This window comes from Scardinius erythrophthalmus, assembly GCF_964197995.2.
Source record: "Scardinius erythrophthalmus genome assembly, chromosome: 12".
NCBI classification, from domain to species: domain Eukaryota; kingdom Metazoa; phylum Chordata; class Actinopteri; order Cypriniformes; family Leuciscidae; genus Scardinius; species Scardinius erythrophthalmus.
In genome coordinates this window covers 33,948,713-34,089,815 of record NC_138232.1, presented here as the reverse complement: position 1 = coordinate 34,089,815, position 141,103 = coordinate 33,948,713, and the positions used below count along the sequence as shown (strand labels likewise).

At 37.7% G+C, this 141,103-nt stretch overlaps 14 protein-coding genes across 23 annotated transcripts in view; 9 read left to right on the top strand and 5 right to left on the bottom strand.

Moving 5' to 3' along the window:
• Positions 1-705, top strand: part of mcm6 (minichromosome maintenance complex component 6) — a 9,290-nt gene extending 8,585 nt beyond the window's left edge. The window contains exon 17 of the mRNA XM_081380225.1: positions 82-705. Coding sequence (XP_081236351.1) covers positions 82-201 — 120 coding nt within the window. The 3' untranslated portion in view covers positions 202-705. The remainder of the gene's footprint in view (positions 1-81) is intronic.
• A 629-nt stretch (positions 706-1,334) lies between these two features.
• Positions 1,335-5,763, top strand: LOC308700019 (uncharacterized protein). The gene is made up of 3 exons (XM_081381294.1): positions 1,335-1,398; positions 3,272-3,578; positions 5,499-5,763. Exons 1-3 carry the CDS (start codon positions 1,356-1,358, stop codon positions 5,656-5,658), a joined length of 510 nt encoding a protein of 169 aa, XP_081237420.1. The 5' UTR covers positions 1,335-1,355; the 3' UTR covers positions 5,659-5,763.
• Positions 5,764-5,766: 3 nt separating this feature from the next.
• On the bottom strand, positions 5,767-17,783 carry tmbim1a (transmembrane BAX inhibitor motif containing 1a). Its single transcript, XM_081381293.1, has 12 exons — positions 17,325-17,783; positions 10,532-10,794; positions 9,510-9,580; positions 8,716-8,780; positions 8,532-8,585; positions 8,393-8,443; positions 8,170-8,209; positions 7,744-7,781; positions 7,351-7,438; positions 7,159-7,254; positions 7,023-7,076; positions 5,767-6,898 (listed from the first exon to the last, which is right to left on the bottom strand). Exons 2-12 carry the CDS (start codon positions 10,779-10,781, stop codon positions 6,749-6,751), a joined length of 957 nt encoding a protein of 318 aa, XP_081237419.1. The 5' UTR covers positions 10,782-10,794; positions 17,325-17,783; the 3' UTR covers positions 5,767-6,748.
• Positions 17,784-18,454: 671 nt separating this feature from the next.
• On the top strand, positions 18,455-25,559 carry pnkd (PNKD metallo-beta-lactamase domain containing). Of its 2 annotated transcripts, none has more exons than XM_081381289.1 (9): positions 18,455-18,663; positions 19,121-19,236; positions 19,315-19,427; positions 19,820-19,878; positions 20,722-20,814; positions 20,910-21,076; positions 21,317-21,403; positions 24,127-24,242; positions 24,919-25,559. In XM_081381289.1, exons 1-9 carry the CDS (start codon positions 18,503-18,505, stop codon positions 25,090-25,092), a joined length of 1,086 nt encoding a protein of 361 aa, XP_081237415.1. In that variant the 5' UTR covers positions 18,455-18,502; the 3' UTR covers positions 25,093-25,559. The 2 variants fall into 2 exon arrangements, with proteins under 2 accessions (XP_081237415.1, XP_081237416.1); XM_081381290.1 differs by having other exon boundaries at positions 18,456-18,663; positions 21,332-21,403; positions 24,919-25,498.
• Positions 25,560-25,851: 292 nt separating this feature from the next.
• On the top strand, positions 25,852-29,288 carry catip (ciliogenesis associated TTC17 interacting protein). The gene is made up of 9 exons (XM_081381292.1): positions 25,852-26,049; positions 26,485-26,670; positions 26,793-26,848; positions 26,994-27,080; positions 27,166-27,333; positions 27,466-27,590; positions 27,806-27,882; positions 27,994-28,082; positions 29,034-29,288. Exons 1-9 carry the CDS (start codon positions 25,983-25,985, stop codon positions 29,211-29,213), a joined length of 1,035 nt encoding a protein of 344 aa, XP_081237418.1. The 5' UTR covers positions 25,852-25,982; the 3' UTR covers positions 29,214-29,288.
• A 417-nt stretch (positions 29,289-29,705) lies between these two features.
• casp8 (caspase 8, apoptosis-related cysteine peptidase) lies at positions 29,706-42,518 on the top strand (the record flags this gene model as incomplete). Of its 3 annotated transcripts, none has more annotated exons than XM_081380214.1 (10): positions 29,706-29,828; positions 31,044-31,348; positions 31,547-31,646; positions 31,901-32,048; positions 32,147-32,202; positions 37,646-37,667; positions 37,751-37,806; positions 38,248-38,365; positions 38,453-38,954; positions 41,949-42,518. In XM_081380214.1, 9 exons carry the CDS (start codon positions 31,050-31,052, stop codon positions 42,076-42,078), a joined length of 1,431 nt encoding a protein of 476 aa, XP_081236340.1. In that variant the 3' UTR covers positions 42,079-42,518. The 3 variants fall into 3 exon arrangements, with proteins under 3 accessions (XP_081236340.1, XP_081236341.1, XP_081236339.1); XM_081380215.1 differs by having other exon boundaries at positions 29,729-29,828; positions 31,047-31,348; positions 41,949-42,501; XM_081380213.1 differs by lacking the exon at positions 29,706-29,828 and having other exon boundaries at positions 31,038-31,348; positions 41,949-42,501.
• Positions 42,519-53,094: 10,576 nt separating this feature from the next.
• casp8l1 (caspase 8, apoptosis-related cysteine peptidase, like 1) lies at positions 53,095-56,243 on the top strand. Of its 2 annotated transcripts, none has more exons than XM_081381855.1 (6): positions 53,095-53,217; positions 53,775-53,897; positions 54,045-54,141; positions 54,228-54,350; positions 54,526-55,027; positions 55,234-56,243. In XM_081381855.1, exons 2-6 carry the CDS (start codon positions 53,775-53,777, stop codon positions 55,394-55,396), a joined length of 1,008 nt encoding a protein of 335 aa, XP_081237981.1. In that variant the 5' UTR covers positions 53,095-53,217; the 3' UTR covers positions 55,397-56,243. The 2 variants fall into 2 exon arrangements, with proteins under 2 accessions (XP_081237981.1, XP_081237982.1); XM_081381856.1 differs by having other exon boundaries at positions 53,097-53,475.
• An 853-nt stretch (positions 56,244-57,096) lies between these two features.
• On the bottom strand, positions 57,097-60,304 carry casp20 (caspase 20, apoptosis-related cysteine peptidase). Of its 2 annotated transcripts, none has more exons than XM_081381082.1 (5): positions 60,097-60,304; positions 59,143-59,465; positions 58,939-59,044; positions 57,792-58,290; positions 57,097-57,609 (listed from the first exon to the last, which is right to left on the bottom strand). In XM_081381082.1, exons 2-5 carry the CDS (start codon positions 59,440-59,442, stop codon positions 57,477-57,479), a joined length of 1,038 nt encoding a protein of 345 aa, XP_081237208.1. In that variant the 5' UTR covers positions 59,443-59,465; positions 60,097-60,304; the 3' UTR covers positions 57,097-57,476. The 2 variants fall into 2 exon arrangements, with proteins under 2 accessions (XP_081237208.1, XP_081237209.1); XM_081381083.1 differs by lacking the exon at positions 60,097-60,304 and adding an exon at positions 59,876-60,085.
• Positions 60,305-60,529: 225 nt separating this feature from the next.
• dytn (dystrotelin) lies at positions 60,530-73,980 on the top strand (the record flags this gene model as incomplete). The annotated part of the gene is made up of 14 exons (XM_081380520.1): positions 60,530-60,548; positions 60,812-60,883; positions 61,000-61,198; positions 61,280-61,365; positions 61,477-61,577; positions 61,663-61,734; positions 62,881-63,044; positions 63,429-63,540; positions 64,232-64,344; positions 64,971-65,106; positions 66,946-67,019; positions 67,142-67,292; positions 68,356-68,833; positions 69,886-73,980. The coding sequence occupies 14 exons, from the start codon at positions 60,530-60,532 to the stop codon at positions 69,987-69,989; spliced, it is 1,881 nt and encodes a 626-aa protein (XP_081236646.1). The 3' UTR covers positions 69,990-73,980.
• Positions 73,981-76,472: 2,492 nt separating this feature from the next.
• adam23a (ADAM metallopeptidase domain 23a) lies at positions 76,473-102,035 on the bottom strand (the record flags this gene model as incomplete). The annotated part of the gene is made up of 26 exons (XM_081381081.1): positions 76,473-77,880; positions 80,445-80,535; positions 81,793-81,904; positions 85,187-85,355; positions 85,456-85,575; positions 86,525-86,630; positions 86,806-86,869; positions 86,970-87,020; positions 90,395-90,475; positions 90,596-90,682; positions 90,776-90,847; positions 91,746-91,845; positions 91,944-91,995; positions 92,112-92,199; positions 92,340-92,424; positions 93,346-93,512; positions 93,607-93,675; positions 93,881-93,946; positions 94,044-94,129; positions 94,219-94,291; positions 96,378-96,441; positions 96,774-96,856; positions 96,942-97,005; positions 100,416-100,492; positions 101,016-101,239; positions 101,957-102,035. 26 exons carry the CDS (start codon positions 102,033-102,035, stop codon positions 77,835-77,837), a joined length of 2,376 nt encoding a protein of 791 aa, XP_081237207.1. The 3' UTR covers positions 76,473-77,834.
• A 1,570-nt stretch (positions 102,036-103,605) lies between these two features.
• Positions 103,606-110,421, bottom strand: zdbf2 (zinc finger, DBF-type containing 2). Of its 4 annotated transcripts, none has more exons than XM_081380166.1 (8): positions 110,216-110,402; positions 109,706-109,795; positions 109,354-109,401; positions 107,408-107,500; positions 107,058-107,091; positions 106,828-106,924; positions 106,439-106,566; positions 103,606-106,299 (listed from the first exon to the last, which is right to left on the bottom strand). In XM_081380166.1, exons 4-8 carry the CDS (start codon positions 107,421-107,423, stop codon positions 103,857-103,859), a joined length of 2,718 nt encoding a protein of 905 aa, XP_081236292.1. In that variant the 5' UTR covers positions 107,424-107,500; positions 109,354-109,401; positions 109,706-109,795; positions 110,216-110,402; the 3' UTR covers positions 103,606-103,856. The 4 variants fall into 4 exon arrangements, with proteins under 4 accessions (XP_081236292.1, XP_081236293.1, XP_081236291.1 ...); XM_081380167.1 differs by having other exon boundaries at positions 103,612-106,299; positions 110,348-110,421; XM_081380165.1 differs by lacking the exon at positions 107,408-107,500 and having other exon boundaries at positions 103,612-106,299; positions 110,348-110,421.
• Positions 110,422-110,831: 410 nt separating this feature from the next.
• On the bottom strand, positions 110,832-113,702 carry eef1b2 (eukaryotic translation elongation factor 1 beta 2). The gene is made up of 6 exons (XM_081381847.1): positions 113,328-113,702; positions 112,835-112,957; positions 112,510-112,639; positions 112,250-112,313; positions 111,162-111,287; positions 110,832-111,026 (listed from the first exon to the last, which is right to left on the bottom strand). Exons 1-6 carry the CDS (start codon positions 113,405-113,407, stop codon positions 110,872-110,874), a joined length of 678 nt encoding a protein of 225 aa, XP_081237973.1. The 5' UTR covers positions 113,408-113,702; the 3' UTR covers positions 110,832-110,871.
• Positions 113,703-113,937: 235 nt separating this feature from the next.
• ndufs1 (NADH:ubiquinone oxidoreductase core subunit S1) lies at positions 113,938-124,944 on the top strand. The gene is made up of 19 exons (XM_081381341.1): positions 113,938-114,007; positions 114,630-114,706; positions 114,832-114,923; positions 115,005-115,112; positions 115,232-115,308; positions 115,415-115,496; positions 115,595-115,725; positions 116,143-116,328; positions 118,722-118,856; positions 118,960-119,074; positions 119,186-119,331; positions 120,638-120,766; positions 120,865-120,994; positions 121,088-121,248; positions 121,389-121,543; positions 123,839-124,014; positions 124,144-124,278; positions 124,366-124,438; positions 124,570-124,944. The coding sequence occupies exons 2-19, from the start codon at positions 114,634-114,636 to the stop codon at positions 124,659-124,661; spliced, it is 2,196 nt and encodes a 731-aa protein (XP_081237467.1). The 5' UTR covers positions 113,938-114,007; positions 114,630-114,633; the 3' UTR covers positions 124,662-124,944.
• A 795-nt stretch (positions 124,945-125,739) lies between these two features.
• ino80db (INO80 complex subunit Db) lies at positions 125,740-137,122 on the top strand. Of its 2 annotated transcripts, none has more exons than XM_081381340.1 (10): positions 125,740-126,151; positions 127,854-128,100; positions 128,183-128,916; positions 129,003-129,102; positions 130,223-130,435; positions 131,412-131,518; positions 131,677-131,810; positions 131,897-132,129; positions 132,209-132,366; positions 134,963-137,122. In XM_081381340.1, the coding sequence occupies exons 2-10, from the start codon at positions 127,883-127,885 to the stop codon at positions 135,706-135,708; spliced, it is 2,643 nt and encodes an 880-aa protein (XP_081237466.1). In that variant the 5' UTR covers positions 125,740-126,151; positions 127,854-127,882; the 3' UTR covers positions 135,709-137,122. The 2 variants fall into 2 exon arrangements, with proteins under 2 accessions (XP_081237466.1, XP_081237465.1); XM_081381339.1 differs by having other exon boundaries at positions 125,859-126,151; positions 128,991-129,102.
• The last annotated feature ends 3,981 nt before the right edge of the window (positions 137,123-141,103 follow it).

Here is a 141,103-nt window from a genome sequence, read left to right as displayed (position 1 = left end):
GAGGAATGGAGGAAACAAGTGGGATGGAGACTACATGAAAACTGTTTTAACAAAAAAATGTTTTGACTTTTATTTTTTCAGGATTATATTCTGATTGAGTTGACACAGTCTGGTCTGAAAGGGTCAGCTGAGTCCAGTGGAACAGAATCCCAGGAAGATGTTACTCTGGTGGTCAACCCCAACTACACATTCGAGGACTAGACCTTCTGCTGTATCAACTCCAAATAAGGGATGTTTGATGATATGGTGTTCTCTTCAGTCTCCTCTCTCTTTGTAAATTGGTTTTAGGAGGGGTATATCCATCATCATTTTTAAGTGGATTTATGACCAAACAAAAAGGTGTTGGGGGGGGAGGGGGGTATTCATTATGTAAATATGTTTCTTGTTTTGATTGTTCTAGTGTTTTAGAATATTTTAGAATGTTAGTAATGGACATCCAATGCATAAAATGTTTTGCATATACAGTTTATCATGTTTTGTTAAAAGTGCTGTCAAAGTATAACAAAAATAACTTGTGTTAATTATGCAATAAATTTTAAAATTGTTTATTTGATGAAAAGCGAGTTTTGCTTTTGAAACGGAAATGGGACACCAGTTGTGTAGATACCCTTTCAAATGTTATTGGCCAGTTGTCTGTACAAACTTCAAATTCATCGTATTTTTAAATACAACATTTTCGTGTATGAATAAAATATAAAATGGATTAATAAAAAAAAAAAAATACACGGCTAAGTTATTTTGGCTAATTTAATGCAAATACAAAACATTAAATATTTACAGATACAAATGAAAGAAAAAATTACATTCATTTCTAAAATGAACTAACAGTATATCAGAAGAGTCTTGACTTGCAACTGAATTATTTTTCATAAATCATAAAATAACATTAAAACAAAAAACACTTTTAAACAAATAATACTCTTAAGAATAAATGGCTAAATGAAGAGTGGTGCAGGTGTGATGTCAAAACCCCGCCTCATGGTTCCTTCGAGATTTTAATAATGGGGGTTTAAATGTATGGGTAAACATAACTTAACGATACGTTGACGTTTTTTACAACAAAAAAATACACACATATTCCAAAATTCCAGAAAAGCTCATTTTGAAGCAGTTTTCTTCATCTTTGAAAACGTACGTTTCTGATAAATAACTAGATAATATAGTTTGGGTTGTGCAGTTTACGTTGTAGAACAAAACGTATCGTCAAGTTATGTTTACTACAGCATTTAGGAAAATCTCGAGGGAGCCACTGGCGATTGACGAATTAGACTTCCGGGTTTGACGTCATTCCTGCCCCACGTAATAATGCGTCACAAAACCACGTGAGCACGCGTTCTCTTCCTTGCACAACAAAGATGGCTGCGCCTTGTAGGAAACTGATGAGGTCGACTTTGCAAGGTAGATAAACAGGTTTACAAATAGTTACAATTTCTAAATCATTATGCGTACGAATGCATTAGCTGTACATTATTGTTTTACTAATAAAGAATAGCTTTAACAACTAATTTAAATTAAAGGTGTATTTGAAACTTACCTTGATAGCTTGACATTCATGCAGCAATAATCTACTATCCAATGAATGAATGCAAATCACAGGTTAAGCTAAATACTTTATATTTTTACGTTTTATACAGTGAGTCTATGACTAAATATTTCTAACTAGAACTCTGAGAAGACAAACTATTGTGAGTTTATATTTCATAATTTCTACTTTAAAAAAAAAAATCTGAATCACAAGTTATAAACTGCATGGAAATGGTCAGAATGATTTACCGTGGTAGGAACTAGCTTCCATAGCTAACCCATAGTTCAACTGCACCCACTTAACCCTAACCCTTAGCCCTTATTACACTAACCACCACACCTACTATCCTGATCAGATGCTTCCTCTGCATACAAATAACTCTTCTTTCCAAGTGGCACTACATTCCATTTTTATGCTGGAGTTCACAAAACACATGTGCTGTAGTAGATCAGTAAGAAAGCACCTGCCTAGAAAATAAATGTAGGCTCAATTAAATTATTTATTAAAGGGATAGTTCACCCAAAAATTAAAATTTTGTCATACTCACCCTCATGTCGTTTCAACCCTTCTTCGGAACACAAATGAAGATCTTTTTGATGAAATCTGAGCAATTTCTGTCCCTCCATTGACAGCTACGCAACTACCACTTTAACGCTTGAGAAAGTTCATAAAGAGATCATAAAACTAATCCATATGAATTGAGCAGTTGAGTCCAAATTGAACTTAGGCCTTTATTCACATATAAACGTTCATTAACTCACACATAAGTTGTGTGAAACGGAAGCTCAAGCATGTTCGCTTGACGTGGGAGAACTAATGAGGTTTATTCTCTCGTGTTACACAGCACGTTTGAGCTTCTGCGAGAACCAATGAGGTTCATTCTCGTGTTACGCAGCACGTTTTTTATTTTATTTTTATATATATATATATTGTTTTTGGTGTGATTTTTGCCTTTTATTGTGACAGGACAGTGTAGAGTTGACAGGAAGCGAGGAGGGAGAGAGACGGGGGACGGGATCGGGAAAGGTTCACGAGCCGGGTCTCGAACTCGGGCCGCCAGAGCGCAACGGCGCTACATGTCGGCGCGCTGACCACGAGGCCATCAGCGCCGACTTACGCAGCACGTTTGAGCTTCTGCGAGAACCAATGAGGTTCATTCTTGTGTTACGCAGCACGTTTGAGCTTCTGTAAGAACCAATGAGGTTCATTCTCGAGTTACGCAGCATGTTTAAGGTTCAGGAAGAACCAATGAGGTTCATTCTCGTGTTACGCAGCACGTTTGAGGTTCAGGAAGAACCAATGAGGTTCATTCTCGTGTTACGCAGCACGTTTGAGGTTCAGGAAGAACCAATGAATGAGGTTTGTTCTTGTGCATCAAGCAGGTTCATTGAGTTTCTGGTTGTGTTGGCTGATCAATGTTTATATGTGAATAAAAGACTAAATTAAATCTGTTCATCATATAAAGTGATCGTGTCTCTTCAGAAAATTTGGACTAAACCACTCAATTCAAATGGATTAGTTTTATGATCTCTTTAACTTTGTGAAGTGTCAAAGTGTAAGTTGCATAGCTGTCTGTGGAGGGACATAAAGCTCTCAGATTTCATCAAAAAGATCTTCATTTGTGTTCCAAAGATGAACGAAAGTCTTAAAGTTTGGAACGACATGAGGGTGAGTCATTAATGATAGAATTAAAATGTTTAAGTGAACTATACCTTTTTTAGCAACCTATATAAATTTGTTTTTCAGGTTTGTATCAGTTATCAAATCGGACATCGTGGATAGGATCACACTTTGAGCAGATAGTTGCCTGTCCCAGACTGCAGGAGAATGTTTTGCACAGCAGATTTCTACACCGTGGACATTATGCCTTACAAACCATCACCAAGATGGAATCTCCAAAAGTTATGAACACACAGAAAGAAGCTGAACCTGAAAATAAGACCAACCAACAAAAGAAAGAAGAAGAGGAAGATGAGGAAGATGAAGATAACAGCCCCGAGTACATCCCCAAAAGGAAGGCCAAAAATCCAATGATGAAGATTGGATACGCATGGTAAGTGCTGCTTAAAGGAGAACTTGGTAACTTTTTTAACTTAATAAAACTGTCTAGAAATCATTTTGATGGTTAAACAACCTGTTCTGGTGATATTGGTGACTTTCCCCGCTCCCCCCAGCGTTCCCAGGCGGAAAACCAACCTTGCAACTTGGGCACTACCGTCCCGGCAAGACAGAAATTGGAAGTCTCGTGAGAAGCGAGAACGAGAACGAGCGCGAGCGCGAAACACGAATTGCTTTACGGCAATTCGACATAAACACACACGCATGTATGATGTATTACCAGATTTTACCCACCTCAGTAGACATAGCTCCACACGATACAGTTGGCTTGCTCCGATCATAACAAACGCACATGAGCAGCGGTAGAGAGGGGGAGGAGGCTGAGTTTTTCAAGAAGTCCTCGCTGCAGCCTGAAGCACGATGACGTAGTTGGATCATGATCCAATACGTACTGAATGGGGATGGTTCGGATCATTTTGCTGACTCTCTTGTTCGATCTCGTTCATCAAAATGAATGAATCTTTTTTGAGTCATTTCGTTCATTTAAGGGGCTTTAAATGTTATAGCCTACTTTTAACTGGCAAATTCCCCGAACACATCCACCTACGCAATCTTGATAATATTCTGAATTAAGAAATCATTATAATGCAGTCAAAAATAATTTACAGGGAACATAAATAATTACTAAGAGTCTTTTGTTCATTTGTCACGTTCATGAACATAATTCGCATGCGCTGGTCTTAAGTGAGATGATGTTCTAACCTGTTTAGTAGTAGCCTACTGATAAATAGTAATAAGTAGCCAAATTATTGATGAATAAGTAATTATTTAGATAAATGTGATGCTTTCCTAGTTTCTCTCTACATACATGCAAAATAGTTAATTTTACAACATTTTAAATTTAATGCGTGTATACAGAACATTTTAAAATAAAGCCATTTTATTTTATTCAGGTCATATTTTCTGTTGAGTGAAAGCAAAAATGAGTCAAGTAATTGTCTTTGTAATTTTAAGAGGTAGGCCTACAATAGCCTACGGTCTGTAAACAACTTAAAATACCAGTAGGCTACACATTCGCAAACGCAAAACATAATAGCATCAAGAAACTAAATCTTGTCAGAAAAAAGTGCTTAATGATATTTTGCCTGGTAAGAGTTCCTTCTTTAATGGCTATATTTTTCCACAGTGCTCTGTAAGGTCCCTTAAAATACGAAATCGTCGCGTACAAGTAAGATGATGTGTCCCGTATCAAATCAATAATGGACAGGATTTGTCCCGTATTTTTCATTAGACCCACACATAGTTGAATAAAATCATAAGGATTTTACAGCATGGATAATAATACTAATAGCAAATATAAAAATATCAATTTCACAATAGGGCTCATTGCATGATTGCATTTTAGCGTCTTTGTTTCTATAGCAACGGAGTTTTATACATACATCATGCCATGCCTACATAAAAAATAAAAATAAAAAAACCTGAATTTAAGTTTAATATACAAACTGATCACATCAGTCAGATCACGCAGTTGTCACTCAAGTGATCATTAATATTTAACTTAAATTCATTTTTATTTTATTATTATTATTTGTAGGCTACAGACCAAAACGCACCACCGCGCATGCGCGTCCAGTACGTATTGGATCATGATCCAACTACGTCATCGTGCTACAGGCTGCAGCGAGGGGTGTCTCGAGTTTTTTACGACCGTGTTGTGAAATATACGCACCACCACAGCTGTAGGGGGAGCTCGTGGGGAAAACATGCCACAACAAAAGGGAAAATCAGCGAAGAAGTGACTAGAGTTCGCTAGAGTTGCCGAGTTCTCCTTTAAATCGCATGTTTGAATTCTTTTAAATCAGTACTGAAAATCTATAAATTGAGTAGCTACTGATACTGAAGTTTCTCCTAGGATGATTGGCTTGCCTACTGGAATCATCGGCTTTATTCTGGCAAAGAGACAGGTGGACAAGAACCGACTGAAGCAGCTGAAAATCAGACAGAGAATGAAGAGATCTAATGAGGGAGATTACGAGAGTAACCGATATAAACCAGCCCCCAGGGTGCAGTGAAAGCTCTACTTCTGTCAAATGACTCTATTGTACTAAAGAATGGCTTCATTGAGCACTTATCAGGTTGCCATGGAGACAGTGAACCATGCAGAATATAACAAAGACATTGTAGAAAGCAAGCATTTATTTGGGTGGACCTTTGGATCTTATAAATGAGAAGCTGATGAAGACTGTGCATTTAGGTTTGCAAAAAAAGATGCATTTCAGTTTGAAATCTTTCACACATTTTGATGTAGTTGCCATCATTACCATGCTTGTTCATAAATACACAGAATACAACCAATATTATCTATTAAAACAAAATAAATGAAATAACTGAATACTTGTTCCTTTTTATCATGCCTATCCTAATGATAACAACTACATATCAAACTACATATGAGAACATTGTAACAGAAAATACACGTTTATATTGTTTATATCATTCTATGACAAATTTATTTTTATTTAGAAGTAACACTTTTTATAACAATATATTTACAGTATACCTTTGGCGCTAAACAAAAATGGAAAGGCACCACTGTACATCACAATCTGTGACATTTAAGTATAGTATCAAATTCAAAGACATTTCCCAAAGCTAAAGCAAAAAATATTTGTAGATATATTTATATTCTATAAAAAAATGTATGTGCAATAAATACTCTAAAGTCATAAACTGAAAACCAGTTAGATTGTATGTACACAGCAGAAAACCTATACCCTTGTCCAAAATGTACCACACCCAAGTAACATCAATAGTAAATACAGCTAATCAAAGTCTATACAGTAGAAATTTGCATAATACAGACCCATTTCTAAAAGTGAGCATCCATTACCATGACATGGACCTCAGAAAACAGGAATGGCTATGTAATATAACTAATATTTTATCAGAATGTATGCATATGGGTAGTTAATCATAGAAATAATTAGTCATGGAAATTATATTCATCCCTTTGTTTGATTAGTATAATGCTAGATATATTTTACAAGTTCAGTATTATGAGTATATATTGGTTTGTAATCGACTGAGAAGACACTGCATTGTACATAAAGAGTAAAGTTATTATGAAAGTACAGAAAAGCTCCATCCGTCAGCTTGAAGCTTCTATCTCTCCGCAAATCCGATAATTTGCAGGAGGAAAATGAAGATCTGGACAATGTCCACATAAAGGGAGAGAGCAGCAAACACATACTCCTCTGGGCTGATGGAGAGCTTCCTGTTCCCGATGAGCAGCTGAGTATGATAGGCCAGAAACTAATATTTCAAAAAACAGACAAACGCAAAGAAGTCATTTTTAGGATGGAAAGAGTGAACAATGTTCCCATGCAGAACCAAAGTCTTCCAAAAAAGGTGAAACTGAATTTGTGAATAGACATACCAGAGTGAATGCAATGGCTCCTATAGCTGCATAGAGCATGTGAAGCCATGGGACCTGAAAAACAAACAAAGAAAATAACAGTTAAATTAACAAATTACAATTTTTGTGCAAATACAAGACGCAAAGTCATGCTTACGTATTTGAATGACAGCACGATAACCGTAATGATGCCTGTCACAAACACCACGATTCCGAGTATGGCGAAAAAGCCTGCGCATTTAGTGAAATCCACCTATAGAAGAATAGAAAAGCATGTTAACACACACTTTGACACAATGCCTAGATGTAAAATCATGCTGCTGTTGTTCATGTTAAATATGAACCCCACCTTAGTCTGAAAGCAGAAGACTGTTACCGCAACGCACACGACAACAGTGATGCCCAGGGCCAGGAACACTGCCTTGGTACTGTAATAACTGCAAACACAAATTGGTATCACTTTATTTTAGTCCTGTTTCACATGTACATACTCATGTACTTATACTCTGAAGCTAACACACTGGCAGAACCCAGTGTCCTCTTACAGGACACATTAAGACTGATAAGACTTTTTACGACCCCAAAACGAATTTGCACTTAATTCTAGCTGAGATGGAGAAATAAACCCTTTTAATCCTATATATTCTATATACAACCATTGAAACACTCCTCATGCCATAATCATGCTATTTTACCGTTTCCCCCACCCACTGTATCTCATCTTGTGTAAGAAATGCCTCACCTTGCAATATTTCCAGTCATGAACGATAAGGCCAGTGTCTAAAACAAAACAAAATATGTAATGTTATGCAAAGACTTTATGTAACGTCCGTAAAGTGATAGTCCACCTTAGATCACTTGCTTATCCTCAAGTTGTTCCAAACCTGTAAGAGTTTCTTTCTTCTGTTGAACACAAAAGACCAGACAGTTGACGGTAGCCACTGACTTCCATAGTATTTTTTTCTTACTATGAAAGTCAGTGGCTACCGTCAACTGTTTGATTACCAACATTCTTTAAAAGATCTTCTTTTGTGTTCAGAATTTTGATTTGTGGGTGAACTATCCCTTTAATACTTTCTCTACACCATTACATGAAAAAACAATATTGGCCATTACAGGTTTGGCCACATTTCCACTTGATTCATTCAAAGTGAATTTCTCAACTCACAAAAATGGCCAGCAGGATCAGGTTCCATGGGAAACGCCTCCTAAAAAGTGACAGCAAATGGTAAATCCATTGGTTCACATGACAACTTATGTTTGGGCTTTAGTTTTAGATTAAATCAGTTTTTTGTTTATACTGTGGTATGATTTTTGTGTCCTCGTTGTGTCACTAAACTATGAGCAGTAGCTGCTATGAGGCTGATTCAGAAAAGAAGCAATCATCTCACCTGGGTCCCTGACAGCAAACCAGTACGATGTGTGTGACGAAATAGATAGCACTGGAAAGAATATTGTTCAACATTTGCATTTAATGTTTTAAATGTAAAGTATTTGACAATTTGAACAAACAAATGTCTAAATTCTTACTATGAAACCCAGTAAATGGCTGGGTTTTTCCTCACATACGCTCCTACGGGTTCCCTGTATGCACAAAAACACATATCTGAGTTTAATCACAAAGTAAAATGATAAACAAGCAGTGATAACGTTTAACCTTGTTTTCTGTGAACACAAAGCACATGAAGTAACCATACCAAGAACAAAGACTCACACAAATGTGAAAATAGCCACGACGGCAGCTGTGACAAGAAGCTGAGCAGAAAGGATCAGGTAAACCTGCAAAACACAATGGAAACATTATTATACATTATAATATTCACAAACAATTTTAATCAAAGATGGCCTATTATGCCTTTTTACATGGTCAACTTTCATGTTTCTATTTGACATTGAAAAAGGTCTGCAAAGTTACAAATCCCACTCCAAAGGGAGCAATTCTCTATATTAGTAAACTCCGTTTTTATGAACTCCCTGAAACGTTTCGGTTGTAGTCTTGAGTTTTCTTTCAGGAACGAACAATATTCCTAATTTAAATAACTGACGCCCAAGGCATAAACGTGTGTTATGGCAATGTCCAAGAGATGCTGTTTTTCCACCCGAATCTATCGAATTAATAAAGCAAAACTGACACCATTGTTAGAAGCTGAGAAGATGAAACGTGTGATTATGGTAAAGGGCATGACATTTCCGAAATGAGTTCAAAGTGGTTGACCAATCACAACACATTGATCCCGCTGACCAAGGAGGAGGGGCTTCATAGAGAGAGGAACTAAACAGAGCGTTGCTGACAGACTGGGAAGAGAGGTGCTGCTACAATGCTAAATATGTGAAAAATAAGGTGTTTTTGACCATTCAAGCATGAAAACCTATTCTAGTAGACCCCAAATACTATATCAAGACTTTGTAAAAGGGCATAATATGGTCTCTTTAATCTTAAATAACAACATTCTCATAAAACTCTTTTACTTTGAAGATGATGCTAATTATAGAAAAATGATTCCTTACTTTACGTATAAAACTGTGACGAACACTGGTACTCTCGAATCCATCTGTGGTGGTAAATCCTTCATTGTCACCTGTAACAATCATGTTTTCAGTGAAAACTACATTTTATGAAGCTTAAAACCATGATCATCTAAACAAAGATTAAAATTACTGTGTGACATTTTTAAATCAATATCAATTTTTAAATGATGGTTGGGTGTCATTTCTAACAAGTTTTACCCAATATAGTTAGTTAAAGTTAGTGTACTTGTTTACAGTGCCAGTGAAGAGCATTTTTTAGATGAAATATGAGACGTAATGTAAATCAAGAGAAATCAAATATCACTTACAAATCGTGTCATTTCCAATTTTATTAAATTATGCAAAAAGTGTGAACATTTTAATTGTCTGAATACATTAAATGCTAGTTTTGAAAGTAGCAAAGATAAGCAAATAAATAAGTAAAACAAGAGTTGGTCATTATATTCCAAAAATCCAGTTTTAAATGTAATTTCCATGAATATTGAACACATTTGAGATGTGGAAGGAATTTTCATGAAAAATTATCATGCGATGCATGCATGTCCACTGTGTTAGTGGACAAATTAAATAAACTAGTGAGAGTGTGAAAACTCTGTTAGGATTATTTGTGTCAATAGTTAAAGAAATGCCCGACTATGTAAGGGATAATGTGCAGTCAAAACTGACCAATGAGAATCAAGTATTCTAGAGAGCTATAATTAAACACTATATTACTGGCCCAACTACACTAATCTGGTTAGAGCTAGAATACAGGGAACACATTATGAAAAATGATGACTTCAGTGTAAATTCAATTCGATGCCCGGTATATGATCTGCTAAAATTAAATTTGAGTAATGAACCACATCCTAAACCAATTGAACTTTGCTACATAGTAAGCTGGCCTGGAGGAAAAAATATTTAAATATTTTGTTCTTAAATGTTTCAGGAGCATGAACACAGTGATATTAAAAGCCTATAAAAGTGAAGATTTACTCGATACAAGAAATAATACAACTTGCCCATTCCAGGAGGAATGACAGGGATGACTGGTAGACTTGGTGGCGGGTATCCCGCAGGCTGTCCTCGGTATGGATCATTGGGCTGTGGGGGTTGTCCTCCGTATGGATCATTGGGCTGTGGGTAAGGCGGTTGTCCCCCGTACGCACTGAAGCCATATGGAGGGGCAGAAGCAGGGTAACCTCCCCCAGGCTGAGGGTTTGAGAGCAGCCGGGAATCATCGTAACCCGGAGGGAAATCTGACCTTGACATGCTGCTTTAACTCCTGTTGGGTAGATAAGATACCATAAGATACCATTTGTGAAACTAAAGTGCAGATGCAACCAAAGTTAAAATCAGATTTGCACCAAAACAAAAATAGGAATTTATTCATGTTTTGTTACAAGTACTCGAATGAAAAAGTGTTACCCATTTTAACCAAGAAAACTTGTTTGCTGCCTTTTCCAAAAATTCTCCTATCCAGCCATAAAATATATTAAAATAACTCTAATTCTGAGATTAAGTGTTAAACATGTAAAACAGCCCATTTATATTTAATGATATATCTGTTATAATGTTATTTGGTCTCCCTATACAATTTATCTTCGGAATACATAGTTGCAATAATGTTTTTGTCTTCTTAAATGTAATATTTGTTTTTGTTTATGCTGCTGTAACATCTAAATTTACTGGAAAAAACACCTTAAAGGGGTGGTTGATTATGATTTCACTTTTCTAACTTGAGTAAGTGTGTAATGTTGCTGTTTGAGCATAAACAACATCTGCAAAGTTCCAAGTAAAGGAAGATATTTGCTTTTAAAGAAATCGTTTTTTTAAGGACTACAACAAACAGCTGGTAGGGACTACACGGCATTCCTCCCGGGTAAGTGACATCATTAACCCTAAAATTTACATAAACCCCGCCCCCGGGAACACGCAGGCCATATGTTGAGTAGAGGAAGAGTTGTTGTAGTAGAGCACATTTGTGAGTCAGCTCAAGCTGTCGCATTCTCTTTTACAAGCTACGTAACACAAATGCAATAGCATGTCACTCTGTAGTCATCTTACAACAGTTCCCAACTTGAAACTTTTCAAAATATACCTGAATTGATTTGTATTTTGTGACTTTCAGTCAATTAAAATACTTTTTTCCAGTTATATATTTAGTCATTGAAGATTTCTTAAAAATAGTGTTAAAATTTCATCTTGTGCTCAAATGTTTAACAATTGTTTGTAAATTATATTATATTACAAATGTCAGTGGTTTTAAAGCAATTTAAAAACACCAAAAGCACCTTTATGAAAAAAATCTATAGTAATTATATAGACTTGATTATTATATAGACCTAGGCTAATTGTTTAATATTAAAGGATTAGTTCACCCCAAAATGAAAATTTCCTAATAATTTACTCACCCCAATGCCATCCAAGATATCCATGTCTTTCTTTCCTCAGTGGGAGAGAAATTATGTTTTTTGAGGAAAACATTTCTGGATTTTTCTTCTAACAATGGACTTTATTGGTTACCATCGTTTTCAAGCCCAAATACTATTTGATACTATTTGAACTACTATTCATATTCATCAGAATGTTATTCATATACTATTCATATTCATATTCACTGAATACTATTTCTATATATATAATAGCAAACAATACTATTTGAACTATCCTCCTACTGTACGGTCGCATTGTAAACAGTGGGGCGGTACTTCTGCCGGCGCAGGCGTGACCTTTCAATGTGATGACGTAGTTCCCTGTCCATTTGTTGATCAGCTCAATCCGAACTATTGAAGGTAAAAAGTCTATAAATTATCTTTTTTTTTTTATATCGTTTCGCTAGATAACAACCTCTTCTTCAGCTGTGATCGCGTACAGCCCATTTAAACACTTCAAAGACTTTTGAAACTGCATTGATTTGGGCTTAAAAACGATGGTAACCAATGAAGTCCATTGTTAGAATTAAAATCCATAAATGTTTTCCTCAAAAAAAACATATTTTCTCTCCCACTGAGGAAAGAAAGACATGGATATATTGGATGGCATTGGGGTGAGTAAATTATTAGGAAATGTTCATTTTGGGGTGAACTAATCCTTTAACAAGTGATATTAAGATCAACAGCCCTTTTTTTGTAATTTTGTAATATTTTTTTTTTATTACCTTTCCTAATCATGAAATTTGTGCAATGGTTTTACTGGTTCCAGTTGTTCTACAATTAAGTTATTGAAATGAGAAAGCAGGGAAAATAATTAATAAAGCATTGCAGGTGTAAGAAGTTCAGCGAGTTTCATTCTACAATTCAGACATAAATGTAAAATGACTAGTAGAACATTTCTGAGAGAGCACTAAACTTAGAATATCCTTCCTGCCTCAAGTCCAACGTCTTTTCCCATCAAGACTTCTGTGGTCAAGATAGCAATGTGACCGTGTAGTTTTTGGGTGGACCAGATGCACAACACAGATAAGTGGACATAAATTCACTCTGCAAATCCGCCCACACCCTGTGCAAGTCCACACCCAGTGTTTTGAAAGGTTTCTTTCCATTTTAATCCCTACAATGGCATGCATAAAAGACTGAAGAGTTTTGGGAAATAAATTATCTGGGAGTACAAGCTCCTTGTTATTCAATTAGTTTATGCAACCGCCATTATTATGTAGGCCTGTATGTAGTTATTATCTGTTGGTTGTAGGTCACGATCATACATTTTGTGCTGATGATAAATGATCACACTAATACAGTAGGCTCCACAAATATTGGCACCCTTGTTAAATATGAGCGAAACTGACTGAAAATTTGTTTTTGCAATTTCTCCTCTTAGTTTTTCATTCAAAATATTCACAAAAATCTAACCTGTAATTAAAGTCAAATAGCTGAAAGGAAAAAAAAATATTATCATAAAACAATTTTTTTTTTTTTTTTTTTTGGAAATATAGCCTATGAATCACCCCTTAATTTAATACTTTGTGCAACCTCCCTTTGCCAAAATAACAGCTTTGGATCTTCTCAAATAATGATATTATTTGTAATAATATTTAAAATATTCACAAAAATCTAACATTTAATTGAAGTTAATTTACACAACATATAAATGTGGAATAAATTAAATAAATGTTTTTCTCCAAAATATGTGTGCCACAATTATTGGCACCCCTACAAATTCTAATGAGTAAAAATCTAACTGAAATATATTCCATTTCCATATGGTATAAGTTCACATTATTTTTAGGATCACTTAGCCTAAGTGATAAGTCATGACTTCCTGTTTCACTGGGCTATAAATATATGAAGTGAAACACAGGTCAAATTCTAATAGTCATCCATCACTGTGGGAAAGACCCGAGGATACAGTAATGATGTGTTACAAAAGTTGTTAAGCTGCACAAATCATGAAATAGCCATAAGATAATATAGTTTAATTGTTGGAATACTAATTTCCAATATCCAGTATAATTAAGACGTTTAAATCAACCGGAGAAGGTAACAATCCACCTGGAAGAGGACATGTGTCTATATTGGCCCCACACACACTGAGGAGGATGGCTTGAGTCCCCAAACAAACTGTAAGGACGAAAGTTGGAGAATTGCAGATGCTAGTTGGGTCTTGGGGTCAGAAAGTCTCCAAAATCATGATCAGACACTTGTTTGGGAAGGTGGCAATTAAAAAGCATTTGGTGACCTCAAACAGCAATCTCATGCAACTACAGCTTGTCAGGTGTTAAAGCTTTTTTTAAATATACACCAGAGATGGATTTGGCATGGACAGAAACATAGCCATGTAGAAAAGTACCTCATCCCCACTGTGAAGCATATGGTGGTGAAACTTTAATGCTGTGGAGCTAATTTTCTTCTAAGACCCTGAACAACTTTTTAGGATACATGGTATCATAAACTCTATCAAGTACCAGCAGTAATTCTTTCTTTCAGCATGAAAATGATCCAAAGCACATCTCAAACTAAAAACAGAATAGTTCACTGACCACAGAATGAAGGTTTTGCCATGGAGATAGTACTCCCCTGACCCAAACCCCATAGAAAACCTGTGGGATGAGCTGAAGAAAAGAGTCCACGAGCATGATGGACCTATGAATCTGAAGGATCTGGAGAAAATCTGTATGGAGGAATGGTGCCATATGTTCATCAACCCTATTAATTCAGAGCAGTTATCTTGACAAAGGGAGTTTTTTTAATTGTGGAACATGAAAAATGAAAAAAAATGAAAACTAAATCAAAAACTATTTGACTAATTAAATGTTAGATTTTTGTGAATGTTTTGAATGAAAGACTAAGAGGAGAAACTGCAAACACTAATTTTCACAGTCAGTTTTGCTCATATTACCAAGGGTGGCAATATTTGTGGAGCCTACTGTTATTGCGATTTACAATTTAATTCTGCTTTGTTCATGTTCCTTACAGTTTAAACCTAATAAGTTATTTGGTGGCTAATACTAAATATTTGAACTGGAACTCCAACCACCCTTGAAATTCACTCCCTGGACTCAGACCCCCGCATTTCCAGCCTTGAATATATAATATATAACATAACATAACATAATATAATTTATATGAAGGAAGTCCTTTTGACTATATGTATTTAGCCAACATTATTTTTCATATTATTTGGTAAATGTGATTGAAATTTAAACTGCACAATTATTGGTTATCTCAAAAATATTACAAGAAAGAATAATCGAATGTGTAAACGTATAGCCACGATCAGATGATTACTCAACAATCGTCACCCGCGTAGCTGGCTGTCACTTTCCCTCTCACAGTTGTGATCACAGCAAAAAATGCATTAACCACATTTTAAACAGTCTTCCTGGAAAGAAACAGCCGACAACGCACAGCCCATGAAAGACGTTACAGTAAGTGGTTTGAAAACACCAGCTTTCCTCAGCAACTAAGGTTTCCTTTGCTTAGGTTTAGGAAGTGAGATTTTGGAATTTGAATGTTACTTGTTTTTTTATGTGTTAATGCAGTACTTGTGCACCAGGATCAGCACTTCCTCTATTAAACAGATGCAAAGCAGCTCACACAGAACCACACAGTGAGGTCAGCATGAACATGTGACACAGATCTGCTAAGAAAAATTTGATTCAAAGTCTAACCTGGATAAATCGGTTCATCATTTACTGAAAGTATCCTGGGAAAAGGCGTTTCTACATTTCATGTCCAGGGAGTGACTGGCAAATTCACAATCTTTAAAGAGCAAATAAACTGAGTCATAGGCAGTTGCTAAAGGACCAAAATATTCCAGGATATGTGACAAAACTCTAAGAACAACATAAAACCGTGTTTGATGTCACCTTTTTACTTTCAGACCATGCACATTGAAGGACTTTCTTGTGTATCTACCTCTGGTATGCAGGCTATTTATAATGTTTACAAAAACATGGATGGTGCCGTGCAATTCAAGCCAGACTGGAAAAGAATGTCTTCATTCTTGTTTCAGCTCAACACTGCCAGCATGAGTCAAGCAAGCCCTCCGCACACTGTTACACCATTATGTACTCTGCTAAGCAACCTTTTAAATATAAAGTGGAAAATAAACTACACTTTCCGTACCGGTCCACCCTGATGCATGAGATTTGCCAAAATGTGTTAAGCAATCTGTCATGTTCAACCAAATATTATGCAGAGATAAAGTTAAAACTTTTACCATATTTTTTTCTGACAAAATTGATCAGGCACAGTGGAATTTACTAATACTATATCTACATTGAATAGAAAACATTATTAAAGGGATAGTTCACCCAAAAATTATAATTATGTAATTAATTACTCACACTCATGTTGTCTCATACCAGTAAAGAAAAAAATTACCATCTTTTTGATGAAATCTGAGAGAACCAATGAGGTTTATTCTCGTGTGTTACACAGCATGTTTGAGCTTCCGAAAGAACCAATGAGGTTTGTTCTCGCACATCAAGCAGGTTCGGTTGAGCTTTTGTTTATATGTGAACAAAAGCCTAAATTTAATCAATTTATCATATAAAGCGATTGAGTCTCTTAAGAGAATTTGGACTAAACCGCTCAATTCATATGGATTAGTTTTACGATATGAACTTTTTGAAGCGCCAAAGTGGTTGTTGCCTAGACTGTCAATGGAGGGACAGAAATCGCTCAGATTTCATCAAAAATATCTTCATTTGTGTTCCGAAGATGAACGAAAGTCTTACGGGTTTGGATGGATGGATGGAAGGAAGGACATAAGGGGGAGTGTGTTAATTATTGACAATTTTCATTTTTGAGTTAACTACCCCTTTAATGAAATCAATCTGAACAACAACAAAAACAGGCTGTTTGAATACCTAGTAAGCTGCCTACTTAGCGTTTTCCATCATAATTGCATTCAATGCCCAAAAGTTGTTTAGCTAAATTACTAGCTTGGCAGCTCAGGTTTTGAAACAAGCCACAGACGGCAAGGTATCCCATTCCTAAGGGTATCCCATTCCTACAATAAAAGTTCATATTTAAAAATACACTAGTTAAGTCAGTTAAGTTACAAATACATAACTTAAACTGACTAGAAGTCAATTAAGTTATGAATACAGGCTAAGTCAAGACTAAAAGATGTGATCGAGAGCTTTTTGACGTCATCTTGAACATGTTCACATAGCTATCTTGCCCTCACTCACCCTTGCAAATATTTACCATGGTAACCGTAGTTTCCGCCTAAATAACAGCTGCTACATATATTTTACTACTGTAAAAGCTTAATAGATTAATCATTTGACGTAAAAAAAACCTTTTGAACAGTATTTTATGTTTTACAAGACCACGTGATGGTACAATATAGCAATAATATTCTTACCACGCGCTGTCTGAAATCCAGAAAACTTTATACGATCGATGTCGAAGCTTTGAGAAAGAAATATCAGACGATATAATCCTTCAGACTGAGTCTATTGAAATAAAACCCCGTGAGTTGACACCCTTCTTCAGTGTCACTTCAACAAGCCAGCAGTCAGTCGATGACGTTCAATTTAATAGTGCTCATGATGCATATACAAGCCAGCAGGTGGAGTCAAAAGAGTCTGAAACATATTGCGTTTAACTAATCTACAAAATAGCCGTTGTACCAATACAATTATTCTTTGGTCCTGAAAATGAAAACGACACCTAAATAATCTTGTCTCTCTGCTCTCTTTATGTAACAATCTCACAAAAAAAAACCTCTGTCGAGGTGTGGTGAAGTTGACACACCCAACCCAAACTACACCATATTTGTATTCTTAGAACAAGCTGTCATGTGTGTGTTCGTTCGGTCGCTTCCGTTGTCTTACACCAGGTGGTGCTAAATATTCCTACTTTTCAGCAATTTCTCATTTTAAAGGGATAGTTCACCCAAAATTTTAAATTGTGTCATCATTTACTCATCCTTAAGCTTTTCTAAAGTATTTTCTTTCATCTGCTGAACACAAAATATATTTAGAAAAATATGAGTAACCAAAGTTGTCTGGCCCCAATGATTTCCATAGTTTGAGGGAAAAAAACCTATGGAAGTCATTGGGGCCAGTCAACTTTTTGGTAACCGAATTCTTCAAAATTTCTTCTTATGTGTTCAGCAGAAGAGGAAAATTCATACAGGTTTGGAACAACTTGAGACTAAGTAAACGATTACAGAATTATTATTTTATTATTTATTATTTGTGTAAACTATACCGTATTAAGATTAGCAATACAACAAAGTCGAATAGAGCGAATAGGGTCACAAAGATAAGCTAAGAGCTAGAGGTTTATTTTTTATGTATAGGTAAAACAAGCTGTGTAAACAAACATGCATGCAGTGTGCAATAAATGCAAAATGATTTGTGCAAAATACAGTCTATGAAATGTTATCACCCAATAATAGCTGGCAGATACAAATAATGCACCTTATAAAAAAATGTATGAAGATATAGAAAAAAATTAAATCCGAGTCAAAGGAGTTACTTCTGGCCACTCGTAGTTGTACCTTTTAATTGCGTCATCGTCGACACGCCCTCTAGAATGGCGTTTCCGGACTGGCCAGTGTATTTACTTTGTATTGCTTCAATATGTGGAGGGTTTTACATCTGTCGTTTTCCTAAATGCGCCAGAAAAAGTGCATGGAAAAACAGTCTGATCGGTAAACTGATGGCTCGCACAGAGAAACCGCTGTTTTGGATAGCGTAAGTGGCTTATTTGGCCTGCTGCGGCAGTCTGTGTTATGTTTACACAGGCTACTGTTTTTATCCACACTATCGTAAATGATGTTTACTTAAACAGTTTTGTAAGTGATATTGCAATATAAACGATTTACGTATGTAGACGTTCCCTTCAGTGAATGTCAATGGTTTGTCATTTTATCATGGTCAGTGATTAATGTAACTTACTTAGAGTAAAATGTAAAACGTCAACACCATGGTTAGATCAATGAAATTATGCTTTCTTATCAAACAAACTAGGGTACTAGGGTAGCCTAAACACTTAGAAACATTAATTTACTCACCTAATTGATTATTTAATTTTAACTTACAACATTTCTGCCCAAATATCATACTATTATAAGTATTAAAATGCCTGGGTTGGGGAACAATTTCAAAGGGGAACCTGCATTAAAACACTCATCTTTAAAACCACTTCCAGGTACTCTCTGTATACGCGGACCAAACTTGGGTACATATTTCATAAGAGGCAGATGAGGAAAGCACGGGAGCGGTACCCCACTGGCCACTCCAGAACTCAACCTACTATAATAAACGGTGAGCTGAACCCCCTTTTTCCATCATACACTCAATAGCGGATTACAATAATTAATGTCACACTATTATTTTCAACAGGCATCAAGATAATACCAGTACCCATCTTATCAGACAACTACAGCTATGTGGTTATTGACACTGCGTCCAATACGGCTGTTGTGGTTGATCCCGCCGACCCTCAGCCTGTTCAGGTTGGATTCAAAACAAGTCTCAGAAATAGTTTTCCAGATTATATGTCTTACTGTGATGAAATTGCCAAACCCATGTGGTTCAGTGGAAATGACTCCCTCTTCCTCACTGGTTTACCAAAATTGTGGAAGATGGAATCATTTTCAGCTATTTTTATTGGAAATCTGTCATTGTAATGGACAGATTCCAGTTTTTCATTCTCACAAATGCAAATGTACAGTATAATATCAAAATATTTAGGACCCTTCAAATACAGGAAGAGATGCTTTCTGGGAATGTGTCATGTATAAAGTCACATGTCTGTCACTTATCTTTCACATGATATTAACCAGAGCCATAGATTTGTTTTCTCATTTCTCATCTTAATTCATGGTCTGTCCTCACACCCACACAGGCATGTCTAGAGGAAGAGGGGGCGGCATTACAAGCTGTTCTGTGCACGCACAAGCACTGGTAAGACCAAGTTTGAAAATGGCAAAAATCTATACAGACTGAATGCTGCACAATGAATGTATTAGCAGCATCTATGATAGAATGACAGTATATTGGTTAATCAATAACTAGATACGCGAGTACCACTTTTACTGTATCACCCACCAATGTTGCGTCCAGGATTATTTATTTGTGTGAGAATTCTTAAAAAGATCATTTTAGCATTGTAAGATCACATTGCACCAGTTCTAAGACACATGAGGCTTCTAACAACCTTTAAAGGGTTAGTTCACCCAAAAATTATTTAAAAAATAATATCGTTTCAAAACCATAAGATTGGGTTCCCCACTTTGTTCATCTTCGGAACACAAATGAAGATATCTTTAATTTTCTCACATTTTACCCCATCCATTGAAAGTAAACTTTCAAAATTCCAAAATTGACATGCTTCACAAATTACAAAAAGACAAAAAAAAAATCCGTATAAAAAGACATTTAGGTAAATCTAATTTAGGGTTTTTAGTGACATAAAAACTTTGACCAATGCACATGCATAGAGCACATAATATATGGTAAAGTGAGCATCTCTCTTCAGAAAACTTGGATACTTTAACTATGTGTTTTTTGAAGCTTGAAAATGTTGGTTGCATGGATTTTCAATGGTTGGACAAAAATGATGTAAGAATATTAAAAATATCTTAATTTGTGTTCTGAAGATAAATGAAAGTCTTATGGGCTTAGAATGACATGAGGGTGAGAAAATTATTGAATTTTTAATTTCAGGGTGAACATAACCACATCAAGATTGAATAGCTAAACACAAAAATTAAATTAATGTATTTATATAAATTTTTCCCCAACCAGGGACCACAGTGGAGGAAACAGGGCTCTAAAGAGGCGCTACAGTTCCTGTCGAGTGTATGGGAATGCTATGGACAACATTCCAGGCCTCACACAGTCAGTACCTTTGAATATATAATAATTTCAGATGACGTTGGGTATTACTTGAGAGCATGAGATGGACCACTTAAATTGATATTTTGTGAATTTAGCCCCCTTTCAGACAAAGACACAATAGATTTTGGCACTCGGCTGCACTTCAGGGCCTTCTTTACACCTGGGCACACAGTGGGTCACATGATCTACCTGCTCGATGGCCGGGTGATCGGTGGCCCCAGCAGCTTGTTTTCAGGGGATCTGGTATTCCTCTCTGGATGTGGTGAGTGTGGCATTAAACATTGTTATCTCAGTGTGCTCTTAAAATGTCATTGTATCATATTTGTTTAAAATATTTGTAGTGTTATTGTTCCCTGCCTTCAATGTTTGACATTTAGTGTACAAATGCTTAAATTACAAATTACCCCATAACGATGCACAGCAAGGCATGTCAACTGCAAACAAGAATTCTTAAATCCAGCTAGGTCTATTTAAAGCTCTGACTCATTTTCAACCCTTGTAGGGAGAATGTTTGAAGGTAATGCCTCGACTATGTTGTCATCTCTGGATACTGTGGGATCGCTGAACGATGATACTCTGCTTTGGCCTGGTATGAAAACACTTTTTTTATAGTCTTTTCACACTTGAAGTTGTTAACCAGAGTCAATTTTGTCCTTAGGTTATTTGGTTCATGTTTCAGACTGTTCATACTTTATCCTGGGATCATAATAAATGCTGGATAGTCAGTTATTTTGGGTTTATTAGACAAGTACAGAACATAACCTGTTTGCGTGTCTCTTCATGACTCCAATTAAAGCTTTTGAACATTTCCCTTAGGCGCTGAAACTAAGCACAATGCATGAGAGTGTCTGCAACTATATAAATTGTATTAATTATGTATTTATGGCATTCTTGCACCACATTTAGGGCTTTTTGCACTTGAAATAGTTAACCCTGGGTAAATGGAATCCTGGGTTATTTTGCTTCATTTCACACTGCTCATAATTTACGCGGGGTTAATTAATCCTAAACATTGTACATTCCTAAAACCTGGGTAAATGTTCCAGCACGCAACCTGTTTACATAAAGGCATAATACATAAATCATGATACATAATGTAGCATTGCGCATCCATATATTATTTTGTCGACTGTATTTTTTTCTGAATGGGTTTTGCGGATTTTAAAGGCAAGAATTAAAGGGATAGTTCACTTTGAAATTAAATTTTGGTATGTTTTAGCTTACCTCAAGGGCATCCAAGATGTAGGTGTCTTTGTTTCCGCAGTAGTTTCAATTTTGATATTTTTAGGTCAAACCGTTCTTGTCTGTCAGTCATATAATGCAGGTCTATGGTCACTGTCTCAAAGAGCATGCACAGAGTCCAAATTAAAACAATTCCCCATCGTAAGTACACATTGATGGCCTAAGACACGAAACGAGCGGTTTGTGTGAGAAAACGAACAGTATTTATATCGTTTTTACCTCTTGTACACTTTCCGGCGCTTGCGCACACTAAGCCAGAACGTGCGCACACGTCACACCAGGAAGCGTGCGCGCCCCCAGATTACTTGGACGTGGTTGTGTAGAGGTAAAAGCGATATAAATACTGTTCGTTTTCTCACACAAACCGCTCGTTTCGTGTCTTAGGCCATCAATGTGTACTCACGATGGGGAATTGTTTAATTTGGACTTCTCTGTGCATGCTCTTTGAGACAGTAACCATAGACCTGCATTATATGACTGACAGACAAGAACGGTTTGACCTAAAAATATCAAAATTGAAACTACTGCGGAAACAAAGACACCTACATCTTGGATGCCCTTGAGGTAAGCTAAAACATACCAAAATTTAATTTCAAAGTGAACTATCCCTTTAAGCAGTGCTAACTCTACTCCGGAACAGGGTTTTATTACCCCGGGTAAAAAGCAGTGCTAACCCCGCTTCTAAATTACAAGTGTGAAACGTTGCTTTACCTGGGGTTTGTTGGAATTTTCAGAAGTGAAGACCAGGAGACATGGATGTATCTTCATCGAGAGCACGAGCTGTTGGCAGCTGCAGTCATCAAGTCTAACTAAGGCAGTGTACATTGTAGTTAATTTAGATTTTAGGAGGCAGTGCTTAGAAAACGGAGACAAAGCATATGGGTGACAACTTTAAACTAAGCATGCAAATGACGTTTCCAGGTAGACGAACCCGCCCCATACTCTAGTGTTACCAATCCAATTATCATAACTATTCAAAGAATTGGACAAGATCCATTAAAGACAAAAGGTGAGAGTCTCAGCAATCTGACTCATTTGTCTTACAATAAAGAGAACAGGACTGGCAGGAACCTCAGGCTAAAATATTGATGCAATCATCTTTATCTTAAATCTGAAAACAATGCTGGTGGAGGGATGGACCCCTATTCATAAGCTGTTGCTTTTTGGGAGTCCATTTTTCACAATAGAACACAATTGTTTTTCCTGATCAGTTGTTGGGCAGGTTACTTTGAACTGTGGTGTGTACTATAGTAGTAGCTGCAGCTTTGAAATGTAATGTGTTTTGTACTGCATAATTTATACTGCTTCGAAAATGTAACTGAGTAACTACTTTCAATTGTTTAACACCTTTGGCAAGATATGGACTGAAATGGTAGTGATGCCACCGAGCCGGGGTGCAGCCAAAGATTTCCTTTTCCCCATTCTCTCGTGTTTTGTTTTGACGTTGGCTATAAGCTCCTGCAGATCTTGTACACCAGTATCCAGCTTGAGTTGGCATGCTGCATCTTATTTGTAACTCGAGTTACTTGAATTGTGATGACTGATATATTACCATATTTTGTGTGGGTAATGTGTTGTAGTCCTTGGCTACTGAAAAAGTAATATATTTTGTAACTTGTTACTTTTGTAATATGTTTTATTTTGTAATAACTTGTTACTTTTGTAATATGCTACGCCCAACAACTGCTTCTGATGTAGCAACAAATGCAATGTGTGAAATTGTGAAACTAAACTAAACTAATGTACTTCCCCTTCATTTTTCATGTGATGTTATGTAAGGATGTAGGATCAGCAGATCTTAAACAGATTCTTAAATTTGCAATCCCACAGGTTTAAAAGCGGGGTTTAGAACGACAATAACCCGGGATTAAATGTAGTGTGAAAAGCCCTATTTTGAATCATATACTGGATTTAACCCAGGGCTAATTGTAATGTGACAAGCCTGTTTGTATTTTTTTGTTTTTGTGCACAACTTATTTTTGGTTTTATGCTTTTGTAAACTTGCACTTGGATGTGATTCTAAGGAAAAGCTTCATGTTCATGTTAATAAAGTTGGTCTTTTTTTCTCAGGACATGAGTATGCTGAAGATAACCTTCTGTTTGCTGCTGAAGTGGAGCCTTGCAATGTTGTAAGGGAGCAGAAGCTGCAGTGGGTGCAGCAACAGAGAAGTCAGAGATTGTGTACAGTAAGGAAGACGAGAATTTTATTAAAAATCCTCCTATCAAATAAGGCCAAGATGTCCAAGACAGTCCAACATAATTGTTACATTTCGAGACATTAAATAATATTAAATAATCTAAATAATATTCCAACCAGCCAAGCATGATTTAAAGGAATAGTTCATTGTTCAATAATTCTGTCATCTATTACTCACCCTTATATAATTTAGTCTTTCATTCATCTTCAGACCACAAATTAAGATATTTTTAATAAAATCTGAAATATTTCATCATTTAGGCTTTTATCAAGCCATTGATCAGCGAATGTACATAGAGCACTCAAATTTGGTAAATGTAAGCTCAAGCACATTTTAGGTATGGTTGAGCTATTTACCATATTTGAGTTCTGTTTGCTGATTAATGTTTTTATGTGAATAAAAGCCTAAATTAAATCTGTTTGTCATGGAAAGCGATTGTTTATCTTCACAAGACTTTGATTAAATAAATTGCACTTTTTCAACCATCAGAGTTTTGGGTGAACAGATTTTCAGTGACATAAAACTCTCAGATTTCATTAAAAATATCTTATGTGTTTCAAAGATGAACGAAAGTCTTATGAGCGACATGAGAGTGGAAAATTAATAATAGAATTAATTTTTGGGTGAACTAACCCTTTTAATGTCTAATCTCTACTCTTCATAGTGTCCATCCACTCTAGCAGAGGAGAAGCAATACAATCCTTTCCTGCGGAGCCACTCCCAGGATCTCCAGGGGTCTCTGGGCCTGCAGCAGAAGCAGGACGAGGACTGGACGTCGTATCGCGCCCGTGTTTTAGAGGAGCTGCGCAGACGAAAGGACATTTTTAAGGACCGATAAGGCTTTTATCCACTTACATTTGGAGGTTGCAGCCACTGAAACCATTCCAAGCTAAACATGTACTGCTCCCTACATATAAGTGAGCTGGATTAAAAGCATTAACTTAATGTGAATTTAAACAGTGACCTGAAAAGTGAAGGTTTTGTGCAGAGAGTGAAGTTGACTTGGGCATTATTTTGTATACAAAAAATAGGTTTCTTTGAACTTTAAGTATTTGGTTGACTCTGAAAGGCATTGTTTGAACTGAAAAATATTTCAATTTTTCTTGATTTTCTTTTCTTTTCTTTCTTTACCCTTGACTGAGTTGGAGAGCTGTTCCCTTTTAAAATGACCAGCGTTTTGAATAACTATGGTACCACAAGCACTGATATTTATGAACGCGTTGTCATAATAAACCCATTAATTATTAACTAATATGTCTGTATTCATTTCCATGTGTTGCACTGTGGAAATATTGTGGCGCGATTACAAGAAGGTTTACGACAGTTGTTAACAACATCGTTACCAAGGAAACTAAAGATGCTAATAAGTTGGAGGCATAAACGAAAAACACAAATATAGACCCTAAATAAAAGGTTTAAATGCCTAATGTAGATGCAGTTAGTAGTTTGGGCTGTTTCCTGTCGTGTTAAAGCCATTATGTGTCAGTTTGTAATTGTTTCTGTTTATTCTGCTTTTTAATAGCATTAGCAAAGTAGCTCGTTCGATAATTTGCTGAAGCACCGAGCTGTTAAAAGCAATATACAATCCAGGTATAAAGAAACAAAGACGCGCGTAGTTTTTAAATTCTCAATATGATTGAGAATATCGTTATTTTATAGGTCACAGTTAGGCAATTATTTTGAACTAATGCTGTGATAATCTCTAGTTTTATCTGGACTTTCTAAGACATGGAGGAGAATGAAACCGAAGAACTGAAAGCTTCAGTTAATGCAGTGGAGTTTATTCACGGCATTGGTAAGTATTTTTTTTTTTTTTTTTTTTTTTCATTGGTAAGTAATTTTAACATGATTATGATCAAATAAATGGCGTTACTTCTAAAGTTTGCCTGTCAGAGATGCTATTTTAGGGTCAGGGACCATCTTTAAATGGCATCAAGGTCCTTCACGTTCATAAAGTATGTCTACTAATATTTTTTCTTCTTCTTTTTATGTATAACTTGAACAGTATATATAATTTGATTTACTATGATAAGTTTGCAGGATGGAGCCTTTGTGCCAGTAGTGATAAAGCATGAAGCACTGACATATGATATAGCCTAATATTTCTGCAAGTATTTTCAGATCCTCTAACTGTGATCACCATAAATGAATCTTCAGTCAAGAGACTAACAGTAACTTACATGATTGCAATCGTCTTCTAATTGCAAGCCACTTCTGCTGTCACTTATAGGATCCAGGGATCTGGACGATTGTTTGTTTGCGGATTCACTTGTGACTGTGTCAGATTTGGGCAGGGAGCTGGGAGACTTCTCTGTGAGCGTCACCAAGGCGAGCTACAACGAGGAGCTTTGCTATCTGCTCCATGCCAACAGTCATGGAACGATTGATGACATTCCTTGTGGCACATCCATTGAAGGTCTGAATTATTTCTTCTCTTTATTATTTGTTTGTGAGAACACACATGGCATTTGTGTAATGTTCTCAATCTTTTCTTAAAGTTTGTTAAACTCTGTGCTTGTTCCCTTGTGTTGTTGCCAGCCTACATATCCAGAAATCTTGAAATACTGGAAGAGAATCATCATGAATATGTAAAGGTATCTTTTCTATTGATTTTTAAGCAAAGTTGAAAAACTTAGGGTAGGTTCTGTTTAATTCAGTTTAATATTATATAAACAATAAATGAATTAATCTAAATCGAAATGTAAAGGCACCCAAATCTGAGGTGTTGTAACATTACAGCTGGAAAAACAGACGGTGGACCGGAAGGTACATATTGTTAGACAGGATGATCAACTAGTGGTAAACAGGATCAACTCAGAGAAAGAGGTGAGTACTATGCTGCACTACATATGTGCAAAAAAAAAAAAAAAAAAGTGTAATGAAATTTCTCATATTTTAACTCATTCTTTAGGGAGTGAAGACTCAAACCCAAACATTTCCATTGAGTTCTCTAAAAGGCTTTGTGTCTGAGGCGTCCAACTTCCTGATCCTGCGGATTCTGGCTCGGCAAAAGACTGTTCCAGAATACATGACGTTCCTGTCATTTGATGCAGATACAGTGCTTTCTAAATCAGTTTATGTAAGTCCAGGGAGATTATTGCTTATAGATCAACCCTTGTATGTTATTTATAGCCGAAATCTATATGAACAGTACATGATTGAAGGTGGTCGGCTGTTTATATTTTTTGCGTGATCCACTTGTTTGCTTCAGAGAGCACTTGGGTGGAAGAAGCAGATGATTGGGGAAGAGTTAGTCGATATCTTTGGGATTGAAAGGACTGTCTCCTCTGCAAAGGACTCCTCAGCAACTTGGCATTGCTACTTCATGCCTGATGGGTAGAATACTCTCTTCGTTTTATGCTAAAAAGGAAAACTTGTCATCTGTTTCTCATAAGAGTGGATGATAGCCGTTGATTAGCGTCCTTCAAACAAAACCAAAGCTGCCATACATAGTTGTTTACAAACTCGAAGCTTTTTTCAGCAGCTACTGAAGTTTTAAAGATTTGACCTTTGTTTGAACATTAACGTTTCCAAAAATACTTTACACTTAGGCATCTGGCGAGCAGAGTGCAGTTGGGCTCACCTGCAATTATGAAGCTTCTGCATTTTCCTTTCTTGCGCGATGGAGGTTTGAAGACTTTAACACTTTGCAGTCTGCTCCTTTGTGATCAGAAGTAATCTTTAAACTTTAAAGTAAAAAAATTATGAATAAATCAAAAGGTTTTGCTTATTTTTTTAGTGGAGAAAGACCACATTCCAGTGTTTGAGAAGAAGCCACTCATCTGGGAGGAAGATATGGAGCTTTACTCAAAGTTTCTTGACAGAAAGGTGCCTATAACTGTTCATAAGCATTTAACTGATGCCATAGGGCAGGGATAGACAACTCCGGTCCTGGAGGGCCACTGTCCTGCAGAGTTTAGCTTCAGTCCTGATAAAAACTCACCTGCCTGTATCTATTTAGTAATCCTGAAAACACTGATTGCCTTGTTCAGGTGTGTTTAATTAGGGTTGGAGCTAAACTTTGCAGGACAGTGGCCCTCCAGGACCGGAGTTGTCTATCCCTGCCATAGGGTGACCATACGTCCTCTTTTTCCAGGACATGTCCGGCCGGGATTTCGAGATCGCCCAAAATATCCGGGATTCGGCTTTTGCTTTCTCGTCGCCATTCATTTTGTTTACATGCACACCTTTTGATTCAATAGGACTGAATTAATTCCGATTGGTGAATCTGAATGCAGTGTTTACATGAACGCTAAACAAGTGATCGGTTGATGTGCGTTTTAGCATTGCTAAGAAAATTCCTGTGTTTTCGTCTCGATCGGGATCCGTGTGAAGCAGAATGCATGACCTGCAAAGCTGGCACGTACGTGTCAGTGTCAAATAATGTAATAATGTAAACCTAATGAATGGTGACTGTAGAAAGCAAAAGCTGAATCCCGGGCATTTTGGGCGATCTCGAAATCCTGGCCAGACATGGTTAAACAGGACGTATGGTCACCCTACCATATATCACTCAAGGATATCAGAAATATATTTATTATTGTTATGTTTTGTGTGATAATTAATTGTTTAAAAAGACTTGTTAGTGGTTATTAAAATGTACTGTCAGGTCCTAGCCCATGTTGAAACTCTGGGTTTCAAAATCTAATTTCAACCTGAAAATAAATTATTTCAGAAATTTCAGGAATTTAACACAAAGTACAACATAAAATAAAGGTCAATTTTAAGCAAATTTTATAAAAGCAAATTAGGATTCATTGTCACTCGTTTATGACACAGGAGGAACTCAAAGCGGACTACTCCTCCTACATCAGACGACACCCTGAGCTAAAGGCTTTAATGGCAGACTTCCTGCAGTTCCTGCTGTTGAGGAAACCACAAGACGTCTTCTCCTTTGCTCGTGACTTTTTTGCACCCTTTGCCTCTCAAAGTCCTTCAGGAAAATCACTAACAAATTAACAAATAAAAAAAAATGTTAATTAACACTAACAAATTGTGTGATGTAGCAGAGATTGAAAATAAAGGTTTTCTTCTAATAATGCCTTGGTATAATGACTGCTTTTTTGAATTTACTGTAATAGTGTTTGATTCATGATATGGATGATCCTAATGTGAGAGACACTAGATTGGTAGTGCAGTAATAAAGAAATATTGCACAGAATGTTTGCCCATATAAAACAATACCTAAAACAGTAAACATTCTAGCGTGTAAAACATTCTAGCTTGTCTTGTAATAAAACAGAAATAATCTTAATTGAATTGTATATGTAGTATTTATACTGATACATATAAACTCATAATACATATTTATCTGTTTTTCTTCGAGTCAAACGGTCTGTAAACTAAAGTATTTCTTTAGAATTCCATGACTCGAAGGTAACCTCCAGAATTATCCAACACATTTGTGAACACACCCTCATGTCACTTCCTGAGTTCCTGTTTAAATTGAAAAGGCTGAAACTGAAAGTAAAAACGCATTGGAAACAGCTTTAGCATGTAGACCAGGCTATATTGATTTTGGTACCACGACTGTTTACGTTGGTTTTATTTCAGTTGGATGTTGTAAATTTAAAGGTAAGAGGAGTTTTGAGCATTTTCGTTGATTGTTCGTTCGAGTTCAATTTCATGGATGTGTTTGTCAAAACTTAGTCTAGTGTTCGGTTTATTTTAGCTGTAAGTTAGCATTGTAGCTCTCGACTCGACAAACAAGGTTTTGGGGTTGTTGACAGGAACTTACAAGCAGTGGCAGTAGTGTCGTAAAGTGTGACATTATACACTTGATCTAAAACTTATACTTGTTTAAATGTTGTCCGAAGGGTATGTTGTCACATTTATCAAACGTCCTATGTGTGTGTTTCTCAGTAGTTTTGTATGATACGATCAAATACCTAGTTCAAAACTTATTGGTATTTTAGTTCTATGAAAATAGTATTCTGTTTTCCAAACAAATATTCCATTATCATATTTTCTGTGAATAAAACAAAAACACCGGAAGGATCATGAAGGATCTTAACGCTGTAGGCTATTCTCAGAACAGGGGTATTTTTCATAAATGTTGGGTTGGGCAAGTTGAGGCATGTTTTTGAACTTTCGTTTATCAGAAATAAAAGTTCACAAATTGGTATTTTTATTTTAAGGAATTAAAGAATTGAAATGGATTTAGAGAAGATGTAGCCTAATTGTGAAGTACTCAATTTAAACTATTTGCAAATAATACTTTATATAAAAAATATGCACACATTCACTCGTGAGTAGGCCTATGACTAATTTGTCAAAAACTTACAAGGTTTCTTGTCTGTCACATTCAGTTTTGAATCTTATGAATCATGTAATTAATAGCATATTTTCATGCATTTTGATTAAAAAGATTAGCAATTGGCATCACTGGATATTATAAATTAAAATTTTTGAGATATTTACAAATTAAATTGAATAATAAAGTTAAATTCATAAAGTTAAATTCAATAAATGAAATTGAATTGATTGGTCATCTTGATCATTTTGCCATTGATGAGCACTGTTAGACCGCTGAGGCAGACCAGCCTAAAAATGTAGGCTAACTTATAAAGATTTTTTCGTCATCCTAAAAATAAAGAGAGTCGTTTTTAATAGAGCTTCAACAGAACAGCTTCAAGAATATCAAATATTTGGTCGCGTCTAATTATTGGAGGGGAATTGTCCCCCTCGATGCCCATGGTGGTTTCAGTCCTGTCGCAAAGTACGGGCTTTCTAAGGTTGTTTAAAATGTTTTTCCTTTATTTCATTGACTTGCTATTTTACATTATGCAGCAGAATATGGATCCTCTGACGTTTCACGAGATTGACGAGAACCTGACAAGTGATGATGTGGCCCAGCTGAAGTTTCTGTGCATGGACCTGATTCCCAAGAAGCGTTTGGAGACGGTGAGGGATGCCAAAGACCTGTTCCTGCGACTGGAAGAGCAAGCACTGCTTGATGACAAGCTACTTGTCCCTGAGCTTCTGATCACAATTGGGCGCCTTGACTTGCTTGCCATTCTTGAAACTTCGAAAGAGGAAGTGAATAGAAAACTGCCAGGACGTGACATTTCTAGTAAAGGTGTCTCAGCCTACAGGTATGAAGAAAATTCCTTACAATCTGTAGATGTAGATTACTACAATCAAAAAATCCCCTCTTAAAGTGATTGTCTGACAGAGATAAGCACACTGACGTGCTAAACAAGATGCATAGAAGTCAAGAACACTATCAATTTCAAATAGTTTTCTTGATGTCACAATGTCTGTGTCTTGTTTTGTTTTCCTCTTCTCAACAGAAAGATGCTTTTTAAAATATCTGAGGACATGACAGAAGAAAACCTTCGCTCCTTAAAGTTCCTTTTGGAACTTCCGAGGGCAAAACTAGGACCATCGGCTGTGAGTTTTATCTTAAGCCCTGAAGTTATAATGTTAGTGCAGATTGCACACAAATAATAAATTATTGTGAAAGTGGAAAAATTTAGTGCTAAATAAAGAACTACTTTGACTGCAAAAAATAGCTTTGTAAATGAACATATTCTTTTTTTATATATCATTTTATTTAATTAAAAAATGGCTGTTATTTTTTTTGTCTACTCTTTACAGTTATTATGGGTTGCTCTTTAACCTGTTGTTTTATTTGATCCATACAGTCACTTCTAGATGTTCTGATTGAGATGGAAAAGCAACAGAGGCTTGGGGAAGACAACCTCGGTGAACTTTACGGTATCCTTGAGAAATGTGACAAACAGCTGGCCTGTAGGATAGAGGAGTTCTATATGGACAGAGACCCAGAACAAGGTTACTGATAAAATCAAATTAATTATCTATATCTGCTCTTTTCATTTATCCAAACATATACAAAAAGTTTTTTTTTTTTTTTTTTGGTCTAATAATAGGAGGCAGACTCCCTCTACAGGAAATGTCTAATAATGAACAACCATCTTTACCCAATGTAAGTAAGCCAGGTCTTTGACCTCCGTGAAGTTGGCACCCCATAAAACGAAATCATTTCCAAAACTATGCCATTCGTTTGTGCTGCGTTTGTGCTGATTTGTGCCGCAAAAACCAACGTTTGTGCTGGTTTCGTGTTTGAGATATTGAACATTCTTTTTTGGGTTGCGTGACGTCACTCTCCACCCCATGTCCTTCAAATCGCTCCAAACCGGTGTCATTCGTTTGTGCTCGGTTTGTGCTGGTTTGTGCCGTTAAAACAAACACTGTATCTGTTTTCCTTTCGCAGATATAACAAATTTAATTCGGGAGCTGTGACGTCACTCTCCACCCACCTCATCTAAATCGCTCCAAACCGGAGTCGTTCGTTTGTGCTCGATTTGTGCTGGTTTGTGCCGTTAAAACAAACACTGTATCTGTTTTCCTTTCGCAGATATAACACATTTAATTCGGGAGCTGTGACGTCACTCCCCACCCCACCTCATCTAAATCTCTCCAAACCGGTGTCGTTCGTTTGTGCTCGATTTGTGCTGGTTTGTGCCGTTGAAAGAAACAGTGCAACTACGATCCCCTCTTAAACATAAAAAAAAAACTTTTTAAGTACAGTTACATAACTGTCCACCCCATATGGTCCAAATCGTTGCAAAACTGTGCCGCTCGTTTGTGCTCGATTTGTGCCGGTTTGTGCCGTTACGATGAGCATTGTATCTTTTTCCCCTCCTTAGAAATAACACATTGGATTCGGGACAGTGACGTCACTCTCCACCCCATGCCGTCCAAATCGCCCCAAACCGGTGCTTTTTGTTTGTGCTCGATTTGTGCTGTTTTGTGCCGTAGAAATAACCATCATAAATGATTCCATTCTTTAGACATCACAAAATCTTTGGAGGAGTAGTAACGTCACGCAAGCAAGCCGCGCTCTCCATCCATCTCGTCTACAAACCTGTCCGGTTCGTTTGTGCTCGCACAGGGCCGCAGCTGTCAGTGTTCTTTTCTTTAGATATGGGAATGTTTTATTTTAGATTTGTGCTATTGACATTTGGTCTTTATATAATCACCAATGCACTACGATATGTAATGTATAGGCTACTGTCACTACTCTGGCTGTAAGCTACGTGTGACTGAGGCTTAATTTTGTATTAAAATAAATTAAAATAACCAATAAAAAAAATAAATGTATTAAAAAAAATTGTGTAGTGTCTTAAGTTTTCTGAATAGGCCTACTTTTAACAGCTTACAGTGCCTGTTTGTGCTGTAAAAAGTTTCGTTTGTGCTGCTTCGGTTTTTTAGATATTAAAATCTATGAATATATTATAATCTATAAAATCTAAAATATTAAAAATTTGGTCATTCTGTTGGCACTCAAGGCACTCCAAATTCAACCCAAATAGGCTCGTTCGTTTGTGCTTCGTTTGTGCTGGTAAAAAGTAACAAAGTATAATGTATAACAGTTTGGAAGTAACTTGCACAACACTGCATTGTGAAAAACGATTAGCCTATAAATAGCCTAGATATTTTAATGTGATATTTTTTCAGTTTTAATGTAATTAAAATGTAATTTATTCCTGTAATGTCAAAGCTGAATTTTCTGTATCATTACTCCAGTTTTCAATGTCACATTATTCTTTAGAAATCGTAAGATGTTGATTTTGTGCTCAATTATTGGTGCTCACTGCTCAGTTAAGAAATGCTCTTATATTTTAATAGGCCTAGGCCTACACATTGCTTGTTTTTTTTTTATTTATGTTTAATATTTTTTTGTGGAAACCGTGAAACCTGAGTGACCTCAGAAAATATAATGACATGACACAAACGACACGTTTTGCAGCACAAACCAGCACAAATGACGTCATTGTCTATGCCTAATATTTTAAAGGCCGATGCAGCACAAACGGAAATTATACTGGCACAAACCAACACAAACGAAGCACAAACGAACGAGCCTATTTGGGTTGAATTTGGAGTGCCTTGAGTGCCAACAGAATGACCAAATTTTTAATATTTTAGATTTTATAGATTATAATAGATTCATAGATTTTAATATCTAAAAAACCGAAGCAGCACAAACGAAACTTTTTACAGCACAAACAGGCACTGTAAGCTGTTAAAAGTAGGCCTATTCAGAAAACTTAAGACACTACCCAATTTTTTAATACATTTATTTTTTTTATTGGTTATTTTAATTTATTTTAATACAAAATTAAGCCTCAGTCACACGTAGCTTACAGCCAGAGTAGTGACAGTAGCCTATACATTACATATCGTAGTGCATTGGTGATTATATAAAGACCAAATGTCAATAGCACAAATCTAAAATAAAACATTCCCATATCTAAAGAAAAGAACACTGACAGCTGCGGCCCTGTGCGAGCACAAACGAACCGGACAGGTTTGTAGACGAGATGGATGGAGAGCGCGGCTTGCTTGCGTGATGTTACTACTCCTCCAAAGATTTTGTGATGTCTAAAGAATGGAATCATTTATGATGGTTATTTCTACGGCACAAAACAGCACAAATCGAGCACAAACAAAAAGCACCGGTTTGGGGCGATTTGGACGGCATGGGGTGGAGAGTGACGTCACTGTCCCGAATCCAATGTGTTATTTCTAAGGAGGGGAAAAAGATACAATGTTCATCGTAACGGCACAAACCGGCACAAATCGAGCACAAACGAGCGGCACAGTTTTGCAACGATTTGGACCATATGGGGTGGACAGTTATGTAACTGTACTTAAAAAGTTTATTTTTTTTATGTTTAAGAGGGGATCGTAGTTGCACTGTTTCTTTCAACGGCACAAACCAGCACAAATCGAGCACAAACGAACGACACCGGTTTGGAGAGATTTAGATGAGGTGGGGTGGAGAGTGACGTCACAGCTCCCGAATTAAATGTGTTATATCCAGAGGTGTAAAAAGTACTCAAAAATGTTACTCAAGTTAAAGTACAAGTACTGAGGGAAAATTTTACTCAATTAAAAGTAAAAGTATCTGGCCAGAATCATACTTGAGTAAAAGTAAAAAAGTACCACACTAAAATTGTACTTGAGTATTAAAGAAGTAAAAGTAAAAGCAAGAATGAAAACTAGAGATTGTTGTTTAAGCTTTAAATCTCTAAAAACATGAAGTGAATTAAACACATACAAGGTTTTATCCTGCTTTAGAACTGTTTGTATTTAATTGTATTTAATTATCAAACTATAAGACTAATGCCAGTATGCAACATGCTTTAAACAATCCACTAAACATACTTTTACCACTAAAAGAAAATAATTCGCTACGGTACGGCCACGGGTTCGCAGCTGAATCACGTTCTTCCTCCATTTTCTTTCACTAATTGACTGTTATAATTTTTCTAATTTCCAGGTCAAGGTGCTGTGCATTGAGAGCCTAAGTCCCGCCCCTCCGCTTCCGGCTCATGGGACCTTATTTTGAAAAAAAAACATGTATGGTAGTCAATGGCGAGAGACAACTTATCTTGTTATGAACTGTGCCCTAAATTACACATATGATGTTTGTCAATTTAAAAGATAATTATGAAAGTCAAGAAAGTCGCATAAATTGTCATAAAACAGAAGAGTAACATTTAGTTTTATGTGAAAATCGCTCAATGAACTACATCTCTCGTCTCGCACTATGTACGTCACAAGATCCGTTGCTCGTATGTGTGCAGTCTGGTACAAAACACTCAGGCATGACGGCGTTACGTTACGATTATAATGTAAGACTACAGAAAAAATGTCAGACGTTAGCTTCAGTAAAGTTAGCTTCATTCATTGAGAGAAAAGGTATGACGTCACTTGTGCGCCTTTTGGGTTTGTAGTCTTTGTAATTACGTATTTTCACTCTTATACCTCAGCAGTTTTACATCAAGCTCTGACTTTCTTGACTTTAAAATGACAAACTTTAAAATTTTAAATTGACAAACATCATATGTGTAATTCAGGGCACAATTCAAACGAGATCAAAATATTTGTTGTCTCTCGCCATTGACTACCATACAATATTTTTCCGAAATAAGGTCCCATAGTGGTCATCCGGAAGGGGAGGGACTTAGGCCCTCTATAGATGCACGAAGTCACTCCCAAAGGACCGATGAACACAACCAATTTCATGGAATGTGAAAACGAATCTCATTGGCAGAATAAATGACATTTAAATTAAACTGGGCATGAGCGCAACTCAATTGGTTTGGTAATAGCAAGGGAAAATAGAATGAAGTGATCTCCAAAAAAAAAGTACTTTTTGACTATAAATAAAATTGTAAAGAGTAAAAAGTACTTTTTTTTCTTAAAAAATGTAATTAAGTAAAAGTAAAAGTATTGATTTTTAATTGTACTCAAGTAAAGTAAAAATCCCCCAAAATAATACTTAAGTACAGTAATCAAGTAAAATTACTCAAGTATTTTACACCTCTGGTTATATCTGCGAAAGGAAAACAGATACAGTGTTTGTTTTAACGGCACAAACCAGCACAAACCGAGCACAAACGAATGACACCGGTTTGGAGCGATTTGAAGGACATGGGGTGGAGAGTGACGTCACGCAACCCAAAAAAGAATGTTCAATATCTCAAACACGAAACCAGCACAAACGTTGGTTTTTGCGGCACAAATCAGCACAAACGCAGCACAAACGAATGGCATAGTTTTGGAAATGATTTCGTTTTATGGGGTGCCAACTTCACGGAGGTAAATCACCGCCTTAAAATATGCATTTAGATACACAAATCTTTCTCATGATGTGGTTATCTGGGTCAGTGGCAGCTGGTGGGTTTTAAATTGTAGCGGTCTGGGGATCCCCTCCCAAGGATTTGTGTATTTATTTGTTTTGCTTAACTGCTTTAGAATGGTTGGTTTGTTAAATTTTAGACAGAAAATCTAAAGAAAATGACATGAAAATGAAAGCAGTGTTTCTCAACCAGAACTTATATTGACCTTCAAGTGGTGAGCCGACAGAGAACCAAATTATGCGTAAAAATGTAAAAATTATTATAAGATTCTTCTCAGAAAACGATGTTTATCCTTGTTGCATGTGAACTTGTTTTAATTAGTCTATATTTCATTGCCTTGCTTAGTGTCTAGGATTTTAAAGGATGAAGGAATGTTACACAACCTGTCAATATTGGCATCTGCTTAATTTGGTGCTTTTAAGTTTAGTTAAGCCTTTTTGTTTTGCGATCATAACTAAAAACAGTTACAGTAGTGTTGTTTTTTACAATGTTGTACATGACCCTATCACAATAGAATGGCAGTCCTTTATTTGGGTGGTTGAGAACCACACATCTACAGCTTATATCAGCAATATTTTCACATAAATGAACATGAAATGAAGAGCCTTTGAAAATACCTGTTAATAATAGTTGTAATGAGTGCAATGATAAATATACTGCAATTTAATGCATAATAATTGTTTCTCTTCCCTCCACATCTTGCTGTCAACACAGCAAAGGAACATAGTGGATGGACGTGAGTTATATATGTTATACATTGCTTAACATTAATGGTCTTTTTAAATGTATCTATCTCTAACCTTATACGCTTTTCCTTAGGGAGAAGAGGCTCTTCTGTTGGCTCGGTTTTCACCGATTCAGACACTCCACCCAGGGTAAAAAAGACAATTACTTTTTATTCTTAATTGTTTCATTGTTAAATTATAATTGAATGACAAACTATTCGATGCACAATTACTATAGATGTTTCACACTCCTATGTAAATCACAAACAAATGCTCAGCAGGCAACACTTCTGGGTTCTGGTGAACACATCCAGGATTTCACATCAATTATGATTAATTTATGGAGGTCATTATGATCGACTGTTTTAATATAACCTATTACTCCCACAGCTGATAGATTTGAACTTTTTCATCAAGGCATAGCACATACTCTAGTAACAAAAGGCTGTTTTTCATTTCCATAGTTCCACTGCTGAGACAAATAGGATTTAACAATGATCTTCTATGAATAAGATGTGTGTTGTGTACTGGCTATTTGTGTAATATGTAAATAAATGTCATTTTAATGTGATTTGCTTTGCATTCTTGTAGTCAGATGAATATTATACCATGACTCAGCGGCCTCTTGGATACTGTCTTATCATCAACAACTACAAATTTAAAGAAAATACCCCATACCGCAACCGAGAAGGCACTGAAAAGGACAAAGGTATTTTGAGTATTAATCCTTTATCTCATTCGTATTATTCCTTAAAATTGTGACTTCTAAATGAACACTTTCTCTCTATTTCTGTAGATGATCTTTTTAGCTTGTTTGAGAGAAGGCATTTCATGGTTGAGGTGCGGGACGATCTGCTAGCCTCAGATATAAGAGACGTGATAAAGGAGTTTGCAGAAAAGGATCATACTAAAATGGGCGCTTTTGTCTGCTGTGTCCTCTCGCATGGAGAGAAAGGCGCGGTGTTGGGCACAGATGGTAAACCGGTTGAAATCCGTGAACTCACACTGCCTTTTGCTGAATGCCGCACTCTAGCTACCAAGCCCAAGCTTTTCTTCATTCAGGCCTGTCAGGGTAATGAGGGCCAGAACGGTATATGGACAGCAGATGGACAAGTGAACGATACAGAAGAAGGAACACTTGAGGAAGATGCTCATATTCCTGCATTGCGCAAGATTCCCATTGAAGCTGATTTCCTAATCGGAATGGCCACAGTAGAATACTACCAGTCCTTTCGCCACATTAAAGAAGGGTCTATCTATATCCAGGAGCTCTGTAGACAGCTGCAGAACTGCACCAGGTGAGTTTAAAACATAGAGGACTCATTCATGCCTTGGATGAAAGATATACACATGACTTTTTAGATGTGCCTTTCCTGGGTCTGTATAAAGTCATGTTCCAGTTCTGTGATGTTTACTTTGCAGTCTTTAGTTTCGACCAGTCATCCCTTCTATTTCTACCAGTTTGACCTATTTATGCAGATTAAGAAATGCTATTCATACCAGGGTTCCCGCAGGGTCTTAAAAAGTCTTAAATTCTGAACTTTAAATTTAAGGCCTTAAAACGTCTTTTTAGATTTTCATCCGCGGTCTTAAATTTCATTTCAGTCAGGTCTTAAAAAAGATTTTACCCTCGTTCATTTCCAGAAACGCTGGCCGCAGAAAGTTATTTACAAAGTAGCAAAAAAGTATCGAAGTCGCTCGCCAAGAGGCAGTTCACATATCGCGTCTTTTTCGCGCTCAAGTTCATTCAAATGTAGGCGCGCGGTAAGCGCGCTTATAATTGAAGCGACGCGCTCGTTTTTTTCCAGGCGCAGCGACATGAAAAAAGACATGAAGGAAGCGGGTGCACCCAAACACTACGGGTGTTTTTCTCTTCTCCGTAAATAAATCTTGTAACAGAGCTACAGCAAGCGTTTTTCGGCGGTGGAAATCCATTAGCCACTAAAACTTTTTTGTCATTGTGGAGAGCGCGGGGCATGGTTGCATAGCAACGACAGAGGCCACGGGAAAATCGGACCGAATTTTACTATTAATAATAAAAGATAAGCTAAAGTGTATTGTAAATGTCAGTAAATCATTTTTTATAAAAAGAATGAGTCAAAAAAGATAAAGTCTGAAATATGTGAGGTTTATCTTTTTATAAAAACCTTTTTTTGTCAACTTTATTTGAACTTGTACATGTTAGTATATAACATGTTGCAAGACACTTTTAAACTCTGGCTATCATTTTTAATCGTATTATTTTAATGTTTATGTTAGTGTGTATTGATGCTAATTTTATTTGTTATTTGCTGTTTTTTGACAAAACTTGGTGAATTGATTTCATTGTGTAGTATTAGTACTTTTTGAACAGGATTCTGTGATAACAGTGATCATTTTTGGCACTATAATAATTAAATTAAATGTTCATGCCATTTCATCTCTATTTATGATCAACTATGATCAACTAAAATCAACTAATTATGTGTTTTTTCAGTAGGCCTATAATATGCAAAGTACAATTTTCTATAAAAAAATTATATCTGGGCCCGTATCCCTAAAGATTCTGAGACTCCTCTCATAGAGCTCCTAACTTAACCTAAAAATTCCTTGCCAGGAGTTTTAGTTTAGAAGTGATTCCAGAACATTTTCAGTGAACTCTGAGCAAGGAATGGATGGAAAATCCTATCTTAGTGAGGAGGTGTGGTTGACCCCGTTGCTAGGTATGAGTCATCATTTCAAAAGCCGTGATTGGTTGATCCTACAAGTTTGATGAAAATGAACTTTTGGTGATAATGAGCAAAGGATGTACCCTCAAATCAATAAACATAATTATACACTCTAATCTTATGCAGACTGTAATTGTAAATAATATTTCACATTCAAGAAAATATCTGGAAAATGAATAGTAAGCTGTAGGGGTTATAGCCTAACATTAGAATCTAAAATATGTGAAAACTTAAGCTCATTACACCCTGTTCAAATAATGATTCGTGTCTTATTTGCTCATATTAATATCCTAGCTGGCATATTTTGTACTTTCACTCCCATATGGACCCCATTGAAAACAAGATGGCCTATCTCAAGGGGCTGTCCTTAATGAAGTAGAAATTGCAACGTTACAACTCAGTGTGGTCTTAACGAGGGTAACACGGCTCAGCTTTTATCAATGTCTGTGATTGCTGGCTGGTCTATTTATGAAGGCTTGTTAACAAATATCCTATATCCAGTGTTTGCAGGACATCTCTCCTGCCTCCTCTGTTGGCCATGTTGTGCAGCTGCTTAGGGGAACTCCTAAGCCACTAAAAGTCCTCTTCCCTGCTCTTAGCAGATCTCGCCTTAGGGGCCCTTTTAAGCGCTAGGAATCTTGAGGAATAGCTTTTATATTAACTGGGATTTTCGTGTCACTTTTAGGGGAAATTCTAAGAAAACGTCATGACCCTGAGAATTTTCTTAGAATTTGGCCGCTAGGAGCCACTTTTTGCACAAAAACTCTTTAGGGATACGGGCCCTGATTCTGTTCTTTTCTCTGACACACGTTGTTTGGTCTGGAAGGTTACTAATGTGATTGCTTTATCTGTAAATTAAGTTAATCCTTTTTCAATTACTGAATTCATTGAAATAAAATGAATTCTTTGATTTGAATATTTTTTTGGCAATGCGTCTTATCGGTCTTAAATTTCAATCTTTATGGTCTTAAAATGTCTTAAAAAGGTCTTAAATTTGACTAACTGAAACCTGCAGGAACCCTGTCATACATGCACTTCCATTCAAAAGTTTGGCGTCCGTTTTTGTTTTGTTTTAAAAGAAGTTAATATTTTTATTCAGCAAGGACATTATGAAGGACACAAGGAATGATGTTCTTTGTGACGTGAGGGAAAATTATTCGGCATTTCCAAAGAATTTTTTCTCCCATATCCTATTTTTTTTCCTTCACCGTGTCCGGGGCTCCATAGAGGCGGGTTCCCCTTGAGTAGAAATCGAGCTCCAGGCCCCCCCAATGCCTCTGGGCCCTCTACACATTGTTCCCCTTTTCCGCCCTAACCGACAGCCCTGTTTACTCTACACTTCAGAGAAAATGCAGTGAGCACCTGGGAGGCAATAGAGATCCTGTCTCTTTCTAGAACATTTTACTTTAGAAAAATGTTATTCTACACACACAGTGTTTGATCACCTTTTTTGTCTCTCTCATATGCCTTTAAAGAGACACTGCCTCCCTTGCCTCATTGGAGAAAATGCTCCTGTTGAATATTCATGATGGTTTAATTTAGATGGATCCATATTAAAGTCTGCTTATCTGCTTTTTCTGATAGAAACGAGGATATCTTGTCCATCCTGACAAAGGTAAACCGTGAAGTGAGCAAAAAAGTTTTGAAAGGCTACAAGCAGATGCCTGAACCTCGATACACCCTCACCAAGAAGCTGGTTCTTCCCTTGGACTGAAGCTACTGATTGACTTTGGTATGACTGGATTTACGCTGGACAACTTTACATTATTCCGTTACTCAGAATCTATATTAATCTTTCAGGGAGGATCGAGGCACTTTGGTACTGAGTCTGGTCTTAATTATTAAACAAGGTTATGAGATTCAGTTGACTGCACAGAGTTATGGAAATTTGGTTGTTTAACCATATAATGCAATTTAATTAATTATATTTGTTAAGGGGCACAATTCTTTTTTTAAATATGTAATGTCATTTCTATACCAGCAGTTTAAATAATTTAGTTTCAAATGCTGTTGTAAATGCAGATCTATTGATATTTCTGAAAGAACTAAAAACCGAGAGAGTTTAAAGTTGTTAAAGACTTTAAAATGGTAAGAAATAACTGATGTATAGAAAATAATAAACTAATTAGACATTCTTAAAAGTGTCATTTATTTAAATGTTTTAGTTTTCGCCTGCAATTTTAAGCATGTCATTTCTTTGTATATATATATATATATATATATATATATATATATATACACATTTCAATTTTAATTTATTAATGGATAGCCCTTTGAGATGCAACATCTCATTTTCAAGAGGGTCCAAATACACATACATAACACAACAGAACAAACAAACGGGCAAAAACAAATGCTCAAAAACTTTAGTTACTAGGCAGCTTACACCGTCACCCCAGACCAAAAACACATCATAGCTCAGACATGTTATAGCTATCTCAATAAGCACATCACGTTTACCTTATTACACAATTGGAACCCATAATGCATAAGAAATTCAATATGAAAAGGTATCACACAAGAAAAACAAAGGTTGAATACACAGGAGGTAAGTCAATTAGACAATTACATGAAACTAAAGACAATTACAAGCAATGCTATTCAGTCCAACATCAGTAACATGCACACACATTGTTAAAGGGGTCATATAATGCCATTTTTGTACAAGCTAATATGATTCTTTAGGATCTAAATTAAAAGTTTGTAATATACTTTAATTAAAAATTCTCATTAGTATTGTAAGAAAACACTAATTTTACCTGGTCAAAAACAGCTCTGTTTTCAGCACGCCGTTTCAGTGCATGTGTCTTTAAATGATAATGAGCTTTGCTCACCCCGCCCTCTGTTCTGTGGAATCTCTGACCTTATCTAACACAATAACCACGTGTTATTCGTTATAAACGTGGGATTATGAATTATATTGAGAACGTCGTACATAGAAAACATGCCGTATTGTACCCGGAGTGTAAACCTTAGACGCATTCATCGTGAAGCCTGCAGCAAGGTTTGCAAATTTCGCAAAGATTAATATAAATACTAATATAAAGGTTAATAAAACATTACACTCACATCTTCAGGAGGTTCAGCAGGAACACGTTGGTACCGATCCGTTTTTTCTCGTTTGTAAAGCTGTCTGGTGTGAAATGATTCGCGCAAACATGAAAGCACAGACGATCATGGGGAATCCCAGTGAGGGAATCCCAGCGTCAATCCTTTGGGCATATCGCTTCAAAAACAAAACTCAGCCACTGCATCTTAGGAACAGTAAAATGACTGCTGTGTTCCTTATTACATCTAAGAACTGAACACCACAATCGCTTAGACGCCATTCTACTCCAGCATATCAACAATGGCGGACTACTATGACGACGGCTGTCACAGCTTGCTCAGGGCGGGTCTTGTGTTGAAACACGGCTGTCAATCACAATAGCGGGAGGGGCGTACGATCTTATGACGTCACAATATCGAACGGCTTGATTTCAGAGATGGTCAAACATATAAGGAGATTAAAACAAAACCACTGGATGGATTTTTATCATGATAGGATGGTTGTGTACAGGCACTGCCAACAGACATTTCAGTGCAATCAACTTGTAAAAGTGCATGTACCATTATATGACCCCTTTAAGATATTGAAATATAGATAACCTAAGATGAAAAGATGAGATGGATCTCAAGGAAAGAGGAAGATTATTCCAAAATCGCTAGTAGCTTTATAATGAAAAGCTTTACGTCCATCAGCTGAAAAGATTCCTGGTACAGTAAAGACGAGATGTTGCATATGTCTAAGTGAATACATAGAACTACAAGGAACCAAGAGTTCTTTCAGATATAGAGGATAGTCGATGTAGACACATTTGAAAATAAATAGGAACCAATGGAAGTCTCTTCTTGAATTAAGCTGAAGCCAATTTAGTGATGCATTACACAATGATGAGTTTTAAAAGGACACCTCAGAACAAATCTACACAGAGAGTTAAAAACAACATTAAGTTGCTTAAGAACATTGACACTAGCATTCATGTAGCAATAATGGGCAATATCAACTGAGAAATTAACCTTTTCCTGACTTCTAATGTGAAACAATTAACCGATTTAGAGTGTACTGAGACAGCCATGTATTATTTTTGTGATATAATCAATGTGAGGTTTAAAGGTAAGCTCAGAATCAATCCACAAACCAAGGTATTTACATTTTTCCAATTTCGCCATGGAGGACCATCTTCAAAATACAGTTCAAAATATGTTTATATATAGTCAAGTCATCTTTATTTATATAGCGCTTTTAACAATGTAGATTGTTTCAAAGCAGATTCACTGTGATAACATGAAAATAATACAACAAAGTTTGTTTCTAGAAGAAAATTGCGTCATCGTCCACCTTAAGTAAGGCAAATCAGTAATATTGTTGAATATTAAATGTCCCCAACTAAGCAAGCCAAAAGCCAAGGCATCAGTGGCAAGGAACCAAAACTCCATCAGTGACAGAATGGAGAAAAAAACCTTGGGAGAAACCCAGGCTCAGTCAGGGGGCCAGTTCTCCTCTGGCCAATGAACGAACAGTGTATGATTATCTGACTGGAAGTCGGAGTCACGCCGGTATGTAGACGAGTTTGTTGGGGATCTGTGCTGATGGCTGTCGTGTCGATGAGGCCTTCACAGGGCTGATGAGGCTGGCACTTCAGGGATGCGTTGTGGATGGGTCCAGGCGCAGGTCCACCACCTGATCTGGATACGGCCCGGATCCAGCTGACTTCAGTAAACCTTGGAATAAACAGAAAGACTAACATTAGCGTATATCCCATTCTTATGATGTAATGAGTATATCAGGTACATTTTTTGCAATTAACTGCAATGAAATTGCAGAAAACATCCTCATGGAAAGGTGTTTAACACTTGTCTCAATGCATGTCTTGTGGATTAATCTGTTACATAACATTAAACAAGATCAACCCACAGCATTCAATATAGAAACATCCTTTGTTCCAAAAGAAACAGTTAAAACATTGTTAAACACATTAAAGATATATGAATTGGCTTAAATGCCATTTTAATATCAACTAAGTTACCAATTATTTATGCTCTCAAGCTTCAACAAATTCATCAATTAAAATGACACTCCCACAACATACCAACAAATTCGGCAGTGGCTCAGTGGTTCATGTAGGTTGTCTACAAACCGGAAGGTTGTATATTCAATTATATTATAAATTATAATATATTATATTTGAGATGTATATAAAAATTTTATTAACACAAAACTACAAGCAAAATGCACATCGTTTTAGGACATTTATAGAGCTTTTTAAAATACACAACAATACAAAGCAGTTTTAAACAGACATACTCTAGTATGTCTTTACTTTCCTAAATACTTTTGTGATAGTCCTCTGGCTATACATTGTGAAGATTAAAAAACAATTCATGTTGAGTTAGCTGTGTTAAAATATTTAATGAACTGTAAGGTTAAAGGTTTTTGAGAGCTAATGAGACACAAATAGATGCAGTATCTTTTGCTGTATGTAAAGTCAAATCTTTAGTTTGAAGTAAATGTGCAGTCAATTCTTTGTGGAACCATCCTAAGGCCTAGATGATGCAGTCAGTCAATTTCCCCTTTGCATGGAAGGTTGTGACCTGCTAGGCGAGGAGGCTGGACTTGGTGTCATGGACTTGTTTGAGGGAACTCTGCAAAACACCAAAAAATGCTGCAACACGTCATGTGCAAGTGCAACTGTACACTTGCACAGTCTTTAGTGCTATGGAACATCACTCACTGTTTTTTTGTTTGTTTGTTTTTTTGTTATTGTTAAAAACTACTTTTAAACTTTTCAACCTAGTTTAAATGTATTTAAAGGAACACTCCGACTTTTTGGGACTTTAGCTTATTCACAGTATCCCCCAGAGTTAGATAAGTCCATACATACCTTTTTCATTTCTGTGCGTTCTGTAAGTGTTATTTGACGCACCCACCGCTAGCCTAGCTTAGCACAAAGACTGGATGTAAATGGATAAGGTAGCATACTAATCCCAATAAGTGACAAAATAATGCAAACATTTTCCTATTTACATGTTGTGATCTGTATAGTCATATCTGCTATATGAGACAGAGACCATTTTTAATCGTATAAATACTGGGAATTATATTCTCACTATTATATTCTCACTATATATTCTCACTGACTATACAGATCACAACATGTAAATAGGAAAATGTTTGCATTATTTTGTCACTTATTGGGATTAGTATGCTACCTTATCCATTTACATAAGGGAGTGTTCCTTTAATCATTTAGGTAAAATTGTTTCCCCCCTACTGGACACTATTTTTTATTAAATGATCAGTTCTGAACCGGATTATGGAAACGCCAATAAACGTAATTGCGCTGCTGCATGAGTCACAGAGTCACAGATTCGTGGGGTTGGTTTAAAAATTTTATGCGAAATAGTCTGGGAAAACAATGAAGAGGGAATTTGGGAAACAATCTAACTTATTTTATTGAAGTGAGTATTCCAGGAGCCCGTGGGGACTGGGGAGGCTGTGAATCCCCCGTACTCCGGCCCACGGACATTTGTGCTCTAATTTAACTGGATGGAAAAAAAAGTATGTCATAAAATATGGCCAATGAACGAAAATGGCCAACTGGCCCTTCGTGATTAACTTAACAGTTTCAGGGCCCTATTTTAACGATCTGAAATGCAAGTATCAAACACGAAACGCAAGTAACTTTGTGGGCGGGTCTTGGCGCTGTTGCTATTTTCCCGGCGGGATAAATGACTCTTGCGCCCGACACAAATCTAAAATGGGTTGGTCTGAAGTAGCTTCATTATTCATAGGTGTGGTTTGGGCGTAATGTGAAATAAACCAATCAGCGCATCATCTCACATTCCCTTTAAGAGCAGGCGCGCTTGTTCCATGATGGATTGCTATTATAATGGCGGATTTGCCAGGCGCACGCCAGGAGCGGTTCACAGCCGAGGAGACCGACCTCTCGTCAGGGCCGTAAAAAACACAGAGAAGTGACATTGGGGATGGGAGAAACCCACCCAAATTAGCTTCGGTTAAACAGGTGTATAATAATTTGGGTAAATGTGTAAGCTAGATTTATGCCTATTTTTTACATCTTCATGAACACAACAATGATTTCCCTCGTGTGTTAATATTTTTCCTTGTAATAATGTATGATTTGCAAAAATGAAAACTGTTGCTTCTGTGTAGATGAGAGAATCAAAGTGTATGCGCGTTGTGCAAACGCTACATTGATTATGGCCAAGCATGCGCCCTTAAAATAGCATATGAATAACATGTGTAACGCGCCACTGACTTTAGACTAGGTTTTTCCTGGTCAGTGGCGGAATTGTTTTCTAAACCTGCAAAATAGCATCAGGGAACGTTTGCGCCGGAACACACCTCCTCTTTGCGCTGAATCACCCCCGGGAGCGCAAGTTCATTCCCAAGTTTACCGGCGTGCGTCTGTGGAGGGAAAACCCCAATCTTATCTGCTTTTCGGCCCCCCTTAACCAGCACTGGCCTTGGCAGAGGCTGCTGCTGGAACAACGACTCCCCCGGATGAGCACTGCAGCGAGACGCTCTTGCGTTCCTTCCCCCACTCCCCACTGACACCTGCTGATTGTTGACTCTGTCTGGGACCTGATCAAGGTTGACTCCATGGCAACTGCTGTGTATCGCTATGACATCCTGCGGACTGAGGCACCTAGATTAGGATGCCAGGCGTAGCGACTCACCAGGCCTACACATACACAAACTCTTACATATATACAGATATGCAGTCACCCACCCCACCCCCCATCCCACGCCTTCAACGCTTTGTACCACCAGTCTGACAGGCGGGTCTGTGACCAGCGCCGAAATGGCTGCAGGACCGGATGGCTGCTTGCCTGTGCTGGGTTACCTCCACCCCCCACTCCCCTACCCTGTTGCAAGTCTTGTGTGTTCATGTTGTGTACTGATTATGTGCTAATGTTGCTGAGGTTTTACAGGAGCACAGTCTGGGGGTTGCCTTTTTTTTCTCCTCACCTCTCCTCATGTTATGCTGTATTTCTTTCCTCAATGACATTTCGCTGGTACTTGTGACTAGTGACAATAAAGGCTACTCTACTCTCTCTACTCTCTAAAAGTCCGCTGTGCGCGGGTGCAAAATAGGAATGATACATGCGTCGGTGTACAAAGTCAATGCATTCTGCAAATTTTGGACATGATTTCAATGTTGATGTTTTTTGTCACCGGAAATTGTCAAACGATAACTAGTAGTGATTACCCTACAGCTTATGTCAAAATGATTAATGACTTTGACCTTTGACCTTTTGACAGGTTACCCCGCCCCCTCCGGTATAGGGGATGAAAGGGGTTAACCTTTGACCCGGCTAGCCCTAGATCATGTGGTTTGACAGTTAGTTTGACCTATTGACCCGGCTAGCACTAGATCATGTGGTTTGACAGTTAGTTTGGGCTTTTGATTGTTTGAAGTTGTTATAATAATTCATGGTTTTGACAGAAGGTTTGGGGTTTTGAAGCTGTTATAATAATAATAATTCATGGTATTGACAGAAGGTTTGGGGTTTTGAAGTTGTTATAATATGTCATGGTTTTGACAGAAGGTTTGGGGTTTTGAAGTTGTTATAATATGTCATGGTTTTGACAGAAGGTTTGGGCTTTTGAAGTTGGTGTCACAGGACCCCCCCCTCCACATTCCTGAGCATATCCGGGACTGCTGTGAAAGTGATAAGAAAAACTGTGGAAGTGTATCTCACACAAACGTTTAAATAAATGTAGAACTATCCGCTGAACCAAGCATTTCAGTTTAAATAAAATGCAGTCACAAAAAAATTGCAATGAGTTTAAAGTTGTAATACAAAAAAAGATCACAGAGTGTTTACTGTAGCGCCTCTCAACCAGAGGCCCCCGCTCGTGTGTGTCAGCAGGCCGACGGGCGCGCGCGTGTCTGTGTGTGTGTGTGTGTGTGTGTGTGTGTGTGTGTGCGTGTGCGTGCGTGCGTGTTTCTGTGCGCGCCCTCCACATTTGAGCGCTGACATCTGAAACATGATCCCCCTCCACATTCCTGAGGTGAGAAACAGTGAGAAAGGGGTTTCCTAATAATGTTGTATATTTCACACAAAAGTTGAAATTTTTGTTGCTCTCTCTGTTCAACAATTCATTGTTGCTCTCTCTGAAGATAGGCCTATGTGGTCATTTTTCTCACAGATACAACTTGAGGAATTATTGAACATTTCACAGGTGTGAGATGACTTGTGACGCTTCAAATTTCGAATTATTTTACATACCCATGATAAATAAAAAATATACTTTAAGTTCAAGCCAAGTTTTTCCACAGACCATCGTTGTAGAATATTTGTTTTTTTAAATAAGACTTTTAATAATTTATTGAATTTAATTTAAAACATCTTTTATTTTTAAAAGATATCATTTAAACTTTTAAGATTATACTTTGAAATAAATTCAACACAACATTCACAATGATTCATCCTGATCACTGAATACAGCCCTCTGAGTCAGAGACCGACAGACGGTGCTGTGAGAGAGAACCACTCTGTGATTTTATATTATATATTTTATATTATAAGCAATTAATTTGTATACTTTTAAAGAATGGAATGTTTTTCAACTTTAGTTTAATTAGCAAAATATTTATTTAATATTATATAATTTATATACTTATAAAGAACTGAATGGTTTTTCAACTTTTGTGTGAAATATACAACATTATTAGGAAACCCCTTTCTCACTGTTTCTCACCTCAGGAATGTGGAGGGGGATCATGTTTCAGATGTCAGAGCTCAAATGTGGAGGGCGCGCACATGGGCACACACACGCGCGCGCGCGCGCGCCCGTCGGCCTACTGACACACACGGTTGAGAGACGGTGCTTTGAGAGACGCTACAGTAAACACTCTGTGATCTTTTGTATTACAACTTTAAACTCATTGCAATTTTTTGTGACTGCATTTTATTTAAACTGAAATGCTTGGTTCAGCGGATAGTTCTACATTTATTTAAACGTTTGTGTGAAATACACTTCCACAGTTTTTCTTATCACTTTCACAGCAGTCCCGGATATGCTCAGGAATGTGGAGGGGGGTCCTGTGACACCAACTTCAAAAGCTCAAACCTTCTGTCAAAACCATGACATATTATAACAACTTCAAAACCCCAAACCTTCTGTCAATACCATGAATTATTATTATTAAAACAGCTTCAAAACCCCAAACCTTCTGTCAAAAGTATTTAATATGTAAGTTCGGATAAATATTTTTGTTTTAAATTAACTTTTATTGGGTTAAAATAAGGTCTTTCTACTATGCTTTTACAATTTGTAATTTACTTCTTTCTTAATACATTTAGCTGAAGTTAGGTTTATCTGTACCAGCATAATTAAAATGGTTTGATATTGAACTTAACCTATACACAGAACAAGGGGGTAGCAAGTGTCACTTTAATTTACGGCCCGCAGATATTGTACTTACTCTGTAACTACATGAAACAAGGGGGTAGCAAGTGTCACTTTAATTTACGGCCCGCAGATATTGTACTTACTCTGTAACTACGTGAAACAAAGGGTGTAACAAGTGTCACTTTAATTTACGGCCCGCAGATGTTGCACTTACTCTGTAACTACGTGAAACAAGGGTGTAACAAGTGTCACTTTAATTTACGGCCCGCAGATATTAAACTTACTCTGTAACTACATGAAACAAGGGGGTAGCAAGTGTCACTTTAATTTACGGCCCGCAGATATTGTCCTTACTCTGTAACTACGTGAAACAAAGGGTGTAACAAGTGTCACTTTAATTTACGGCCCGCAGATGTTGCACTTACTCTGTAACTACGTGAAACAAGGGTGTAACAAGTGTCACTTTAATTTACGGCCCGCAGATATTAAACTTACTCTGTAACTACATGAAACAAGGGGGTAGCAAGTGTCACTTTAATTTACGGCCCGCAGATATTAAACTTACTCTGTAACTACATGAAACAAGGGGGTAGCAAGTGTCACTTTAATTTACGGCCCGCAGATATTAAACTTACTCTGTAACTACATGAAACAAGGGGGTAGCAAGTGTCACTTTAATTTACGGCCCGCAGATATTGTACTTACTCTGTAACTACGTGAAACAAAGGGTGTAACAAGTGTCACTTTAATTTACGGCCCGCAGATGTTGCACTTACTCTGTAACTACGTGAAACAAGGGTGTAACAAGTGTCACTTTAATTTACGGCCCGCAGATATTAAACTTACTCTGTAACTACATGAAACAAGGGGGTAGCAAGTGTCACTTTAATTTACAGCCCGCAGATATTGTACTTACTCTGTAACTACGTGAAACAAAGGGTGTAACAAGTGTCACTTTAATTTACGGCCCGCAGATGTTGCACTTATTCTGTAATGTGAAACAAGGGGGTAACAATGAAACAAGGGGGTAGCAAGTGTCACTTTAATTTACGGCCCGCAGATATTGTACTTACTCTGTAACTACGTGAAACAAAGGGTGTAACAAGTGTCACTTTAATCTACGGCCTGCGGATGTTGCACTTCCTCTGTAACTATGTGAAACAAGGGGGTAACAATGAAACAAGGGGGTAGCAAGTGTCACTTTAATTTACGGCCCGCAGATGTTGCACTTACTCTGTAACTATGTGAAACAAGGGGGTAACAATGAAACAAGGGGGTAGCAAGTGTCACTTTAATTTACGGCCCGCAGATGTTGCACTTACTCTGTAACTATGTGAAACAAGGGGGTAACTAGTTTGACTTAAACAGAAAATAGTTCTAATTTTGCTTGCCTTGTTTTCACTATAGTTGCCTTGCCTATTTTTAATTTTGCTTGATGACCCAACAAAAACCTGTCCTCTTTTTCTTTCTTAAGGTAATAGCCTAAGACATAAGATTGTTGTTAGATAAGATACATGTAGCCTAGCCATATCACATAATATTTGAATAGTTAGCCTGAAGCTATGAATTACTAACTGGATAAATTATTTGTAATTTACCACGTTTTTTTTTTAAGCATAGTAGGTCATACATACCATTTAACCCATAGTTAACCCATGCATAGTTATAAAATACTTACTGCATATTATTTGTATTTTTCCTGGTTGTTACCCTTTATTCCCCAAATTTTATAAATTGTTCATTTATAATTACATGTACGTACTTTATAGGTAGGCTACACTATAATTACCTAAAAGTACGCTGTAAATTCATTGGGTGTACTTACACAGCTTTTTACAGTCTGGTTTACTCACACCTTCAGTTCCACTAATGCTCATAAATCTGTTTTTATAACAGTAAAATCTCTTTTCATGTTGTCGCTATGTTATATTGTATCATGTTTATCAAAATAAAATGTAGTAAGTATAGTATAGGCAAATGTTGAACTTTATTCTTGTACAAACAGACGCTGTATTAAGCAGTAACAGTTACTACAATAAAGTATTAAATAGAAAAGTATCTGAAACGTCTGTGTATTTGACAAATATTGCATTTATTTCACTTCAGCTGTGGTAAAGTCTGCAAACACAGCACTACACTAGCGTCACGGGAATCAGAAAGTGTCGGCTTCACGTCTCCGTTTGCAGCTCCTCCCGCCTTCATGCGGCAACTCTCTCCGATAGGATATTATTTATGGCGGCCATTTAACTTTCCTTCGAAGGGCGGAGATTCTGAGATTCTCTTCCTCTCCCTTTATATCTCCCTCCCTCTCTTTCCCTTTATTTTACTGTCAGTGCTCTTTCCGCACTCCGTCCACAAACGGATCCTCAAAATCCTACTAGACTGATCTGCATTCATAAGCCAATCTACTAGCAAAAGTTGACGGAGGTCAGTACTTACTGTTTACTCATTCATATGTTTACGTTTATATTTTTGTATCTGTGCACAAAAGCGCGCGAAAAACTTCTTGCTTCACTGACTCCACGCACCGGCGGAGATTCTCTCCCTCTCCCTTTCCATCTCCCTCCCTCTCTCTGTCTGTCCGCACTCCGTCCACAAAACACCTGCAAAATCTAAATATATCCTACTAGACTGATCTGCATGGTTTCATAAGCCAATCTAGCACTTTTCTTCGAGTTGACGGAGGTAAGTAGCCTACTTACTGTTTACTCATATGTTTACGATTATATTTTTGTATGTGCACAAAGCGCGCGAAAAACTTCCTGTTTTACTGACTCTACGCACTGGCACTGCCCACAGTTTTATATATATATATATATATATATATATATATATATATATATATATATATATATATATATATATATATATATATTGCATGTTTTGGTTTAAAACCGTGTATTGGATAATATTATATTATTTATTGATATACAAACATCTAATGATTCTGTTGACATTACGGTTTTTCTTTTTATTACTCTAAGATGGATGAAACTGGCCATGTCAGCAGCAATGATCAGATAAGTCAGGCTACCAAGAATGAGCAAAATAAGGGCAAAGGATCAGATGAATCACAAAGAAAGAAGGCTGTAAGGAGGAAATCACAAGTAAGATTTTCATTTAAGACTAGAAATGTCCTGTTATTTTTTATAGATGCATGCTATTTGAGAAAATTATATTTCTCAACCATTGTAATATATTATTATGCTATTAGTAGCATTTCTCTATTTAGGCTATTTATTTTTACCATATAGGGAGCCAAAGAAAACCAATGTGTTCAAAAGATTAAAAGAAAGTGCCTTCAAACCACTGGCAATATTTCAGACCATTACCCTAAAAAGAAGCATGCAGGTAAGTCATTTACAATCTGTGTTATGTTAGTAAACTAGAATATATGCCAAGCCTAGCCTTCACCTAAACTGTCCTTATTTTCACAGTGACAAAGCAGAATGAATTTTATTCCATGTCAAAAAGACCTTGTGGATATTGTTTGATCATCAACAACTATAATTTTGAGGATCCGTCACTTATAAACCGGAAAGGGACAGACAAAGATAAAGGTATTTTGGGGAGTTTGAGGGATACACATTTCTAAATTTGTTTAAATATGTAGTGTATGCATATTGTATACAGATCCCTACTTTAAAGTAGCATGAACTGAAAAGGTAGTCTACTAATATGTCAAATATGGTTTTATGATGTAGACCTAACTATTCATTGGACTTTGTCTCCTAGATAATCTTACCAGAGTGTTTGAGAACATGTTTTTCGAAGTTGAGGTGCGGGCCGATTTGCGAGCCTCGGATATGCAAAATGTGATAAAGGAGTTTGCAGAGAGGGATCACTCTCAGATGGATGCCTTTGTTTGCTGCATCCTCTCCCATGGAGAGAAAGGCTCTGTTCTGGGAATAGATGGAAAACAAGTCCCGATTTGTGAACTCACACAGCCTTTTGCTGAATGCCGCACACTAGCCAGCAAGCCCAAGCTTTTCTTCATTCAGGCCTGTCAGGGTAATGAGGCCCAGCAAGGTGTGTGGATGGCAGATGGACAGGAGAGCACAACAGAAGATGAAACATTTGAGGATACTTATATTCCTGCGTTGCACAGTGTTCCTTTAAAAGCTGATTTCCTAATCGGAATGGCCACAGTAGAGCAATACCTGTCCTTTCGCCACACTAAAGACGGGTCTATCTATATCCAGGAGCTCTGCAAGCAGCTTGAAATTGGCTGTCCACAGTGAGTTGTGGTCTTTATTTTGATCATTTTTGCATTTGGTGTTAACATCCATTTTGGGTGAGTTTATCATCTTGGAAACACATTGTGGTCTGATCATTCAAAGCACCATCAAAAATGGGAGTGCATGTGGCTATATTGCATTTATGTATTGATGTGTCCACAACCTACTCATGTAACTTGTTGGTATCGCTTTCTTTTTTTGACAGGAAAAAGGATATGCACTTAATTTTGACAAGGGTGAATAGAGCAGTGAGTTCCCAAACCATTCAGCGTTCCAAGCAGATGCCTGAGGTTCGCTACACCCTAACCAAAACACTGGTCCTTCCCATGAAGCAGATGTATTTGAGGAAGAAAAATATCCATATTTAAATCTTTATCGAATAAAATAACTACCTTTTAAAAAGCCCTCCAGTTCCTTATTATGCTGGGTCCATCGAAGACTAAGTCATAATGTTTGATAACTATTAGTTAAGATGTGGCACTGCTGTATTTAAATAACTAGCTGACAAATCAGAGGCATAGAACAGCTCTGAGACAACTTAAGAGGTTAAATCAATTGGAGATTGAATACATTTCGTATTTATACGGATTTCTATATTTTTCAACCCTGGGACCCATGTGAACTGCGTTGACATCGACATTGCCGCAAACAATGAATAAACAAACGGCAAATGCTGCGTTTCATAATGGCTTGCTTTCGGTGGCTCCATCTTGCGGCTGTATGCCATTAGAACAGTGTGAATGGATGTTTAGGAATTTCAGTTAAATGTATTGTAAGTTAAAACAACTGCTTAAAAAAACAAAACAAAGAACGTGATACTTTCCATCCAATGCTTGAATATATTCAAACTCAATTTTTGCTGAAATATTTTATCCCTTTAAGTGATATTGAATACAACACAAACTGCTGTTTTAGCTATTACTGTGTATTTACAGTATAATTACCATGTCAATTCTTGTCCCTGCCTGTGGAAATATGCTTTGTGATGCCTACATTTGACAGACAGTATACTGTTTCTGTTGGTCCTACCCAATGGCATGTTTCTTTGTTGATGAATTTTCATTTTAACTTGATAATGCCGTGCATTTCGTTGAGTATTTAACCAGGGTTTTGTATTTTAAAAATTTTAAAGACTTTTTACATTTGCAGTTTGGTTAATATGTACATATCTGGAAAACCCCTGTGCTGTAAACACGAGTTTGTCATTAAAAAGTGAAAAACAAATTGGTCTCGTATTACTCATGATTCTCTTCACTTTTACAGATGTGGCAAATATGCTGTTACAAATAAAATGTAATACCTGTGGGTGGTAAACAATAGCTAATAACTGTTTCTGTGAAACATTTGGGCGATCAGAAAACCACTGTATGTATGTATGTATGTATATATATATCCATCACGGATAGTTTCTATAGTGCTGATAGACCCTACTCTGAAGTAGGTGTGAACACGCCAACATCCAGGTACTTTTGCCAATAGTTCTAGGAACTATGAAATGGCGGGTAAAGAGTTAAGAGATATAGTGAACTGGAATTCTTCCTAGTCAAATCTCTATCTGCAATTTAATTATGGATATCTCAATCTGATCTAATCTGATCCTTACCCAACAGTCTCAACCCAGCGTTTGGGTTGAAAAACAACCCAGCATTTTTTAGAGTGTTGACTTGTAAGATCTTGTTTGGAGATATCTGCATTTAAATTTGATACTGGGAAAAAATTCACTAAAGATACATTAAATTACAACTACTGTGTGTACTAACAATTAATCGTTTGATACAATGCACCTATTGTGTACATTGATGGTTTTACATTGTACTTATATTTAAAAAATACCGGAATGTAATTAAAGCTATAATTAATTTCTGTAATTAAATGTATTATTACACTGTTGACTCTTCCTAACAATTGTACCTAATGATTATTTTTTATATAGGTATAGTTATTAAAAGACACCTAATATAAAACCCCTACATTTGACACATACCACTCTGGTCATCCTACCTGATGTCATATTTATGTGTAGACTTAATGTGTATTGCAGGTATACATTAAATTGCATTCCATTTTTGCATGCAGTAATACACCATATTAAAATATGATTTATTATGAAATAATTAAATTAGTGTATTTATGTAGGGTACAGAAAGTAGTGTACATAGAAAAGTATAAACATTTTGTATCAAGAAATGTGTAAAACATATCTGCAAAAATACAATAATTAACCACTGTTTATAAAAAAAGAAAGATTTGGCAATGGTTCAAATTGATTCCCTTTAAGTAAACAGTTTTGGCCCTGTTTTTTTTTTTTTTTTTTTTAAAGTCCTTTAAGAACATGGAAGAAGTAAACATGGTGTATATATCTTTTATGAGATTCCCTTATAAATGATCCTATATTAAGATAAAATATAAAAAAAGACATATTGAGCCATCTTGGCATGACAGGAGCTTTCAGTGGTTCACTGGCTGCAGGATCAGTTTCTTCCTCATAGCGACTTCATGGACAGGCATTTGTTTGCAATTGATCCCCTCTCTGCTAACCTCATTATTCACACTAAGCAGGATCGTCTGGATGTCTGTACCCCTGGGGACAAAAAAATCAATAAATCATTAAAAAAAAAAATTGATAGTACAACTAGTTCTGATTTTGTACATGTTATCGATTTCAGTACATTTTACTTTCCTTTATCATTTTCTCTATTTTGCATACTCAAATGTTCATAATGAACATAAAACTGCTGCATGGAATCTTTGTTACAAACTTACAGTGGACAATGTGTCTCTAGGTTTCGGCAAAGTGACTGAATAAACCAGGAGCCCTCTTCTGGCTTTCTATAAGAAACGTGACCGTCAGTGGTTGACCTGGCAATGAGGAAATCCGTGTCAGCTGGGATTGTGATATCAAAATCATCACCATCCACCTCCATCTCTGATTCTCCGTCTTCTGGAGCATCCGCTTGGACTTTCACACGAAGTTGATTTTTTTCCCCACGACATGCCTGTATAAAAAACAGTTTGGGCTTGCCGGCTAGGCTTCGGCAGTAAAGGCCAGTGAAAGGCTCCCGTATTTCATCAACAGAAACAACACCACCATCGCATCCATAGACTCCTTCTTTTTCGCCATGGGAGAGGACACAGCATACAAAGCAGTCTCCATCTACTGTCGTCCCCAAGTCCTTGAGGAGCGTCTTCATTTCAGCTGCAGTTTTATTTCTGTGCACCACCACCTCAAACCCCAGCCAGCGGAAAACTTTGGCAAGATCATCTGGGGTCGAAAAGAGAGAAAATAAGCAACTCCATACATTCATCAATATAAAAAATTATAAATAAATCTTATAATTTAATGAAAAAATAAAAATATAAAAATTCTTTATAAATGTACAACTCAACTATTTTCTTTCCCGAATTATTTTCTTATAGTTTCCTTTACACAATAAGTGAAGATAATCCTGCTTATACCATGGTCTTTTCCTGGCATTGACAATTTAAAGCTGTAATTGATGTTTGCAGCATCAATACTTTAACAGCAATAAAAGTATCACAGAACGATGATTAAACTGACTGGAACTAGCAGTGCATTAAACTGTTTTACTACACACCTTTCAGCCAATCAGAATCAAGTATTTAGACAGACCACCATGGTATAAATTAAAATAGTGGTTACACTTTATTTTTAAGATGTCCTTGTTACAGTGTAATTATATACATTTAAGTACTGAGTAATATTAATTAACAACAGATACTTATAGGGTTACGATAAAGGTTTGGTATATTAGTTGCGTGTAATCATTAATGTATAGTTAGTACTAGTAACTACATGTAACGTGTAACAAGGACACTGTAAAATAAAGTGTTACCAAAATATCTAATACTAAATACCTAAACACAGTGCAAAAATGTTTAAAAAACAAACTTTGGTCCTTATCTGATCCTCTTCTTTCGTTCATGGTCGTAAAATTCACATTGTTGATGATTACGCAGGTACCACGTGGAATTCGTGCTATTTTGTATTGAGAGACCTGAAATAAAAGCACATATACACATCAGTGGTATAGAACATACTTGAGTGCAGCATTTACATTAATTTGAATATACGAGCATCAAATATTGACGTTACCTGTACTGGAGAATCAAAAATGGCATGATCCTTTAACTTTGGAAAACCTTCCAAAATACTATCCTGTCTTAAAAGGTCTATGAATTTGCGACAAGTTTCATCCCCCTTTCCCATGAGTTTGTCAAGTAGGTTGGTGACTCTCTTCTGTCTTTCAGAAATATCGGTGAGGTTCATGTATTCACGTTGAGTAATAAGACTAGCCTGATGCACATGCTGCAAGATGAAGTCGGCCTCTACAGATAAAGTCTCTATGAGGAAGACTTTATGTTTGACAATTCTCTGAAGGTATTTTTTGTCCATTTTTCAAAATCAACACTGATGAACTGGAGAGAAGAAGAACATAGATGTTAGTTTATGTCAGAGCATCTTCAGGACAGTAAATAGTTCATATTCACTTCAAAGCAAAGAAACAAGTTGCAAATAACCTAATAATGGCCAATAGCACTGACATGGACAACGTGAAATAAAACCTCTGTTCATACATTATTAACAATAAGTAACACAAACCAAGCAAGTGGCAGCTTGTGTATGCAAGTTTAAAAGGACTTGATGGTCACAAGGAAACAATTTCATGTTACAGCGTTCAGGTGAGCAATAAGTTCACTATTATGTTTTAAATAGATCTATAGTTCGATATAGATATGCTAAATATAATACTTATTTTGACAATTGCTATAATAACGTGTTTACAACTTTAATATTAAATCGTTCGGTCTAAGATGATCTGACGTACCGAATAAAATAAATGTGCTTCCTATTTGCTTTGCTTTCATTTTCCCTTTATTGCAACGAGGTAACGTTAGGCTAATAGACTACTGTAGCTTCAGCTATTTATTTGCACTACTTACATCACATTTATACAAAACGTACAAATCGCAAACATCGATCTATCTACTTTGCAATACTAGCTATTAGCATAGACGCTTGAAGGTATTTGTTATATAAAACACCGACCTTCTTGTCAGATGAGGCTTTCCCTCGCAGAACTCGAAGGCGCGAAAGGATGAATGAGTGTGGGGTTGCCAGATATTCTGGGATCTGGGTTGCCTAGTCTTTTGTTGGGTAGACCCATGTGAATTATCAATAAAACTGTACTACCCTTTAACTAACCTTTAGGAAAATACTGATAGTCAGCCTCAGGAAGTCAAGCTAAATTTTGTATGAGTAGTTTTATTTTGTATTCAGTTTTTGTGGGGCACTGGTTACTTTTTTGTGCTGAAACCTAGTTAGCCTAGGCTACTTTCCATGCTAGGTTAATCTATTAATTTCTAAAAATTCTCCCAAAGAAAACAATGTAGTTGAAAATAAAAGGAATATGGTGTAGATGGTCATTGACATTTTAATTTTTTTGTCTCCATAACCAGGGTTTTTTGAACAGAGAACTGTTATGGATGTGGATTTCATAGGTAAGTTTATTGGTCCCTGTTTACATTAATTCAGGATGAAAATGGCAGAAAATGTCTGTTTAAGGTGTATTAAGAATAATAAAAAATGCTGAATAGGATCTGTAAATAATAATGTATTTGTTAATGAATTATTATAGGATATTGTGTGAAACCTCTTTCTCTGTGGGTATCCTCTTTTGTGTATATTGGTACAAGTACATTTATTGATCAAAATCCCATCAATTTGTTAAAAAATAAATATTCATGTATTTCTCCCACAAAAGGTCTGAATGAGGTTCGTCCTGCAGTGTATCGAGCTGCTCTAAAGCTTCGCTCATTACAAAAACTATGTCAGAGTAAGTTTTTCTGTGTTTAACTTTTTTTGTGAATGCAGCAGGAGGCTTTTATATAACATTATATAATCTCACAAACTTAATATATCTCATTAGTGACTCTCTTTTTCAAACTCCAGTGCACCTGGTGTCACTGCAGGATTTGCGCCCAGTTTTAAATACTTTATGTTCTGGGGAATCAATGATTAGTCTTGCTCAAGAAGATGTACAGCAGCTTCTAGAAGAGCTATTCCAGAGCATTTCACATGAACTTCCTGGTCAGGCAGTACCTGAAGCCACAGATCAAACCACCAGGCTTCTCTTTAAACTGTTTGACAGGTGAGGGGTGACTACTGATTCAACATTATATAGTCTAATTTTGTGTTTATGCTTGTGTGATTTAACCTTGCTTTCTTTTAGAGAGCAAACCGGGGTAATTCTCCTCAGGTCTGTGGAGGCCGCGCTGATCGTCCTCTGTGGAGACTCTCTCTCAGATAAACATAAGGGTCTGTTCTACATTCACTTGATTTTTATTGCTTATTCTGTCTAGCTTTCAGAATGTGTTAATGTTTACGATCTTAGTTAAGTGTTCAGGGTCTGTGCTTGTGTCTCTGCAGCTCTGTTCCGACTGGCTGAGAGCTACAGTGGGAATCAGGAGAGCAACAGGGGCTCCATCAGTCGAAGTGCACTCAGAGTCCTGCTGGAAGACCTCAGCCAGGTGAGAAAAGCAACAGTTTGATCCAATTAATAAGAACCACTTCTAACAAATACAACACATTTCTAAATTAAAACGTCTGGTTAAGGTTCCAGCAGTGGTTCAAGAAAACCATGTGTTTGGCCATGCTGAAACTGCAGTGTCCTCCTGCTTCAAAGGGGTAATGTACATTCTCCTAAGACAGACACACACACACACACACACACACACACACACACACACACACACACACACACACACACACACACACACACACACTACACTGTAAAAAGTGAACAGTTGGATCATCTTAAAAAAATTACTTCAATTGGTAACACCTAAAGAAATTAAGTTTTCTCAACTTAAATGATCACGTTTTTCACGATAAAACGTGATCATTTAAGTTGAGAAAACTTAATTTCTTTAGGTGTTACCATTTAAAGTAATTTTTTTAAGTTGATCTAACTGTTCACTTTTTACAGTGTATATATATATATACATTCAAACCAAACATTATTCTGGCAGATATAATTTTTGATTTTTTTTTTACTAAAAAAATAAGTGTGCAGGACACTATAGTTAAAAAAAGGGGGTGCAGGACACTATAGTTCATTTATGTAAGTGAGGATAGCAAAATAAAGTAAACTGTGACATATTATACCCAAAAATTATTTATACAGTGGACTACCAGTAAAATGTATAAAAATTTGGGACCATAAATTGTTCAGACACTTTGACCTGACTATGTTTTGCTTAAGTGTTTTTGTCTTTAATCGCTAATGCGACCTTTTTACACCACAGACTGAACAAAATTAAGCATTGTTTGGTAATTGTTTGACCTAAATTGATATCTAATTGTGTACTTACATTTAACAGCTGACAGCTATTCAATCTAACTCATTTGTGAGACAGTAACAGAAGGATGGCCAAAACCAGTAAACCACTAAACTATAGTGAATAAACTGTGATAATGTGAGAAATGTTGAAGGTGTCTTAATATATTTTGGTTTGACTGTGTATATTCACAGAATATATACATGCAAATATAATGCCTTTATTTTAGAAAGGTGGTCCCTCACAAGAGGACCATCTTATTTGCTAAGCTGTGGCATCAAAAAGTTTGAAAATCCCTGTTGAGGAGATTTTTTTTTCATTCAAAGCAAAGTAGGCCACACATTTTCCCTTGTAGGTATTTGAAGGTACAGCTCTCAGTTGCTAGCCCAGATTTTTAACCTCTAAGCCATACCAGCTACAGTGTTTGTCACTCACACACATGTAAACAGCCTAAAATCCTGAAATTTAGGGATTTTTTTTATCTCTCTCTCAGGTAATCAGAGCAGATGTGAGTGAAGAGCATTTTATTAGCTGGCTCCAGTCAGAACCCCGCCTGCTGTTATGGCTGTCCACTCTCTACAGGATTTCAGTGAGTGAGGCTGTACAACACAGAGTCCGCTGCCATGTCTGTAAAGCCTTTCCTATCACTGGCCTCAGGTGGGTTTTATAATATTAGTGCTATACATCCTTGCAAGGTTTGAAACTGGTTTACTGGCCCACAGCTCTGGTTGTAATTTTTATGTTTCAGGGTTATTATCCTTTACTAAAACAAAAATTTAAACAAAATAAATGAAACCTAAATAGTAATACTAACAAAATGACAAAAACACATAGCAAAATGACAAAAAAATCCAATTAAATCTGAAAATATAAAAAAAAGTAAAAAAAAAAAAAAAAGACAAACAAATAATATTAACAAATAATAACAAATAATATTAATAATAATACTAAAATAACACTGGAATGTTTGTGTTGGGGCTTACATGCCACGTCTGGTAGATGAAATGGATAGTGACCTGGTACGAACATCTCTTCTCATAGGTATCGCTGTCTGAAATGCCTGAATGTACACCTCTGCCAAAGCTGCTTTCTGACTGAGAGACGCACCCGGAAACACAAGCCATCCCATCCTGTATTGGAATATTGTACTCAGGTGTACTACCAAACATATAATGTTTTACATACTGTGCATGTATTACGGGATATCAGTTCAATGCCTTAATTTACCGTGAGTAATTAAAGGCACACTATGCAGTTTCCGTTTTTCTCAAACAGCGACCCCTAGAGTCACTGTGGAGTACTTGTATTTATCGTAACTGTCGTAAATACCACTCACACAGAGCCGTCTCTGCTCTCTTCCGACCGCGCTTTCTTCGTCGACTCTGCCATGATTCACGTCTGAAATGTGTGCTTGTGTCTTCCATAGAGGCTGCTTCATATGTTGTTGATGTAAGTGACGTCGTGCCGTAAAGCAAGTCGTGATTCTGCGAGATTTGTCGGGGCGCCACCTCTCAAACCGGCATTGCTGGTTTTGCCAGCTCCCAATCCCCCCCCCCCCCCCGCTTTGGTATCGGGATGATTCTTCCTACTATACGAGCTCGTTTACCATCGAAATGATTTCGAAAGCTGTTATATTAAGGTACAAATCTTGCATAGTGTGCCTTTAAAATAATTGATTTTAGTTTTTATTGTTTTATTTTTCATTTATTTAGGCAAAATATTTTAGAATTTTAAAATGTTGGCATTTATCACTTATATCAGTATCGAACAGAATATAGTATATATAACACTGTCACATACTCTTTAAATTATGCCTTATATAATGTGTGGTATGGTTTGTTCAGCCATCCTGGAAGGAGTCAATAGCATCACTGGCCTCCAGCGCTCGACACGCTTTGGTGCCTCGACACACCCGGAGAGAAGCAGAGAGGAAGAGAGCCCTGAGAACAGGGTCCAGGTTCACATTTTGTGTGTTTTTTTGAGTTGGAAATAAATCAAACCTTTAAACTGTGAATGATACATGTTTAACAGAATATTTAACTGGTTGTTGTCTGCGATGTGTGTTTTTTCTGGATTGAATAAACAGACGGACGACAACTGGTTCAACTCTTAGTTTACTCTCTGATAAAGAGATAAAACAGTCTTATACAATGTTTGTCTTCGCCCTCCACATTTCTGTAAAATAAATTTTAAAGTGCACTGCAATTAGCACTTGCTTCAAATTCACAGATGACAGCAAATTAATCAAACTTAAAGCGGAAACATGAAAATATACAAACATACATGGAAAATAATCTCTTAAATATGATTTAGAAGAAGAACGTAAGTATAAAAGTGATTTTTAAGGAAAAAAATAAATTAGATTAATCAGAACTTAGAAACCCACGTCTCCAATGCATGCAAACACAATGCTGAAAGATAAGAGGAGGTGCAAAGATGGAAATTAAGAAAATTAAAGGGGAAGATGCACACATATACAGACAGTCACTACAGGTATACATTTGAACTTTTTTGTGTAATTCTGTATATTAAACGTGTAGAATACTTTCTATGCCTGTTACACACGTGTTTGTGTGTCTGCAGTGCCTCCTCTCCAGTGCTGCAGTTTGTGGAAGATCCAGACATGCATAATGCTCCTGAAATAAATCTGTCTGCCAGCCCTCCTGCTGTTACAGTCGAGTCTAAAGCCCTGCAGACAGAAGAGATAGAGATTCCTCAGGTAACTTACCTGCAATGTTTCACAATAGAGAGACCTCCCATTCCAATAAAGCATTGCAAAAATACACAATATATAAATAAAATATTTAGGCTTTTATAAAGTCTTTTTTCTTGTGATTTCAACAAAAGTTGTATTCACTGGTGGCCAAAAGGGATTTCTGGCCTAGGAAAACTGACCACCATTTATTTAAAGGAACACGCCAACTTTTTGGGACTTTAGCTTATTCACCGTATCCCCCAGAGTTACATAAGTCCATACATACCCTTTTCATCTCTGTGCGTGCCGTAACTCTGTCTGACGCACCCACCGCTAGCTTAGCTTAGCACAAAGACTGGAGGTAAACGGCTCCAGCTAGCATACTGCTCCCAATAAGGGACAAAATAACGGCAACATTTTCCTATTTACATGTTGTGATTTGTATAGTCACAGCATATACAAATAACAAGGTCACATGACACACAGCCATCTTCTAACTGTATACATACTGGGAACTATATTCTCAGAAGGCGAAGCACTGCTACTTCTGCGGAGTGATTTACTCTAACTCTGAGCGAACTCTCTGCTCCTCACCACGGGGCTTCTCAGGCGCTGCGAGAATATAGTTCCCAGTATGTATACGGTTAGAAGATGGCTGTGTCTCATGTGACCTTGTTATTTGTATACGCTGTGACTATACAAATCACAACATGTAAATAGGAAAATGTTGCCGTTATTTTGTCACTTATTGGGAGCAGTATGCTAGCTGGAGCCGTTTACCTCCAGTCTTTGTGCTAAGCTTTGCTAGCGGTGGGTGCGTCAGACAGAGTTACGGCATGCACAGAGATGAGAAGGGTATGTATGGACTTATCTAACTCTGGGGGATACGGTGAATAAGCTAAAGTCCTAAAAAGTCAGCGTGTTCCTTTAAATAAATGGTGTTGACAAGTACAAAGAAATGATGAACACATGCAAAAACAAGAGAGAACCATCAAAATATTAAAAACTGATTATGCTGTACTTAGTGTATGCTTTTTCCTGTGAGCTTTTTGTTTGTCTTTTTTGCATAGCAGACCAATACTGTATTTATCACTTTGAAATAGTCTTTGTTGCCAGCAGACTGAGAAAAAGCCAGAAGAAACCACTTAAGTCGAGATCTTGAAACAACAACAACAACATGAAAAACATAATGAAAAACATATTCACTGATCAATGTTTACATGTGAATTAAAGCCTAAATTCAATCTGTTCATTATATAAATTTATCGTGCCTCTTTAGAAAAATTTGGACTAAACCTCTCGATTCATATGAATTACTTTTACGGCTTCTTTATAAACTCTTTGAAGCGTCAAAGTGGTAGTTGCGTAGCTGTCTTTGGAGGGATAGAAAGACCTCAGATATCATCCAAAATACCTTCATTTGTGTTCCGAAGTTGAACAAATGTCTTACAGGTTTGGAATGACATGAGGGTGAGTAATTAATGAAAGGATTTCTGGGTAATCTATCCCTTTAATCTTTAAAGGGATATTATGTAGAATTCAGAAAGCCTTGTCATTAGAGACACTGGTGGCCATTAAGTGAACTGCAGCCAGCAACTTACTGCTTGTGCACACAATTTATAGTGATGCGAGTGAACACCAATAGTAATAGATACACACCAATAGTAAACGACAAAATCAAATCCTGCCCTACATTTTTTTTTTCTCTTTCTAGAAGCTGTTTCACTCATCCGTCACAATAGGGAAGAAACTGTCTAATTTAAGAAAAAATGAATGGGAGAAAATGCTTGTTGCACTCTGGAGATCATCATAATGCTAAATGATCACCCTGTGAATATTTTATTTATGTTTATGATGTTATAGAAAGAAACAACTGATCTCCAAAAAGACCTCAGTGTTACCCAGAAGGCCATGAGGGATCTGCAGAGAGATAAATGGTGGGCCTTTTTTTTTCAAATTAAATCTTTGAGTGTAGAAAAGACAAGACAGTCATGTGTGCCGTGTGTGCATATGTTTGAACGTGTATGTTCATTTTAAATAACTGCATTTTTGTGTTCAGGCTCCTGGAGAAAGAGTTTCAGGTGTGGAGAGTTGCAGCCCAGTCAGAGCATGATTCACTGGAGGACAAATGCACTGAGCTGAAGACCATGATGGAGACGCTCAACCAGAATAATCAGCATCTGGAAGACGAACTGGACAGAGTCAGACATGTGAGAAGCGGCATAAGGAGGGCATTTAGGCCTAAATATAAGATATATGCATTTGAATTGCATATAAAATTTCCATCCATTTGAATTGCACAGTTTTAACATGAACTAATAAACTGTAAAAATGAAAGTCACCATGAAATCAATTATTATTTTGATGTAATATTGCAGTATTTATTATAAATGATATATCCGTGCAAAATATCTCTTCTTTTCTGATGACGTTTTTCAGCACTCAAACAAGATTCCAATACACTGTAGAAAAAATAATATGATCAATAAGTTATGACAACATGTTTTTGCATTGCTTAACTCATCAAAATAAGTTAAGCAACGTTTTACAAGATTCAACTCATTTTTAAGTCAATTTAATGTAATTTGACATCCAAGTTGATTGTACTTAAAAAAGTAAGGCAGCAACGATCAAATCAATGCCCGATGGACAAAATCATGTCCCACCCTACATTTTTTTCTTGTTCAAGAAGCAGTTTCACTTGGATATACCTCACGATAGGGAAGAAAATATTAACGCATCTTCCATTTCTTGCTGACTGTAATGTGATGCATATTTGTTAGTCATAAATGAAACAGATAAGACACAGGTGGGATTTCTAAAAACTGAATGTGTTTTAAATACACAATAACCTGTTTATATATTTATCATCAATAATTCCAATGTTTTAATCTCATACATTTTAACTTTGAATATTGCTTATTTAACAGCCTGCCATATTTAAACCATGCTCATACTTTTTAACTGAATAAATTCAGTTGTTTTCACAATGAACAGATTAATGCTTATTCTAATATAATATATATATAAAAATGCATTTGACTATACGATTTTATGATTTAAATAAAATTAGAGGCAAATGGTTAATAACAAACTATGCCATGACTTTTTGAGTGCAGAAACCTTACCCGTTTCATTTATGTATGACTGACAAATATCACATTTAGTTTATGTTAAAACTGTGCAATCCAAATGGACTTTAGTAGGGGGCAATATTTTTATTTATTTATGTAAAACAGATTCTTTAATTGTTGTTTGTTATCATTGTCACAGGTGTTGAGTCGTAGGGACAGAGATGAGCCCAGAACTGACTTTCATTCCCATTCAGACCTTCAACCAGAACATGATGACAGCATTAGTGAGAACGACTGGACACAACCAGGCTGTTTAAAACCTCAGGACAGCTCCAGTGGAGAAGAGGAGATTGAGAAGGGGAGAGAAGGAGGAATAGAAGTGGAGGAGGAGACTCTTTATGAGGTATCAGAAGACATCTCTACGAATCTGGATGACACAGATAGTGTTTTGAACCAGGACGTCCAGACAGCTTCAGGGCAGCAAGAGGAATTTGAGGAGGAGGGGCTACAGGAGGTTCTGCTTGAAAGACAGGATCTTTTTTTATTCCATCAGTCCATGTCTGATTTAGCACTGGAAGAGCATTCAGGCTCAGACGACTCACAGATGGACGACGAGGGGGAACTTTGTGAGCTTGTACAGCAACTTAGAAATGAGCTTTCTCTGTATACAACCACAGGTTTGTGCAGTCATTTTTATTATGCTTGCAACTTTGTTGTCCTATGATCCTACAGAAATTATTCTAATATGCTGGTTTTGTGCTCAAGAAACATGAATTATTGTCAAAACTGTTGTTAACATGATACACTGCCATTTAACATTTTGGGGTAAGAAAAAATATACATTTATAAAAATATATAAATTAATACTTTTTTTAAGCAAGGGTGCATTACATTGATTCTAGTGACAGTAAAGACATTTATAATATTTCTATTTCAAATAAATGCTGTTGTTTTGAACTTTCTATTCATCAAAGAATCAAATGTATCAAAGTTTCCATAAAAATATTTAGAAGCAAACCCTGTTTTCAACGTTGATAATAAGAACCATTATTAATAAATGCACAAATAAGTAAAAATATATATATTTAGTATCATTTATCCAGTCTTCAGTGTCACATGATCCTTCAGAAATCATTTAACATACTGATTTGCTGCTCAAGAAACATTTTAAAATGATTATTTTTAATGTTGAAAGCAGTTTTTGCTGCTTACCATTTTTGTCGAAACAATGAGACCATTCAAACATTGCGGTAAGATTTAAAAAAGAAAAGAGAGAAATTAATACTTTCATCATCAAGGATGCATTAATGTGACAAAGTGACAGTGAAGACATTTAAAATGTTACAAAAGGGTAAAAAAAATAAATAAAAGAATTAATTGATTTTAATTGATTTTGATTGGTTTCTATGAACTGGTTTCAACATTGATAATAATAATAAATGTTTCTTGAGCACCAAATCAGCATATTAGAATGATTTCTGAAGGATCATGTGACACTGAAGACTGGAGTAATGATGTTAAAAATTCAGCTTTGCATCACAGGAATAAAAATACTTTAATATATATATATATTCAAATAGAAAACCGTTTTTTAAATTTGTAATAATATTTCACAATAATACTATTTCCACTGTATTTTTGATGAAATAAATGGAGCCTTGGTGAGCAGAAGAGATTAAATAGTAAATATAAATGTGTTTGTGCTATTTTTTTGTTTTCTCTCCATCAGGGTCTGTCTTTCTACAGAAGGAAATGCTAATGACGGCAGCAGAGGGAGTCAGAGACACCGTTTCTTATTTAGTCACTTCCGTAAGGACCACCAGTTTGGCATGATGGCAGCCAATCATGGGTTGCAAATAAACTTTCCCTCATTTCCAACCAGTTCAAGCCAATTTTGTAAGTCTCATCCCATCACAAGGCTCATCATAAATTCAAATTTACTAGCTCAATTCACAATTTAATGCAATCTAAATATAAAGAGGTTGCAACTCTTTTTCAAAATCTAAATGAGACATTGGTTAATATTAGGCTATTATATTCTTGTTCCTACGTGAATATTTGATTTTGACTGGTCTATTGCAATTCACTGGTCACATTATTGGCATACCATCTGTTGTCCAGGGCAACAGTGTATAACGCCTAATACAGAAGCATTCACTTTGCATTTGGGTCTGTCTGGGTTTATTTTTTAGATAATGGCTGGCTGACCCTTAATTATAGCCCATGTCAATAAATTATCATTCATCTCTAGTTAATGTGTGATTTTATAGTGAATTTATTGGCTGTTTTTTAATTGACTTTTAATACTAGACATTTTGGATCTTTTTTTATTTATTTAAATAATGTCCTCATAATATATTTATTTTGTTGGACAACACATTATCCATTTTAATATTTTGCATTCAATACACAGTAAATTTGTTATAATCTCATGTTATGCAATACATATTCATACAGTGTTTTTTTTATTTTAAAGGTGTCGTGAACAGCATTGTTTTTGTTTTGTTTTATGTTTCCTGGGGTGCACTTATAATGTCACTATATGATTTTTACATCAAAAATGGTCATGATTTAGAAATAAACAGCATTTTCCTATAGTCCTCTGATTTGAAGGCTCTGTTTTAAGGGGCGTGTCTGCTGTGAGACTTCAGTGTAAACGCCCACTGCTGTGATTGGCTAACATTTTTGCATATGAAATAGCTAAGTATATTATATGTGGAACCTGAAGGATACAAATTTAAGAATATGTTTAAGATCTGCTGATCTTACTTCCTTACATAACATCACATGAAAAACTAAGGTGAATTACACTGTATTGGGCATTCAAGGTAAACATGATGGCATCAATTTACTGATCAGAAGTCAGCTTTAAGTCAGCTGTCAAAACATTGTAATAGTAAGGGGTTTTGTCTTTGATCTTCCAACTAAGAGCTGAACTGTGTGTGACTGTTACATAGTCTTAGTTCTCGGGACCATTTGTGTTTATACCATTTGGGGAAGTCAGTTGGGGGCAATTGCCTCTATTGTCTTTAGATGATTAGATCTAGTGGTTACCTCTAAGGCTGTGTGTATGTTTAGCACCTTTAAGGACAGCCCACTAAAAGACCTATAAAGAAACCATGTAAAGTATGTTAGTCAGACTGATCATGTTGGAAGTTTCTACAGCCGCGTACGGAGGAGTTCTCAATAAAGAATAACTTCTGTTGAACGTGATCCCGACTGTCTCCTGGTCTCTGCTTTGAAGAAAGAAAAACTTTACAACAATTTGGTGCCGTGACCCGGATGGAGAAAAAAAGGAAACTCAAAGAATTGCATCTTGAAACTTCAAGCTCAAAGATCTCAACAAAGCTGACTGAGTTCCAGACTGAATTTTCTGAATCCAGATTGAAAACTTCAAGCTCCAAAAAGATCTCAAAGACTGAATTTTTCCAGACGGAATCTTTCTCTACAAATGAAAGACTCGGTGAGTTTCACTCCATTAAAAGAACCAATGCAGACCAGTACAAATGTTTTCCTCTGCACCGTTCAGAGAAGTAGTTAACAAACAGCTGTAGAGTTTGGTTAACTAAAAAGATAAGCCTCTAAAAAAAGTTTTTCATTTAGAGATGAAAATTACCCTCTGTTGTTGGCAGGGAAGATTAACAGTTACATGTTAATATTGTGTGTATCCTCTTACTAAGAGAAGACCTATTCTCTGTAAGCTAGAGAAGAGTTAGCGTCATGTGCTAATAAGATTGTTACCCTCTGTTTGTAAGACAGTAGAGAGAAGCTTTTTAGTGTTTGTTTGTGGTAACAGAAAGTTACAAAATGGTTAGAAGGAATGCTAGGCTGATTTCCACAACGGAGAAAGGTGGATTAGCTAGCCCGTTATGGACAGACAATGAGTTCAAATCCTTGTTAACAGAGCACATGGACTCCATCGTGACTGAGCCAGTCAGATTGAATTTAACAAAGAAATTTTGCATTGATCCAGAAAAAGTGTGGTCAATTGAAGATTGTAAGAAGGTACTAGGAGCAAGTATTCGCAAGAACGATATGAAAGCCATTATCTGTTGTCACAGAGAATTCGGTTTAACACTAGCTACAGAACAGTCTAAGCGCAACTCAGAGCTAGAGAAACAGATCAAAGAGCTCCGTGCTAGATTATCTTCTGTGACGAAGAAAGTAAACCGCAACAAAGATACAGAAAAAACTGATGTGGAAGAAGTTAGTCAGCCTGATAACAATTATCCTGACTTAAAAGCTTTCGTTGAAACAAATGTAGCCATCCAATCAGTAACTGATCAGCCTGTAGATTCAGTGCAGGTTTGTGGGGCTAGGAGAAGATCTCAGGGAACTAAAAGTGTTACTCCGACCTCTTCTGTTGTCCAAATACAAACGGTTGCCAAAACATCTTTAGGTCCTAAGGATATAGATAGACTCTCCCAGAGTTTACCCTCAGCACGCACAAATTTTTCTGAATTTAGAGGAGCATTGTTCAGTAAAATGCATCTTTATGACATGTCGTTGCCGGAAGTCACACAGCTAATGTCACAAATTCTAACTGAATCTGAATTCAACAATTTTGAGTCTGCTGTTACTTCCGAACTGGAACATGTCAGTAAAGGCGATTTGAGAGAAGGTGTTTTGAAAATCCTAAAGAATATCTTAGGACCCAAAATCGATTGGTCGAAAATTACCAATTGTGTACAAAAGAAGGGTGAAACTGTTTGTGAGTACACAGAACGATTCTGTCAGGTAGCTGTAACGCACAGTGGAATAGTGGAGGATTCCGAAAGTGTGTTAGCTGACAAAGGAGCTCTAATCCGAATTTGGGCAGATGGTCTTGTAGCTGAGTACAGAACAGCCTTGCCATTCCTAGATATTACGTGGGCTAAAAGAACTCTCAGAAGTAACCTAGATAGTTTAACTATTTGGGAAAGAGATTCTGATGTCAAAGAGAGAGTAAGAATTGCAGCAGTTTCTGTTAAGGTTAACTCAGAGAAGCAAAAGAAACGCAAAAGCCCTAGAGAAGCCAGTTGTTCTTACTGTGGCAAGCACGGACATTTTGGAAATGAGTGTAGAAAAAACAAAAAGAATTTTAAAGATGTAAATAAGGTTACTCAGCTCCTGCTCAGCTTGCTTGCTACTCTGAAGCAACCCCTCCCCTCGTGGGGCAACCTGATACCGTGTTAACCATTTAGGCTGTGAGTGCTTAATTTCCCCAGTAACACACAACAAAGATGAAAGACTTATTTTTGTTTAATAGAACAAAAGGAAAGTGACTGTCTCAGCCTTTGTTTGAGGGACATTCAGTATACTCACAGCCTTAAAATGTTATCACAGAATATTGCAGTTAGACAACCATCCTCTGTTAATGATGTTTATTAGGACTGATGTTTCACTGGAGAATGGAAATGTGCCAATTTTTCTCACACACTGTACAGTGTGCACACAACAGGGACAGAATAGGACACACAGACCAGGGCGGAGCCAATGGAAGAACCGATGTGCAACAGGCCTCGGGGGTCAGCCATTTGGTGAAGATTTCCTCATCCCCCCTCTTATCCCCACCTCACTGGTCCATAGGTGTCAAATCAATTAAGAGATAGGGAAAGAATGAAACAACCGCAGCAGACGCTACAGCCCTAGTGTTTAAACAAATACTGCTACAACCCTAGTGTTTGGACAAATACTGCTCTGTCGTCTTTTGTTTTCTTTCTTCCTCTGTGCAGATAAACACTTGATGGCTGTTCCAAAAATCCATATGCAACGACGTCTCACCTGCATATGAAGCCACAACCTCAAGAAGACAACTACACCCACTGCTGAACGAGCCAATCACAAAAGAAAAAAAAGAAAAAAAATACACAACGCAGAGATACAAAACCTTCAGTCATCCATCGATATGATCAAGACTACAAGCCTGCACCATTATCTGAGTGCTGCACCTAGTTAATATGACTGAAGATAACTTTTCATGGTTCAGAAACCTGTTAGTATCAAGTATGTCAACCAACAAATGACTCACGTCCAGCACAAGGAAATAACAGTTTTTTTTCAACTAGAAAAGACTATTACTCGTAAGGTTTCACGGACCCTAAGTGCATGTTTTTTTTCTGTCAACATGCAATTACAGATGAACAATACAGAGCAAGTTATATGCGCCTGTAACTTACACAAGTTACAAGAATGAACATATGCGATGTGCCTGTAAATTACACCAGTTACAAGAATTAACTTTATGTGTTTAAATTTGTATTTTGTGAGAGTTTTTAAGAACTCTCAAACGGGGGACTGAAGGATACAAATTTAAGAATATGTTTAAGATCTGCTGATCTTACTTCCTTACATAACATCACATGAAAAACTAAGGTGAATTACACTGTATTGGGCATTCAAGGTAAACATGATGGCATCAATTTACTGATCAGAAGTCAGCTTTAAGTCAGCTGTCAAAACATTGTAATAGTAAGGGGTTTTGTCTTTGATCTTCCAACTAAGAGCTGAACTGTGTGTGACTGTTACATAGTCTTAGTTCTCGGGACCATTTGTGTTTATACCATTTGGGGAAGTCAGTTGGGGGCAATTGCCTCTATTGTCTTTAGATGATTAGATCTAGTGGTTACCTCTAAGGCTGTGTGTATGTTTAGCACCTTTAAGGACAGCCCACTAAAAGACCTATAAAGAAACCATGTAAAGTATGTTAGTCAGACTGATCATGTTGGAAGTTTCTACAGCCGCGTACGGAGGAGTTCTCAATAAAGAATAACTTCTGTTGAACGTGATCCCGACTGTCTCCTGGTCTCTGCTTTGAAGAAAGAAAAACTTTACAACAAACCTCTCGAAAACCTTTAGCATATTTTTACTTTTACAGCTCTCAAGGTTAACTAATCATGAAAAGTGTTGATTATAGCATTATATTTAGATCTTGGCATGAAAGGTTGCACTGATGATCACTGTAGCCGATCAGACATGTCGAGCGCATGAATACAGTGATCTTCTCATCGTCGATTTCAGCACACACTAACGAAAGCATTTCATCATAAGCATACCTGTCAACCCTCCCATTTTCCCCGGGATTCTCACGTATTTTACCTTGCTATCCCGCTATCATCCCGTTTAAATATTTTCCCGTATTTTTAATCTTTCTATTAAAAAATAAATATATAAATAAATCCCACTGGGCGCAAACCAGTTAAGCGGAAATCCCGCCCTGCAGCTAATTTCATTGGTTAAGGTTACAATGACAGATAGGGTTAGGGATCAGTGTTTGGTAGGCAATCAATACTGTGATTCAAATGACCAATAAAATCTTTAGAATCGGCTGCAGGGCGGGATTTCCGCTGAAGTAGTTTGGGGGGGAAAACGTGTGCATTTTAGGAATGCGTGGTTGAACTTTATTTTAATGAAGTTCCAGCTCGCGTGGATAAGACATTGCATGTTTGTTCGCTTCATTTCACCTCAGATTCTTTTGTAAACAAAACACAGGTCAAGGCTGGATTTGCAGACAGAATGATATTAAAAAACAAAATCATTGCGTTTGCCATTTTTTCACATTGGAAGTTTTCAAAACAATTCCCCACGTGAACTAACGGGGGTCGAAACTCATTATAATATGCAAAACTGTTATCCAATCATAGCAGTGGGTGTTTACTTCCAAGTCTTCAATGCTCATAAAAAACGAGCATTTCAGGAGCTAATCGCCAAACCAGGGTATTAAATAGCCTATTACTTATTCATTATGTTGTTTTTGAATGTAAAAACCATGCAAATGTCATAAGTTGACCTTAGACAACAGTATACATTTTTTTTTTTAAAAGCCAGTTCATGACCCCTTTAACATGGTTACTTGTATGTTTTTGCATTACTGTTGAGTCCATATAGTAAAAGTCTGTTTGCAAAGCCTGCGCCGAAATTGGCACTGATTTACCAAAGAATCTACAGTGAAATGTACCGAATACAAACAAATTATGCTCAACTAAGACATTCATATTGTTGAAAATAAATAACAACATTCCTAGCATTAGGATCCTTTGGAAGGTAATGTTATTTTTAGTCCAGTGATCCCTGCTCTTCTCTCCTCGTCATCTCACTAACAAGCCAGTGGACAGGGCCAAAGGAGCAATGATGAAGTAGGCGTGGATTTCCTTCTGCAGAGGCAGTCTTTCACCTATCTATGATGTCATAAATAGGCACATTCCACAAGTCGTAAAAGTTTACTAAAAAAAATTACTTTAAATGTACAGCATTCGGAACTGATAATGTATTTGGTGTCAATTCTCAAAATTTTGGGATTGTACAGAACAAATTAAGATTACAAAGAGGAAAGTTTTTGTCAAGTTCTTTATTAGTGTTATTTGTTGTTTTGGCAATATTTCCATGGGAACATGAGATGGCTGTAAAAGGGCTCAGGGTTTAGATGATGAGTTCAAAAACCTGATGGTGCAGATCAATGATGGTATAGAAAAACACTCGTATTTCTCTTATTTCAGTGACATTTACCAAAATTAGAGCTCCCTCTACTGCAATAGCCCCATTCTATTAATAATAATAATTCATATCACAAGTGCCTCAATTATGCTGTCCCACACAGATGACAATGACATTTTAAATTTCAGAAGCTGAGATTTTCATAGAAACATTCATTTTAAGTAATCAGAAGCTTATTATAATGTCAAACATAGATGGCCGAGCATATAAAAGACTGCCTTATTAATAATCCGCTAGCTTGAGATCAATTTCATTGTTTGTCTCAGTTGAGAATTCTTTACCAAACCATAGGGTTTGTGCAATGTTTCCCCTTTGCATAGTAAGTAAATGTTAACTGTTTTTCCTTTGACATGCAGATACCTTGAAAAGCGCAGCAGGCTGTGTGGGCTCCGCCCCCAGTGCAATTACATCATGCAGCTCTCTGATTGGCCAGTGATGGCATTCAGGTCAGGGCAGATCTACAGGGCCCAGCCAGTTAAAAGTTAAAAGTTTTTTAAGGGGAACAGTAATTGACGTCATTATGCATATATGACAGTGGTGATTTCATCATGCAGCTGTATACGCTGCTAGCCTAATGGATCGATTTTTTTACTTTTTCATTTGGGTTTCTTTGTTTCATTAATACTACAGAAAGTGCCTGCAATATAACATGCTGAAATAACAAAAAGAAAAACTGTAAAGTTATGCCTTGAAATGTTTATCCGAAGAAGATATGGGTCCCTCTGATAGGATGTAGTCATTTAGCCCCTCGAAACACTCATGGTGTGTTCCCCACCTACTGGAAGTTCAAATCATTCGTCTTTTTTTAATTAACAAATATGTTGGTCTTACACTGGTGTCCCTCCTCTGCCATGCGAGGTCCACAGCTGAAGCTGGTCATGCCTGGGTTGGAACCGGAGATTGGGCGTGTAAATCGGAAGTCATGCCCCAATGAGTGGTACCATCCACTACCAGTTATCAGGGTTGCAAAACGGCTTGAGACCAGAGGGCAAAGGAAAGGGGGCAGCGCTGGAGAAGCAGTTCTACGTGACTTTGGATTAAAAATGTTTGATCATTAAGTCTCTTTCTTCTCTCGCTTTCTGTCCTTTTTTATTCAAGTAACGCCAACGCTGTCGGCAACGGCGTCAGCAGCAGGAGAAGGTATAGTCCAGCGGGTTCTGACAGAACCCAGGGGCACACTAGGCAAGGATGCAGTTCTCTTAGCCTTTAGATGGCACTGGCGTTAGGGTCATATCGTCTTTTCTTGACATTTCTTGGTGATGAGGACAAACAGGACAAAACAAACGAGAGAGGGGTTAGTGCAGGCAATGCCAGATACATCAACATACAATCTGCTGCCCATCTGACTGCCTTAACCCGCAGCAACCACGTGGTTTTAGTCCCATCAGCTACTTAATCAATTCAAATAATTTATCAAAAGCTACCCGTAACATTTTTGTTTGACTGCTAATGCCGTTGGGTTGCGGCGGGTAAAAACGTCTGTCCTTCGCAGCGGCAAGGAGAGACACAGAGTGTCCCTCCGTTGACTGCGGGTGAGTATGTGTTAGAAATACAACAAAGGATGCGGAAAAAGAACATTACCTCCTGGGAGAAAAACACGGACATAGACATAGAGAACAGCAAGAAAGAGTTGTACAACATCGAGGGTCAGAAAAGGACATCACACCCACAACATGAACGACGACGATACCACCAGGAACAACAAGAAAGGCAACAAGAACTGCAACAACACCAACAACGACAGGGGTTTGACACAACCTCCCCGTAGCGTGGCTTGATGTGGGGCATCCCAGCAGTTTAACATGCACCTGTCCATAGAGAGGTTACGTGGGAGACGCCACTATCGCTGTGTAGGGGGGGGTGACTGGGGTAGCATGCAGGTGCAGTGCAGCGCGTGTGTCTGTACCAGGTCTCTGTGAAGCAGGCAGTAAAGGCAGCGGTGCCGGGCGAGTCCGGGTGGGGGGTGAGGGCTCTTGGTCTGTTCTAGGTTTTCAGGGGGCCCAGGGCCTTCCGGGAGATAAGAGGGCGTGGCAGCCAGCCATGGCACAAAGGCTGCCTACGACACAACCTCCACCCCTCTCCGCTCAAACTCTCACCCTTTCAGACAACGGAGGGGGGATTGAGAGAGAGATCACGGCGAGGAGAGCGGGTCAGAAAGTCGTCATCCCTTCCCACCCCGTCCCGCCCCAACAACCCACCCCGTTTCTCAAAGCAAGGAAAACAACAAACATCCCTCCCTTCCCTTCACTTGAGGTGAGCCCAGCCTTTGTGCGATGCTCTGATAGCACTCCGCTTTAGCTCTGGCGTGGTGCCAGTCCGCATGCAAACTTTAAATGGGCTCAGTCAAGATGCTATGTGCAAACGAGCATGCTGCGGTGAGTTAAGTCCTCTTGGATAACCTCAAGATCTCAAAGCTAGCTTCCCAGAACTTCCTCCTAGTTGGGTCTAGGCTGGCCATTAGAAAGGTTTTACATGTCCGCAGACAAACAGTTGCTAATCTACATTCAGATACTGTTTTTGAACCAAATGCACCCGTAAAGTTACGCTAACAGCATGTTTGATGTTACACACATTTACTTGAGTATTTAAAGCTACACTATGTAACTTTTAAAACGTTACTTGCAGAGGAACATTGTTTTGGTGATTACGCGAGTTGTGCTTCGGCTACGCTATTCTGCACGGTTTAATCTGATGGCTTGAGGCCAATAAATTAACCAATAAATACCAAAAGGAGACAGATATCTGGAAAAAAAAATACTTTGAGCAGCTTACAACAAAGTTGTATTTGGTTTTAGAGATTGGCACTGTTACCAAGATAAACATTGTTAAATCAATGTACAGCGAATGTGATGCTGCGCAAACTAAACCAAGCTGGTGTTGATTTGTGTTTAAGTGTGGACACCGTCACTTTCATTTTTTGTTACGAGCACACCTTCCACTACATGTAGTAGCCTGACCTTCTGTATGTTACTTATGGATATGATGTAAACAAGCACAGACGAATGACGTAACTATACAGTTTCCCGCGAAATCCAGCCCTTCATTTTGAACAAAAAAAAAGTTGTTACATAGTGCAGCTTTAAGTAATCATACAAGGTTACTTTCTCCAACAATTCCCACCTTACTACATAGATTGGTCATGGCATTACTGGTATTGTAAACATTTGAAATGTTAGCATGTAATTACAAAAAAAGGCTACACATCATTCTTCTCTTTTATATTTTATATTATATATAATTCATAACTGTCATTAAACATCTTGCTCAGTATCCATTTTATCATTTTGCTCGCATGCATGTCAAGCGATAGGCCAGTCTGCACGAGGTTCTGCTACAGTCTACAGAGCGCTAAACCAATTAGAGTACATGTCTTGACGTAGATTAATGCCGTTTTCTTTTTTTATACATGTAGCCAGATCATTTTTGAATTGGTTGTCAAGAGCTAAACATCTAGCTAGCAAATGAGGTAAAGTCGTGTGTAAAGAAGATATTAGCATACTTAGGAAAATGTTACGTTTAAACAACTTACAGGTTGTTAAAATGGCATATATTGTTACAGAAAAGTCAAATTACACTTAACGTCCCTTAGGATTAAAATTTTATCGTAGCATATAGCTCATAATTGAAGACTTTAAATGATGACCTAGTTTTAGTATCTGTTGTCTGTAGCAGAAGCCCAGGCCCTTGTGTGTGAATGTGAGTGTGTAGTGGTAAGTGTTGTGTGCATGTGTGTGTGTGAGTGTGTGTGTATGTTTAAGTGTTAGTGAGCCTGTTCCAGGCTGACAGGCAATAGGAAGCATGCGGTGCAGCTCTTACTTAAATCCCCATCCCGTCCCCCCCAGCACTATGGCTGCCATCAGGATGGCCCCTGCGATGGAGCCTATGATAAGGTTGGTGGCGCTAGGACCTGTAGAAGGGCATGATGGGAGAGAAACATGATGTAAGCTACAGGGGGCACCTGCTCAGCATGCAGGGTACACACATCAAATGCTGGACTTCACTTATGTTATACACTCTTTTAGTCATGTGATTACTCAGGATGAGTGTGACAGAAAAAGCTTGGGAATCCATAGGGTATATAATGCTCAACTAACTTACCATTAATAGTGTGTGTGTGGGATGTTATTGGATGTGGGTATGGAGAATTTAGGGGCTGCAGATTTTGGCACAGAGAGGCACAAGTTGGTTTATCAGGTAAGATCTTAAAGCACTGAGGTGTTTTGAGCTACGCTACCAACGCAGGACTGACGAAAAAAAATGCACAGACGCGCACACACACAGACGCACAAAGAAACACTAACCTACAAACACACTCATGGTGAACTTTCACCCACTCACGCACACATCGGACCTAGTTAGAATGGAATATTTAGCTCAGCTCAGAAAGTGGGCCAGTTCTGAGGGGATTTTGTGTCAGTTAAAAATTATATCTTATGTCAACGTCAGTCCAAGTCATCTCATGTTTTTCCACCTTCCTCGGTTGTTCTTCGTTCTTGATCCTCGCTTTGAATCTCTTGTTCTATGTAAATGCCCCACATGGACCAGAGAGGGAAGCGCCGCAACACTCCATTAACACAGGGTGATAGTAAGAATATCCATGATAATAGCAGCCAGGGGAGAGGAGAAAATAAGTGATAGACCAATCAATCAGTCCAATTACACGACAAAAATTACAAGGCACCATCACATTCAACACAACGGACAAAGCCACTGGGAGAACACGTACACACAACCGCACGTACACAGGGGATCACAGGATCTCCCTCTTGCTGGGGGAGTGGCATTAAAGGGTTAAGAGGTGCTTACTCTATTCCCCACCCTGTGCCTCCAAAAATCACCCCCAGGGCCAGAATGGTCCCTGCCACTGCCCCTATCAGCCTGTTTGTGGCCACGCTCACTGTGCAGAGGAAATAGGGGTGATTCAGCAGAGAAAATGTCACTCAAGGCCCCATTCATTTTTTTTTTTTACACGTACTAGTGTTTCCAAAAGTCTTGTGAGTGGGAAAAGTCACAATATCAAGATGGGCACCTACAAAAAGCAGTGATCTTTGGAAATGGCTTTGAAGTGGATTTTGGAGATAAATTGTGTATGCAATTGAGGACTAGCCTGTAAGTTCTGTGCATGTTAATTGGAAGATTTTTATGTTAAGGAGAGGTCACGAACCCTTGGGACCCGGGTCCTCGATGACAGGCGGCTCTTTCGGGGGGTCGTGCATGCTGCAGTCTGTTCCTGCCCAGGTAGAATCACAGGTGCAGGTTGCTTCATTATTGCACACCTGAAAGATGATACACAGTAGGAAAAAAAAGTCAGTATGCTCTACTGTGGTGTAAGCCCGGAGTTAATATTTATAGAATAGCCAGTTTTTAATAACAGTGAATAAAAACAAATTAGCATATCATTATGTACATTTGTATGAGTTTCTAAATTTTCATCTCTCTTTCCTACAATTTGTACTTGTGCTGAATCTTTATATTTAAAAAATCTAATTCTCTTCAGGTTTTATAAATATAATATTTTATGTTTTATATACACCTAACTAAAAATAAATAATATTATAGCTATGTTCAGAAACCACTACAGTTTGAACAGAAAAGCAGGTACTGTATGTGTGTTTTGGCATGGCAGCCAGTTTAAATAATAAATAACCATTGCATTACCTAATGCAGTAAAAAATAAGTTTTCTTCAAATTCTGAATGGATTATATATCGCCTAGAAAGTACGTAAAACCACTCCCTTTATAAACACTAAAAAGCTGTCACTCTCAATTCATCACGATCTCACAAAGTTCTGCTAATCAATTAAGATGACTGCAAAATTAATCTCTTATTTAGCCTACATAATGTTTACACTTTGCTTGTTATAGGTTAATTTATTACAAGAGAATTTGCAAGTGTGCAGAACTGGACTGAACAAAAACGCCTGCGTTTTGAACGATGAGTGGATTCTAACTTAAACACGTCTAATTGGCCATTGCATTCAAGAAGTCAACAGATATGTTTGTGATTGGCTACATTGCTCAACGCTGCAAAACACAAAGTAAATTGAAATTCTTGGAGAGGCTGCTCACTGCAGACCTAATGGGTGGAGCTTGATGTTCTGCTCCCCCTTGCTGGAAATAATGGGTGGAGCTAGATGATCAAACCACACCCTAATCCTACCCATAACCCTATCGTTAAACATAACTCCACCCATTAGGTCCACAGAGGACCGGAGCTGGATGTCATTTGGCTCTGCAGTGAGCACCACATGAATTTTTGATGCTCTCGTCTCAAGGGAGCAATCACCAAATCAGTTTCAACAATATGCTATTATTACAGAGAAAACTGATTCTAGACCAGTAGTTATGGGCAGCTTTCCCTTCTAAAATATTTAGAAGCAGCAACAGTATATGGTTTTAGTGAGAAAATTCCTTTTATGCCTTCCCCAGCCTTACAAACGTTCCACCTATGAGTATTAACTTACCGGTATTTTCTTTTTTTCATGTCTTACTAACTCAAAACTGTTGAATGGCAGTGTAGCTTCCATTATATTTTTGGAAGGTCAATTGCAAGCGGATTGCCATATTTGAAAGGCCTTGGCATTGAAAAGTTCAAAAACCCCATGCTTAAGTGATTTCAGCAGTTTCCTCTCACCAAAATGCAGGACATGTCAACAAACTCCTGACAACAGCAAATCCCAAAACACTACAGGCAGCGAATGTGTCTGATTTGCTATTTTACTGACTGACAATAAGAGGCAACCCAAAAAAAATGTTAAGCACTTTTATGCATAATTGAAATAAAAATCAGCCCCCCTTCTTACAGATTTTGGATACCCATGACAATGTCTTATTTTTAGTTGTCGAGGAATAGATTATAATTCCTCTGGATATAAATTGAATGCATGAGATGAATTAAATCCCTGTCGTTAACATTCTGGATTAAATTTGTAAGTGGATTTGAGTGGATTTCTGGCTTTAGTGGGTGGGAATTCAAACAGGATTATTTTCAAGGGTGACTGTTTGGGCTGTCATGGTACCAGAAATTTCAGTTGCCTGTACCAATTTCGGTACCAGAGCAAAAACGGTTGAATTAAAGGGTTAGTTCACCCAAAAATGAAAATTCTGTCAGTAATTACTCACCCTCATGTTGTTCCAACCGCGTAAGACCTTCGTTCATCTTCGGAACATAAATTAAGATATTTTTGATTAAATCTGAGAGTTGTCTCACTCCTCCATAGGCTGCCAGAAAAGTTATTAAAGAGATCGTTAATATAGTCCAAGTGACTACAGTGGCTCAATCTTAAGTTTATCAAGCGACGAGAATACTTTTTGTGCGCAAAAACAAACAAAAATAACGACTTTATTCCACTATTCATTTCCTTCTCTCTGGGCCTCTAGTTGGTTCACGTAGTGTTTTTGCGTAGCGCGTCTGTGTTACACGTCACCACGTAGGCTCACAATTGGCCGAAGCGGGTCATGTGTGTGATGCGTGATGACGTGCAACACAGACGCGCAGCGCAAAAACACTACGAGGCCCAGAGAGAAGGAAATGAAAAGTGGAATAAAGTTGTTATTTTTGTTTGTTTTTGCGCACAAAAAGTATTCTCGTCGCTTGATATACTTAAGATTGAGCCACTGTAGTCACTTGGACTATATTAACGATCGCTTTAATAACTTTTCTGGGCCAGCAAGTTTCGGTCCCTCTGAAAGCCTATGGAGGAGTGAGACAACTCTCAGATTTAATCAAAAATATCTTAATTTGTGTTCCGAAGATGAACGAAGGTCTTACGCGGTTGGAACAACATGAGGGTGAGTAATTACTGACAGAATTTTCATTTTTGGGTGAACTAACCCTTTAAGTACTTTAAAAAAGTTTGTCCCGGTTTGTCTCTTACCTTGGTCATCACTGTCAATCTTTGCAGTTTCTGATTCAATCACGCATTTAAACAGTTGTCAATCCAGAAACTGTGCAGTGTATTTAGGAGTATAAAAAACTAAACTTGTTTTGGATTGTGAATGGTTAATGAACAGAAAACAAGAGAAGAGCTCTCCCTTTATAATCACTTAGGCTGTCAATCTCGAAAGTGCAAGCTCACCGAATTCTGCACTCTCATGAAGACTTTTATAAAACTTATAATAATAGAAAAAAAAAATTGAATTGTACATTTAATCTGTTTACACTTTGCTGGTTATAACAAAAAGATTTGCGAGTGTGCAGCTTGCGTTGAACAAAACCTTGTGCATTTTTAGCAATGTCAAGCAGATTCGGACTGACTAGCACCTCTGATAGGGCATTGCGTTCACACGCTAAACAGATATGATTGTGATTGGCTAACAAGCATGCTGTAAATAAAATACTTTGACACTCAGAGAGTGCTCAAACAAACACGATCAACAGTGTTTGAAAGTCTATTAGCAGGTACCGAGTACTCAGCACTACCGAAACTGCAGAAATACTGGTTCCTTCAACTTAAAAAAAAAAATACCGACTGATATACCAGTACGTTTGACAACCCTAGTGAACATGGTGTGAGATAAGTCCAAGCAGCAGTGAGTATCAGATGGTGATCACTCACGCCGTGAGAAGAGCAGACTCGGCCACCGGGGCCAGACGGACAGGCTGTGAGATTCAGGGAGGAGATGGGAAGACATTTCCGCTCAAGGCACATCATAGAGGGGCCGCACGGCATACCGTCTTCCACATACCCTAGATCAGTGTCATCATCCAACAGCACATGTCCCCCGCTACAGAAGAAAGAGAAATAGAAAATGTCAAAAGACGTTTTTCAGGAGATTCGCCCTGATTATTTAGTGCGAAAAGATTTGCAGAGATCCAGGAACAGACCTACAGTCCACCAGTCGCCCCTGATGGTTAAAGGTGGTGGGAGTAACGTCACCTTTCAGAGTCCCAATCCTCGGGATTCTCCCAATATTAGAGCACAGCAGGTACCCGCAGAACACATCGCTGTAAATCCACAGGATTTGGAAAGTATTAGGGATGATGATGTGATTTTGTCTAGACGGTAACCCATGTTCTGCAAATTTCATGTGGGATTCACATACAGATTTTTTCAGTATTTATTGGCAAACATTTGCTGCTGTTCTAATTTCCTTACACCCACGTAGATCAAGTTGTTGCAGATATTATCAGTAAACATATCATATTAGTGTCTATATCAATAAAACAAGGCGCTTAACTCAAATAAATACCAATGCCAATCACTGGTAATGGCAAAGATGGGGTTAATCTGTAATCTATTAAATTCATCACATTTTATTATTCTAAAAAATAAAATAAAAAACAGCAATTTTCATATCTTGTTGAATTTGCACAAAAACAAGTCTTGGCGTTAATGTTTGTACAAATGACAGTATTTCACTGGTATATGATATTTTATACTTGAGCATTGATAATAGTTTAATTCCATGATACAAAGTCTGCAAATTACATCATGATTGAATTCAATTTACAAATTTTGATTTTGAAGCCCAAAAAAGTGCATCCATCCATGATAAAAGTAAATCCATACGGCTCCGGGGGGTTAATAAAGGCCTTCTGAAGCGAAGTCATGCGTTTGAGTAAGAAAAATATCCATATTTAAAACTTTATCAACTAAAATAACTAGCTTAACTCAGATTGTACTCGTCTGAAAGAAGAAAGTCATATACACCAAGGAAGACTTGAGGGTGAGTAAATCATGGGGTAATTTTCACTTTTGGGTGAACTATCCCTTTAAGAAGACACAAAGTTCTCAATGCTTTCCATCATTTTCAGCAGGTTTAAAGAGTGTGAAAGGCAATTATTGCAAAGCACATGCCTGAGAACTTTGCAGAACAAGAGTTACCATCTAGACTTGACCTGGTTTTGTATCATGGTGCCAAATATTCCCAAATAATTGGGGGAACTGACTCACTGTTTGCTGCAGGGCACCCATTTGTCTCCATCTCTCCCACAATTGCCTTTTTCTGTCCCCTCTGTATTTAACTTCTCATAGCAGTGCTTCTCTGACCCTACAGTCTCTGAGAGAAGAGAAACAGACAGAAAGAGCAGCAGGACGAAAGAATGCAATTAGGAAAAAGAGGAACCACAAGGAAGCATGTATTGAAAGGCAGAGCAGGTGGTTTGCAGCTTTTTTAGTGTTTTCTTTGGCAAGAACAGTTGAGTAAGTACTCTGAAAGCATCAGTGTCACTTACTTGAACCCCAGATGTATTTACACTGACTGTCCCGGGTCTTGCATTCACCACTGTAACAGCGGCCCTGGAATAGTAGCAAATAAAGTGTGGAGGGTTTGATCAAAAACAGCCTATATTTTGTTCTGCCATTCTTTCTGAATTGCTATATATAGATGTTCTCTGACCTGATTGAGCTGACACGAGTAGCCATCTTGCTTATGAAGATTAGGGGGGCACTGTAAGAATAACAAAGATCTTTAAAAGATGTTTAAAAATATGTATATTATTGAAGTATTTTTGCAATAAAAATTAATAAATAAGATACCCAGTATTTTTACTATTTAGTTCAGCATTATTTATGTTTTAGTATTTCCTGATGATACTAAATGTGATTTACTTGAACAAAATGTAGTTTGTGTGTCCAGTAACTAAAGCCTTGGTGGGAAGATTGTGAAACAGGTTATGTAATAGTACTTGACAAAATGAGAGACAACTGACAACTGCACTTTCAAAGTTAATCTTTCAGCCCTGCACATTTTTTTTAGAAGTGTTAAAACTGCAGGCGGGCTGTCATTTAGTGAACAACATGCCTTCTGTTGTGGCAGTTATGGCGAATAGAGGGGCTTGAGGGAGGGGGGGGGTGGGGGTATAGTATGACATCATTATCACTAGCTATGTTTCCATCCAAAGTTGCAAATGTAACTTATGCGAAAATTTTTAATATCGCATAAACATTTGCAAATAAAGCACTGTTTCTATCCCATGTTTTCAAGAGCACAAAATACTTCCTGGGAAATTGGCGCAAAATATCTGCAATAAAAATGGAAATTGCTGCAATTGGGGAAGCCACTGTGGCTCTTTTTTCCTATGTACATCATAAAAGACTTGCGTCTCAGAGGTGTGATTTTTTTTATTTTTTTTTCAAACCAGATCAGCGGAAATCCCGCCCTGCAGCTAGGCTTACATTTAAGCTTTCATTGGTTAAGGTTACAGTGATGGGTAGGTTTAGGGATCAGTCTTTTAGTGTAGGCAATCAGTACAGTGATTGACATGACCAATGAAATCTTTAGAATTAGCTGCAGGGCGGGATTTCCGCTGAACTGGTTTTGGGAAAAAAAATCACGTGTCTCAGAGCGTGCAGATGAAACGCAATAAATGCTGTCATGTTATCTATCTTGCATTCGAATACCTGGTTTTTGGGAATCATGTGAGACTCCACATTTTTAAACAGAATTAAACCAAATCATTTTGGTGACAGACTTTGACTCTTTCATTTCTGAATAATCAAACCAACATTTGAGATGCTATGCGATGAAATTGGTCACAGTGGTTTGTCCAGTTATCCAATCACATCCACAGTTGAGGCAAAGAAAAGTGATTTTTTTTTTTTTGCGCACTGAAGGATTTATTCGGTAAATGTGTTTCTATCGTAGTTAATTTAATGTTTTTGTTTTTTTTTTGATACAAAAATAATCAGATAAAAACAAGTTTTTTATGCATATTTTTGGAACTTATGTGCATCTTGGCGTTTCCATCCAGATTTTTTAATACGATATCCCAAAATGCACTTAAAGCAACAACATGTAACTTTTCAACCTTCATAATATATTTCCAAGACCCTTGTGATAGTACATCGACTTACAATAGGTTGAATGAGACGTCTGCCAGAGCCTGACGGGGTCTGTATCGCTTTTACTGGCACTATGTAACTTCGGGGTGCGGGTAGTAACCAGAGCTCAAAAAGAACTACAAAATTCGACTGCTTTACGGCATACGTCACTTTGCCCACCACTTCCTCAAATGTGGCCAACCAGCGCGTTTGTTTTCCTACGTCTGTTTTCGTCATGGCTGAAGCAGCAGCGAAACGTAAGAAGTCCAAGGTTTTGTCGGAGTAGAGTCGGAAGAGGAAAAGGGAGAGTAATAAACTGAAAGTCAGGACGAGGATCAATATTGGTCGAGCGTTTGCTCGCTGACGTTAGCTAATGGAGGAGGAGTGTTACCAGACCGATGCTGACTTGGCCGTCATGCTGTTGAACTAGTAAGTAACTGTAAATTGCTTGCATACTATCTTTAGTTTTTCTAATCTGTTGTCTGCCTGGCTACGTTACGGAAACTATCTGGTCCTCCATTTATTTATCTTCATGAATCAGCTAGTAGATGAGCGAATTATCAATCTGGTAGCTAGTAAACACTAACATGGTAGTTTTAGATGGTTAGGATGCTATCGCTATCATTCTCGTTAAGATTTGAGCATTGCAATCGACATGCAAATCGCAAATGTTTGAGTTAAAATGTTTAGTCTACTAAACATGTATAAATTATGAAAGGGGGAAGATTAATAATATTGTCATTGCCCATATGAAAAAAACCTGCATGCTTCATATACAGTAACCGTAAATCATTTTACGACAGCGGTAATGGACAATTCCGCTTCCAACCTGTAGGGCGACCGCAGAGGAAAAGTTCCATGTTGTTGCTTTAAACGTACACTATGTAATTTTTTTCGCCACTAGGGGTCGCTAACCTCTTACAATAACAAAGGCGTAGTTTGATGAAGCAACACTTGCTAAGAATTATGGATTCTTGTCGTCAACGTCAAGGCGACCAATCTAATAATGTTTATGGATGAGTGAATACATCAATGCTTTTATCATGACTGTGATATGAAGCAGTTCGCGATTGCTAAGAGACAGCTATCAGCTCCACACGCGACGCGAGTCCCGCGGATATAAAAGGAATATGGACATTTCATTCTACCGAACTACACGCAAGTGCAGAATTAGACATTTCAAACTAATGTTGTCCACGTCTGTCGCCTTGGTTACTATCAGAGGGCTCTGGTTGCTATGGCAGCACGAGCGGAAACCAGGGATAACGCGGATATGTAGGACACAACTGGCACATTGACGGCGACAAAACGGAAATAAAGAAACGTGACGTGTCTTCGAATTAAATTACACATTTTTCCTGGTTTGAAAGTTGTTGGAAACATTTGGGATAATGTAAGTACACAACTAAAAAAAATATATAACATAGATATAGTGATTTTTGCTATTTTTAAAGCAAAAAAGTTACATATTGTACCTTTAAAAATAGGTGGATGAAACATAGCTATTGTGATTGCCATGTAGATACTGATGCATCTTCTGAATAAATTGTGGCTCATTGTCAGGAAAACTGTGCCAGTTGTGTCCTATTGTGTAACCATGACTTACGATAAATATTATTTACAGGAAAAATCAGATACGGGATATTTCATAGAATTAACTCTCACTTTAAATTATTTATTTGTGTAATGCATTTTTAATATGTAATTTTTTTTTTTTAATGTTTGTGTTCCATGGGAATATCAGAAAATGTGCTTATTCATCACCATTACATTTTAATGGTATATACAGAAAATAGAATTTTTTTTTAGCTTTTACTGAAATTAAAATATGCTTTTAATGTGTAGTTTTATTTATATAAAAAAATATTAAGCACTTGTCCCTCTCTTTCTGTTTGGCATTTCCCCTATAAAAATGTTTTAATATCTAAAGTCATATTTAAATAATTGACATCATATAAAGAACATAAAAATGGTGTTTAAAAAAAAATAAAAGAGCAAAACCTGTCCCGAGTCTCCTGAACAAGTCTCTGATATGTCACAATCATTTACAGCATATCGACAGCTGTATCCCCGCGGGTAGAACTGAAAAAGGTGGAGGGACAGGGATTGAGAGAAACAACTGGTCAGTGCATTGTAAGACACTCAATAGTTGAGGTTGGTGGAAGTCATGATGAATGGTGAGGCAAAAGTGAAGTGTCTTACTAGGCATGTGCCGTTGCAGCAGGGGCCGTCACTGCAGTGCGCTCCATTAGACAAAGAACATTTTTTACAGCAGTCTTTATAGCACTCCTGCACAACCAGAGAAAAACATGTGCGCACAGACCAAAAATGGTTAGCAAAACATGAAATTATAAAAAAATGAAATTTAAATAAAGTGCTTACCATTCGGGCTCCACAGTCACACTCCTCTCCCACTTCCACGTAACCATTCCCACATTCTGTAGCCTCAAAGAGCTGCCGACACAAAGCACAAGATTTATCCAGCATCATGTCCAATGATTTTGCTTGAACTTGATTTTTGCTTTAAGTTTGCTGTCAATGACAATCAGTCACAAAACATGTGAGAACTGATGACATTTGGTGTCACTGAGGTAAAACCTGCTTCAATGTTTCAACTTCAGCTTTCTGTTGAAAACCTATTTTTTGTGGGTTGCAGGTACATGAACAGAACAAACAGAGAAAGGCAAGTAGATCCAAAAATAGATTAGTAGGAGTGTAGGATCCAAAAATAGAGCAAAACTGTAACATACATTATTAAAAAGAAATGCACGCCAAGACAGCAGGATTTTAAAAGAGTAACGTTTGCAGCAGAGGTATGGAAGCTTGTTTCTGCCATTTAAATTCGCAATTGCGAGAGAAAAAAAGTCAAAATTGTGAATTATAAACTCGGAATTGCAAGAAACAAAGTCAAAATTGTGAGAAAAAAGTCAGAGTTGAGAGATAAATTTGCATTTTTTTTTTATTCTATGGCGGAAACAAGTTTCTATACAAAAGCGATGCAGTGTTTATTCATTTATTAGCTGAAAAAAAAATAGAAGCCTGGATGTTAAAATTGTTTTACTGAAAAAGTGCTTTGAAAAAATATAAAACAATTTTTTTGATTATTTTTTCCCCTGACAATTAACGGGGGAAAAAATGTAATGAAAAAACAATGAAAACTGCATGACGAGATGGTGATTGTAAGTGTCAAGCTAACTTCGTGGAAAAACAGGCCGTTGATATTCACTCAAAGTCTTGTGCAGTTCTTTTTATTTATGCACTGCACATTTGCGGTCATGTGTATGCAGGTGAAGTGTTTTTTTTTTTTTTTTACATGTTTTTGTATGTTGTCCAAACTATTCTTCAAGCCTACCTTGTTGGGTTTGTTAAACAGACATGAAGCACCGCCTCTTAGAAGGAAGTTCCTGTAGTCAGAGATGCTGCATTTGGAAAACCTGCGTGGGTGTTGCACTCTATGGAGGAGAACAGGGGAAAATAAACCTACACGAAGCTAAAATGCCCGGAAGGTAGTCGGGAGAGGCTATAGAATAATGTGTGTGTTTAACGATACCCAGTGTCTTCCATTATACATCCCACCCATGAATCCATGCAGCCGCACTCCTCTGAGAGAACACAAGAGCGAGCGAGAAAGTCTGTGAGTTCACTTTAAATCCTAAACTCATACAGTGAACAAATAAGAAATGCAGTAATTTGACACCAGGTGGTGAAACAGACTTACTCCTCCTGATCAGAGGATCCCATTGGATACCAAGATTCTGTGCTAAACTCTGAGAGAGAGACATAGCCATTGTCCATGTGCTGCCAAACTGAAAAAGAGAAACAGATACAGCAGTGCACGACTCCAAAAGTAACATGTCACTTCATTTGTCATTTGAAATTGCTGTAAGGTAAAGTAAGGTTTAACTGTAAAATGTCTACCCAGAATGCTGTGTGTGCGCAACCTCACCTCATTAACACCAATTCCTCTTCCTTTGGAGCAGACACCACTAATATATGCAACACTGCTCCGGCCATAATGAAATGTCACATTCCTGCAAGAAGAAAGAGATTTATTTTTTTATTATCTTTATGTCACTTGCTCCCTTTTTCTGTAAATGCAGTACCAAACAAAGGTTTTCAGCCTCATTCATTCTTCGGAAACTGTGCCATTTGTGCCAGGGATATATTATTATTATTATTACTAACCCTAAACCAAACAGTAATGTGCTATTTTATTTTTAACCCCAATTCTGAGATTGAATAGATTAAATATATCAAAGATTGAATTCTGAGATTGAACAGATAAAAGGACAATAATAATTGTAATAATAATTTCTTTTTTTTTACCTAATATCATTGCACTTTTGCTTTATGTAAAAAACTGATCACTACAATGTTTTCCCAAAACAGATGTACTATTGATTGGACAAAACCAATAACGGTAAAAAAAAACAGTAGAAAGTAAACATACAGCCATAAAAAATATAATGAAAAATATGCATCGTGATATATAGCATTTGAAATATACAGTGAAAGTAAAATATTTTATTTTCAATAAAAAAAATATAAAAAAAATTTAATTCAATATAACTTAAATGTAAAATATTGTATTTTCAATAAAAGTAAAAACATTTTTTTAAATTCAATATAACTTATTGAAATGTAATGATGATGAATGGCGATATGCAAATTGGCTGATAGTCAGATAAAAAACAAATATTTAAAAATAAATGCTTTATTTTGCATTATATACTAAACAGAGTTAAATAAAATATTGTGACTCTAGTATTCTGTTAGCACATATAAATAGCACCTTTTCCTGAGAATGACCCACACATATTCAGAATTCTACAATATCACAGAACATGAATCATCATCAAACAATGAAACATTCACAACAATTTTTTATCTTGTCCTACAACTCCCACAACTGAACCGAATCCTTTCTGTTACTGGCAAACCAAGCAACTCACGTGAAGAGGTGCACTGCATCGGCGTTAATGTTGATGTTCTGTTGTCGGTACTTTGAAAAATCTTTTAACATTTCCAATGGCTTCACGCTCAGAGGAATCCGGTCCCTGTCAGTCCAAATCTCCACAGCAACCAACACCACACGTGTATTCAGCTGCTCCTTAAAAATCTAAAGCGAATTTGATTTGAATCTTAGATTAAGATGAACACAAAATGAGTGGATATTAGGGTAACATTTTGCAGCAAAAAATATGGAAACATACAGCATCTACAAAGTTGACCACTGATTTGGCAGAGTTCCGGGTGTGCTTTTTACTCCTATGCCTTTTAAACTGTAAAAACAAGAGATTAAAACAGAAAAGCAGTTTCAAGGTTCTGCAGTACATGAAACATAAGGTAACATTTGTTATTCAGTGCCCTCTAGTGGATCATTTATGCAGAAATTTGTACTTGGAAAAATGTACTTATAACAAATTTCTGTGCTTTTATTCAGAAATGGATAAAGACATTTTCAGACCATTTTCTGGATAAACTCACCGTGTTGTGGTCGGCGACAATCATTATTTCCAGATACTTCATTTCCTCAAAAACGTTACGTGGCATCTAAGAAAATGATTACAAAATCCAAATGATACATTGTTGAAGTATGAGGTATGAGCATTGAGGAGCACATGGAAAAGGTTGAGGGTCATTTTCTTACAGCTCTTTTCCTCCTTCTCTTTAACCAAGGCATGCTAGCCAAAATATGTTTTTCCTCTTCTTTTTCTTCAACTGGGTCACCAGCAGCTGAGGGAAACAGACATGGAGGTAACCATGGAGATGAGGGTGGTGATATAATATCTTGCTACATGTCTTTAGGACCTTGGCACACTTACCCCAGTCACCTGGGACAGAGGTCACATGGAGCGATGACGTTCGTCGCAAAGTGTGGGGTCGTGCCTCTGTTTCCTAAAAGGTACAAACATTTTGACATTTGATTTGAATCAAGGCCGTAACCATGCTGTGAACATTGTTTTTTTATTGTTGTATTTTTATTGAAAGAAATTAAATAATTTAAGGATTAAAAAAGATTTAAGTGAATAAAGTAAAAGAAGGGGGTTGTGAAGTAATCGATTTAAAAACTATTTCCAAATAATATTTTAGTTTACACTTTATTTTAAGGTGTCATTGTTACAGTGTAATTATATATTTAAGTACTGAGTAATATTAAGCAACTACATTTAATTACTATAGGGCTAGGGTAGGATTAGGGCATGGGTCACCAAACTAAGGCCCGCGACCCGAATCAGGCCCGCCACCCCCTTTTGACTAGCCCCCCAGCCCCTCTGCCCCCCACTACTTGAACCGGCCCTATGAGGCAATCCCCTAAAGTCGTCATGGCCTATTATATAAATAAAAATAAAACTTGTGTGCAAATTAATAAATGCAATGCGGAACTACTGTTAGATACGCAGGTTCTTTAGGGACACCTAATCTGTAGCTCCGCCTTAGCTCTGAAGCTCTGAAGCAGGCTGCGATGTTAAGATTGCAATGCTGGAATATGTTGAGAAAGAGGTGTATGCGCGATCGAAAAGTTGCAAAGTGTTTACTTATATTTGTGTGTGTGTGTGTGTGTGAGTGAGTGAGTGAGTGAGTGAGTGAGTGAGTGAGGCGCGGGCGCGATCAAACAGTGAAAACATAAAAACATACTCCGTCATTTTGTTTATACAGGACATCATTCAAACTGCAAAGTGTTTAAGTTACTGTTAATTAAAATTTTAAAGAAAAAAAAATATATTAATCTGAAATGTAGCAAATTAATTTTCAATTCATTCAGGTACAAATACCAAACATATCTTAAGGTCTTTTTTGTCTTTTTATTAATGTAATTAATGAACTAATTATATAAAACTATTGACTAGTGCACTACAAATAAACTGGTTCTATGCCTTTACTTTATTAATAAAACTTATTTAAAAAAAGTACAAGGCTTAAGACATTTATTTTCATTTGGTGGAACAGCCTGAGACATGCACAAGCCTTCTGCATTTTTGTTTTACTTTTCCCTCCATTGTACCGAACTCGTACCGAACCGTGATGTCTGAACCGAGGTATGAACCGAACCGTGACTTCTGTGTACCGTTCCACCCCTAATAGAGAGTGCAGTGTTTTCAAAGAACAGTGGACCAATGATTATTTTTAAAGTGAAGAATAACTTTAATTAAAACAAAGTGTGAAGACTTGATTACTACTTTTGCAAACCACTAGTAAAGATAAACAAATATGTGCCAGGAATCAAGTGTTGATATAGTAGTGTCGATATAGTAGTGTGGATATAGTAGTGGGGATGGCTGTGCCAGGCTAGTAACCTCTATTACATGAGGCCTGCTGGTGGTCATTTTGGTCAGGGTCATACAATTCTATGTTATATAGCTAACCCGGCCCCCCCCATCACAGTCCGGAACGATAATGTGGCCCCCAGAGAAAAAAGTTTGGTGACCCCTGGATTAGGGTGTGGTTGAGGGTTAGTTGCATGTAATTGTGCATAATTTACTGTTATTACTACGGTAAGTACATGTAACATATGTAACAAGGACACTGTAAAATAAAGTGTTACCATATTTTATCTTAAAATATGCACACATTTAATCGTATGTCTAATACTGTATGTCAAACGCAAAACGTAACTTGGTTTTGAACTTTAAGAATCATGTAAATCATATTTTCAATTCAAAACGATGAAATTTGATTTGAAAAGTTGAGTATTTTGCATCCTTGGATATTACTGTTGGTCGTTTAACATTTCTGATCTAAAACAGTTGTCAAATCATAAATGTTTAGCTACTTAAATCACACCATGCAGTCTTTCACTCGCACTCGTTTTCTGTGAACAGTAAGGCCTGCCTTCTTTGATGTGATTGGCCAATCATTGGTTGATTTGATATGGTCATTTCTAATTATTGAGAGGAACCTTGTCCTCATTAAAGTGGTGGTTACGGCCCTGGTGTGAATAATGAATCCCAAAAGACGATAAAATGGAATGATGTGATCTTACCACGGTGTGAGTCAGTTTCAGAGGCTCGATGAGATAGACAAAATTACCATCATCAAACATCCCACTAGAAGAGTGAATCACAGAAAAGAGAGTCAGGGATGTCAATTGGAAAACGGATACAAGGACAGATAAAACCTCAATGAGTCATATCACTTATCGAGTGACAAGAAAACCAAGAAGAAAACCACAGCCACGCTTTTACAACCGAACAAACCCTTCTGCTCTTTCCCTTGACTGCTCTCTGTGACACTCAACCACACACTAACATGGTGACATTCAAATCTTTTCATGTGTACCAACTGCCATCTGGCCTCACAGTGGGTCTCCAGGTTAGGCTTTCTCTCTTTATCTCACACACATGCATACACACATACAAACAAAACAAAGGTTTCTTACTGAAGTCCATTGCAGGTGGATAAAGCTACACGGGAGTCTTCTTTTCCTCTCACGTGGCCGTGGTAGTAGCAGTGTTCACCGCCCTAAACAAACGCACATTCATCACTGCTATGTAGTGGTTATTTTCAGGGTTCTGTTTGATATAGGTATGTGCTCTTTGTGCCTTACCCTGGAGAGAACTGGCTTATCATTCTCATAGTGGATCTCCATATAATCTGAAGAGAGCAGATCACTAAAATAGAAGTGTGAGAGAGAATTTAATCTCACATTAATAATCCAACAACTAAATAATAACCTCAGCAAACATTGAGTAATGTTCTGGCAAGGTTAATTATGGCGCCTGTTCATTTATTATTAATAAGTTTCATTTCAATATCTATGATCTTTAACCAAAACAAAAACCGTATCCTTGCTTAATCTCCCGCTGAAAGCACAAAAGAATGGCCTCAGTCTTACCTAAGTGTAATGAAAGTTTATTATCCAAAAACTAATTGAACATCTCTTGTAACTGAAAAGCCATTTTGTCCCACAGGACCCCTTTATTTTGTGACTAAAATTGCTGCATCATCAGAATAAAGAAAAAGCTCCTCCGAACATGCTGCTTTAAGATAATTTATACATAAAAGAACAAAATAAGGGACCTAAAATACTCCCTTGAGGAACTCCACAAGTAATTGATAATGAGCTGGCCAATACACTTTTAATATCAACTCTCTGGCTTCTGCCTTCAAGATAAGACTGTACCCACCTAATAGCTTTCTCATTGAAATCCATCGCCTTTTAGTTATACAATAAAAATGCATTTTTTTTGCATTTATAAATGCAAAATGATAACATGGAATTTCCCCCTTAATATTCACACAGCCAAAACGCTTAAAAAATTGATGTTTTGAACGTTCAGAACATTCAGAAATAATGTTTTCATAACTTATGAAACGTTTGCAAAACGCTCTTAGAACATATTTTTGTTAGCTGGGAAGCTACTGCTCCAGATCCCATGCATCCGTATCAGCTGTTGTGGGACCTCCAGGCTGTTTGTGGACCCGAAGCTGCATCATATCATAACTGATTCTGACACACAGGTTTGTTAAGGCATGGTAAACACAATAAATATGTATTTGAAATAACAAATTGTGGCTATATTAATGTTATATGATAAATATATTAACAACAGCATCAGTAGCTGAAGTCACAGTAAATTTTATTTTTTTAAACAAAGCAGTCCTTGAGTCCTTTTATCCCATGATCACAAACACTTCTGTTGTCGCAGCTGGTCCTATTTTTATAACGGTCACAAGCTGAAAATTATTCAGCCTCAATGTATTGTAACTTGCAAAAATGGACTTTCACAAACATCATTATCTCACGAAAAGAAAGTAGGCAGCAATAATTGTTCTTTATGAAAAGAAGTGTCTAAAAATGTTCTAGAAAAGTGAAAATCATGTGCACATTGGAAGGGAAAAAACACCTTGACTTTTGTTTTATGCACTAAAAAAACCGAGACATATTTAAAATAATAATTTTTTATTTTTTAAAAAAATTACAGATTTTTTATTTTTCATCCCTTTGAACAGTTAAAAATGTAATCCCTGGCCTTGGCTATTCCTGGTTATTATGAAAATCGAACAGTTTGGCAACTTTTGATCAAATAACCAACCTGGGGTGCGTTTCCCGAAAGCATCGTTGGCCAACTATGGTCGCAAGTTCATCGCAATGTCCATTGAACTCTATTGGTAACGACGGAACTTGCGACCATAGTTGGCCAACGATGCTTTCGGGAAACGCACCCCTGATCATGCTGCTGAATTTTGAATGGAGCATATAACATTTTAATTGTGCAAAAAATAATAATATGTTTTGTCTAAAGCAGGGGTGTCCAAACTCAGTCCTGGAGGGCCGCCGTCCTGAAGAGTTTAGCTCCAACTTGCCTCAACACACCTGCCTGGAAGTTTCTAGTATGCCTTGTAAGACCTTGATCAGCTGCTTCAGGTGTTTATTTGGGGTTGCAGCTGAACTCTACAGGACAGTGGCACTCCAGGAGCAGGATTGGGCATATGCAGTGGTGTAAAGGAATTTATGCAGAAAAAAAATTCTAATTCTTTCAATATAAGCTGCAAACCTCTACCCAATCTTCTGGGACCATCACAACTTTAAAAAAAAAACAGCTGAAAACACCTTTCCTGCAGGCACTTAAGCACTCCAAAACCAAGGCACTTACTACTAAAACATCCTTGCTTTTTTTTTTTTTTACCTCAGCTCTAGCTTCCCAGCTTTAAAAAAAAGTTCTAAGAAAGGTCTGCTAACGTTTCTAATATTTTCCGAATGTTCTCTCAATGTTCAAAACATTGTGTTTTTTTTTTCTTAGTTATGAGACCGTTAAGGGAACATTCAATTTGATCATTCTTCTAAAATTGAGGGAATGTTACTTTTGAATCTTCTCTAAACATTCGGACACAAGTAGTAACATTTAAAAAAAACATAAGATGAACGTAAGTTCCTTTCAAGGAAGGTCTGTTCACTCTGCACCATATTTGCAACGCCTCCGTGCAGCTATTTCGGGCATCCAAGATCAAGTATTATCTATTCAGGAATCCTGAAATCTCAAAAACTGCTTGCCGAATTCAAAATTAAATGACATATTTCAAATCAGCAACAAACATTTGACACCAACTGTCCCATAAATGTTGTTTCCTTTGCTCAAATGGCGTTAAAAGAGCTTATTTTTCAGGCTAGACCAGCCAATGCGCATGTGCAGTCCTAAGGTTTCTATGGGAACCGGAGCAGCTGCAGTGACGCAATGATTTTAGCTATCAGCGATTGGCTCTTTTATTTAGAAGGCGGGACATGTTCCGCCATATTGCACGTTGCAGTTTCTCCAATTCATAAGTAATAAGAGTGAACCGTCTTTGTTTATCTATAGTCTTTGGTGCAACTGAACATTTGAATGATGTTTAAATAATGTTTTTGCGCTAACATTATAAGAACATTAATAAAAACCAGATAACTTTAATGTTTAATGCTGAACTTCAATGTTTTAACTATTAATGATACTGGACAAACGTTTATTTATAACTTTGAGAGAACCTTGTCAGAACATCAGCACAAGTTCTGAGAACGTTAGCTGGTTTGTTGCCTAATCTATCTTTCTACTTTGTATACTATGAATTAATATTGTTAGCTCTATGACAAATTGCTGGTGATGTTCCTCATTTGTAAACAGCTTTGACAAAAGCATCTGTTAAATGACTAAATGTAAATGTAATTACTAGGGTGGCAGTTAATCTCAAATAAAACACCTAGCACCTTATATGCTGTTAACCATAACACTGTGACGACGCAGCATTCACAGTTTTTACAGGGAATAGTTTAGATGATTTAAACCACAATGTTCTTAGCTCTTCAACGAATACCTTTAACGTAAAGGTGCTGACAGACAATAAATGGCAGGGAGGAGAGGACTGAATAGGAAAGTGGCACACCATTCACACAAATTTTCGTGATAAGCAAGGAAGAACTTTAGCGAGAGATTTTAGGATTTTAATACAAAAAGGAATATAGCTGTGTTCAATTGAACACCAGAGCAATACGGTGTTCTTAAAGGCATACCTGTCTTTTACCAGACACAGTCACACACACACTTACTTGTTCAAAGTGAGGTCCAGAGTGAATGTGGTGCCAAAGGCGTCCAGCTGGAAACTTGCTTGGGCCAGGTGGACATCCTGCGGCCAGGGAGATAAACAGGGGCTCATTAACACTTCACAAAACAAACATATGTTGCTACATCAAATGTGCCGGCAAAGCCCTCAAATGTAATGGTAAAATTTCATGTCTGTCTTGCACACACATATGTTCAAAAAGCAAATCTCTGCAAGGGCATCTATAGATAAAACACCTGCTCTAGTCTAGATCATCATAAATCACACAGCTGTGCTGTGTTACAGCAGAAATACTGCATTGGCAAAAGTAAAGTGAGAGTGTGTGCACAATGCAATCCCATAACGTCTGTTCAGTATGGAGAGCGAGGGAGAGAAAACTGCTTCTTTTGCGAAAAGTGCATTAGATCTGTGAGGGAGGGCCTGTGAACCTGGATCAACTCTGAGCATTGGACATGCATACTGCACCATTCCCAGCAGCTGCTAGAGGTATGAAATGAAGCAGCTTCCTTGCTTCACAACTCCTTAGCGCATGAGTGTTGAAGACCTAAATGCGGGGGGGGAGGGCTCTTCATATTTTACATCTCACCTGTCCATCCCCGGCCTGGTTCCTCGCCCGAGTGTCCAGATCATGATACGTGCTCTCCGAATCCTCATTCAAGTAGTAAATGAGCCGGGAGGGATATGTGACGGTGACCTCATGCTCTTCCGATTTTCTTCCCGTGGAATTGCCCGGTGCCGCTGCTGTCGCTTCTCGCGGGGTCTCAGACACGTGCTGATCCCTGAGATCCTCATTCTGCACGGCGCTGGAAACTGCAGGATAGGAGGAAACTGTTTACTGCTTTACAGTCTTCGTCTCGGAGAAGGATCCCGTCAATTATATATGAACGTGTGCCAGCCAGCAGTTGCAGCCCTGTGATGCTGCAGAGAAGCTGCGCACAGATCTCTCTTATGCAGATCTCAGTGTATCGAACGGAGGCACTACGGCTTATAACCAAATAAAACACTGAAATCTGATCACACATTTATGACAGTGGATGAGAGGGCGAGACATGAAACATGTAATGGCAACAGAGACATATTGACAAAACATAACCATATCATTTTTTTTTCCTCAACTTTATCAGCTGGACATTTGGATATCTGATATCTGAATTGTAAAGGCATTAGACACGCATCATGTCAGCTAATGATAATCTATTGGCCAAGGTAATCGAATTAAGATTCAGTCCTTATATACCACGTTCCCATACAACACCATACTAATGGGGCTGTCAACCCTTAGAGAGGCCTTCAAAAGCTTTTACCCCCCTCTGCAGAGATTGACATGTATAAACGGTCGTAAACACAGTTAAGTAATGGAGGCTGCTCAATCAAAGCCTACACAGAACCTGCGTATTTTGCTGGGAATTCCTGCCGCAACAAAAGGCGTTGGAAAAACAAATTGCGCTAAAACTAACGTACTGTAAAGCAAATGTCGAATAATATTATGTAAATTATAAAGTTACGCAAGGTAAAGGTTATACTTACCCGTTGAGATTGAGGCGATAGAAGATGGCACGGAAAGAAATATGCTAGCGAGCAGACACAGATGGAATATCAGACGCATGATTCATATTTGAAGACTAAATAAAATGTCATTAGCGCATCAATTTACAGCGAGTCCATTATTATGAGGGCGATTTTAGTGCGTATCCCGCGGGAAGTGGGGGAAATCCTTCATGCAGCATCGGAGACTGAGGGGTGGGTAACACGGTTGGGATGCTGAGGGGTGGGGAGGACTGGGAAGAAGGCGAAGGGGTGGTAGCACGGGTGGATGGAAGGCGGTGGCCAAGCAGCTCACATCGTAAGGGAAGCCACTGCGACTGCGCAGTGCATCTTCTGCTGCGCTGACGCGTCATCCATCCTCACTTTGTACACAGAAAACCAGAGATTTACTAGTGACTTCTCAATGGTTATAATACATTTAGACAACTAGAATGGTTATACACTAGCCCACAGCCTACGCCTGAAATAAAAGCTTTGGTCTTTTATATGTTAATAAAGACATTAGTTAATCTGTTAATTAAAAGTGTATTTACGTCAGACCACATGGACAGACAGATCGTTAAAATGTTTTTGGGAAATTATTTTTTTAAATCATTATTTGCACACAAATTTTATATTTATTAATTTGCATCATATATTATTATTGCTGACGGTGGCGGCAACACTTTTTTTTGATGGTCCCTTTTGAACATTCTGTTTACTATAAGTAACTTTGCAACTACATTTCAACTAACTCTCATTAGAGTATTAGTAGACTGTCTGCTTTATACCTGCTTACTCTTTATTTTGATGGTCACCCAACAGACATTCTACTGACTATAACTTTGCAAGTACATGCCAACTTATTCTAAGCCTACCAGTCTACTAATACTCTACTAACACTCTAATGAGAGTTAGTAAACATGTAGGCGCAACGTTATAGTCAACAGAATGTATTAAAGGGACCATCAAAATAAAGTGAAACCTTGCTGCCTTATATACAGATGTATTTTCCTATTGCAATTATATATTTTTTCTTTCATTTTTTCTCAACCCACACCACTGCATTTTGCAAAAGAAATAATCTGCTAATGCACAGTACTTGTATCCCAAAACTGTAACTTGTTTGTATATATTGCTCTCTGTGAAGTGTTTTATTACGTGTCTACAGACATATGAAGTGTTGGCCTTGTAAAGACCTGTTATGTATTAAACATTTCCACACTGCAGCTCAGGAGACACTGTATTTCATGTCTTCTTCTGCCATACAGTATAGACATAAAAAAGGGGGAAATTCTATATATATTATATATTTTTAAAGGGGTTTTACTTGACTAAATTAAATGCAATACTTAAAAAAAAAAAGTGCCACTTCTGCTCATTTTCATTGAAGATGCCTTCACTATGATGCTTTGACCTCATCCATTTGGAACATCTAAACTTTTTTAAAGGGCAGAGTGTAAAAGGCCCATAAAGGCACTTGTATTGATTGTTTGTGAGAAAGGTTGAATGGCTGATTTCAAAAGAGCACATTCACCTTGAGTAGGATGCGTATTGTTGACTTAAGCAGTTTTTGCATGTGTTGTTTTGTATTATAAGAGACAAGCTGATAAAGTGCCAAAACCCAAAGAGAAAAAAATGCTAATATACTTATGAAAGACAAAACTATTAATTATAAATTTAATTTACAACCATTAATATCAACCTTTGTGAAAATACCCATTAGAAACTTAAAAAATATACTCATTACAAGTTAAGAAATGCTTATGACAAATAAACAAAAATATACAGACAAAAAATGAACTTCAACTAGAAACAGTCAGCTGAAATTCAACTGTGCAAAACTATACAGCATTTGAAGAACAGATGACAGCTTATGCTCATGGCTGGTATCTGATAACATTCAGTCTGCTATATTTACAGTGGCGGTCCTCCCCCTCACTCTCTTCTGCTGACTGGCACTGAGCATTGTATTTAGTTGTTTAGAAGAGGCTGTAATAACTGGCTGAATCGCCAGTTTAGAGGAAGCCGATGATCTAAGTGTGGCCCTAACAGGGTTCTTGTTTCTGGGAGATGTCCTACATTCTGCAGATATATGGGAGCTAACAGTTTGCCGGAGATTGCTTTGCGATTTTCCTTTGTGCTGTGGTTTAGATGATTTCCTCTTAGTCCTGTAAGGGGGTCCTGATGGTCTCTTCGCTGGAGTCAAAGGTCCAGCCCTTCGTAAGCTACGTCTGATTGGTGTTTGGTCAACTGGTGTTTGTTGGCGGTGTTCCTCTTGTTCCAGTCCTCCAACCTTATAGGAACTGCTTGCACAAGAGTGAGAAAGTGCTTTGGACGAATCATCCACATGGGCTGATGGAGTGAGGTGTCCAAGGAGGAAACAACTGCTACTTGAGATAGAGGAGCGGGTGAATAAGGCTCTTCGGCTGCTAGACAAAGAAGAACCAGGTTCCGAGGGGCCACCGCTCTCCAGAATAGAGTCTGAGGTGGAGGTACATAGATCAGCCATGCTGCTCCTACCACGTCCCTTTCGAGATCCTCCTGATGACTGCCCCTGCTCCAGGCCCTGCCTCTCCTTATTAATATCCGGGCTAAGGCTACGGAACAGCTGCCGGACATGTGAAAGAGATTTGGAATTAGAGGGTAAAGACATGCCTTTTGGTGGACTCTTCAAGATCCTATTGGTCAAAGGGTCGTAGAACTTAAGAGGCGTCTTTTTGTACTTGTACTTCGGTCCAACATCACTATCACACGACTTTCGCTTCCTCCCTGCTTTCTTAATAGGGGTGGGCTTGGAGATTCCTTGACCCCCATCTGGGGAAGAAAGCACATAGACCACAGTTTTTGGCTGTAGAGGACTCATTAGCTTGCAGTAAGAAGCAGGAAGCTTTAATGCACAGAGTCTGGTCTTCATGTCAGGGGTCCTTTCAGGGCTAGGGCATTGCTGGGGCTCTTCACTGAGTGTTGAGAGGAATGTTTCTTGTGTTGATTTCGTTCGCACTACAGGGTAGCTAAGAGGAATGGTCTGTGTACCATGGCTTACCTTTACCACCTGGCAACGTGATGCTAGTCTGTAAACTTTTTGCCTCGTTCTCCTCAACAAAACAGCTGAATGTTTGGGGTCTTCTTCATTGTGTTCCAAAAGCGGCAAGATGTCTGTAGGCTCCCATCCAGCAGTGTCTACTTTTTCTTTTTTGTCCTGGTTCTTGTTCTTTCTCCTTTTCTTACTGTGCTTCCCAAACACAGCCAAGGATTCACTGTCAAAATAGCAACGGAATTCCCCTTGTTGGAACTCTTTCACTATAGAGTCTATCTTCATATCATCTTCAAACATCACCTGTGTCCACGTTTTTCCAACAAAAGACTGTGGTATGTGGGGAAGATCGGGAAACACCTTCTCAGCAGCACTCTCCTTGGTTTCTTCAGGTGTTCCTACAGAGTTCAGGGCTGTGTCCAGCTGAGTCTGGTATCCTTGGTCTTCAAGGTTTATATGCACTTCCAGTAATTCGGCTAAATTCTTTTCTTCACCCTTTGCCTTTCCCAAAGCCACCTGTACTGCATTGTCCCATTCTTCACTGCCTTCAGATTCACTCATAGACTGAGGACTCAGAAGGAAGCTGCCATCGTCCTCTTGCTGGTCGACTTTGAGACTGTAGCCATAACAGTATTTTTCAATAACCTCCTCTATCACATCTCGAATCTGGTCAGATAGATGACTGAATGTCTGTTCCCTATGAAGGCCCTTCCAATGTGGCAGTCCTGAAATACACATTGTGGACTCCTCAGCCACTGGTCGAATGGTTGCAGGCTGGTCCTTCGAGGTAATGCTCTTTGCAACTGGTGGGGCATGGGATGCTGTAATGGAGTCGCTCCCCTCATTATCCCTATTGGTTTTCTTGTGCGCTTTCCTGTGTTCAACAGCTCCAGCCTTGGCGACTTGTGGCTGCTTTGAAGCACAGGGATGTCCAGGGTGTGTTTGTGAGCTTTCTTTCTGAACAGGTAGTGTCAATTGTGATGTATGTGGTTTTTCATTGGCAGAGCTGCCACTAGTCCTGAGCAAAAAACCCTGTGTGGGGGAATACTTTTCAGGGGGAGATGGTTCAGGCACCATTTTTCCTATTTGGGAATCAGTTTGTATGTGTGTAGTTGCAGTGAGGTCAGTAGTCACTGCTGGAATTGAGGCTGCAAATTGCAGCATTTGGCACGACTCTTCATCAGAGGTAGGCATCTCCTCTCGTGTCCCAACAGAGACTCCATTATCATCTGATCCACAGTACACCTCTGAGAGCACCTCCTTTGGGACAAGTGGGGTGGTTAGCAAAGGTAGATCAGCATGGGTAGGCCTACAGAGAAAAAGAAGTGTCAAAAGCAATGACTGAACTTTTTTTTTTCAATTCACAAAACAAAGTATGTAATATATCACGGGAACATGTCAACAAGGCTAAACAAGAAATCTGATATATTAAAACATGGGTAGTATACCGTGTATCGCTGTAGTGATGAGGATGATGCTGGAGCACATCCTGGAGGAATCTCTCTAACAAACTTCCAGAAGAAACATTTGCTCTAGCAGCTCGTACCACTTCTCTATGTTGGGCACTCAAGATATGCTGCAGAATACAATAAATTGTTTACAATAAAGCTAAATAACTCATAATGTCATAATAGTAATAATTATAAAGATAATCATAAAAGCATGATATTAGAATACGGAAGTCACAATATCAACTAACATGTACTTTAACGTAATATATTTTTAGTTCTTATTAGCCATTGATTTGTTTAAATAGAACTAATCCAAGCTTAACAAATACATTGAACAAAACAGTAATTAAAGGGGGAGGAATGATGAATGCCAGAGAGTTACGCACTTGTTCCACACTATTGTACAGAACTTGACAGCAGCTGCAGTAACCTTGTCTTTGGGAGCCAGAAGGACCAGCAACAGGCTGTTCTCCTCTACTAGTCCTTCAGATGGAGTAAAAAATAGATTTTGATTAATAATATTTGTTTAAATTTGCAATTTAATTACTACTGAGTATCCATAATGGAATGGCTAGTGGGTTGGTGCAAATGTTGAATTTATTTTCAGACAACTCACCTGCCGGACATAGCAGCTGGACACCTCTCTGCATCTACAACACATGAAAAAATATTTACATGCATTCTCTGAATCAGCGGTTCTCAACTGGTTTTCCTTCAGGATATGGATGTTACATTGGACATCAGAGGTGGTGACCCAACACAGTACCAAATCTATTTATCTTATAAAAGTTAAGAAAAATGCCCTTAAAATAAAACATTTAAGCTTATTACTATTTATTAGGTAACTTAAGACAACAACTTCTCATTAACAATGTTCATTCTCAATATTTATATATATATGTAGTCTTATTATCTTTTCTTTTGTAGTGTTGTTCATCATTTAAAGATAAGGACATGTCTCACAACCTGTCCATGTTGGCATCTAACTTTGCTAGATTCCACCAAGTGTAGTGAACAGCACATTCCAGGGCCCAGTTTTATGGTGAGGCCCCTCTTTGGCTGCAACAGTAGAGAAAGGTTGGCTACATTTGAATTGGCTCTTGGTGGACTAACACAAAAAAATGTCCAACACTATCAGACAAGGATGTTAGGACAACTGACAGACATCTCTTTAGAGGGCAAGAAAAATAACCCTAGTCCATGTGAAGTTTCTGGCCCTCACCCATCTTGAGACCAATCCCTAATGTTTTTTGTTCTGGACTAGGGGTGGGCGATATACCAGTAAACATGACTACCTGGTAGAAATTCGTCAGCTGGTAGTGAATTTAGATTATCATCTCTATTGTGGTTATGCTCATGTGACGCTGCTGTGCTGTGTGGTCACGAAAGCTTATTGTTTGCATGGTTTTTAAGTATTGCGGTTTAAAAACAAGTGGTTTTAAACTGCTAAAACGCAATTAGCAGCAAAAGAGAACTTATTTTGCTATATGCATGCTGTCTGAGAGATGGTTTCTGAACGATCTGAGTGACATGCACACATGAAGCCGCTGTTCAATAGCGTGGAACCTAATAAATAGGGATGCACCTATACTGATACCAGGATCCATAATGGGCCCGTGCGCTCGTGTACAGACAGTACAGTACTTGTGACAAACAAACACTACAACAGAGCAAACAGAGAGCAGAATGGATTTATCAGAGAAGGATGTCTATGAAGTTGAAGTTTGAGTCGTGCATTTGAAAAAGCAACACACGTCAAACATCTCTCCTTACAAGAGAAGCATTTATGAACAGTTGAGAAATAAAATGCATGTGTAACAGTTTATTTGATTCGTGCATTCGGTCTTAAAGGGACAGCAGCTTATTAAACCTGCTGCTGTTTTTAATGTTAATCAAAAAATAAAGGACAAAGAAATCACTCATTGCTCTTGACTGAAATACTTTTGTAACTTTAATAAAAATTAATCTATATTTAATTTATACAGTTAAGACTATGCACTGTTACATTATTAAGTGTTGAAATCTGGAAGCCATAGAGGGTATTTTTTTATTTTTATTAAAATGTTTATATTTTGTTTACCTTCGTTTATTAAAATGCATTATCATTATAAGGCATACGCAGCAGTCATAAATCATTACAATTCAGGTCTAATTAATTTGTTGAAACCCTGAAGCCACAGAGAGAACACATTATTATTTTATTTATTTATTCATTAAACAAAAATATAATACAATATTTATAATTAAAGTATTCATTTTATTTTCATTCATTAAAATGCATTATATCATCATTATAGTACATGGCAGTCATAGTCATTCAAGACTTATTATAATTGGTAAAACCTGAAAGCCAATGAAAGAAAATACTGATATCAAAAATAACACTTTTATCAAGGTAAAATCTACATATAGTTCCCAACAAAAGTATTGTTTAACAGGCTGTCGATTCATTAAATGATAAGCTATTTCCTCACAAAAGCTGTTTATTCAGCGTAGTGAAGGCTCTCCTCCATTGACAAACTTTTATTTGTTCAACAATCTTTTATTGTTCTTTACTGTCAAGGTGAAATTTGTGGTTGGTGCCCCACAATTAAAGGAGTGTGACAAAAACACTATACACTATACTATATAAAGTGTGACCAAAACACTAACACTATATAAAGGAATGTGACCAAAACACTATACACTTTTTTGGTGCCAGGTGTGAGAAACCAACATAACTGTTTTTTTTTTCTTTTTCTTTTCCCTTTTAAAGTTCTTTATTAAAAAAAAAGTTAAGTATTCATTATTAAGTATTCATTTTATGATTATTTAGTTGCTATTATTATTAGTCCCACTGGCTCTCTGGTGCTCAATGATTTAAATAAATAAATAAATCTGAAATTCAATAGTTTGAGATTAGAGAACCTTACTTTTAGCAGAGGACTGTGGTGGTCCTTCCTCCAAGGGCATGGTACTGTCTTTAAACAATCACAGAGAGAAAGTAGCTTGCATGGTTTATTATTGTATTGCACACTGTACGGATATTCAAAAAACTAGAGCACGTGTTTACATGTTATATACGCAATTTCCTCTTGCAAATGCGCTTAATTTTTCACTTTTTTTGCAATGGACATTGCAGAAAACATTTCACTGCCAACAATTACTGACGCATTCTGCGTTGTTGTGCATTTTATATAAATACACTTTGATTTCAACGAGAGACAGTAAAATACCCTTGTTTCAATGAACAGACCTACTAAATAAGTGTATAAAGTTACTCACCTACATGGAGGAGAGGATGCCTATTAATGTTTCCGTGTCACATCACCGCGTTTATGTGCACAGCCACGTGTAGTAAGTTAACAGTAGTATCTAAAGATATAGAATACATTAACCAGAATTAGAAAGACACTTAAAGGCCTCTTGTAAATGCACTTGCTTATTTATTATGCTTGATATATAATATATATTATATTTAAAAAAAAATACGGTTTGTATCTTAAATAAGTTTTAATACTTCAAAACAAAAATCAACTTCTCGTCAATTTGAAAAGTTTTTTTTTCTTTATTTACTGTGTTCAGCTTTTACTACTCGTCGTGTAACGTTAACATGTGCCGGCCTGCAAACATAAACACGGCCATTTAAACAGCGCGTCCCAGAATTACCACAGAAATCCACTTTCACTTAAAATGTATTTGAAAACGCTTGAAATATAAGCACTGTATCGGGATACAAACACTGTTTAGGATCACACAAACTGCAGTTTAAACTAGCCTGCTATGCTAACTCACCTAGCAAGCTAGTGACACTTAGCATGACAACGTGGAAGGTGACAACAGGACCGTGACATGGTAAATATCCACCTAAAAATGATCTAGAAAATATATAACTTGATTAGGCTGCAGTCTTCAGCATGCTGTCACCTGGTTATGGATGTTATTCCACTTAGATCCCATCGGTATCCGTATTTAGCGCAGGTCTGCTCGTGGAGTGACGTAGGATTAAAGCGCGGGAATCCGCCCACTAGTAGAAGTCTGAGACGGAATTTAATCAATGAAGCTTTAAATTCAACGCTGCCAAATAACCTTCATAAAAACTCAGATTGAATTCATTGGTGGTAACATTAGAAATATTGCAAACTACGCAGTTTTGCAAAAGAGTTCTCATGGCCATGCTAAACCTGGCAATGTAAAGTCAAATAAGTGACATACTTTTTCGTTATAATTGGCTGCAACATATTAGAAGTTGCACAGCATTTGATTCAAAAAATGACTGGATTAACTTCATAAAATAAATGGTCTTAAAACCAGCACATTAACACAAACAGCATTTGCCAAATATTTAAAATGTTAATTTAGAAGACAAAGTATAACTTTAAATTCAAATAAAAAGATCAAGACACAAAGCTGCATTTGAAGTGCTTTTATTGGATTAATGCTTTGTGCTTTTAGATCTTGTTGAAGGCTGCCACATCCATTGACTGCACATAGTCCTCAAAGGCTGTGATGAGTTCCTCCAGCTGGTCTGTTCCGACTTTATCATCCTCCACGACACAGGCAATCTGCAGCTTCTTGATGCCATAGCCGACAGGCAACAATTTAGCTGTACAGGAGAAGTCAAGTAACAATTAGTGTATTAAAATACTACATTTGGACAAAACTGTAATGGATTGAAAGGCATACCATTTAATCAGTTTTAATGAACAGTAGTTGCAAGGGATGGAACAGATTGACTTACATTGTCCCCAGACTAAACCGTCCAACTGAATGCTGCGTACACACTCCTCAAGCTTGGCCATGTCGGTTTCATCATCCCAGGGCTTGACATCCAACAGGATGGAAGACTTGGCGATAAGGGCAGGCTCTGCGCAGACATTAAAAAGACAGTGTCAATCAGAAAGAAAAAATAAGGAATCCAGCCATCACAATTTAACGACTAGTGAATGTCAGGTTAAGAAGAGTATCAATCACAAGATTCAGTCGAAAGATGGTGATGTGAAATCATCATTAAACTAGTCAGTGTTGCTATATGTACACTATCGGTCAAAAGTTAAGTATAATTACAAATAATGTTTTTGAAAGTAGTAGCTGATGTTCACCCAGGCTGCATTTATTTGAAAAATAATAATAATAATAATTTTAAATTGTAAGTTATTCTTGTGATGGCAGTCTTTTTGGGGTCACATGATTCTTCAAAAATCATTCTAATATGCTGCTCAAGAAACAATGTTTAAAACTGTTTTTGCTGCTTAATTTCACAAACATTCAAACAAGTTTTTTTATTATTATATACAAATAAATAAACTAATACCCAAGCAAGGATGCATTAAATTGATCAAAAGTGATAGCAAAGACTCCTAATGTTACAATGGTTTTCTATTTTAAATAAATGCTTTTCTTTCTGCCTTTTATTCAAAGAACCCTGAAAAAAAAAAAAAAGTTTCATTGTTTACAAAAAAACATTAAGCAGCAAAAACAGTTTAAAACATTGATAATGGGAACCATTATTAATAATGGATCAGCAATAATAATGGATAATAATAGAGCAGCATATTAGAATGATTTCTAAAAGATCATGTGTGACTGAAGACTGGAGAAATTATGCTGAAAATTCAGCTTTGCAATCACAAGAATAAATTACATTTTAAAATGTATTCAGATAGAAAAGTTATTTTAAAATTGTAATATTTCACAATATTCCTGTTTTAACTATTTTTGATTAAACAGTCTTGGTGAGCATAAGAGACGACTTAAAACAAAAAAAAAGCGGAATTATTCTAAACTTTTGACCATTCGTGTTTATTTAAAAAGACAACAAATACATACTTTTTGCCTTCTTTGCGTTGTATGCTGCAAGCCTCTCCTCCTTGATTTTTTTGGATTCCTCATCCTGCAAGGAAATAGATTATTAATCAGGTGTGCAGACTGTGCACAAACATACAGCAACTGCCTGGACATTTTTCTACTAACTGGCATTCAGAAACAAAAGGGGTCCATCACAACATCAGCCGAAAGATGGTGAGAAAATCATCATGTGACCAGGTAGTTGGATCAAAACACACCATCAGTCCTGCTACTGCATTTACCTCTTCCTCATCAGAACCAAACAGATCGATGTCATCGTCGTCTTCATCAGCCGCTGCAGGAGCTGCTGCAGTCGTGTCCTGCACACCAGCAGGGCCGTACTGACCGAGAGGCTTCTTCACACCTGGAAGGCTGAAGGTAAGAAGAGGAGAGTGAATGCATGTAACTGCACGAGAGCCCTTGTGACAGTCTTATATCTCCCAGCCAAATCAGAGTTTGAAGGATTGTACATCATTCACTCAGGCGAAAGATGGTGATAGAGTAATCATCATATATTGGGGGAAGTACCTGCAAAACATTAAATATTACAATCAAGCATCATATTACCTGCCCTTCTCCTTCTGGTAAGACTTGATGTGGTTGTACCACCGCAGAGCGTGGCAGAGGTCAGCCGAAGGGGCACCAGACAGGGCATCAAACACTGCAATATCAGCCTGAGAGGGCACATACCTGCCAAGAAAATGTGTATTGAGCAATCAAATGTGTAGAGATATTGGTGTTTTTCATCCTTAAGCAATTAGAGAGGTTTATGAATGGAACTGATTGCAAAATGTTTATGCATGGATCAACAGTACAGCAAAGAAAATATGGCACCTCTCAAAATCTTGGGGGAGGGGGAAGGGTACTACTGCAAATACAGATCCAAGAATGATCATACTTATGTCTATATTAGTCATAGCAAAGACATTAATGACTTCTGCCTTTGACGTTTATCACGGAAATCAGAAATTATTATAGTTTTACAGCATATGGAAAAAAAGTATACACATGAGTTGTTACAGGACAACTAAGACATAAATAGACTCTCAAAAGAGCTTACCCCTCAATATAACTTTTGTCTGCCAGAAACTCATTCAGAACTTTGAGTCCAGCGGGTGTTTTGAGATCACCAAAGCCCATTGTTGGAAGTTACCGGTGAGACCTCGTGTACAGACGTTGAGCCCTGAGCTTGGAGGAAGAGCGAAGGAACGAGAACAGAACGTGAGATGGTCTTTATACGTCTGACGCCACGACTCCTCCCACGCTGACACATTTTATAAAAAATATACAAAAATAAGACGTCTTTGATAGTCATTTGCGCTAGGTATGCAAGACGTATTTTTTGTAGATAATAAGGATAGCAAGATAAGCATATAATGTTTTTCACAGATACAACAACTACAGAAAACCGTGTTGACTGGTTGACTTTTAACGTGAAGGAGAGAAGGAAACGACCGCTTTTATGAGCGGAAATGACGACTATAAATGTAAAAGGTCAACATAAAACGTTGGCTTTATTATTTAAAAAATGTATTTAATATATTAATGTATTTTACATACATACACGCATGCATGTTCTATATTATATAATAATATGATCCAATTAAATGTTTTTGTCATTTTTCAAAGATCGATGTGAATCGGCTATTTCCGTCATCTCCTCCGTAATCACCCGAGTCACTCACAACTGAACCTACGGCAGTCGCGCTGTTCTGGTCTAGAAGGCCAAATAGCGTCAAGGTAAGAATTAAATATTGCAATTTGTCTAGATTAGACTGTAAACAGCGTTTTGTCCAGACATTTGCTTTGTGAATTAGTGCTGGGTTTATAAACGCATGCGGAACATGGGTAATTTACAGTAACGTTCTCCCCTGTCCTTGAAGCCACTGCGCCTCTGAGTGTTAGCCTGCTAACGTAACTAGTGTGTGTAGAATGGAAATGTCAACAGCATTGGTTTTAAATTTTAAGTTTTAATCTACTTTGCCTTTACAGTGAGGTATAGATATATGATATACTTTGCCTTTACATAGATATATGCAAATGTTTCTTTTATAAATCTTTGTAAGGATACAAACATGCTATGTTGCTGTTATAAAATCTGGGGTTTTGTAATCTTTGCCATAGAACTTATTGTCTGCACTCTGCAGAGATTTGAATATATAAGGAATTTATTAAATAATACTGTTATTTGCACACCTAAGATCTGTTTATAAAGAAATATTGTGGCTATTTCTTTGTAATTTCCTTGTGTTACAAGGTACTGTGGCATATTTATCCATTGTTAACCTAGATACTAAGCATTGCAATAGTGGGGATCAACATATTACGTGTGCTTCTAATCACTTGCCATTTTCTTCTACAGCGACATGTTGCGTTTGCCAGCAGTAAGTCGGGCTTTGGCGGCCCATTCCAAGGGCTCCATTGCCACCACTAACAATGGTAATTTGCTCTATGCATTCTTTTTTTAATCTTTCAAGGTTAAGTGTGATGCCCATTTTTAAGAATGCTGAGCAACTTTACTGGCTTCTCAGTCATTTACTCACATTTGCTTGTTTTTGCGACAGTGTGGACATCAGTTCGGGCCTCAAGCAATATGGTTGAAGTGTTTGTAGATGGAAAGCCTGTCATGGTGGAGCCAGGGACTACTGTACTACAGGTAATGATGCAGAGACCATTTCCTTTTAATAATTCTATGCAAGGATTGTACATTCCATGTTGACATGCCAACTGTGTTTAGGCTTGTGAGAAAGTTGGTGTGCAGATTCCTCGTTTCTGCTATCATGATCGTCTGTCAGTGGCCGGTAACTGCCGCATGTGTCTGGTGGAAATCGAGAGAGCGCCAAAGGTAACATGCACCATTGAAAGTATTAAGATTACGACATCATTACGCATTACTGATTATTATCAAAATACATGACAGGTCTTACTTTAAGCACGTTTTTTCCATATGTTTTTCATCAACAGCCTGTTGCAGCGTGTGCAATGCCTGTCATGAAAGGGTGGAACATTTTGACCAACTCAGAGAAAACACGAAAAGCCAGGTTTGAGAAGTAGTTTCTTGCTTTACAAATACTTCTCACGCAGAGTTGTCATCATCACATATAATATTTATTTAAAAAAAATATTTTCTTATTGTGCTTATGATAGAGAGGGAGTCATGGAGTTCCTGCTTTCCAACCACCCTCTTGACTGTCCAATCTGTGATCAGGGAGGAGAATGTGATTTGCAGGTAAGAAATACTGTCAACTTGAGTATGCACGCCAGAATGAAAAAAAAATACATTGATAAATTTTTTATGATCATCTTGATGTTGTGCTGGATATATAGGACCAATCGATGATGTTTGGTGCTGACAGAAGCCGTTTTACAGAAGACAAAAGAGCAGTGGAAGATAAGAACATTGGACCGCTCATCAAGACTATCATGACCCGCTGTATACATTGCACACGTTGTGTTCGGTGGGTTGGAGATCTATTATTGTACAAGCTACATAAATGCACAAAATATATGTTGTGCGGGGCTCAACAATAAGGATTATTTTCTGATGGACCAATTCAATTAGTAGTAGTTAATGTATTACCAGAAATCAATTTTTAAAGCCATAATAAACCTGAATTATTAATTTAATATATATATTGTAATTTAATAATATTGATCATTAGATCACGTATAAATACTTTTAGGTTTGATATATTTTAACATTTTTTTTATCCGTAAGGCTACTTTGACAGCTATAACAAACTTGCTGGAAAATAGTGGCATATGGTACAAAGCATTACTGATTACTTTTTTTTCTTTTTTTCTCATGCCTATTACCTTCAGGATCAATTCTAAATGTCTCTTTCTACAAAAATTTTTTGTGTGTAACTTTACAGTTTTGCCAGTGAGGTTGCTGGTGTGGAGGACCTGGGAACTACTGGACGTGGTAACACCATGCAGATTGGTACCTACGTTGAGAAGATGTTCATGTCTGAATTATCTGGTAACGTGATTGACTTGTGTCCTGTTGGAGCGCTGACGTCCAAACCTTACGCCTTCACTTCACGACCCTGGGAGACCAGGTACGATCCTGAGAGAGCATTTGCTCTCATGTGTACACTTTCATTAGCCTGGCTAATCCTTCAGTACTCCATCTGGGTTTGCGGTATATTCATGGGTTTTCTCCGGCCAAATTTTTGCTGGTCCAATCAGTGAACAGAGGGAGTGGCTGAGAATGATGACGTTGAGGTCATGCGCTAGTTTGAGTTGTAGGGTTACGTCACGACCAAATGTTAGCGATTGGTTATGGCAGATCCAGAGTGGCTCTGAGCAGATCCAATAGTTTTTAACTTTTTTTATGCTGCCTTATAATCCCTGAACATAGATGTGAAAATGCACTATCCTAAGAAAACAAAGTTTGGTCTCTTTTTAAAGAAGACACTCAGCAGAATATTGCTGAAGTGAAACCTCTTCAAAATTGAATATGTAAAAAAGTTATAGAATTTTTTTTAAAAGACCCACTGTAGTCAATAATTGTATCCCTTAAAACTCATATTTGATCACCAAAATTACATATTTAAATTTTTCCTTTAAATAATTTCTTCATGCCTTAAAAAAGCTTGAATGTAACTCTACACTAGGGCTGCACGATTTTGAGAAAAAACCTAATTGCGGTTTTTCTGACAAATATTGCGATTGCGGTGCGATTTTCGATTTTTTTGGTTTTATTTATTTTAAAGCTTAAAACTGTACTTTTTATGTAATTTATGTAATAAATATAACCTTATTGTAAAGTGTTACTGATTAGTTATACACCGATTCAGACGTCTCCTGAGTTCACTGTTGGAAAGATCAGTTGTTTTAACCATTCATTAAAATGAATCGGTTCAAAGGAGTCATTAGTTCGCGAATTGGACGTGTCATGCGCGTTGTGTGATTATCCCAGCAGTTAGGACATGGACATCCAAGATTTCTGTCAACACAGAAAACATTTCATCACTGGATATTTTTTTCGTTTAATTAAAGAGTTTTTTTTTTGTCAGTTAAATGTCCGGAACGCTTTTGAGGTTAATTTATTTAGCACAATTCACACCCAGCGGTAATTCAGGGGGAAAAAAAATCTCCGAATGATCCACATGAAACTTTGGTCTTCCGACCTTTTACCACCGTGTCGATTTATTTTGTGCGAGGGAGAGAGAGCAAGACAGCGCTTAGTTTGGAGACTGTGAAGTCTTGTTTACTTTCGCCAGGCTCCGAAGAGAGAGAGAGAGAGAGAGAGAATGCGCGCGCGCGCGACCGGCTCTCTCTCTGCTCGTTCTGTCAAACATGCGCCCTGTCACTCACAAGCGCAGCAGTTCATCTACATTACTCACCGATCAAATAATACTTTGGCGGGACAAAAATTCACTTTGGCGGGCGCTAAAACAAGTTCAATGCAGAAAATTCATGCGTGAATTTAACTTAGTAGGCTACATGACCATGCACTCGCACAAATGCGACCACATAAAATTTTAACTCGCACATTCTCAAAAAATGGTCGCATATTTCGGCCATTTCTGCGCAGTTACAAGCTTTTTCTATTGGCACAATTCGAGGTAGCCTACACGTTGTGTGTTAGCTGCTTTGCTGCTGACAGAAATACGGTGCACTGCATACAACCTTGTAACTTTCCATTGCCATTTCTAATTGGTCAGCAAGCCAGGAACGCGAGATTCGACCATTTTGATTGGCTAATAGGTTTGTCACTCAAATGTCAGAGGTGGGGGAAAAAACCTCAGACTCCTGAGGTTAGGTTATTGCGGGAGTTAAAACCTCAATATCGATGCGATAAAGGTTAATCGTGCAGCCCTACTCTACACCCTTACCTCATTTAGTATACACGGTTCTATGAATATGCAAATTAGCAATGCCTCCACTTACTCGCACCAGCTCAGAGAACCACTTGTTGACGATCACACGGTGACGTGATTGGTTACAAGGTAGTTTGTGACATCAGAAACACCAGCGATTTCAAACCAAATTATTTTTACTCAAAAAAAAAAAAGAGATTTTGTTTAGGCTCTGTACCAAAAATAGCCATCAGGTGTCACCCACATTCCACTGAATTTTTTCTTCTTTCATAAATTAATACACTTCTGTCACAATATCACTTCTATCACAAGACAATCACCAAATACAAAACCTTGAGTCTCAGACCTTTCCAACAAGTTTTGTGTTTTCTCAAGTTTTGATTATAAAGTATGCAGTAAATTTTGTAATATGAAACATGACACTGCCCACCAGGGGGGAGGAGCCTGCTAAAAGGAATTTAAGTATTGTTTCCATGGTAACTCAATGTCAGATTTCAAAATAGTTTTCACAGGATGAATACTGAGGGTGTAAGCCTTCGAATGAATGTGTACAGGGGTTTTAATAGTGAGTTACTTGAATATGTGTACACTTTAATTTTTAAAATGCTGTTCTCATGTGTCTACAGAAAGACTGAGTCCATTGATGTGCTGGATGCTGTTGGCTCCAACATTGTGGTGAGCACCAGGGGTGGTGAGGTCATGAGAATTCTTCCCCGCTTGAATGAGGATGTCAATGAGGAATGGATATCCGACAAGACCAGGTGAGCCCATAAGCTCTTAAAATAAGACAACGCCCCTCTCTTTCTTCATTCACACACACTCATGGTTAGTCTACTGTCCTGTCTCTGGCCCACCCTCTATAAGGTTTGCATATGATGGACTGAAGAGGCAGCGCCTGACCCAGCCCATGGTGAAGGATGCCAGTGGACAGTTGGTTGCCACCACTTGGGAGGATGTTCTTACACGTGTAGCTGGAGCAGTGAGTGATTGCAAATTATAAACTAGAATCATACATGTATCTGTTTAGTATGATATGCTTTGTTATTTGCAGACAGTAGATTTCACTGGTTGTGATTTTTGTGTTTTGCAGCTTCAAGGAGTTCAAGGTTCTGAGGTAGGAGCTATTGCTGGTGGGATGGTAGATGCTGAGGCACTAGTGGCTCTGAAGGACCTACTGAATAGACTGGACAGTGAGACCCTCTGCACTGAGGAGGTCTTCCCAATGACTGGTTCCGGGTGAGTCCTTATCCGATAAGAATGATGTCTGCCCTGATTTTAGTAATATCTCTTCTCGTTCACACTGATTTCAAGTAATTATTATTGGATTTTTTCTAATAGTTATATTCATAATATATTGTGATGTTACTGCAAGCATTGCTGTTACTATTGGTCATTCCAAGGGTTAGACATTTTCAACAAATTGCTTAGACTTGTGTAAATAACCACTTAGCAGCCACCCAGAACACCCTTGCAACCATATTTCAACATGCTAAAAACACTCAGGACACTGTTAGATCGAATGGAATCTCCACGTCAGAAATGTCAAATCCAGCCCCGGACGCCAGATCTTGTCAAAAGATATCCGTTTTGTCTGGTGTGCAACCCAGCAAAACCTGTCAACAGAATGTCTTGTCTTTTACCTAAAGACTCTATTAGCAGCCTTCTATCAGCCTGAGAGTTTGATTGAGAAAGCCAGGGAAGAGCAGCAGAAGACGAAGTGATGATAATAAAAAGTGCAGAGTTTATTGAATAATCTTAGTTGCCTGTTTCAAAGCTCAGACTTCATCTAGATATTACACTACTCAATGATCTGAATTTTTCTGACCAGTATGAATCCAACAAGTGTTATTATACCAAGGGAAAAACAATGGAAAATTATTGCTTCACAACATTGACCATCTCCTACTCGTGAAGGCAAACATCCCTTTAAACCACACATTCATATGATTTAACAACAATAGCAAGCATTGCAAGAGCAAGGAAATAAGTCCATAAGACTTTTGTTTAATTTTTAATGAAAATCTGAAAGATTTCTGTCCCTCCCTTTGAAAGCCCATTCCACCAAAACTTTCAACCTTCAAAAAGTACATGAAAGTAATCGATATGAATCAAGCTATTTAATCCAGGTCTTGGCAAGAATTGTTAGATGAATAGATTTAATTTAAGCTTTTATTCACATTCATCAATACACATAGATGAACACAAATATGGTCAATGGCAGCTTGCATATACTGTCTTGACAAGTAGGAACAATCCTCATTGGTTCTCGCGTGTCAAAAAATAATGTTTGAGCTTCAATTAATAAGGATTACGATATCTTTATGAACTTGTTGAAGCTTAAATTTAGGTGTAATGGGCTTTCAGTGGAGGTACAGAAACCTCTCTGTTTTTATTAAAAAATATCTTAAGTAGTGTTTAGAAGATGAACAAAAGTCTTATGAGAATGGAATTGGGGGTGATCAATTGATGACAGTTTTGGTGAACCATCTCTTTAATCTTACCATTACGGATTTAAACTCATTTTTCTCTTTTGGCTCCTTAGGACCGACCTGCGCTCCAATTACCTCTTGAACAGCCGTATCACTGGCATTGAGGAGTGTGACCTTCTGCTTCTGATTGGAACCAACCCACGTTACGAGGCACCTCTCTTCAATTCACGTGTCCGCAAGAGGTAAAACCATTGCACACTCTTGTTTGCAACAGTTGGAACCAGTTGAGCAGGTGTCATTTCACTCCACCCCACTTTTTCTTTTTATCCCCATTCTTCAGTTGGTTGCATAATGAGCTCGAGGTGGCCATGGTTGGTCATAAGGTGGACTTAAGCTACAGTTACAACCATCTGGGTGAAACTACACAAGTTCTGCAAGAGATTGCTGATGGAACACACCCTTTCTGCAAGGTAACATTATTTAATAATGTTGGTGTTTAGCATGACATCATCAGAAGTTGACTCTTGAATGAGAAAGAATTGGAGTATGGTTTTGTATTTCAGGTCCTAGCCCAGGCCAAAAAGCCCATTGTAGTGGTGGGTAGCTCCGCTCTCCAGAGGGATGATGGGGCAGCCATCTTTAAGGCTGTGTCCACAATTGCTCAAAATTCTCGAGCCATCAGCGGTGTTGAGGAGGGATGGAAGGTTCTCAATGTGCTGCACAGGTCAGATACTGTCATAAGTGTGTATGCATATGTGGACCATTCTTTGAGTATCATTTCTGTTCTATGTGAATAAAAGAATTGTGAATGTTGACCCTTTGCTTAGCACAAGTACTGACCTTGTCATATAAATGTAACCTTAGGGTGGCCAGTCAAGTGGCAGCCCTGGACCTGGGTTACAAGCCTGGTGTTGATGCAATCCGGAAGAACCCTCCCAAAGTGCTGTTTCTCCTGGGAGCTGATGCTGGTTGCATCACCAGAGCAGATCTTCCCAAAGACAGCTTTGTCATCTACCAGGGTCAGTAACCTCACTTGCAAATTTTGTATTCTATACCAGTGATTCCCAACCCTGGTCCTTGATTACCCTCAGCACTGCACATTTTAGGCCCTGTCCCAAATGGCGCACTTCATGCGGACTTTCGGTCTCGTGGACTTGAATTGCGCGTGCTCGCTGAGTCTACGAGTCCGTAGACTGTCCCATTCAACATTTTACCGCTCTGAAGTGTGCTCAGCAGCGCCCCCTTTGTACCCTTGAAGCGGTCTTCCACGAAGCCCGCATAGAAGCAGGCTTCACGCACTTTAACTACCCAGGAATCCTTGCGAAAGGCCAATCACACAACGGATGGGAGGAGATTTCACTCACGGATAATTGTTGACATGGCTGAGAAGAAAATATTACAGTTTTTATGACCTAAATGTACATTTTACCAGTTGTTACCTACAGTTTATACAAACATTATGGTCATCGACCAGTGGTTGATGTCTCAAACATAATAATAGCGCGTTTAATAATACGATCACATTATGATTCATTAAATAAATAGAACCGAATATCAGGGCTTTACTGAGTCATATCTAAACATAGTATGAATATTGAAACCTGTAAATTCATCTGAAACTCATGCACATTTTCATTATGTTTTAAAATTGCAATCTTAGTTCAAATGTAACATTATGTATTATTATGTACAACTGTATACATCATTTAAATAAGCATGATATATCTATTGCCCAGGTGATATGCACAATATCAAAATATAGAACTGTAAAATTAGGCTGTGTAGTGGACGTGGAGATGAGACGCTGGAGCGCAAAAAATGTGATTTCTCCTGTCCAACAACAACCAGACCTGTAATATTTCTGTCAGTAAGGTTATTTTTCACTCTGATGTCTCTGAAAATAAAAAGCTAGATGATATATTAAACTTTTTCTGTACGATGGGTAAATATCATATTCACAAAGCAATTAAATTCAAACCTAGTTGCAAATTTTTTGCTTATGATTTACAGTTATTCTTCACTTCAAAAAATCCCCTCCAATAAAAGAGCTTCGAAAATATCCTGTATTATAGAACAAGTTTTATATAAATTGTAAAAATATTTTATTTACTGTTATTATTTACTTTCATTTTCTCTGTATCCCCACATGTGCATGTTCATTGTTTTGTATTATTTCCATTGTAATGATTTATATTGTAATGCAAAAAAAAAAAAAAAACAGGCCGTTATTTCCGGCGTGACGATCGAGTCTGTCCCAAAAATACCTCTCAATGCGCCCTCGTGGACTCGCGCCAAGGGCCCTATAGGTCTGCACTACATGACGTCAACAAAGTGTGGACTCTGAGGAAGTCCACAAGTCCGGAGTGTGCCATTTGGGACAGGGCCCAAGATGTCTGTCTCCCTAATCAAACACACCTGATTCAACAAATCAGCTTAGGGTTAAAAGGATAGTTCACACAAAAATGAAAATTCTGTCATTAATTACTTGCCCTCATGTCGTTCCAAGCTTGTAAGACTTTCGTTCATCTTCAGAACAGTATTTTTGCTGAAACAGCGATTTCTGTCCCTCCATAGACTGCTACACAACCAACCCTTTGATGTTTCAAAAAGTTCATAAAGAGATCATAAAATTAATCCATATGAATTGAGCGTTTTTTGTCCATATTTTCTGAGGAGACTTGATCGCTTTATATGATGAACAGATTTAATTTAGTCTTTTATTCACATAATAACAACATTGATCAGTGACCATAAACAGAAGCTCAACTGAACCTCATTGGTTCTTGCGGAAGTTCAGACATGCTGCGTTACACATGAGAATGAATCTCATTGGTTCTCACAAGTCAAGCGACCATGTTTGAGTTTCTGTTTACCACAACTGATGTTTGAGTTGATGAATGTTTATACGTGAATAAAATCCTAACTCCATCTGTTTATCATATAAAGTGATCGTGCAATTCACATGGATTCATTTTGCGATTTCTTTAATCGACATAAAAAAAAAAATAGTTGCGTAGCTGTCTATGGAGGGACAGAAGGCTCTCAGATTTCATCAAAAATATCTTCATTTGTGTTCCAAAGTTGAAAGAAAGTCTTACAGGTTTGGAACGACATGAGGGTGAGTAATTAATGACAGAATTTTCAGACTCCCAGACCTCAGATGGATGTCAGGTAAGAGAAAGGGGGAGCGGAGAGAAACCACAGCTCTGTACTCTTGTTCAGTACCGCAATCTCATGGCAAGCGCCTTGCATCCAAATACAGTATATTCTTATACGTATATTCTTATGTTTAATGGCACCACATGCTTATCCAGGTCACCATGGAGATGTAGGTGCACTCATGGCTGATGTCATCATGCCTGGTGCTGCATACACCGAAAAGACTGGCACATACGTCAACACAGAGGGTCGTGCCCAGCAGACTAGAGTGGCAGTCACTGCTCCCGGTATTGCACGCGAGGACTGGAAGATTTTGCGTGCCATTTCTGAGGTACGCTCCTTAACCTGTACTTTAACAATGTACAACCTGTTCCTCATATTGTTCATATACATTTGCTGAGCTATTCTTTTGAAGAAAGTGTAGACTGTTCATTACAAATTCTTGTTTTTGTTTGCTCAGCTGGCAGGAATCACACTGCCGTATGACACACTGGATGAGGTAAGGAGAAGGCTGGAAGAGGTCTCTCCTAACCTGGTGAGATATGATGATGTAGAGGAAGCCAATTATTTTAAACAAGCCCATGAGCTTTCAAAGGTTTGTGTTTTTTTTTTTTTTTTGTCAATTTTTGTTTTAAATCTCCCCTACTTGAACTGTTCACTAATGTTCTCCTGGTCTCCTTAGGCTGTGAATCAGTCATTGCTTGCGGCTCCTATTGTCCCTCCTCAGCTCACAGTGAAGGATTTCTACATGACCGGTAGAGTAACAAATATATTATGTTGGTTTAATGAGTTATATTAAGTTCTTATGTTTGAATAGAATGCTGTAACCTAGTGTATGTCTTTGAACCTGCCATTTACCATTGCCTTTGGTTGTCTTTCTCTATAGACCCCATAAGCAGAGCCTCTCAGACAATGGCCAAGTGTGTGAAGGCTGTGACCGAGGGGGCAGCAGCAGTCGATGAGCCCTCAATTTGTTAAAACCCCTTCAGGCACACCAATCTATCTATAGTAATGCACACAAAAGTAGTCATCGTCAAGTACATGTACAAACACATACCTGGATTTTAGCATTACTTTGCTGTTTGTCTCTTGTGTCTTACATAGTCAGACTTCACCAGAGCAGCAAAATGTGTGAAATTATCATATTTAAATAGGCTTTGAAGGGTGTTGTAAAGTTTTCATTCCCATGATTAAGTTGAATGAGGTCTGCTTTGTTTTGGAAAGCTCTTATTATAATAAATAAAAATGTATTATATCAATATACTATTGTCGCCGTTCACATTGCTGGTCTAAATTCTTTAAAGTAAGGGTGTGATAGAAAACCAAATATTCTGTTTTGGTAGAAGCTAGGATGGAAGTGTAAGGGGAAAATGTTTTCTAAAAATAAGCATCTTGATTGGGTTTCCTTCTTATTAATGAAGTTGGATTAAGTGCAGTGTAAAGCCTGTTTTCTTCTGAAAATATATACTCATAATTTGAAAGAATTCTATCAGTTGAATAATCTTAAATTAATGAATTTAACTTAATAACAAAGTAATGGATTATCATGGGTTTTACTCAGTTACTGATCAAACTTTACCTGCCCTTGATCTTTACCTTTTTTTGCCACTATGTTAGGATCATGCTGACATCACTGACTGAATAGGGGGCAACACAAGACACTTAGAAATATCAGTAACACCTGCTTCAGAGTTAATATCACAAGTCTTGTCACCTTGATAATATTTATTGATAGCAACGAAGGGAAAATATGACTGACAAGAATGTTCTCGTCGCACGTGAGATTGCACTGAATTTGAAGTTGGTGATGTCATTCCAGGCATGGATGAGACGCGTGAGAGGAGGCTGTCGGAAAAGACTTTGGGGGAGATCCCTCAAAACTTGAAATCAATGACTGCGGCTTAAATAAAACTTCACGCTGGTCCGAACACTTTTGACAGCTGGACACACAAATGTTCAATCTTTAGTGTATGTTTGCGAGATCTGTCATCTTTCTAAAAGCCGACAATGAACATACAAAGTTGAATTCCAAAATGGTTGCAGAGGTTGTTGTTGCACTGTTGGCTGTTGTCATGTCCCCCCAGTGCCTGTAGTTGTGCTGTAAGAAGCCTCGCATCCGATGACTAAACCAACACCCCCTTCTCTTTGTGTACGGCTAGTTTTATTTAACTAATCGACAAAGATGTGCCAGTAGGATTCGTGCAAAATTATATCCACGCGTTAAAAAACTAAATCTGCTAGCGTTACATGGAAAGGTAGAGGCGGAATATCCCCGCTGAGAGGAATAGCCGTCGACCGTATGAAAAGATCAGCGTAGCTAGTTTAGCACAGGCCGCAGTGATCGGAGGCTGAGCTGCAGCCGGAAAGCAACGGACTCAAGTAAAGGCGGAAGACCGCTTATCACGCACTGCAAGGCGGGTGTCTCGCTACTCGACTCGGGGGGATTCGGGAGGTTTCACAGGCCAACGGTAACTACGAATTGCGCAGAAAATAAAGGAATGTATGTCGTCAAAATGTGTATCTGATATCAATTTTATTGTAATATTACTAAAACGTAAACTCACGAAACTAATCCAAATTTAACTAATAAATAAAACCCCGAAACTTTCAAATGTCTCCGGTCGTCGACAACGCTTATTCTCATTTGACAGGTATTTTGCTTATAATCGGTCCCGAGTGTTTCTCACAAATAAAATATTCCGACGACCGTTACAAAGTTTCAAAATACGTTCGAAATATTTGTACGACGCAACAAAGAAATACATTCTGCCGCTCTGATTTTGACCGTATATTTCGGAAAAAGAAGTAAATTGCTTCTTCAGGCGCTACACCCAACTTGCTCAATCCTTGCCTCAAAAGTAACTGATAGTGCTGCCCAAGTACATGATAGAGTAGTAGGCGGGTTGTCCACCGTCCCCTTGCGTTTTCAAAGTTGCTTTGCATGTCAAACGTATTGTACTCTGCCCAAACACTTTTACGAGCCATCGTTTTATGATTTAGTGTTTCACCTGCTTAAAGCTCTGCTTACACCAGCTGTTTTTCCTCAAGTGTCATTGATTGCTTGAAACAGGGGCTACTTTTCCTTCTTCCTGTCACTTTAATATTTAATGGTTTGAGCTGTTTATGCTGAGCAGCCAACACACTGCATATTTTCATGAGTGCTTTAAAATGCAGAGTTCAGAATTGTTAGGTGTTGGAAGTGACTGCAACATATTGAAAGCTATTTTAAATAGGATGTCACTTGACCTGCTGATGAGCGAGTGTGTCATTTTTATATTCATGGTTTTATTATAGCTGTTTGACTTGTATAGTTAGTACAAATGCATAACATTCATAGTTTTGTATACATAAGCGAGTGCTAGAAACTCATTATGAAGGAGCGCAATAATAATGGAAGAGCTGAGAGGTTTGATTATCATTATGTCTCTGCAAACTATGGTGTTTAGGGAAGCTGTAGGGGAAATTGGAGCTTCCTGCAATTGAGATCAATAAAGTTAATATTACAGTAAAGGCTGGAATACACTACACGGAAGAGATTTTAAAGCACTAGGCATTATATAGCTTGCCGACTTTGTAAATGATTACAGAGAAAAACTGAGCAAACTGACTGAGGATCACACACTACTAGACTTTAAAGTCATTACGAACACAAAAAATAAGTGCAGAAACATGCACCTCGTTGCATGGAGACGAATGACAAATGAGAACAAAGTGTTCAAAATCAAAAGATGTTTGATATCCTCCGACTAGATAGAATATCGTCTTACGCTAAAAAAGAGTCAGAAATCCGGAGAAAAAAAACAACAACTCCCAACTGCCCAAAATCTGCAGAATGAAAACTAACATCGACTTCTCCAAACTGCAAAATGAGGGGAAAATCTGGGCAAAAGTCATGTAGTGTGTATTTCAGCCTTAAAAGTGTAGTGCATTTTATACCTTTATACCCTAAATGTACAACAATAAACATATATATATAAAAATAACATTTAAATAATTTAGAAACAGAATTACACCTGTAAATGTAAAGCATATTTTCAGTTTTGATTTAAAGTGAATGTCTCATTGACCAGTTGTTCTTCGAGCTGAATTTGACTTTTGGTAGTTGACTCAATGCTTTCATCACACTTTTGTCTCATTCACATACCGCTTTTTTTTTTTTTTTTTCATCAGCTGATGTTCCGTAGAGTTCCAGCCCTGGGATGTATGAAGGCAAACACATCCACTACTCGGAGGTGGACCACAAGCCTCTGTGCTCATACAGTCCAAAGCTTTGCAAGCAGCGCAGGCTCAATGGTTATGCTTTCTGCATCCGCCATGTGCTCGAGGACCGGACCGCTCCCTTCAGGCAGTGCGAATATGTAGCCAAGTACAATAGCCAGCGCTGCACCAACCCAATACCCAAGGCTCACGACCGCAAGTAAGTTTGTGGATTAACAAATGTTTAAAGAAAAGATGTGCATGCTTAAAATAATACTGAAAACAATCTGTTTGTCTTTTAGGTATTGTAATAGTCACCTTCAGGTTATGGGTGTCCTCCCCAAGAAGGAGCGAAAGAAGAAACAAGATACCATTGAGTCTTTGGCCCTCAAAATTACCGTTCCATCCCTGGCTCTGAAAACTCACAAAGGTCTCGAGCTTTTACCTCCATCCCCACCACCCTCCCTGGCTTGTCTACTCCCCTCAGATCCCTTCGCCTTTTGCAGGGGAGAAAAAATGTTAAAATCAAGTGGCACATTCCTGAAGAAACCCCAAGAAAACCAAGCTCTGAACCATAAGCAGAAACAGCAAGATCACAGTGTTCCAGCGTTCCCAAACCATCTCAGAACCTCCGCTCTTTCTTCAACCCTTCCACATTCTTGCCTCCCTCCTCCGCAGACTGGAAGAACCACACAAACAGCCATAGTTCCCTCCTCCCCTAACGCAGCAACCCTACAAACCCCTGCAGTTCGTTCAGGTCCATTATTCAAAACCTCATCCACACTTCCGGACAGCCATCTGGGCTCAAAAGACACAGCTCCAACTGATAACAAAATTAAACTGGACCTCAATCATGCGTTTGATAAAAAGGTTTCCCCTGCAGTTTCAGGGATGGCACCAAGCCGTGATGACATACATGGACAATTAATAAAAGTGCGCTCAGTTGCTATGCGGCAACAAGCTCCATGTTTGCAGAAGTTCCATAGATTGATGGACCAACACAAGGGGAGGTACCAAGACCTGAACGCACATTTAGGTAGGAAATGTTGACCTGGGATTTTGACATTTAAAAATTAGTTTGGCTTTAGTTTGTTTTAATGACAAACACAGCTTGTGTTCTAGGGCTTGATTGGTCAGAAGACAGTGAAGAGGAAGATGGAGACTTGGGGAAGCTAGTGTCATATCAGTGCCAGAGACTACAAGAGAAGCACTTTAAAGAAAGGTACAGTAATCCATCAGTCTGACAATCATCCATCCTCCACCTAATTTAATGCCAAACGCAAAGATTAACCCATATTATAATGTAGATCTCTGGAATACTTCATTCTGATTGGTCAATTGTCGTATTCTGCAGCTACATTTTTTTTTAATGACTGCTAAACTTCAACTTCTCGTATAACTCCATGGCTTCTTTCTCACAAAATAGAAAAAAATATTCAATATTTATGTCACACGAAAGAGTAAAGTACAAATGGAACTTTCAGTTGTTTCAGTGATCTTTTAAAGTCATTTTTGGAAGGTAAAAACCAAGAGCAGTGGTTCTTAAACTTTTTGTCTCCAAGACCCCTATTGTCCACAACAATATTTGAAGGCTCGACATTCCTAGATTCTGTAAATGAAATTGCAAGATTCCAGAATTTGAATGTTCTGAATGTTCCCACACTTTTTAAGAATTTACATGACTTTTACAGCTGTTCATTATGGATAATATCAACTACTTACTAATTTACTAATTACTAATACAACTACTTCTACCCGATAAAATATTTTAGAACTTGGCATACTGCAAATACAAATGTATACATTATAAAATGCGTTTTTATGCAGCTCTAGAATTAAGGGTTGAATAAAACAAGAAATATCTTCGATTTTTGGTTAAGCTCTTGTATTTGACAATGCAAGAGTCCAGAACTCTGTAAAGTGTCATCCAGCACATCCCAAAGACTTTCAACGAATTTAAGGTCTGGACTCAGAGGTGCCAATTCATGTGTAAAAATGATTCTTCATGCTCCCTCCCAACCATTCTTAGACAGTTTGAGCCTGATGAATCTTGACATTGTCATCCTGGAATACGGCCATGATGTGTCTTCCTACATGGTTGTTTAAGAAATGAAAAGCTACACGCACCTTCAATTAGGGTTAGAAGAACTGTTGGCAAACATAACATGCTAGAAACTTAATCACTGCAATAATGATCCAATCATTGACTCGTAAGCATTTGCCTATTTAAATCCGTGGCATGAATATGAATGCTTATTTCCATTCTGTGACCCATCAGTGTATCTGAACCCACAGTTTGAAAACTGCTGATCTAGAGAAATCTCTTTCCCGTCTCTTTGCAGTTCCAGCAGTTCCCGTGCTGAGCGTTTGGCAGGCTTCTGCTCATACCTGAGACAAAAACACACGCACCTTTGCAGGGAGCAGAGGGGCTTCAGGAGAGAGAGAAGATCCCAGCATGCTCTTCGTAAAGCCCTGCTGCAGGCAGCAAGAAAGGAACCTCAACACACCGCACAGCTTATTCAGGAACAACATAATGAGACCTCCACACCCTCCAGGTAAAAAAACACATGCATTAGGGGTGTAACAATACATTATGTGTTGATGCGATATGATGTATTGATGCAATGCATAAAATATCAATAACTTTTCAACAACTAGAGTGCCTCATTTTATTGTTGAAAGTTCATGTTATATTTTGGCTTCATTTCTAATTGACTTAAAGAGGATCTATTATGCTTTACAAGTTTACATTTTCAACTTTCTTTAGTGTGTAATGTTGCTGTTTGAGCATAAAAAAGGTCTGCAAAGTTACAAAGTCCAGTCCAAAGGGAGCTATTCTCTACATCAGTAAACTCTGAAATGCTTCGATTGTAGTCTTTTGAGTTTTCTTCCAGGAACATAGACGTCACAGTATTCCGCATGTAAATAATTCCCGCCAGAGGCATACGGAAAAAAATGGGACGAGGCCTGGTTGAGTTGTGTTTATAGTGTGTTTTTCCACCCCGGGCCTAATGCGGTTATGGAAAGGGGCGTGGCATTTCCGAAACATGCTTGAATTGGTTGATCAATAACAACACACTGATTCAGCTGACCAATCAGAGCACATTAAGCTTTTTGGAAGGAGGGGCTTCATAGAGAGAGAAACTTAAGAGAGCGATACTGACAGACTGGGAAAAGAGGTGCTGCAACAGTATAAAATATGTGATTTAAAAAAAAAATATGTATCGTTCAAGCATGAAAACCTGTTCTAGGCTCGTAAAAGGGCATAATGTGTCTTCTTTAAAAAAAAAAAAAAACAGGCGCATAATATCTTAACAATTGATATATCAATCGCAGGCCCCTGAATCTTATCAATTCCTATCCTAATAGTATCTCTTCAAGATTTGAGATATCAGCAAATATCGTGTTGCTGGCTAAGAGTATTAATACCAGATCTTTCAAGTATTGTGATGCAACGTCCAATCTACACCCGTGATGTGCTCGACATGCTTTCATGTTGCAGTAGTTTGTTTTCTTGTTTTAATTCCACAGCACTGCAGTACCAATGGCTGGAGATGACTCAGGTTTATGCTTGGCTATCGTGAAAGGTGAAGACTGCAGAAATTCAGCCTTACCGTTCACCAGGCACTGCTTTCAACGTATCCTCTCAAAGTTCTTAACAATAGCTGACTGCTTTTGGCTGTTCGTCTGCATTCAGAGCAATTTTTCCTGTGACTTCAACTAACCATCTGCTTTGGTGATTGACCGATCGACTTTGGTTCGTTCCCTGTGTTGTGTCCTTAATGGCACTCTGTAGATATCCTTCAGAACCGTTCACAGCAGCTGTTCTCAAGCTGCACTGCTCGCTTTGCAGATGGAGCTCAGTGTTCCATCCCTGTCTTTGACATCACGCACCAGACACCACTTTGTGATGAGCATGCCAAGAAAATGGTGAGAAACAGAAGACTGTTTCATTGCGTAATAAACTTTTTGCTAGTAACTACTATAACCATATGTGCACTAATGGTACTTTACAGGACAATTTCCTGCGAGGTGATATCAGCCGGAGAACGTACCACCACCACCAGCAGATTCAGCGGCACAGGCCACTGAAGAAAGCCAAGCCTCCAGCGCTCAGTAAGAAGCATAAGAAGAAAGGCAAGCGAGGAGCACCAAAGCGCCCTCAGAAACCCATTCCTCCTGCGCTACCCCAGGGTAACCTGGGAATGCCTTCCATTTTGTGCCTGCCCACTCAGCCTTCTGGCATAAGGTGAAAGCCGAGTGTGTTTGTATGCGTGTGTGTTTGCGTATGTCTGTGAATGCGCACTCATTGTCTTTGTGTTTTTCAGGAGCCCTTTAACTCCTGATTTAAGTGCAGATGAATTTCCAGATGACATCACCAATGACATCAGTGACATTCCACATGACCTAGAGTTGAATCAGGAGGATTTCTCAGATGTTCTGCCTCGACTCCCGGATGACCTGCAGGACTTTGATCTTTTTGAAGGTAAAAGTGCTATAATATTATGGAAGGGTATTGATACAGATCATCAGATTTTGATTTGATTCTGATTCATTTCTGTATACAGGGAACTACACTGCGACCAAAATGGTCGCATATGCGACCTTTTGAAATGCCATTGCGACCAAAATTTTCAATGGGTCGCAAATGTATCACTGATTATTTTTGTACCTATATTTTAGGCAATGCGCTATGATTTACTATGAGCATTTATTAAAACAGAAATGTGTATTTTAAGAATACGTTTTATAACGTGCTCTGAGCATTCAACACATCAAGTTGGCTTCAGCCCCGCGACCGTTACTAAAACGTACCATTGTATCTGCGCGACTCTCTCTCTCTCTCTCTCTCTCTCTCTCTCTCTCTCTCTCTCTCTCTCTCTCTCTCTCTCTCTCTCTCTCTCTCTCTCTCTCTCTCTCTCTCTCTCTCTCTCTCTCTCTCTCTCTCTCTCTCTCACTAATAGAGAAGATAATTAATAATGTGCGTGCACACACAGAGAGAAGATAATTGTAAAATGAAAATTGACGGGCTATAGTTTAAATTTTGTTCTTGCTTGGGTTTTTTTCTGTCAAAATGTCGGAAAGCATATTGTATTATCCATCCGTGTTTTTTAAAATTCGTTATATGAGGGACGTTTTACAACACAGCCCTCGTTATATGTCGGATTCGTCAAACTTAGCGAACTTGATATTATTTTTAGAATAAGTGATTCGTTATGCTATTATTGGACTCCTGTCTATTCATTGTCAACTGTTTTCTATAAATATGTTTGTATTGGCTAACATTTATGCAGCTAATGCCTGTCCTGTTTAAAATGTGCAATGTTTAAATGCAAAGACAGCAAGTCACAAACAGAAGCCCTTTTCCCTGTGCTATTTAGTATCATATTTGGATATTGGAATAATAAATTAAGTAGCCTATCTTTATTGTACACCTGTTTTTTTTTTACTGTTTTCTAGGGGTTTCTTAATTTTAGAAAAGTGTTTAGTGTTTTGGAAAATTTCTCTTTATTTGATTATCAGTAAATTTGTTTTCTAAACAGAGATATCGATATCGGCCATAACAGCAATATTAATATCGGTTATTATCGGTATCGGCCACAATTTTCACATCGGTGCATCACTACTTAAGAGTTCAGGAGTCTGCCCATCTGTGCCAACCAGCATGTTGAAATCCATTTTGCTCTTTATGTATTTTCTATTACAGTAAATCTATCCCAACCAATGTTAAAGAAAACAAAAACAAGAAGGCATGTGGTTTAAAAGATGGCAAGTAAAATAAAAAGCACATCTGTATGCAATACAGTTTCATTATTGTTCATTATTATCCAGAGCGGCTTACTATAAACAATTTGTGCGACCAAATCATGTTTTGCGCCAGTAACTGAAAAAGTTAGTAGCGCAAGTGCCACCAGTGGAAAAGGTTAGTGTAGTTCCCTGGTATATTTCAGTTATAATGTCTATTTTGCTTAAAAAAGTGGACATTATATTTTATTTATTCATTCATTTATTCATTTTTGAAGGAGGTAAAAAATGTATAAGGGCCCAATAAATGCAGTTAAATTCCTATTTTATTTAACAGATAAACAACCAAAAAGTTGGTAATGTGTAAAGTTATCATAAAATTATAAACTCATTAACACTTAATGTACAATATATCACTGTATCATACATAAATTACGATATATATATGTATTACACACTACTGTTCAAAAGTTAAGATGTTTTTGATGTTTTTGAAAGAAGTCTCTTATGCTCACCAAGGCTGCAAAATACAGTAAAAACAGTAATATTGTGAAATTTTATTACAATTTAATAAAGCGGTTCTCTGTTTTAACAATGTATTCCTATGATCAAAGCTGAATTTTTAGCATCATTACTCCAATCTTCAGTGTCACAAGATCCTTCAGAAATCATTCTAATATGCTGATTTAGTGCTCAAGAGACATTTCTTATTATTATCAATGTTTGAAAACAGTTGTTGCTTAATTTTTTTTGTGGAAACCATAATGATTCTTTTGCTGAATGTAAAATTCAACAGCATTTGAATTTGAAAGAATTTTTTGTAACATTATTAATGTCTTTACTGCCTCTTTTGATCAATTTAATGCATCGCTGATGAATAAATTATATTTGAAACTAATTATTTAAAATATATACTATAACTTAATTCATTGAAGGATCCATCCGACTGATTTATTTATTTTTTACTTTTAATCTGTCTGATTCATTTGACTGATTCATTAAGATGACAGTAAGTGTCATTTGTCCGTGATTGAGACTTGCACTGGTTTTCCACAAGAACAACTCAATTGAAGCTTTTATGCTTTTTTATGCTTATTGCTTTTATTTTGTGTTTTTTTCTGCAAATTTGGGATAAATATGATCTCATTTGCTGTCTGGGGCTGCAGGAAAAAGAGTAATTCAGGCACAGAGTTAAAGATTGGGCTTTTAAGAATTGATATTTTTACCCTTATAGACTTTATACTTTCTATGTCTTTTCTGGTAATTACTCTGTTTTCTTCTCTCACTTTGTTTACAGTCATTTTATATTCGCTAATTCATGTTTATTTGTCATATAGGTAAGAATAGTGAGCTGTTGCCCACCTCTGAGGAAGCCGAGGAATTGGTTCGCGTTCTGCAGGCCATGAGCTCGTACCCAGAATCCCTTGCATGTCTAAGCGGAATGGCTGAGCTTGGTCCCGTAGAAGGGGTAGATTGTCGTAGCATGCCGGTGGGAGTCGTGGAACTACTGAGTGCGCGGCTATCTGCTGAAACCCTTTCCAGCCTGGAGCTGGACCCCAGTCTGCTCCCCACCTCTGAAGACGCTTTCCCCCCATCACCTCCATCACCACAGCCCCCTCTGACTCCTCCATCCTCTGTGGGGCATCTCACAGATAGCACGTACACACAGAGACAACCTCATCTCCTAGCTAAGATGGATAACTCCAAAGCAGATCTGAGTGATCTGCCCCTTTGCAAGGACGAGGACATCTCTCATGGCTCGTGGGGCGTTCTCGCCCTCCCCCTCAGCGACTCCTCACAGTTTCACAGCCTTATTGCCTCAGACGGCCTGCTGATGTCCACAGCCCTCTCAACGCCAATGACCCCCGTGCCCTCAGCCCCCTGTCAGCCCAGTTCGGCCCTCTCTGCTTTGCATCAGAGCAGCCAAACTGTCCCCGTCAGTCGCTCTACACCCGCATCCTCACCCTCATCACCGACGTCCCAAACCAAGCACCTTCTCCCCCCACTGTTCAATCACTGTGGGATCCCAGCAGACTTACAGCCGCACCACAGTACAACGGCGCCCCCTATGGACCAGGCCTGAAGTGCAGGCAGAACCAATTATTTGCTATGGTCAGTGTTCAGGGAACATGTTGCAGGTGAATTTTCTTTTTCTTTTTTCTTTTTTTCAAATGTCAGGGTCATTGTGTTTGTCTCCTCAGTCCTCTGCATCTTTTTCCCTCACAAAGAAAGAACATCAAGCAATAAATTTCCTTGTTGGCGTAAATTAGTTGCTTTTTTCAAAAAGCAAGCATAGATGGATTTTAGCCATTAATATCACTTGTATCCTTAAACACATATTTAATATATTTATAGAGTAGCAGTCTGCACAACTAGTTTTATTGATGAGTGAAAATGTGTGGTAACTGGTGAAAATGTGGTTCTTGTTTAGAGGTAATGGGCAAGTTTGTCAGTGGCAAACACAAGGGGAAAGGTGTCATGGTTGTATCACTATTTTGTCCCGTGTGATGATTAAAAAGCTCATTGTTTTGGCAGATGGTGTTTGTGCTTTTAGTAGCCGTTAAACTATGGGGTCTTGCTCTAAGTGTAAGTGCCTGCCATAAAAGCTGTGTAACACCTTTATAATTAGTGTATTGCAAATCAACATAAATTACACTTTGCGTTGTCACTTAGTAAAAACCTGTGAGTGCACAAAAATACACACCTGAAAATATTTAAAGAGGCATTTATTCCCTGTTTTTGAACCCTCGCGCAAGTAATTATCTTCTCACATTACCGTAAAGTTACTCAAGTGTTAAACTTTGATTCTGAGTGTTCGATGTGCTCCTGTGTAAGGCATTTAGCTGAAGTGATAGCAGTTGTGGGAAATAAATGGTGTTAAGCTATAGTTGGTTATCTTGTCATGGCTTTTAAAGAGAGTAGTTATGATGCCTTTACCCTCATGTCATGCCAAGTCTACATTTGCATTTTCCCATTTATGTTCTTTGCTGATGCTTTCTTACCAAAGCGGCTTCCAAGAAAGCCTCTTTTTATGTCCACAGCAGAAAATATCTTTATATCATTATATCTAACTGAACCAATATAATGAAATCATGTTTGGGCAGTTAAGCTTTTAAAGAGAACAGTTAAGTATAACCTTGATTCAATGTCATTATAAAACGAATAATGATGTAAAATTGTGGTTTGGGTAGACTTGCCGTTTTACTGGATAATGCTGCTTTTATCAACAGGCATACTGACAGATATCCTTGCACACAGAGGGTTGTCTCATATACTTTTTATACTTATTCACTGAATGTATCAAGTCAACAACAAAAAAAAGTTTATTATAACCTATTAAAATGTTATGGTCCTCTTCTTTGTTCAAGGTATTTTTATGTCTTGACGTTTACTTTTGTTACTTAAGTGCTTGGATGTGGGCGTGTGTGTAGACAATGTGTAAGAGAAATTCTATTCGTTTTATTTGAAATGTGTGAATTAAAACTGCTATGAACACGACTTTTTGTGCACTCATTATTTCAATGTGCTGTCAGCAGCAATTTGCAGGTTTTGTGTCGCAAAGAAAACACTGTGACGACACTTAAAGGTGGTATCAGTGATTTCAGGCCCAAAAACATTTTTATCACATTCATCTAATCTTTCCTGTGTTGTGAGGGTGTTGTGAGGTTTTGAGCCAGCTTTTTCTTCAGCTCTGACTTTGCGTGCAGCCGTGCACGAGCACAAAACCTCACAACACCCTCCCCCTGTCGGTGATTGGTTGGAACACTATTTATTTTGGTTTTGAGTGTTTGGCTAAACCATTTGTTTTTGTGTGCAGATCTCAGAGCCTAGGCTGCCTACAGAGTTTTTTTGACGGCATGCTTATGGGGCGGACAGCTAGCGGATCGTTAGGAAAAAATATATAAATATTTTTGGGCCTGAAATCACTGATACCACCTTTAAAAGACTATCAGTCTATGTACAAACTAAACTTACCAGGCACAGAGATGATTCATAACATATAGGCCCTATGGCTTTCTAAACAGATTAAAACTGTAAGATTTTAAATTGTAATCTTTTAATGACTCATTTGAATGTAATCTTTCTCCATGCCAATGAGAACATTACTTGAAAAACAGAAGAGGGAGCCAAATCATTATAAAATGCTCCAGTCTTTTGCAAAGAGGATATTAGTTATGGGGATTTGTGATTAGTTTAATACGCAGGTGTCTTGGTGTCCATTGAATGATTCCCTCAAACGATTCGTTAAAAGGCATTACGAAAAATGTTTGAGTTTCTACAATTCTACTGTAAAATCTCTCGAGAAATGACAAGAAAACATGTTTTTATAATTCGATCAGCACTAAAATGACATATTCGTGAATGAATCACTCGTTTGATTTAATCAGTCACTGTCAAACGTGTTTGCAAAACGAAGTTTGATACATTCGATCAGTTCTTAAGCACGTTTAACCTTGTCAAAAAGAGCGCTAAATGTGGAGGATTTTTACCAAATATCCACTGGAGAAAACGAAACTAGCAAATGTCTTCAATCGATTGTAAGCGATGAACAACTCTTTATTGCCCACGCTGCTTCTGAAAAACAAATTTAGCCTATATCCTATCAAAGATGAGGAAACGTTTCGGGTGGGGGAGGGAATAGTTTTGCTTCAAAACGGACTCGTTCACTAACGAAAACCCACTAACTTAAATGACAAGTTGGAGAAGGAGTATTGGTAATAACACAAGATTCTGTCTGATATCAGAGAGCGAAAGTAAAAGATTTTTTGTGCACCGCTCGAAATTGGTCTGCACGTTTACCATGCAACAAATGTTTAAGAATGACGACGATACTGCTCATAATGACTGCGGATGCAAATCTACTTTCCTCCATCTCACCGCTAAGAGGGGCGCGAGGATGCTCCTCCGCGCGAGCCCGGGGCTCTGGCGTTACCTAGCAACGGCTCCCATACTGTACTCCCGCACCAAGTGCCTGGCTGCCTTCGACTCTGGCGCTGTTTCTATTTCTGTTGTAGCGTCGCAGTCTGCTAAAACATTCATGGCACAGTCCTCTTAGCATGTGCCTTCTGCGGTAATGTTTCAGTTTGAAGCACTACCCTACCCAACGCGCCGCAGAGTGATACTTACAAATGGCGCGTCAAATGATGGGTGACAGACCAGTTAATCATGGGCTGCCGTCTCCGGGGACGCGCAGATTGAGTCTGAAGTAATGGATGTTATTATGGCCAATGACACGACAACTGCGACCTCGTGCGCGGACGTGATTCCCACATATAACAATTGTTAAAGCAGGTGCCCGAGAAACTGTGATAGCGCGGTTTCTCTCACGCTTTTTGGTAAGGGGAACAAGCAGAGCTAAAGGGGGAGGGATAGACTGGCAGAGGGAAATGGCAGTTGCATAAACTGTCACAGTGATGAGATCTTATCATTATGACTCTAGATATGTCAGGACTGCTGTTAGGCCACGACAAGGTTTAACGCCCCCATGATTCCACATGAACAGCTTCTACAAGCGCAATCGTGTGTAAGTGTATCAAAGTGGTCCAGTGCACAATGGTGCATCACACACGTAGCCTATCTGTTAACGTCAAGGACTCGAGGCCTCTTCTTGACCCACGGGCACTGAGGTAAACTGGTGAGCGAACACACTGCACAATGCTTCAGAAAATCGATCATCCTTAACACCCACACAATTTTTCACTCCAATAACCAAATGCTTTTTTAGCTGTATCAGCCTCTTTGTTGCTGTTATATCCTACCTGTGAGCTCACATCTTGTGAGTTGCTAATATTTTGATGTTTAAAAACTGATAGTTTTTTTTTTTAAATACATCTAGGGGCCTATTTAAAACGAAATATTTAAGATATGTGAGTGTCATGGTATGGATCACTGTAAATTGGGTCCAGTAGGCATACACTGACTCGACTCTGAACAGAGGTATTTTGTGTATTTCCAGTCACTATATGGATGTATAGGTCTGGGAGTTGATTGCAAAAAAGAACTGATACTCAGAATCGAGAGTCAGTCGACTATTAAGGTTGAGAGTCCTCAGAGGACTTAATTTATTCAACACCAGGACTAATGTTCAACTAATCCCCTATCTGAATAAAGCTAATTTAGACATCAAATGTTCTCTTTTTTGCACAAGACGCCTTACCTTAGTCAGTTCACTCAGTGTCTCATCTTAACTAACAAAATTACATTTGTTTGTTTAATTAAAAACAAAACATTACAAATCTAGTCTGGTTAATTAACTTACAGAAGCACTATTATCATGGCATAAAAGATTGTCTGATCTTTGAGACTATCACTGTAAAAAGTTAGTGTAGGATTTACTTTGAAACAATTTCAGAAATTGCTAGTTAATTTCACATAAAATGACAGAAACAGCAAGCTGAAATAAACATGAAATTTTGAAGTGGAAAGACTGAATTAGTATTTTCCTGTAAAACAGTCCAATAATCTTTCAACTTAAAAAAACTACATTTGTGTAGTATTGTAGTAACTTTACTATTACTATAAGTTACTAATTGAATTGAAATTTGTTCAACTCTGTCTACAAAATTTAGTACTTGTTACAAATAAAAACTAAGAAATAAAATCATAGCTTCATGAACAATGAATAGGCTATTAGTTTTCATATTTTTCTATAGTTTTCACAGTTATACTTAATGTCAGTTCAAGTTTTTTTTTTTTGTAGTGACTAACTGTCTAAAATAGCTGTGAAAACTAGTAATCACACATCTCTCTTTAACAGACAATTTTGAAATTCTTGAAACCTGAATCGGACAGCATTATTACCAATGGAATTTTCTATCAATCTTTCTCTTCTTTTCTACTGTATAAGTGTTTAGTAATACACTTATAGTATATATATATGTGTGTGTGTGTGTGTGTGTGTGTGTGTGTGTGTGTGTGTGTGTGTGTGTGTGTGTGTGTTTAACAACTATATATTAGTGTATATATATATATATATATACAGTGCTATGCATAAGTTTAGACACCCATGCTAAAGTTGACTAAAAAGAGGAATAAAAAATCATCTTTTGGAAATTGAACTTAATGCCTTAATTAAAAAAATTAGGAAAAATACAACCTTTAAGGACACCAATTTTCTTTGTGAATGAATAATGTATTGTAAATAAATAAATGTTCTTCCTTAAAATACAGGGTGCATAAGTTTGGACACCCCTATGTTAAATTCCCATAGAGGCAGGCACATTTTTATTTTTAAAGGCCAGTTACTTCATGGATCCAGGATACTATGCATCCTGATTAAGTTCCCTTGGCCTTTGGAATTAAAATAGCCCCACATCATCACATAGCCTTCACCATACGAGATTGGCATGGAGTACTTTCCATAAGATCATCTCTCAATGCAAATCAAACCATCTATTAGACTAACTGAAATAAAACCATGCCAATCTCTAGGTATGGTGAAGGCTATGTGATGATGAGGGGCTATTTTAATTCCAAAG

Bases quoted from the DNA above. Each gene is read 5' to 3' on its own strand.
- pnkd (XM_081381289.1), top strand. From the start codon at position 18,503: ATGGCGTTTCCGGACTGGCCAGTGTATTTACTTTGTATTGCTTCAATA. The intron at 18,664-19,120 runs GTAAGTGGCTTA...AACCACTTCCAG, and splicing joins AAACCGCTGTTTTGGATAGC to GTACTCTCTGTATACGCGGA. The intron at 19,879-20,721 runs GTAAGACCAAGT...TTCCCCAACCAG, and splicing joins CTGTGCACGCACAAGCACTG to GGACCACAGTGGAGGAAACA.
- ndufs1 (XM_081381341.1), top strand. From the start codon at position 114,634: ATGTTGCGTTTGCCAGCAGTAAGTCGGGCTTTGGCGGCCCATTCCAAG. The intron at 114,924-115,004 runs GTAATGATGCAG...AACTGTGTTTAG, and splicing joins CAGGGACTACTGTACTACAG to GCTTGTGAGAAAGTTGGTGT. The intron at 119,075-119,185 runs GTGAGTGATTGC...TGTGTTTTGCAG, and splicing joins TTACACGTGTAGCTGGAGCA to CTTCAAGGAGTTCAAGGTTC.
- tmbim1a (XM_081381293.1), bottom strand. From the start codon at position 10,781: ATGTCAAGGTCAGATTTCCCTCCGGGTTACGATGATTCCCGGCTGCTC. The intron at 7,255-7,350 runs GTGGGGTTCATA...ATTCTTCTATAG, and splicing joins TCTTCTGCTTTCAGACTAAG to GTGGATTTCACTAAATGCGC. The intron at 6,899-7,022 runs GTATGTCTATTC...TTGAAATATTAG, and splicing joins GAGCCATTGCATTCACTCTG to TTTCTGGCCTATCATACTCA.
- LOC308700019 (XM_081381294.1), top strand. From the start codon at position 1,356: ATGGCTGCGCCTTGTAGGAAACTGATGAGGTCGACTTTGCAAG. The intron at 1,399-3,271 runs GTAGATAAACAG...TTTGTTTTTCAG, and splicing joins GATGAGGTCGACTTTGCAAG to GTTTGTATCAGTTATCAAAT. The intron at 3,579-5,498 runs GTAAGTGCTGCT...AGTTTCTCCTAG, and splicing joins ATGAAGATTGGATACGCATG to GATGATTGGCTTGCCTACTG.
- zdbf2 (XM_081380165.1), bottom strand. From the start codon at position 109,393: ATGCCCTTGGAGGAAGGACCACCACAGTCCTCTGCTAAAA. The intron at 106,925-107,057 runs GTGAGTTGTCTG...CTCCATCTGAAG, and splicing joins CCAGCTGCTATGTCCGGCAG to GACTAGTAGAGGAGAACAGC. The intron at 106,300-106,438 runs GTATACTACCCA...TTTTCTCTGTAG, and splicing joins CATCACTACAGCGATACACG to GCCTACCCATGCTGATCTAC.
- ino80db (XM_081381339.1), top strand. From the start codon at position 127,883: ATGTATGAAGGCAAACACATCCACTACTCGGAGGTGGACCACAAGCCT. The intron at 130,436-131,411 runs GTAAAAAAACAC...TTAATTCCACAG, and splicing joins GAGACCTCCACACCCTCCAG to CACTGCAGTACCAATGGCTG. The intron at 131,519-131,676 runs GTATCCTCTCAA...GGCACTCTGTAG, and splicing joins CACCAGGCACTGCTTTCAAC to ATATCCTTCAGAACCGTTCA.
- casp8l1 (XM_081381855.1), top strand. From the start codon at position 53,775: ATGGATGAAACTGGCCATGTCAGCAGCAATGATCAGATAAGTCAGGCT. The intron at 54,142-54,227 runs GTAAGTCATTTA...TTATTTTCACAG, and splicing joins CCCTAAAAAGAAGCATGCAG to TGACAAAGCAGAATGAATTT. The intron at 55,028-55,233 runs GTGAGTTGTGGT...TTTTTTTGACAG, and splicing joins CTTGAAATTGGCTGTCCACA to GAAAAAGGATATGCACTTAA.
- catip (XM_081381292.1), top strand. From the start codon at position 25,983: ATGGAGGAGAATGAAACCGAAGAACTGAAAGCTTCAGTTAATGCAGTG. The intron at 27,081-27,165 runs GTGAGTACTATG...CTCATTCTTTAG, and splicing joins GGATCAACTCAGAGAAAGAG to GGAGTGAAGACTCAAACCCA. The intron at 27,591-27,805 runs GTAGAATACTCT...CTTTACACTTAG, and splicing joins TGCTACTTCATGCCTGATGG to GCATCTGGCGAGCAGAGTGC.
- eef1b2 (XM_081381847.1), bottom strand. From the start codon at position 113,407: ATGGGCTTTGGTGATCTCAAAACACCCGCTGGACTCAAAGTTCTGAAT. The intron at 112,640-112,834 runs GTAATATGATGC...TCTTACCTTCAG, and splicing joins TACCAGAAGGAGAAGGGCAG to CCTTCCAGGTGTGAAGAAGC. The intron at 111,288-112,249 runs GTATGTATTTGT...ATGTCTGCGCAG, and splicing joins CAACGCAAAGAAGGCAAAAA to AGCCTGCCCTTATCGCCAAG.
- casp20 (XM_081381082.1), bottom strand. From the start codon at position 59,442: ATGGACAAAAAATACCTTCAGAGAATTGTCAAACATAAAGTCTTCCTC. The intron at 59,045-59,142 runs GTAACGTCAATA...CTTTTATTTCAG, and splicing joins TTTTTGATTCTCCAGTACAG to GTCTCTCAATACAAAATAGC. The intron at 57,610-57,791 runs GTAAGTTTGTAA...TTTTGTCCCCAG, and splicing joins CTAGAGACACATTGTCCACT to GGGTACAGACATCCAGACGA.